Source organism: Phalacrocorax carbo, chromosome 1 (assembly GCF_963921805.1).
Source record: "Phalacrocorax carbo chromosome 1, bPhaCar2.1, whole genome shotgun sequence".
Taxonomy (NCBI): domain Eukaryota; kingdom Metazoa; phylum Chordata; class Aves; order Suliformes; family Phalacrocoracidae; genus Phalacrocorax; species Phalacrocorax carbo.
The window spans coordinates 168,870,617-169,014,795 of record NC_087513.1 but is presented as its reverse complement, the minus strand read 5'-3'; positions in this window follow the sequence as shown (position 1 = coordinate 169,014,795).

Genomic DNA, 144,179 nt, shown 5'->3' with positions numbered 1-144,179 from the left:
AACACAAAAGGCTTTGACTCTGTGTAAGCACTGCTCAGGAGTAACAAAAACATCCCTGTATTTTCAACACTCTTTCAGGCACAAATCCAAAACGTAGCCCCATACTGGCTACTATGAAGAAAATTAAGGGTATCCCAGCCAAAACTAGCACAGATGTTCATTTGCAATGTTTTTCAGGGCTTGCACAGAATAGTTCTTTTAAAAACCAAAGAAGCCCCCCAGAAACTGCATTCTTTTTAACATGGTGAGTATCTTGGTAATTTCATTTCCTGACATTTTTAAAGTTCTTTTCACAATACTTACCTAATGCAAGTAATAAAAAGAACACCTTCTCAAGACAATAGTCACTAATATTAATTATGTATTGTTGAAGGAAACTTTGTTAAATCTGTGTTCGATTTATGGCACATTGGGGTCTCTAAGCTTTAGTGAAACATTTATAATAAATAATAGAAATACATTTCCAAGCTTCATTAATATTTCAGGTGACATTGACCTTGTTAAGGGCATAAGTGGAATGTAAATTTTCCATGAGACCGTGCAAAGTGAATTTAGTTCTGTATAAGCAAGATCTATATACTACTATTTACTACTTTTTGCAGACTACAATAATTGAAATTTTAGTTACTGAAGCCACCTCCCAAATTGCAGAAGTGTCCTCTATAAATATCTTTCACTTTTTTGGCTTTAGTACTGCAGATAGTATTCTCCATATATTTTACAGGCTGTCAGCTCATATTCTTCCATTTTGTCAGAAACTAGATTGTGACACATAGAGATAATATTCCTGGCAAGAATGTTTTTAATTAGGTAGTAGGAGCATGACACAAAATTGTATAGAGTAGTCATAGACAGTATTCAACTTTACATGTGAGAAATACCAGGTCTTTCTGCATAACTGTATACATGTTAATTTAGTTAATGAAACTGAACTAATCTCAGTAATAACATGTAAAATTAAAAGGAAACAAAATAATAAATAAATGAAATAAAACAATGCTTTTGCTCTATGGAATTTTATCTGTTTATCAACTTCCTTAACATGCTTCAGGACTGAAACCATCAGCTGTCCATGAGATAACGTAAGGCTGTGCAACAAGACTAAGACTTTCAGGGGGATCGACAAATAGATCAGAGGTGTTTGTAACATATTTGGAAAAAAAATAAGAACAACACAGAACCTTGATGAGTTTTATCAGACCACCTAGTAGCCCTAATTCAGTCTGTGGATGGCAGGAAGATGACCCCACAGGTGCTATCAGAAGAGGACATCATTGTCATTATCACCCACAGAATTCCACCTGGTGGGGATTTTTCATACTGAATTGGGGCTCCATGCAGGGAGCTGCTACATTCTACATGTGGATAACTCTTTTTTCATTTGAGCTGGCTGGGAGGCTAGGTTTACCATCAACAGGAGTTAAACAAACAAAAATTTGTAGATGTACTATGATTGTGCCAATAAGCTCTGTGAGTAAAGGCAGTAGCACTGGGGCATTCACAGAAAATTTAATGTTACAGTCCACCCTCCCTTCTGGCTGGCAAAGCTTTTGTTGAGCATAAAAGCAGTTCCCTGATACAAGGTCACAGCACTGCAGTCCTGCTCTATTTATTTCTCAGTCACCCTTATGGGAAGTAGAGTGTATACACAGTTTCCTCACTCTTCTTTCTCCTTCCTGAGAAAGAAGCCAGAATAGGTATTTACAGACCTCACTAACTTCCAATAAATAGGAAGGTTCGATAATGACATTTAATAAAGTAAAAGATGATAAATTATTTTTTAAAACTCACTATCTGCCCTAGTAATTGTCTGTTATTCCCATCCTCCACAGCTGCAACAAAAGAAAGCTCAGCTAAGCAGAATTATAAGTGGTCATAATTTAAAGTTCATTCTACAGAATACAGCAAAGGAGGCATTCTGTTTTTTGCTCCTGGTGTGTATAACAGCTCTTCCTTAAGCATAATCTTATTTTTTAAGCTTCCAACTGTTAGAAACATCGCTGCAATTTCCACTGATGTTCCCTTTGAGTAATGTAAGTCAGTAATCTAGCCAACAGAGACAGGCTGATTAGATTTGTTGCACACTGATCAATCAAAACACTGTCCTGATCTCATTGGCCTTCAGACACTGCTTTAGAAAGACCAGCTTTAGGGAAAGTATTTTGCTTTTTCTTTTAAATTTTTTTAAATAATTAAATTCAGCAACTTCAAAAAATGACAAACTATTTGCTTAGCTTTGTTTAATATCACATGAAAATAATGATTAAACATCACACAAGTAATGAGAACCACAAATATAGTCAAATAAAAATAAAACAAGACTTCAATCTAAAAAGAATGATGCCCTTCAAAAGTGAGCTGAATATGAAAAAGAGAGAAAGAAGTTGAGAGGAAGACATGAATATGAGAATAAGCACAAAATAGAAGACAAGTAGAATCATAGCGAGTAAAATCACTATCTGCAGAAAAATTGGCTAATAAAAATACTGTATTATGTAATTTCCTTTTCCTAAACAGTGTTCTCTAAACAGAAACCCTGGTACAAATATCATATAGACACAAAGAATAATGTACCACAATAGATAAATGTCTCTTTATCATAATAAAAAATATTTATTAAAGAACTGGTGAGCTGACAGGCAGGAGAAGAATAACTAGAATATACAGGTACATTTATGGCAAAATGGCAATTAAAGATCCAAATAAAACTTTGGGGCAATATTGCGTTAGCCATTGGGTTCAGAGGGCTAACAATTAATTAAAAAAGAAAAAAAAATAAAAAGGGAACTTTAAAACAAATAAATAAACAGATACCATTCTGGGAGGATGTCCAAGTACAAAGCATGCCAGGTTACACACTGTGAAACCTGTTTTTTTTGAGGCTGCAAGTTTGGTGTAATATAAGCTTGTTGATAATGTGAGAATGTACATGGACATATTTATATTAGTGAGTTAACAGGGCTAGGGCACAAGTTCAAACACCAAATACTACAGTGCATTTACCTAAATCACTTTATTTTTAGCCCAGTCCCTACTACACCTTTGACCCACACCAGTGGCATTCCCCCGGGCAATGCCTGGAAGGTGTTTGGGCTAACGTTGTTTGGGGATCATTCCCCCACAGGCCACATTGCTCTGAGGAAGAGGAAAGCTTGGTTCTATTGACATGTGTGTGCTGCTCTCAGACACAGAGGAGGGACACTGTTCATGCTAGTATTAAAGTAGCTTCTAGACATGTCTTATGGCATAGTGTAATGTTACCTATTGCATTGGATGAGATATTTCATATTCCAGAAACGGTATAGCCTTTTTAAGGTAATGTTATACTAACTATAGGATCAGTTCTCCACAGCTGAACACCACACTAATCATGCCATTACTCTTGTTTTTGTATATGAGCTATCTTGTTCAGAAATAGCATGGGTATCTTTATACAGTATGGCTTGTATTAACATCACTTGTTTTTCTGCAGGTAAAAATTATTGAAAAGCTTATTGAAAAAAAAAACCAACCATTATTCAGAGATACTATTACTGTTGCCAGGGTCCAGACACAAAGCTTCCGTACTGTCATGCCATCGGGCTCCTTAAAGTTCCTAGCCTCTCAAACTTGATAGCAGTTTTCTAGACAATTCCTAATATAAGAGTCAATGGTATGTAACTAAAACACTCTCTGAGGAGCTGAGTGAATTGATACATTTCTATGTCATCTGTTGTTCATCACTGCTGGCTGGCCACAGATTTTAGGTGAAACTGAGTGAAGTTGTGTTAGGTTTAACCAGCATTTGCAACAGGCTATCTTAGAAAGTTAGATGTGCAAGTGGCTCTGCTGTGGAAACCTGGGAAAAATAGTAGAATCCAGTGTTTTCCTTTGCAGTGGAAGGTAAGGCACTGAGTGAGGCAGAATGACACTGTGTACCTTGTGTCAAACAATTGTTCAATCTTCCATGATATCTGGAGTAAAAGGAAATAAAGCAATAGTGAGTTGGAAGAACAGAATGCTAAAGCATTGACCAGAGTTGGAAGTCTTCCGCTCATGTAAGACAAGACAGGAAAGTTTCAGATAAAACTTCAATAGATGCCAGCACACACTAGGTACCAGTAAAAAGAAACAGATTTAATGGATTAACCGTATTTTCAAATACTTGTTTATTTATAAGTACGTTACAAATTTTTAATTAACTCAGAAAGATGGATGTTGTCATCTTAGATCCAGATGTGCAAATTTCTCACCTCTATGGAAATACAATATCAGCCAAAATTGTCAGACAGGACCCAACAAACATTCCCAAGGAATCCAGACATCATTTGTTTCTCATTCTTTTGTTATAAAATGAGATTTGAAAATGCTTTTCAAAACTGGAAGGAATGGTGATTGGAAACAAAGTTTCTAGATTGTTTAATGTGTTGTGTTTGCACGGCAAGGTTTTGGTAGTGGGGGGGATTCAGGGATGACTTCTGTAAGAAAGTGCTAGAGGCTTCCCCCATGTCCAACAGAGCCAATGACTGCCAGCTCCAAGGTGGCCCCACTGCTGGCTAAGGCTGAGCCCATCAGCAATGGTGGTAGCGCCTCTGGGATAATATGTTTAAGAAGGGTGAGGTGGGCAGAACAGTGACGGCAGCAGTCAGAAGAGACAAGTGAGAATATGTGAGAGAAACAGTGATGCAGACACCAAGGACAGTGAAGAAGGAGGGGGAGGAGGTGCTCCAGGCACCAGAGCAGAGATCCCCCCGCAGCCCATGGTGAAGACCATGATGAGGCAGACTGTCCCCTGAAGCCCATGGAGGTTAACGGTGGAGCAGATATCCACCTGCAGCCCATGGAGGGTCCCATGCTGGAGCAGGTGGATATACCTGAAGGAGGCTGTGACCCTTGCGAAGCCCGTGCTGGAGCAGGCTCCTGGCAGGACCTGTGGACCAATGGAGAGAAAAGCCCATGCTGGAGCAGGTTTTTTGGGCAGGGCTTGTGATCTCATGGGGGACTCATGCTGGAGCAGTCTGGTCCTGAAGGACTGCACCCTGTGGAAAGGGCCCATGCTGCAGCAGTTTGTGCAGAATTGTAGCCCGTGGGAAGAACTAATGTTGGAGAATTTTGCAGAGGATGGTCTCTCGTGGGAGGGAGCCCACGCTGGAGCAGGGGAAGAGTGTGAGGAGTCTTCCCCCTGAGGAGGAAGGATGGGCAGAAACGATGTGTGATGAACTGACCACAACCCCCATTCCCCATCCCACTGTGCCACTTGCGGGGAGGAGGTAGAGGACATCAGGAGTATAATTAAGCCTGGGAAGAAGGGAGGGGTGGGGGGGAAGATGTTTTAAGATTTAGCTTTTATTTCTCATTACCCTATTCTGATTTGAGTGGTAATAAATTAAATTAATTTCCCTGAGCAGAGTCTGTTTTGCCCATGACAGTAATTGGTGAGTGATCTGTCCCTGTCCTTGTTTCAACCCACAAGCTTTTCATTATATTTTCTCTCCCCTGCCTAGCTGAGGAGGGGGAGTGATAGAGAGACTTGGTGGGCACCTGGCATCCAGCCAGGGTCAACTCACCACATCTAACAATTAAGTGAAATCAAAGATATGTTTTGTACATATCTGTGAAACAAGCAAACCTTTAAACATTCACAGAATTAAAACTGATGAACCTCAAATGGTAAGGAGGCTGAAACTACTAGCTCTGCTGTTTGGAATGGAATTTCTGTAGCCTGAGATTAAGATTATCAACACAGAATGGGATGGAAATTATGAATTTACCAACCTGCATTACAAATTTAAAGATGAAATCTTATTATTAAAGTCTCCTTAAGAGCACAAAAGTTTGTATTTTTCAATTTATTATCAAAAAGAAGGGCTGAAAGTATTTTTGCAGATCATTATAGAATGTAAAAAGAGATGAGAAAAGACATAAAAGGAAAAACAAGAGAAATGTTAAAAAAAGAACTGGAAACTATACTGGCCTTGAATGAATATGTTGCTTCAGTTTTTCAAATGTGCCACAAAACCAAAATCAAACTAAGTAAAGATGATGTAGAAGAAAGCAAATGAAGCAAACAAGTTTAATCTAGATTATTATTATTTCATTTTAACCTAAAAAGCTCTTGTACAAAACAAACCTTTTGTTTGCAGGGTTATATCTGATCTATAGATATATGGTTATAGCTTTCATTATGGCCAAAATAATTTCAATTATTTGGAGTGAGCTGTGCACTACCACTACTAACCTCCTAACACCATTATCACAACACTCAAGTTTTGGTAAGATATGGCTTACAAAATCATAGAATCATAGGATCATCAAGGTTGGAAAAGACCTCTAGAATCATCAAGCCCAGCCATCCACTCAACACTACCATGCCTCCTAAACCACATCCTGGTGGTTCACATCTACATGTTTTTTGAACACCTCGAGGGATGGTGACTCCACCACCTCTCTGCGCAGCCTGTTCCAATGCCTGACCACTCTTTCAGTGAAGAAAATTTTCCTAATATCCAATCTAAATCTCCCCTGATGCAGCTTGAAGCCATTTCCTCTCATCCTATCGTTAGTAACTTGGGAGAAGAGACCAACCCCCACCTCGCTACAACCTCCTTTCAGGTAGTTGTAGAGAGTCATAAGGTCTCTCCTCAGCCTCCTCTCCTCCAGGCTAAACAACCCCAGTTCCCTCAATCTCTCCTCATAAGACCTGCTCTCCAGACCCTTCAGCAGCTTTGTTGCCCTTCTCTGGGCACGCTCCAGCACCTCAATGTCCTTCTTGTACTGAGGGGCCCAAAACTGCACACAGTATTTCAGGTGTGGCCTCACCAGTGCCAAGTACAGGGGCACGATCACCTCCCTGCTCCTGCTGGCCACACTATTCCTGATACAAGCCAGGATGCTGTTGGCCTTCTTGGCCACCTGAGCACACTGCTGGCTCATGCTCAGCCAGCTGTCAGCAAGCACCCCCAGGTCCTTTTCCTCTGGGCAGCTTTCTAGCCACTCTTCCTCAAGCCTATAATGTTGCATGGGGTTGTTGTGACTGAAGTGTAAGACCCAGGACTTGGCTTTGTTAAACTTCATATATTATCTAGGAAGAAAGATATCCATACATCTTTAGCTCTGTGCGTTTTCAAGGCAACACCAATAAAATATTATCACCTGCTGACCTTTAATTTAGAACAATAATGAAAGAAAAAACATCTCTAATGTCAGATATGACTGTCAGATTTCTTTACATTCATAAAGACTATATAGGCCAAACAAAGATTGAAATTTATATCCTGAAAACAAACTTGAGCTGTGTAGTTGTTAAGTTAAAGTCATTTTACCGCTTACTGAAATCCTGCCTCAGGTGCCCAGGCACCCTGCTGAGCGTGCAGCCAGTGTCTTCTTCCTCTGAATGGAAACCGCAGAAGAGAACCTGCTGAGGAAAACAGTGGGGATTGAGAGTATACTACCATGAGGAGCTGGATGTTATCCTCTATTTGGGATTTGCATTCAGAACCTCTTTTAGATCTCACTGTGTGAACCAGGTCAATTTTTTCTTGTAAGTAAAACGGTTAGTGCACTTTACAAAAGTGATATACTTTAAAAAGAAAAAGGTAGAAAACTCGAAATGTAATGAATGGAAATGATGCACTGGAAACAACTGAAATTTTAATGTCATTAAATGCAACATCAGAAACAAGAAAAAGTGAATTTACTGCTCTCAGATGTGAAGAGGAATCTGATAATAAATACTTGGATAGCATATTCAGGTTACTGTAGAGACGTAATAATTAGCAACTCTGTGTCACATACATTTGAAAGAAGTAAAGCTTCAGGAGCTATGTCTGCTCGGAAACAAAAGAAATAGATGAAAGTGATCAGTTAGAGCACTGTTTGCCTGAATAATGCTTGAATTGATTATAGTCATCTCTGTTCACTGTTGTGGTGTTTTTGAATAAAAATAAAGCTGGCAAGGTAAGACTGTCTTTGCTATTTTTAATAAACCTTCATTCAAGTATTTTTTCATGTCAAAAAATTTGAGATCACAACATTACTATAATAATCTAGGAAAAGCAAAGTTTGTGTGTTTTTGTGGCATATATAAAACTAAATAGTACACTGGACATATAATTCTACCTAAACACATGTTTTTCAATATAATTAGGCACCTAGATTTAGATGGAGGATATAACTCATTTTGCATTTACTTGTAAAATATTTATTATTATATTCTTTTTTTAGTTAAGTTTTTTAAAGATTAACATAACTCACAGAAAACATTAAATTATGAAAAAAGCAGTACAAATGAATAGGTAAGTATAACAATAGGTGGAGTATATCACTTGTGAGCAAATAAAGAATAAAATTCCCCACCAGTGGAAATGATTTCATTTCTGTGCACCTTTGCCAGGTGCAGCTGATGATGTGATCAATAAGATTCAGGCATGCGACTCTTGCCTAAAACTATACTTCATATAAAACAAAGAGTATGGAAATGTAATCCTGACTAATGTGGAATATAGTGAGGAATGCTGCATACATGTAAATATAATTATAAATATATATATTATATTTATATAATTATAAATATAATTCTCTCTCTGAAGTCAAAGAGTACTTCAAGTTGTATCGAGTTGTTCAGATTTTGGTTCACTGGAAGTGAAAGTGCTCTCATGATACATAACACTTGCCGCTGGCTCAGGACAGGAGTGAGATGCTCTTTTTCAGTGTGACACTTCAAAAAGAAAACACATTTTTATGATGCTTGTGATATAAAACTTCTAAATGTTTAGTGTTTCAGTGGGTCATGGAATTATATGGCCCTCAGGTGTCACAAATCTTAAAAAAGTTCCTGTGTTCCACTATTTTAATAGCTAAATAATTCTCAAAGGTCTTTGGGATCTGATACAGGAAATAAAGCAGTGTTTATCTCAAAATTTGTTTTCTCATATGCCTACAGTTATGTGGTAAAACAGACAACAGGTCTGAACTATAATAATTTTATGTAGTCGGACAACTTATGTATGGACACTAGGTCTTTGACAAGATGGTCAGTAGACATTAATTAAGCTATGGCTACATGACATATTTGAGTAGTGCTTGAACAATAAGCTTAGATGTAGGTAACCATTACTGTGTTTAAAGTAGCTGTTAGACCATCTGTGTATCTGGTTTCCTCTTTCAGCTAAGAAGTAATGGATAATGGCCAGTGTGTGATACCTCGTGCATTGTTCTGTCTGGTCTGAATGTCAGACTGCTATATTGGACTGGATGTTTTGATATGACAGCTTGAACCTCCTTTAGTCTGTCTTCTGAAGCCAAACTACAATGTAGTTTGGAAGTGATAGATCTAGAAGACAACAATCAAAGTTTACTGCAGTCAGCCAAGAATCCGGAGAACTAGATTTGTAATCCTTTTTTGTTGTAGAGGAATCAGCCTCTGTTAGCCAACTTCAGTGATTAGGTAATTCTTGAAAAGGGGTTAATAAGAGTCACTTCTTAGGATTTTAAACCCTATAATCCACTTAAATTACTGTTCAGGCTAGAAGAAACTGGTCCTTAAGCTCTATCATCCTTTTGTAAAGAAACTTAATTTTAGGTAGTAACATTTGAAGTACAATATGAAGATCAGTATGATCATGAATAACAGAATCTGGCCCAGAATATACAGATATTCGTCCTTGTGTCCAGAATCCTGTTTACAATTAGATTATCCCAAACTTGCTGTAATGAAAGTTGCTGTATACATATATGCTAATAAATCTTATTTCATAGTTCATGTGTTTTTCTTAAGATTATGTCTAGATATTTTTGGTAAAATTTAAACATTTTAATAGGCTATGATTAAGTCCTCTCCTCTCCCTGTCCATCTTTGTCCCTACATCATAATTACCCCTGAAAAAAATTCCATAACAAACCTGGATTTTAGTGGTTCAAATATTGACCCATGTGGAAATTGCCTAGATCTCCTGTTTGTTCAGCTCTGGAAAGGGATTCTTTTTTTCCTTCAATATTCAAAACAGAGAAAGTACTGCTTATCAATTACTGCCCATTTTGAGGGAACAGAAATCAACATATGTGAAAATAGAGTATTTAACTGGTATTGATCAGTAGTATTACAGTAGAACTGGGAAAACCCACCTTCCCCTGAACAAAAAACCCAACATAACAGAACTATTTCCTTTGACTGTCAGCAGGCATTTAAGCAATTTGAAAAACAACCAGCAATAGTAGGTTCTCTTAGAACTGATGATACCAATGAATGAAATAAATCATCTCAACAGCAATTTGTCAGCAAGTGCTACAAAATTTGACATGAAAATGCCTTTCTTGAAGCCTTTCAGCATAATAAACTTCTTGGGGAATACTCCCAGAGAGGTTCCTACAAGCAAAAAGAAAACTCTGCTCCCAGCAAGTTAGTGTCATTCTAGTACATTTATGAACACTTCAAAAGACCAATCTACAAAATAAGTAAGCACTGGCTTTGAGATGCTCCAGTATATGTTGGAAAGCAAAATGCAGGAGGTAGCAGGGGAATTTATTGACCTTTTGTTTTTTTGTTTTTTAGCTGCTATAAGAGATAAAACAAACTGAATAATCAGAAAAACTCAGCAAGCCTCCTATGTCTGGAGAAACCCAACAAAAATATTCAAACCAATTAAAACATAAAAACTAATTAAAGCGGTTGGACTTGGTTTATGAGTTCAAAATATGTATGAGTGATACCATTTCCTATCACAAGTAGCATAAAGTACATACTCTGTAACATAGATTTGCCATATACATGTAGTACCCAACATGTATCCCCTAGATTTCATCCACATCTTCTTATAATTTGTACAGTCTTGTAGAGGAACACAGGATACAGGATTTGAAGGAAGATCTTGGATCGTGTCGAGACTCTTTCTGTCATGGTGATGTCACATGTTTATTATTTAGTTGTACTGTAAAAATATATCTTTTTGCTTCCACTAATTTTTTAAGGTTGTTCAAGAAATTCAGTTCTGCATCAGTTCTTTATTCTGGGCTAAATTTCATTCATGGTCTATTCATGCTCATTTCCTTCCAAGGCAACACTCTTTTTAAGTTAAAATAGCTCTTATCCCTATAAAATAGTTATGCCTTTTCTCCTCCTTGTCCTCCAGGCAACACATTTAATAAAAACCCATCTTTTCCACCCTGAGATCTCATTCAGTTTAGCTTTATAAAAGACAATAATTTTTATTTTAAAACCTTGCACACTGAGCTGGAATTACCCAGATCACTACTTCTCCCTCCTGTTCTTTGTGTAGAGGAATGATGCCTATTTTGTAATCATTCTGTATTGCCGTGAGTTTGATACTTAATTACCACACCTCAATTCTTAAAATATTCTGAAACAAAGAATATCTAGTGCTTCTGACCAGAAAGTGTTGATGGATAATAAGGCTTTTTAAAATAGTGACGCAGACTGCTGAAGTATAATATGTGAAATAATGACACAGCCTCATCATAGGTGACAGGGCAGTCCATTCTTTAGCTAAAATTGGGCTCATAGTCTCTGCTAACTTAGTTGTAAATCTGTATTTCTGAAAATTATTTGACCCTCTATAGCTGAAACAGAAAAGTTTGAAATCTTTATGAGAACAAGCTCTGTACATGAGTCTGTAGTCAAGTCAACTCTTCAGCTGCATTAAGCAGAAATAGTTGATAGGCTGTTGCAAATCTCCAGAGCAGAAGGAAAAAGCAGATGACTGTCTTTGATATAATCCTAATTTATTTGAAATTACTTTGATGTGAATTCAGTTTCCACACTGGATGGCAAATTTCACATAAGCAGCTAATGTTGAATGTGAACAGCATTCAGTCAGATCTATTAACTGCGTATCCTACAGTGTCTCACAAATATAAGACTTTAATTATTCTCAGACAAATTGCTTAGCTACAGAAAATAATTAATAGTTACAGTGTATTAAACAGGATTTATTATGAAGGAGTGGGTAGTCTACGTTGTGGATAATGGTATCTTTTTCAGGAAAGAGTGTCAATCAATCTCTACTCCTAACATCACATTTTGAGACAGAGTGAGACAGAGTGAAATATGAAGATAACTGTTGCATTAATGGTGGGAGTCTGAGGAGTGGCTAGGGAGATACCCTACCATTGAGCCACGAGGTTCAGACAGGACACCCTGGCTTTCTAAACTCCTTCTCAGAGAGGAGTCTAGGTGCGGCTAAGTCCAGTCTTAGTCTCAGACTTGATCAATGGTTTATTTTCTAAGGGTTGTAGATGTAACCACCCATCAGAGTATTTGTTATTAGTAACAAATTTGGCAGCTGGCCAGGCCAGTCACATTCAATGAGAATGATCATGGCTAGATTAATGTATAGTATGATTTATTAAAGCAACAGATAGAAACATTCTTTGGATTACCGGTGATAAGACTGCTGGTTACAACACACAAAAATACTAGGAAAATTAGTAACACTGCTAGGCTATAAGTGCATTAAGCAAATATGAAATGACTCTAATGCATTGGAGATTTAAAGTGAAGCTATAGAGAGGTTTCTAAGTTTTCCTCGGGAAACACTTAGTATAGCCAAGTGTTCAAACCTTACCCAAAGGCATCCCACTGGGGGGCAAAGAGAGACTCAGCCCATCGACTTGTCCCCAGAGTGGTATGCAATGGTATCTTCCCCAACACCTGTTTTCTCTTAACCGAATTTATACTAATTTTTACCTTTCAGGTGGAGCTTGAGTGACTCTAGTCATACATACCTTAATAAAGTTTTGTGTAAAATTTCCTTGCTTTGCCCAGTGAAGGGTGGTTGCACCTTAGAGGCAAGTAGCTTTTGGGATGGAGGTGTGTTTTAGTATTTCAACGATAAAAAGGACAGCATTTTGTCAAAAGCGTGACTGCCTGTTGGCTCAGGGTAGCATACGTGCAGTGTACCAGCTCCACGGTACCACAAGTTCCCATTTATCACAGAGCCTGGCCATGTGTGCAGTGTACCAGCTCCATGGTCACAAACGCTGTCCACAGTGTCTCCACACCATTCCACCCTCCTGATAAATCCTCTTAGAGTCAGTACACCGAGTTCTCCTGGCATTGCTGACATCTAAGGTTACGAGCCTAGGGAACTTCCACAGAATGGATTTCTCACCTGTCAGCCCCACCCTATCCTGCAAGATTCTTCCATCCTGCACCTTTTCTAAAAACACAAATTTAATTTCTAAGTCACCACCAGCGATTATTCCACAATAACTTGGTTCACAACCACAAAAAAAAATTCTTTATAGCATGAGAAAGTTGCTTTTCCAGGGACTAAAAAAAAAATTGTAAAAAAGGAAAAATATTTAGTGAATATTTAGTGCTGCTCAGTTTCATGTTTCCTGTTAATTTGTCTTACATGCTCATCAGAAAGGTTCAAACTAACATGAAATCCTGATTCATTTGCAGCTCATTTAAGTTTACCTACTCAATTCTGAAGTACTGTATTTTTTCCCAACTTCACTGTAGAGTACACCAATCCACTTCCTCCCAGTAAATTTTGTTATAAACTGAAATAAATTAGAGCCTGTATAAGACAGTACATCATAGAATCATAGGATCGTTAAGGTTGGAAAAGACCTCTAGGATCAAGCCCAGCCATCCACTCAACACTACCATGCCTCCTAAACCACATCCTGGTGGTTCACATCTACATGTTTTTTGAACACCTCGAGGGATGGTGACTCCACCACCTCTCTGCGCAGCCTGTTCCAATGCCTGACCACTCTTTCAGTGAAGAAAATTTTCCTAATATCCAATCTAAATCTCCCCTGATGCAGCTTGAATCCATTTCCTCTCATCCTATCGTTAGTAACTTGGGAGAAGGGACCAACCCCCACCTCACTACAACCTCCTTTCAGGTAGTTGCAGAGAGTGATAAGGTCTCCCCTCAGTCTCCTTTTCTCCACACTAAACAACACCAGTTCCCTCAGCTGCTCCTCAGAAGACTTGTTTTCCAGACCATCCACCATCTTTGCTGCCCTTTTCTGGACACACTCCAGCTACTCCTTTTACTTTTTGTACTGAGGGGCCCAAAACTGAACACAGCACTCGAGGTGCGGCCTCACCAGTGCCAAGTACAGGGGTACGATCACTTCCCTGCTCCTGCTGGCCACACTGTTCCTGATACAAGCCGGGATGCTACTGGCCTTCTTGGCTAGCTGGGCACACTGCTGGCTCATGCTCAGCCAGCTGTCAACAAACACCCCTAGGACCTTTTCTGCCATGGTGGGAGAATAATAATACACTTTGTTTTCTAGGACTGACAAGGCAAGTGATGATTCTATTTTCAGAACAGGCTAATAAACCTAGATGCTAATATAAACAAACAAATAAAAATTTCTATTGTATAGCACTATAATTACTTGGCATTTTAATAATGATTTTGCCTTTATTACTTTATAAAGTACTATGTCCTGCAGTGTCACCCCTGAGTTAAGGGATGTTAAATATACAGCTGTATTAATAAAATAATGCATTTGTACTACTCCTTGCAATTAAAATGCTGCCTCTTAATATCAAGAAAATTATTAAGTTTAAACTTTCAGAAAACACAATATTAAATTTGGTAAATATTGTAGAATCCAATGAAAAAAAAAAAAAGAACAGTTAAACATATTTGGAAAATTAAGTTCTTAAAATCATAATACAATTTTCAGACATTTATATTTCAATGGCTGACACATCTTAAAATACAGAAATCTGAATTAAAGCTTCTCAGGTGCTGAAAAATAAGACCTGATGAGCTAGTTCAGTCTTTTCTAAAGTTGCATATATAAATAATTTTATATTGACAGTTTCTTTTTCTTAACAGCTACTTTCATTAGGTAATTGATTAAAAAATTATATTGTTTTCCTCAGTGACCTCTTTAAATATCTAAACACATAGTGACTTGCTTAATCTGTTTCTTAACATTTCTTATTTGTGATTAAATAGTTTATTAATCTTCACTGCAGCTCCTGTAGAACTCAATGATTGTTTTTAAGTTCTTTGTTTAATATCTTTTTTTTTTTTTTTTAACTAGATATATTAGAATTAATGAACACTTTGTCATGGTTGTTTTTCAAGTTGTAATTTTTTTGGAAAAAGAAAGGAAAGGAAAAAATGGATGTACATGATCAAAAGAACTTGAAAGCTGAATCTTTTCAGCATTTGTAGCTTGATCTTATAAGCTGTACCAGACTTGTCTTTTGCCTTACCCTTGTGAGTAATCTCATTGAACTCCAGGACTTTTCTCATGATAAAGCATTTGCAGAACTGGCCCTGAGATAGTACAGGAAATTAAAGATTCATAGAATTGCTCATAGTGGAAGTTATAATGCACTTTCATCATATCTGTGTGGTAAGTGACTTTGCTGACTATGTTCCTGGCATTGCAGCCTTTACTATGCTTTTTTTCTTTTCTCTGTGTTTGAGATCAGATATCTGATTTTACATGGGACTGAAAATCATTTTCTAACAAATCTGAGGTTAAAAAAGATAATGTCTGACAATAATTTTTACATGCTTTAGGGAACTTATCTTTCCCCATAGACACACAGGAAGAGTTGCTATCTAGACTTCAGTAACTCACAAGTCCAGTATTTGATATGGAGAATTTCTCTGTTTGAGTAGTTATACTGAAGCCTTATATATTTTGTTCTCATTACAAAGGGTAATAGCAATTTGTTGTTGCTCTTGTTGTACAGAAGAAGATCACAAATCTTTTTAACATAACTTCTTCAGTCTCATCAACCAGCATGGGAGCCCTGTTAGTCTTGGAAACCTGACAGCCTTGATGACTATTCCTGCTGCTTGTGTTTTATGATTGGCATGTACTCTCATTTGGCTTCAGTCAAAGAAGATTTGAGTACTGCTTGAACTCTTTTCAAAAATGGTGCTGCATTTTCCAAATGGGTTTAAACTATGTTGCTATGTCATATACCACTAATATTTTACTGACATGTAATTTAACATAAAAGGAAAAATATTTCATTAGCTCCCACTCAGAAACCTTCACTTTGAGTCCCTTAAGCTCCTAGTCTGACAGCAAATAGACTTTTTTAAGGCAGACATTTACAAGGAATAGGTTATCTGTATTAACTGTCAATTATGAAGATGAGATTCTGTTGAGACAATCATGTTTAATTTAGTTCTCTGATTAAATATTGACAAAACTTTTGACATTTAAACATATCTTTAGTGCAGTGAGTTTCTCTGCAGTAGAGTACATTCTAAAAGACCAATGCTTTTTAAAGCAGTGGAAAAGCTTTTGGGTCCAGACTCAAAAAGGGACTCCCCTATTAAAGGATTTGGACATAAAACTGCTATTAGTGTGAAGGAGAAACAAACCCATGTAAGGATAATCTGGGAACAAGATATAGTCAGGTTTACAAAGGCTCTTAACAAGCTTCTCATGTAGAGCTTTTAGGGAAGTTGAGACAGCATAGGATAAAAGGACAAGTACTTCCATGGATAAATAATTAGTTATAAGTCAGGTAACATGACAGCAGTAAATTATTAGTTTTTGGAATGGAGAATGACCCCTGGCAGTATTCTGTGCGGTCTCTGCAATGACTTGTGCTATTTAAGATATTGGCAAGTGATATGGAAAAAGAAATGAAGAGAAAGGTGAGAAATACTGATGATGACACAGGACTATTGAAGATAGCAATGATGACAGCATGCTTTGGGAAGAACTGTGGAGGACATTATAAGACTGAACGACCAGGAAGAAAAATTGCCAAAGAAATTCAGTATAAATAAAAATTAGGTACCTGCTAAAAACAATACCATACCACATATAAACCATAGTCACACGTCAAATGATGGACTCTGACCTGACTGCTGCCACACAGAAGCAGTAAGATGGGATTATGATAGTTTATGAAAATGTCACCTTTTGGTAGCAGTTGAGAAACAACAAAAAATAAATTAAAACCCAAAATACTAAAAAATAGAAAAAAGCCGCAGTAAGCTCCTGACAAATCCATACTTTGCCCACATTACATTCTGTGCTGGCTTGTTTGGTTGGTTTTTGTTTTTGATTTTTGGGGTTTTTTTTGGTGGGGTTGTCCTATCTCAAAATTATTAAATAGTTTCCATACAATGAATGACTGAGCAGGCTGGAAGTCTTCAGTTTGAAAAAGAGATGGCTTAAAATAGCTATTGTAGAGATCTATCAAATTGTGAGTGACATGTACAGAATGCATAGTGATCAACTCTTCACTGTCTGTTCCAAAACCAGAAATAAAGTTCATGAACTTAAATAGAAGGAATAAAATTCAGAATAAACACAAGGATATATTTCTTCACAAACAGCTCAAGGCATGTCTTTTGTGCCATCCAAGTCACACAAGGATATTACTGATGCAAAATTTTGCACAAGTTCAAGAGGGGAAACTATAAAAGTATTTAAAAGAAAAATGAGTTAAAAGTAATTGACTAGACTTCACACATCAGGTTCAGGAAATTCCCAGAACTAAAGACAGCTGAAAAGGCCCAGGAAGTATTCATAAATAATGTGTTTATTTCCTGTTATAGCCAGTTTTAGAGAAAATATCTTGCGCTCAGTTGACCTTTGTTCTGAAGCAATAAAACATTCTTATTTTGCAGATGATGTGAACATTTTAAAACATGGCAACTCTGACTCAAGTGCAACTTAACTTTTGACAAAATTAAATTCTATAAACACCTAAATTTATGTTGCCAGACGTGCCAAGAACTATCTGTATGATGACAGTGATAGAGTTAGGAGATACTTTGCTGAATGGACTGCAAAATTTATTTATCTTCCAGAAAGGACTTGAGGAAATGTTTCTAACAAGGTTTTTTGGCATGAGTATGAGGAAAGTAGAAACTTCAAATTTCTTGTTTAAATTGTTTCCCTCTCGATCAAGAATCAAATGTTTACTGGCTTATGGAGAGAGAAAAAAAATAATTTTCTTTTTTTTTAATTAAGATATTAACTTGTAATAAGAGACAGATTTGAGGGCCCCCCTCAAAAGCATGTAGTGGTGTTTGATATAAAATGCATAAACCAACATCAGATTAAAGACAAGAACACAAAATTTCCATTTTTGGGAGTAGTTCCTTAGGCTTTTGTTCCCTTATGAGAAATCTTGCATTCTTTCCTGTAAAATGGCAGTTTCAAGAAGGCAATAAGAAGTGCTTTCATTCAGTATAGCCAACTGAAAAATAGTTTCTCCTGGGAAATGTCAGAATGCATAAAGGTAGGTATTCCATTTTGTTATTCCTTTAATCTTCATTAGATGCAATGTGAGCAGAAATTAGAGTGAATATTTCCCAGGTTTTTTTTGGTCTTTGTTCTTGTAAGTAGTCCAAAGGGTAAACTATCTTCTGTTTGCTTTGTTTTTTAATGAAGTAGTGCCACTAAAAGCCGGCTAAACACCAAGGGTGAATTTTTGTTTGCCAAGGCACCATAGTTGTAAAATAACTGCAGGATACTTTGAATTGTCTTTCATGGGTGCATTACTAGGTTAAATTAAGTTACCATTTATACTATCTGGAATAGATGGATGGAAAGATTAAATGTGTATTTAACTGAATACTGGCTTTTGTCTGAAGAATATTCCCCACCCCCCAAATGAGAATAGTATATACAATAAAGTAAAAGGAACGTAACTATTGTGCAGGATCCAGGTGTAAATTTATTGACAATTAAATAATTAGTATTTTTAAAATAATTTTTATACCACAGATAATTTCATAGAATCATAAGAGTTTGGTTGGAAAAGGCCTTTAAAGGCCATCTAGTCCAACCCCCACTGCAGTGAGCAGGGACACCCTCAGCTTGATCAGGTTGCTCAGAGCCCTGTCCAGCCTGGTCTTGAATGTTTCTAGGGATGGGGCATCTGGGCACCTCTCTGGGCAACCTGTGCCAGTGCTTCACCACCCTCATTGTAAAAAACTTCCTTACCTCTAGTTTAAATCCACCTTCTTTTAGTTTAAAACCATTACCCCTTGCCCTATCACAACAGGCCCTGATAAAAGTGTGTCCCCATCTTCCTTACAAGCCCCATTTAAGTACTGAAAGGCCACAATAAGGTCTCTCCAGAGCCTTCTCTTCTCCATGCTAAAGACTACTGACAAGCATTATCCCATTTCAACACTTGGAAGCCACAAAAGTATGTTCCCTAATTCAGGTGCTTGTGGTTTCTGATACAGTTCCGGGTGCAAGCTAATCAATGTGCCAAGAACTCCAGTAGAAGCATTACAGCTTGCACTGCCATGCATAGTGATAACAAGCAACCTTAGCCAGAAGTTCCCTTTTAAAGATAACTTCACTATTTAATTGATAGGTTTAGCAACATGGGGCCTGGACATTAGAAATTTCATTATGCACATGAATAAGCATGTATAATACAGGGTTTATGCTTTATTGGAAGAAAAATATGACAGCAGCTGTTTCATTGCTAATAGCAAATCATGATTAAAATGAATAAGCATTGTAACAGAAATAAACAGCAGGGTTTCTCAGTTTTGATGCTTTAAATCCATTGAAACCTTGAGATGGAGTTATGGGCTAGTGAATATTTCCTCATTTTCACATCCATTAATTAAATACATCTATCAGTATTCCATTCATTTCCCTGCTGCTTCAACTGCTTGTCCTGTTACCTGCACCTAGTCTAGGAGAATACCTCTCTGTCACCCTCTCAACTGCTTTCTTTCTTTCTCTTTGTTTTGTTCTGTTCAGTTTTGTGTTCCTATCAAAATATCTCTTCTTTAGCTTTTTCTTCATCATATGTTGGGGGAATATGCTAGTTTTGAATGAAAGCTGAAATGACTTTTAATTAATTTGAAGATGTTCTTCCAACCCTGGAGCTTAACAATATAATTTATGTCATCTGTTGCTTTAACTTCAAGGCTGATGGTACTGGAGAAAAGCACTTGAAACAGAATTTAAAAGTAGGCAAATTTTCTTATGAAATTAAATTCTGTCTATGGATATTATGAAAAACCCAAAACAAAACAAAACAAGCACCATGAAACTAACTGTCCAAATCAGTTAGCCTACATCCCCCCCTCTCCTCCTCCTTTCCCTGAGCTTTTATTGCTGAACATGATTATCATATAGTATGGAATATTCCTTTTGTCAGTTTGGGTCTGCTGTCCCAGGGCTATCCCCTCCCAAACACTTGCCCATCCCCAGCCTATGGGATTTAGAGGGAGGCAGAGGTTTGGAGAGAAAGGCTTGATGTTGTGCAACCACAGCTGAGTAACAGACAAAATACTGGTGTGTTACCAGCTCTGGTTTAACCACAAATACAAAGCACAGCACCATACTAGCTAGTTAACTCGAACCAAACCAGAACCAGTACAATCCATCACAAAGAAATACATATATTTCTGGCAGATACCTGGGAGGGACTCCAACAACTCTCTTTATCATGTAGAACTCCAACTCTTTCCTACAGTCATGAATCATTATTTGTTACTGTTATGTATGATATGGGGTCAAACTCTAGCATTTCAATATTAAAACAATCTAAATTATTCACATATTTGGGCACCAGATCTACCGACCTTCTTAAAGACCTTCCACATCCTGTCATGTGTCAGCATCCATGACAATCTTAGGTTTGGCTTTTTAGAACATTATAGTGAGGTGCTCCAAGAATACTCTGAGTATCCTTTATTTTTTTCCAGGTCATCACAAATTACCAGTGCTGTGTTCAGAGTTGTTACTGTGTTCACTTGTCATTGGACAATACACAGATCTCTGCTTTATTTGTGTTCATCAGCCACCTCTCAAATTGTCAAGTGTCTATTGAAACAGTAAAATATGTAGCCTTTTAAAATATCAAAATTATTTTCTAACAGGGAACCAAACTCAGCCTTAGACCATGGCTATACAAAAATTAATAGATATAAATATCAGCACTTAACTCCCTGCTAGTAAAATCACATTGAGAAATTTTCTAGCAGTTTCCTGTCCCTTCCAAAACCCTTAATCACAGACATGGCTATTTGTAAACTAATTATAGAACCTTCCAATACACCTGAAGCCATTGTTGAGGACATTAAGAGACAGTGCAAGTATCAGTTTCTTTACAATCACGAATGGGGGTTTCCAAGCAATTTCAAATTATTGGCAATGTTCATAGTTTTGTTTTCTCTGTGTATCTACAATTTCCCCTGCAGACAGGGGGTCTGAACTGCAAATGAAAGTCTAAACCAAAAAGGTAAAATCCTCTGTTTTATATTGTAGATACCTATATCTGAGCTAGCTGTCTACACTGCTTTTAAAGCTAGTGAAGAGGAACAGGATTAATGAATCCCAATGTGTCTTAAGCAGACGACATGCAAAACTTTCTAAAAGTGCCCCTTCACCTGCGATGACAGTGAAATAAGGGTAATTAACATAGTTACAGATATTTACATCATTATATTTGCTGCAAGGTGAGAGGAACTATTCCTATGAAGTCTCTTTCATAATTTTAGTGTTATAATACACCACTTTTCATAGCAATACAATGTCAAAACAACTCATAAAAGCATAGGTCTATTTAGAGCCATATTGTGACAGTTTTATTTGCATTAAGTAGCTTTTTATTCTACAGATAGCGTTGTTACTTTTTTTTTTAATTGCAACTACTTCTAGAGAGACATATAGTAATTAGCATAAATAAGGGTTGCAGACACAATTAATATATATAATTTTAAAGGATATTACCTTAATTTAAATATATTTAGTGCTATAAGGTGAAATATCTGTTTCTTTGAACCAAAAAGCATTAACTATTATTTGCATATTGCAAACATACCAAGATGTATTTAGTTCATATATTTGAATACATGGCATGTATCGTTCAAGTACCCAGAGATGTTCACTGGAAACAAATGTTGGTAAAAGTCATTAAAAGCAATTGAGAAATTGAACCATTAAAAAATCCATTAGCTAAATTAGAAATGAAAAGAACATTTCATTCTAAAAATCCAAACAATCTCATATTCTTAGTATTTTAAATTTAAGAAATTTGAAAAGATTGGTTTCATTCAAGAAGAAACACATTAATGAATCAAATAAGACAACTAAATGCTAATACCATATGTCACTATATTATATTGATTTACCTACAGCATTTAATTGAAGCAGCTGTATTAGGTGTTTGGTACCATAACGTAATACTTTACATCCTCTGATCAGCTGAAAATCTAAATTGAACCTATGTTGTGGTGTAACCCCAGCTGACAGCTAAACACCTCACAGCCACTGGCTCACTCCCTGCCGGTGGTTTGGGGGAGAGAATCAGAAGGGTAAAAGTGAGAAAACTCGTGGGCTGAGATAAAGACAGTTTAATAAGTAAAGCAGAAGTTGCTTACACAGGCAAAGCAAAACAAGGAATTCATTCACTACTTCCCATGGGCAGGCAGGTGTTCAGCCATCTCCAGGGAAGCAGGGCTCCATCACGTGTAATGGAGGACATACACCATACCACTGAATGACCCCTTCCCCCTTCTTCCCCCTTCTTCCCCCAGCTTTATATGCTGAGCATGACATCATATGGTGTGCAATATCCCTTTGGTCAGTTGGGGTCAGCTGTCCCAGCTCTGTTCCCTCTCAGCTTCTTGTGCACCCCCAGCCTACTCGCTGGTGGGGTGATGTAAGAAGTAGAAAAGGACTTGACTGTGTAAGCACAGCTTAGCAGTAACTAAAACAACCCTGTGTTATCAACACTGCTTTCAGCACAAATTCAGAACATAACCTCATACTAGCTACTCTGAAGAAAATTAACACTATCCCAGCCAAAACCAGCATAACAATAGAAAAAGCAAAATAAAATATTTATATTTATTACAGCACATGGACAGCTGAAGCAAACTGAAATCTTAGCTTCTCATAAAAAACAGAATGACAGTTACATTTATTGTTTTGACATAGCCCTTTTGTATGGTTTATTATGGTTATTGTAGAAATTTAAGCACTAGGGGATCATACAAATACAGTGACGCAGCTGTAAGACATAAGACATTATGAAATATTGGCTCATTTTTCACTTAGTTGAACATCCCTTAAGCTTTATTTGGAATTTTGTTTGGGTGAGGATGGCGGAAATGAGCCATTTTGGTAGATAGCTGCTGGAAGTTCATCTTTCTATTATGACTGCAAAGGCAGAAGTGATGTGTGAAAAACAGGTATGTCCTTATGTCTCAGGCCTTTAATACTGTATACAGTCTGTGTGCTGGATGTGCACCAGATTTAGGAATTTTAACCCTGGGTAGTCTAAGGTACAACTGCTGGCTGAAGCACTCAAACCAGGTTGAAATGAATTTAGGTGCTTTCAGTGGCAAGGTGGCTGTTAATTTCTAGCTTGTTCCATGGAAGCCCCAATCCACCTTGTTTCAGCCTGTGCTCTGTACTTTGAGGCTATCCTGAGTTCAATTCAAAGGAACAACGGTGCTTTATAGAAAGCAGTTTATTGTCAGTGTTCTCCCTGCAGCTTAAGGAGATTTAAATCCATGATTCACATTTCCCAGGAAGCTGCTTTAACCAATGGACTATCAAAATCTCTAGAATGGTGCCACTAGATCTGTCATTGAACTATCCACAGGTATGAATCCAGGATTTAATGGGACAAAAAAGAGAAATAAGGAAAATGAAAGGTTACTGTGTCGCTCATTTGTTAAGGGCATTCCCTCACAGAGAGGCTCCCTGTCATCTGGTACCTGTATACTGGACTGCTTATGCATCTTGCATTTAAGAATCATTTGATAAAATGCGTTAACGGTACTGGGGACAAAGACAAAAATTAGGTTACCTCTCTTCCACACTATTTTTGAAGGTGTGCGCAAGAATCCAAATTCTAAAGCATCTGGAGGCTTTCTGAGGATATTATTAAACGAAAAACATCACCACCAATTTAATGAATGTCTTGCAAGACCTTATTGACTCTGCTAACATCCTTTACCTTAAAACACCTTGTTTAAAAAATATTGCATGTATGCATAGATATATATTAGCATATATGTGCATACATGTATGCACTCACACCCCTGAAATGTAATTTTAATTTGTAAAGAAGACAGCAAATAAAATCTGTCAAAGTTAAAAACTATTACAGTTCACACACTGTAAAACGCATATAAGTAACAATTCCCAGTGTCTTCAAAGATTTTGTGTTCTGTCAGATATTTTGTCCTCATTCTGTTGTTTATGTGCAACAAAATGTGCAACCAACAAATCATTTTAGCTTCTTTATTTTAACTTACAAAGAACTTAAATAATATGGAAAAGACTATAATGATTTTTCCCTTCAACTTTTGTTTGTAGTATGTTGAAAATGAACGCTATCTTCATTAAAAATTACAAGAAAGTCTGAAGAAACTGAAGAGTCACTGAAATTTTTGCTGCTTTGTGGATATCATCCTATCTTCCACTCAGAACTGTTAAGCTAATTGTTTCTGATAATAGGCTTATTCTTTACCAGGTTTTTATCTTTCAGTGAAATGAGATCTGAAAATGTATGAACATTTAAAAGGAGAGACATTGTTGCTGGAAGCCAAGGAAATTATTTATTTCAAATTCTACACGTACAAGAGAGAAACAATACCATGTTCAGAACCAGTTTGTTTTAGACAGAGACAAGTTATCTGAATTTTAGAGGAATAAAAAGTAAAATATCCATTGAATAAAAAGGAACTATTACATAAAGCCAAGTTTTCCACACCGTGAGAGAAATATGTCATTCCCACTGAATCACACTAGGAAGGAATGGAAAAATCCACATTATCCTCTCCTGACTTCAAAATACAAAGCTCAAAGTTTCACCAAAACATAAGCCTAGTGTTCCTCCAGTTTGCAAGCTGTTCATCTAAATAAGGTAGCAGAAAGAGAGTAAAAACAAATGCTGCTGTCAGGAGGTAAGTTTCAGGTAGTTCATAATAAATAATCTGGATGAAGGAAGTACTGGTGCTTTTATTGCACAGTACATTTTCACAAATACTTACAAAATACCTTGCGTGGTTCTGTATCGAGCAAGCAGAGCACCTTGGTGGGGCACTGCTCTTCCACAAATTGCCACAGGGTCTAACATCACTCCTGAGCCTCACTGCAGCTCTATCAATTGCCTTACAAATTATCTCCTTTTATGAGTTAGTGAGTATTTAGGGTTGTTAGTTTTCCAGTTTTGGGTAGGCGTAATTTTTTGTGTGTTTTCTCAATAAATTACCTCAAACCTATTACTAGTTTTCAGCACTTCAGAATCACAATCTAAAAAAAAAAAACAAAAAAACAACAAAACAAAACAAAACCCCAACCAACAAAAAAAAAAAACCAAAACCAAAACCAACAATCAAACCCAAACCAAATCAACACCAAAACCCCCTCAAGATAGAAGTCAGTAAAAAGAACCCCCCTGGAGCTACATCACATATCCTATACCTTAGGATATATATTTTTTTAAACTTAATTGATTATGCTTTAGCAATCTGAATAGAGGACAATACACTGCTATATTTATTAAATTGTGCCTCCTTCCTCTTTGCTTTACCATGACTTCTGCAGATTGAGCTATGATTTTCTCTTCAGAGATCTTCAGTATAGCATAACAAATATTTTCAGTCCCAAACACAGATTACGTTCCTTTTGTTATCATTCTCAGTTGTAGAAAGGTTTGCTTAACCATGATGTAGTCTAAATTATAACCTCAGTTAGATGAATACAGACACCAATGTCTTTGATTTGCATGGGTAGCTACTTAAGAGCGTGTTAGAAGGAGAATCGCACTGCAGTTGAACTGTATTCTGTTTATTTATTATGCTTTAACATTGGAGAAGTCTCAGAAAGGCAGTAATTTCTGTCCTCATAGCTCCAAGCACCTATTTCAACTAGCATTCAAATCCAGTGTTAAAATAGTACTGACATCAAAAGCCTTTCCTTGACTTTTTCTTTTTTCCAGATTGCAGTACTGTTGTTTCACTGTCTATTGTTCCCCTGTTGTTTTCTATGTATCTTCTGGTATTTTTATCCCTTCTCTTTTTTTCTTACACATATACACTCTGACGAAAGTACTATTTATGTCAGTTCCCACACCTGTGTTATTTATATTCTGGTGCAGTGTCATATGTGCCCTTATTCTGGGGCAATTCATAGCGCTGTATATAATAATTCAAATATATATACTATATATGGATATTTATCTGCTAATATATAATGGCTGTCTTTTCATTATCCAGTTTCATAGAGAAGACCAATGCTGTTTTGCAACAATCTCACAAAAATGATAGTGATTATAATCCAATGCCAATTCAGAAAGATAAATCCAATCAAATGGAGTAGTTTATAAGGTGGTCCAAGAGGACTACCTTCTTAAAACAAAATAATTAAATAATTAATACCACCACTAATAAAGAACAGTATACATGTATGACTGCATATTCGTCATTAACCATTTTATTGTTACTGAATGAGCTGTCAAAGTTGAAGGATTCTCACATTTAATGTAATGACATAATGTGCTGATTAGAAAAATACTTCAATTTACACAAACGTAATTAGATTTTTTTTCCTGTAAATCAGAAGATAAATTTAACTGCAATGAAAATTATTCAGAGGGTTTTCTAAAAAACAAACAAGAAGAGCTTTAGTAAAACATTATTTCATTGTGAAATTCCCCCATCTTCAGCCCCTGAAGTTTGATGATAGACCAGGGTATATTTTTTGCACTGAATTAGGCCCTGTGAATGCAATAAAAATGGGCTTTGACTCTGTCAGAACTATCATGTTTCTAAATCTGTGAAATTGAAGCATTCCATATTCACAGCACAAAGCAATAGACTAGGCAAAATAGGAAGAGTGAGACACTTAGGAAAAGAAAGTCATTTGCATGTAAATCTAAAAATATATTCAGACTATCTGTGCTTCCTCTCATTTAGCTGATTATGTATGGGGAAATACGTGAGTGTTCTTCAGCTGCTAGTCTCAGTAAGTGTTAAGAAGGCAACCATAAGCACTTTTAAAAGAGTCCCCAAGAAATTGTTCTACTTTTTCAACTTCTGAATCAATTAGGTGACTTTATTAAAATCTCTATTAATGAGTCTAAATGTCTTGTACTTCATTCTCAACGAGGGAAATCAGGATGTAATTGGTAACCAAGATTATTTTAGTAATGCTAAGGTGTATTTTTTTTATTCCTTGAGCATTCTCCTGGATTCTGAAGCTAACAGTTATGCATAGATTTATAGTATTTGTGAATATTATGATCTTTAAAAATGTGTGAGGACATAGGTGAGGATACATTTCTGGGGGGTTTTGGTTTTGGTTTTGTTAAGGATGACCATACATTGAATTTTAACAGGAAGCTAAAGCTTTTTCATACAAACCATCCCAAGAGGTGTTCCTGTAGAACAGTCTTGTGGCATTGGCAAGCTGGGATGTTTTCTGCCATGGAAGGTTTTCAATACCTGATTGCACAAAGCCCTGAGCAAGGGTGAGACCTGCCCCTGCTTTGAGCAGGAGATTGGAAAGGATACTTCTGGAGGTCACTTCCAACTTGCCCATGATCCTATAAACTTATGAGAATGATAGCTTATCACTGTTTGTCCCAGATCATACTGTACAATCAAGCTCTAAAATAACGGTTCCATAATTCTGTGATTCACTTTAAACTTAATGTAAGGCTACTCCAGAAGAAACCTCTTTAAGTTAGGCTCTTAATTCCATCAGCACTGATTTAAAGAGAAATAATTAATAAAATTAGCAAGACGTCAAAACTCAAGACTTGATAGTTGAGCAGGTTTGCCACTAGGCTTAAATCACAGGTGTAAAAAGTGTATGGAATTAGTAACTTTTACTTAAAAAAAAATGTTACATCAGATGAATCTTGCATAATTTATCCTTCATACAAATCCAAATGGCAGTTTCTATATTCTGAATATATCTGCACACCTTTAGTTACCATTCTGTTCTTTCTATCTTGTTCTCAAAGACTTATTACCTATTAGTTTATATAAATGAGGGAGATGAAATATAAAGCAATAAGCATTGTCATTGTCAAGCTGGGTGACCATTTCAGTTGCTGCTCTGTATTAGAAGTGATTTACAGGATACTTGTGTGATACTGACCCATTCAAAGTATTAATAGTCTGAGACTGCTTATTGTGTCACTTACTGAGGGAAACTAAGTAGGAAAGTTTCTAGTTTGTGATACTTGAAATAGTTACTGACTTAGTTCTGTTAAGCCTCTTGTACTCCTAGAGAAGCACAGAACGGCAACTTCAGCATTCAGCATTCTGTGGGCAAAACAACTACATTATTTAACTACAGTCATGACTACCCAGAGGTTAATGTGTACATATTTGTATATGTCATGATTTTGAGCTTTACAAATATAATGCAAAGGATATACCTTGAAGTCCTGCTGGAGGCATATATGGCTATTTTTGTTTCTGTGCTTGCTTGTTTGTTTCATCTGTCCCTTTCAGTCTAAAAAGCAAGACGTGACATTTAACAACACCTTAGAAAAGGAGGCAAGAGGTTTTAACTAAAGTAACAGTACACTGTGAATCCTAGACAATTACCATCAGAGACTGAAAAATTCTGATGAAAGACTAGCTGGCAGAAATAAGAAACTGTTGATTTGTGGATGGAAACACTAAGATCTGTGTGTCATGGAGGTTTAAAGCTTTAAGGCTTTCTGAGTTGGCTGTTACCAGGCTGACAACTGTAAATTAAAATGCAAAGAGACACTAGACCATTAAATTGTGAACCAGTGGGCTGTGATTCTGATGGAAAGTAAAGAGGAAGGAAAGGATTGTAAGTGGACATCTGCATGGATTTTAATGACATTTTTACTTTATTTGCATTTCTAGTTATTTGTTTAAAACTGAATTAACCAAGGTAGACAATATTTCTTTTTCATTAGAGTTATATTCTTTACAGACAAGAAATACCAAGGATCTTCCACACTGCTGTATACAATTCATTTTAAAGTTCATAATGTATAATGTATAATGAACATGCATGCATATACATATATTAGGAAACCACTAGATACCACACTACTGCAAAAAGGGCATGGGTAGACAGTATTAATTAATTATTTGATTTACACTCATTGTTTAGATAGCTGTTTTAATAGTTTAGAAGTTACACTTTATTCCACATAATTATTGAAATATGAATGGACAAATCTATTTATTCTTTCATATTTGCATTGGGGAAAGAGAAGATGGAAAATATAGATACAATAGTATCAAACGATGAGACAGCAGTAAGTATAATAAAACTGTAGAATAATCCATAAACTATTTTCATCTCTGCCATTTTAACAAACAACCAATCCAATAATTGACTATTCTATATGTAAGTTCCACAGGCATATAAAAAGTAATGGTTTCAGATTAAAATTATGAGGAAATTATGAAATATAAAATGTAAACCAAAATAACTGTATTTTTAAAATAATTTTTTTTTTTTTGTGCAAATTCCTGATACGCCGTTACAGTACCCTCCTGTTTGGGTATACTAAAATGAGTAGAAATTCATTGATTTTTATTAACTTTAAATCCAGACTTTTTTGATACAAACATTTTAAATACTGTACAGAAAATTACTCATCATGAGTTTCTGATTTAATCATTCATAGCATTTTTTCCTACACACACTTCTGGGAAAAGGAGTTTATGCTGACTGATATAGCAATATTTTGCTTAGAAATATAGCCTTTAGGAACTTGTATCTGTAGGTTTAAAGTGTGAATGAAGTTTTTGTTACAATAAACAAATAATTAATAATATTGATTAATGATTTCTTTGTAAATAACAGTAATTTTCTTCTTTCTCCATGTCCACAAGGAGATCTTGCTATTCTTAGGTGGTCCAGTTATTTGAACTCAATCGACTATTGATTCTTTTTTACTCTATGAATTGACAGAAACATTATCTGTGACTGTTCAGTATCTATACGGAAACTAATGCTCTGTTGGTTAACTTCAAGTGCTCAATTAAGACAAGCATTTTGGTCTACATGCTCAAATTTTACAGGAGAAAAAGTAATACCAGAAGAAGTAGCAGGAAAAAAAAGGGGGCCTCAATAGTTTTGGGGAATGTTAAGACCTTCCTGAGGGACTGTTCTTCACAAAAATTAAACTAATGTAAGATTCATAGGCTGTATGCAAGTTAAATTTAAATAATCTGATCACATTCACAGGGAATAGCTACATACATGATTCTAGCTGTGAGTGGTACAATCACATTTTGGCCTATACCAGTTTCTTCACATCACAAAAATGATCTTCCTTCATTGTTTCTCTGCCATAGTACTAAAGAATGAAAAAGTTTTGGAACATCATTTCCCTTTACATTTGCAGCTTTGACTGAGCAAACCATCTAGGCAGATGTATTCTGCTTGAGGCCATTTGCGTTTAAGGTAGAATGGTATGTAGCTTGCAAGGTGTGTTTAACAAACTGAACAGAGCTCTAAGTGGGCACAATTACTACACTTCATAAAAGATAGCATGAGGAAGACATGATATTACATTTTCTTGTTAGTTGCAGAACTTACCCCAAAAGTGAGAGAAATTGACTTTATTTGCTTTAGGCAACTAAATTAAGAGCTCCCACATATGTTGATCGCCAGCTAATAAATATTTAGATAAGGTTCCTACTTGTTCTGTTCCAGCTGTTAAAGTTAGTCAACAGTCCACAGAACATCCACAGGGGTATAAGAGAAATTTGAAAGTTAATGAATAGTAAAGCAATCTTTCTTGCACTTTGCTTGATACTTTTTCTTTTGCACATTTGGATCACTCTCCTAGGACTTATATTAGATTTCTTTTTGATCAGATAGATTGACAATTTTCTAATTTGTTTGCGAGATATTTTTCCCAATATTGTGCTTGAAGAAACCAGGGAAAATTACAGGTATCTATTTTAAGTGCCCAATCCTTACGCAAACAAGATCTCACCCTGAAGGTTTAGGAAAGTGTATACAGACCTTCATTAACATCTTAGGGAACACAGACAATTTATTCAGAAGGATGGAAAAAGCTAGGTGCCTAAATCAGGCTGACTTGGACTCCATCTACATCAGGCGTTTCTGCATATATGTGTTCACATGTGCCCATATATCTACGTATATATATAAAGGTCATTTTTATAAGTGAGCTGTGTTGATAATGTCTCTGAAATTCTAAATTAGGAACTTTCAAGGTTCTTTTGGTTGTTATGATTAGCTTCCCAGTAGTCACATAACCCTGCTGTCATGGCTGATTTAAAATAATTTGTTTTCAGGAAAGAAAGAGGTTAACACTGAACAAAAATATGCAATAAAAATGGTCCTTTATGCTGAAATTTTTTCTTTCTTATGACTTACACTTCCTCTACTGCCTGCAGTTCTTGAGATATCTATTCCCCTTCATCAGTATCTCTCTCTACTTATTTTGTCTCAGTGATTCTATCTGAGTAGAGGTTTCTAAATGAAAAATATTTGATCATACTGTGGCCTTTTATTGCTGTTTGATTCATGTTAATATTCCAAATACAACAAAATTTTGATATTTTTGTTTGTATTTGTAACTTTCATCATGATACCATTTTATTTTATATTGGGTGTAGATGGCAAGTTTTTGGTAGCAGGGAGCTGCAGGGATGGCCTCTGTGAGTAGAGGCCAGTGGTTGCCACATTCTGGAGACAGCCAGTTCCAGCCAGCTCCACAACAGACAGCCAAGTCCATCAGGCAAGCTGGTGGCACATCTGGGCAAACATATTTAAAAAAGAGTAAAATGCTACACAGGCATTGAGGAGTGAGTTTAAAAGTGACAAAGAGCCATGAGAACACCAAAGTCAGTGAGAAAGGAGGGGTAGGAGGTGCTGCCTCTGGAGAAGAGATTCCCCTGCAGCCTGTGGAGAGAACCACACCAGAACAGATAACCGCATTGCAGCCCACACTATGGATGACCCCACACTGGAGCAAGTGGATATTTCCTGAAGGAACTGTCGTCTGCTGAAAGCCCACAGTGGAGCAGATTTTTCTGACAGGAACTGTAGCCCATGGAGGACCTACTCCGGTCAGGTTTATCCTGAAGGACTGAAGCCCATGGAGAGGACCCACAGTGGAGCTGGGCAAAGGTGTAAGAAGGAAGGAGCAGCAGAAAATAACTGCTATGGACTAGCAACAACCTCGTGCCCCCCATAACCCCTGTCTAGGTAGAAGCATTGGAAATGAAGGATTGAAAGTGAGTTGGGGAAAAAGGGGTCTGTGTGTGTGGGATTGTGTTTTAGTTTTGGTTTTGTTTCCAACCATCCAGACCTATTTTAATTAGCAATAAATTAAATTAATTTTCCCTCTGTTGAGTCTCTTTCACCCATGATAGTAACTGCTAAGTGATGTCCCTCTCTTTATTTTGACCCATGAGTTTTTCAATCTTATTTTCTCTCCCTGTCCTGCTAAGGCCGGGTCTGGCAGCTAGCAAGGGTTAATCCACTGCACATTTAAATCTCTATTCTAATGCAATTATTCATTCTATGCTAGGAATTTGATACTTTAGGTCTGGTTTTATCATACCACTCTTAACACCTTCAAATGAAGGACCCAACTTAGGAGAGACATAGGGATGTTCACATGATCCTTCACATTTTCACCTGAATAACACCTTAGAACAAATTGTTCTCTAAACTGTGGATTTCTTCTGTTAGCAAGACCTCCAGTAATTACTGGCAGGGGATTTTAGTTGCCAAAGTTGAAATATGGGTATGACTATTTTTTAAATTAATGAAAGACATTATACGAATAATTGTTAGGAGCTACTGTTTCTCAATATTAATATAGTCTGTCCTTGCTTAGTTTAGATGATACATGGAGATGATAAACAAAAGGAAAGACATATTTGTTAACTCATCCTTCAAGTTCAAGGAGTAAAAATGAGAGAAACAAAAGCCACAAATGTGATACTTTAACGTTTATATTCTCCTAGAGAATTTTCATTCTCTTAGTACTGTGGTGCCTGAGGTCCCAGTGTACAGACCAGACTTCCTGCCCACCTTTGTGGTGTTCAAAGAGATACACATATGAGAAGAATATTATCTCTTTAAAACATTCACATCTCATCTTGCTCTAGTGGTGAAAATTAGCTTCAAAGAAACAAAAAGGTGAAATTAATAGAAACAGTAAATGACTGAATTCAGAAGTGACCCCATGAGATCATCTAGCCCCAACACTTGCTCAAAGCAGGTTCACATAGAGTAACTTGCTCAGGGCTGTTTTTAATCAAGTTTGGCATGTCTCCAAGGATGGAGTCTCCACAATATCTCTGGGCAACCTATTCCAGTGTTTAAACACACAGAATAAAAAAGGGTTTTATTTTTCTTTTATGTTTTGTTTGAATTTCCTGTATTTATTTAGCAAATTAGTTTGATAAAATGTGCTGATTTGTAGTGTTTTGTGAGCATTCAAGCATTCTGAATAAATGGGTAAATTTCTGCATATGCTTGTAAATGGTACAAATGACCATCAATCCTATAATGTTGCTTATCCATAGTAATATTTGTGATTGTGATGAATCACACCCATTGGAATCTGACAATATCCATCTTGCCATTTGATTCCTAAAAACTGGATCTCCTGTGGAAGTTCTTTGACCTTACTTTGTTTTATGGCAAAACTGGCTTTCAGAAGGATTTGGACTATTTTCTTCCCTTTCTCAAAAACTTCTTCTGCTGTGTTGCCCCATACGATGATCATCAGTGTATTGTAGGTGTTCTGAAGCCTCTCCCTGTTCCAGTACAGTCTGAATCAGTCCATGGCAAATGGTAGGACTGTGTTTTCACCCCTGGGGCAGTTGATTCCAGGTGCACTGGACACCCCTCCATGTGAAAGCAAATTGTGGCCTGCACTCTGCTGCCAGAGGGATTGAGAAGAATGCATTAGCAATATCAATTGTGGCATACCACTTGGCTGCCTTGGACTCCAGTTCGTATTGAAGTTCTAGCATGTCTGGCACAGCAGCACTCAACGGTGGAGTGACTTCATTCAGGCCACGATAGTCTACTGTTAGTCTCCACTCTCCATTAGACTTCCGGACTGGCCATATGGGACTGCTAAAGGGTGAGTGGGTCTTACTGATGACTCCTTGGCTCCTCAGTCAGTGAATGAGCTCATGGATGGGAATCAGGGAGTCTCGGTTGGTGCGATATTGCTGCCGGTGCACTGTTGTGGTGGCGATTGGCACCTGTTGTTCTTTGACCTTCATCAATCCCACAACAGAAGGGTCCTTTGAGAGGCCAGACAAGGTAGGCAGCTGTTTAGTTTCCTCTGTCTCCAAGGCAGCTATACCAAAAGCCCACTTGTACCCTTTTGGGTCCATGAAGTACCCTCTCCTGAGATAGTCTATGCCAAGGATGCATGGAGCCTCTGGGCCAGTCGCAGTGGGGTGCTTCTGCCACTCATTCATGGTTAGACTCACTTCGGCCTCCAATACAGTTAGCTCTTGGTATCTGCCCCTTTGTTTGATATAGTTTGATGGCATTAAGGTGCACTGTGCATCTGTCCACTAAAGCTTTATACTCCTAAAGTCTGATTTGCCAGGCCATCGGATCCACACACTCCAGTAAGCCCAGTTATCCCTTTCCTCCACCTGGCTGGAGGCAGGGCCCCTCTATTCCTGATCCCTTCTTCTTGTGCACCTGGCAGAGCATGGGAGGCTGGAAAAGTCCTTGACTAGCATAAGCGCTACCTAGCAACAACTGAAAAATCAGTGTGCTATCAATATTATTGTCATAGTAAGTCCAGAACACAGCACTATGCCAGCTACAGTGAAGAAAGTTGACTTTATCCAAGCTAAAACCATGATATTGTGTTATAAAACCAGTTGTGATTTATACTCCTCAAAAGAAAGAAAGTAATAGTGGAAATGCCCAAGTGTAGAGTTCATGAACACTTCGACTGAAATCTGTTTGCAATAGCACTCAGAAAATACCTATAAATAACAAATATCACTCAGAAATACAATCTGGATAAGCACTGAAACTCATAAATGACAACATATCTAAAAGAATTGTTTATAAAAAGACTTACTCCTTACAGCTTACTTCTCCTGTGGACATTTGCTGCCCTGAGGAATCACAAATAATTTATTTCATGGTTAAACACACAAAGCCTAAGTAAAAATTCTATACTTGTTGGACAAGCCCCAGCTGACAACCTCAAGTTATCTGTTTATGGCAAGAAAATAAGTATCAAGGGATATGGGAACCTCAGTCACCTTAAAAAGAATTTTGCCTTTTTTCTACTACACAGTTTTTGAAACATGGTTTTGGATATACCTGCAAATACACAGTAAACTTTTTAGTTTGTAAATACACTGCCCCAGATAACATGTGGAGTAGTAGTCTGTAAAACTATTAAAGTTTAATCATTCATTTATGATATCCCAATATGTAGCTATGAAACTCATGATATTGCAAGAATACAAATGATTTGAATACAATGTTTTTGAGAGTTTTTTTAATAGTAATACTTAATTCCAGGGTGGATATGTTAATGTCTCATTGAGGCAGCTCATCAATTTTGACCTGTTAGTATTTATAAATTTTAAGTCACTTGTTCTTTCTAAAATATCAGCTCTGATTCTGTGTATTTCTCTCTTTAACATGCCCTGTCACATCATGTTTAAGAATATCCTTTCTGTGACTCAAATGACAAAACTGATTATCAACTCTGTATTGAAATTATCTGAATTATTTTGTATCATATTGTGACTTTGTCTCAGAAAAGTCTTTCTAAATTAAAAATTTAAACAAGTTTTTGTTTTACTTCTCTAATGACCAATAATTGTGATCTTGACAAACTTGTTTTAAAAAGAAAAATTACAATTTTGAGCATTGATATCTCAAAATATTCTGCTATTCATTTACTAAAAAATATAAGTGAAAATTTATATGTGGTTGGATCTGAAATCACTGACGAAATTTTGAAGAATATTTAGATTTTTATATTAATTATATTAAAGCAGATATAGTTATTTTATTAATAGCATGTCCGTTAAGTAAATGTAACTCCACACCACACACAACTTTACGAACTTTTTTGTTTCTTTAAATAGTGCAAAACAATAGCTACATTTTAGGTTCTGCTTACAAATTCCTTGTGATAACCAGAGCTAGTGAGTTGTGGCAGCTGCAGTATAATAGATGGAAACTAGAGTATGTTTTTCACCCATTTTCCACAGTTCACTTGCATGAGCTGAAATGGTCAAAATAGTCTAGGGCAAGAAATATTAGATGCATTCCTTGTTAGAGGAAGTGTTCATTCTAAACTCAATAATCAGTCATGAAATAGCAAGCTATTTGACTTTCAAGCTGTCATAATTAAGCTTCAGCATTAACCTCCTTAAGCATTAAAATTAGTGTTTAAATATGCATGACTGATGTAGGTTGTATGTATCGGATCCATTACATTTTCAGACTGACAGATCACTTCTAAGTCACTTATCAAGATTATCCTTTTCTGAGGATATTAACAATGTTAAGAATTTAAATAGGAATCTCATATCTACAGTAATGAATGGAGAACAGGTTAGTTCTAGAGAGGGGTATTTGTCTTACAGTTGACCTAGTACTGAATTTACTGAATATTGTAGGTCTTGAAAATGGCCAAATATGTGCTTGACTGCTGGAATAGCATAATGTATACTTCATAGAGTTCTGAACTCTGACATGTTGATTTCTTTGTGTAGATTTCACAAAAGCTTTTTCTGAGAAGAATCAGAAGATGGGTTCATGTATTCTTGACTAAAAGAGAAAAAAAAATGAAACAAAACTCAAAGGCTCATGAACAAAATATTTGAGCTTAATCATACAGGGTTGCCTACATTTTCAATATTGGTAAAGAACTTAGGGAATTCTGTGATGAGTTTACTTTTCATATATGAGATACAGTCTCAATCCATCCTCTGTAATAGATGTAATTTTTAAACCAAAGTTCAGTAGAGTACTTGAAGTATTTGACTACATATTTTAAATGGATTACATCTTGTTCTCAGAGCTCTAGTCAGTTTTCTGCAAGTCTTCAATGACTCATTTTATGAGGCAAATTTATTCTCTACTGATTAGCCTGAGACAAGCAAAAGTAAACTGTGCAAATTGTAACTGAGTGTTTGCAGTATCAGGATCTTCTCCTAAACACAGTTGTGAAGAAATGTACTGGATTTGTCTGGGATAGAATTTTCTTCATAGTAGTTTCTATCGCGGTATGTTTTAGTTTTGTGACCAAAACAGGGTTAATAACACAGGAATGGTTTTTTTTGTTGCTGAGCAGTGCTTACACAGCCTCAGGGCCTTTTCTGCTTCTCACACCACCCCACCAGTGAGTAGGCTGAGGGTGCATAAGAAGTTGGGAGGGGACACAGCAGGGACAGCTGACACCAACTGACCAAAGGGATATTCTATACCGTATGATATTGGGCTCAGCAATAAACACTGGGGAAAGTTTCTGAGGGTGACGTTTGCTTGGGGACCGGCTGGGCATTGGTCAGATGGTGGTGAGCAATTTTTGTGGGGTATTTGCATCATTTGTTGTTCTTGGTTTGGTTTGGATTCAAGAGTGTAGGTATTTTACTCACTAAACTGAATGAGCGAGTGGCTGTGTAGGCTTAGCTGCCTACGAGGGTTAAACCACCACAAGAAAGCATGAATTTTAGTTATGAACAAGGATCAAAATATAAGTGTCATGTTGTCCAGAACTGCCAGGCTGGTGTGTTAGAATGTGTCCAGGAAGGCTTTCTCACACTCATGAGATTCGTCCGTTCCTCAGGACGTATGTATAGTTGCTTCTCCTATGATATTTGCCATATTCAATATTTTAAGCAAGACAATCTTTATATAAACATCCAGATGAAAGCTCAGGAGTCTCTCTACCAGAATTATGTAGACATTTGGGTTGATTTTTTATGCAGCAGTAAATAGTATATTTGAGAGTCTTCTTGTGGCCAGAGGATCATCATGTCTGCTTTCTCCTGTTTTGCGGCATAGGACTGAGACAGAAAAGGTTCATTTTCATTCTGGAATCTGAAACAGTATGCATAAGTTTTAAATACTATTTTCAGGTGGACAAAACATTAATCAGACCACTGAAGACAGTACTATTCAATTGCCTTTTCAGTTTCCAGGAAAGCAGCAATATGGCTTTAAACTGTGGTCTTGTAAAATTCAGGACTTTTGGCTTTTTTTCCACATCGGTAATTATTTGTAACTTTTGTTCTTAATCCAGTCATCTTCAGCTTTAATGAGAATGGTTCATGAATGAACATCTGGTACACAAATCATCAGTATTGCAAGAATTATTTAAATACATTTTTTCAACAAAATCTGGGCATCATCTTCAGACTTTTTGAATGGCTAGGCTTACATTAAGATTCCGCTGAAGACACCTTGTATTGTTTTCCACTGTTTAAACAGCAACTGCCTGAAATTCTCTGAATACTATAATGTGTATTTTTCTGCTGTAAGAAAGCCACTCAGATGAAGTGACACATTTTTTCAAGTCAGTAAAAAATCCTTCTCACATCTCTATGATGTAGAAATATATATATACACACAGACATGCAGTGGTTGGTGTTTATAAAGTAGAGAAGAGCTTACCAGATCTTGATTACCAGCAGCACAATTTAAAGCTATGCCTAGGATTCATAAGACATCATAATTTCATTTTATATTTTATTCATTCTGTGAATGATTCCTGCACAACAACAAGAACTAGGAAATTAATAACAAAAATAAATACGAAATACTGGCATTCACAACACAATTATGCAGAGCAGGCTTTTTTACAAATTATTACCAGCCCAGTCAGCAATCCTTTAGAAACAAACATTTTTCAAAGTATTTACTACATTCAAATTCTCATTCTGGGCAAAAAGGGAATACACTGGCGATGGGAACCCCCCAAAACTTAATGTTAGTTTAGGTAAAATCTTGAGGATCTATGCAAAATACAGCAAAGAGTTATGAGTCCAGTTACAATCATATTAATACTTATGGCCAAACTAATATAGAGAAAACTCTTTAGTAGTACTTCCTTAAAAAGTTACACACAAGAAAACATACTCATACCTACACTTTTCTCTCCTTAGGGCAGTGAGAAAGACAAGTGGCAAACTAAAAATTTCAGGATACAGATTTTTGCTAGTTCAGGGATGTACTAAGCAAGATGTCTTAGGAAAAACTCTACCTTAAAGGGTGAAGGATCCCAGGACACCTAGTCAGTTTTTAAGGACAGATTTCTCAAAGCACCAGAAAAATCCATATTGATTTCCAAGAAAAGGCCAGCTTTGCTGAGTGTGTTTGATGGCTCAGACACAAAAAGGAGGTATACAGGAGGTGGAAATAGAGACAGGAGGGGTACAGGCACATCACCTGTGTCTGCAGACAGATAAGTGGGAAGATCAGAACTTGTCTATAGTTCAGATTGGCTAAGGATGTGAAGGGCAACAAAAGGGAGCTCTACAGGATTATCACCAGCAAAAAAACCCCCAAGCAAAACGTATGCCATTCTTGTATGTTATAAAGGCAATAGAAAAGGATAAGGCACAGAAGGCTTTTTTTTTTTTTTTTTGCCTCAGTCTTTACTGATGTTATTGTCCCTCAGAGGGCCTAAATTAGAAGCAAAGTCTGAGGCCAAAAGGCGCTAGGCACAGAAGAAAAGATTGACTTTGTAGAATAATAGAGTTGTTTGGGTTGGAAGGGACCCTTAAAGTTCATCCAGTCCAACGCCCCCGACATACGCAAGGACATCTTCCATTACATCAGGTTGCTCAGAGCCCTGTCCAACCTGACCTGGAATGTTTCCAGGGATGGGGCATCCACCACTTTTCTGGACAACCTGTTCCAGTGTCTCACCACCCTCAATGTAAAAAATTTCTTCCTTATGCCCAATCTAAATCTACCATCTTTCAGTTTAAAGACATTACCCTATGTCCTATGACTACAGGTGCTGGTAAAAAGTCTCTTTCCATCTTTCTTATTAGTCCCCTTTAAGAGTTGAAAGGCCACAGTAAGGTCTCCCTGGAGCCTTCTCTTCTCCAGGCTGAACAACCCCAATTCTCCAGCCCTCTAATCTTTTTTGTGGCCCTCCTCTGGACCACTCTAACAGGTCCATGTCTTTCTTGTTCTGAGGACCCCAGAAATGGATATAGAACTTCAGGTGGAGTCTCATGAGAGTAGAGAGGGAGAAACACCTCCCTCAACTTGCTGGCCACACTTCTTTTTACATAGCACAGAATAGGACTTTCTGGGCTGTAAATCTGGGCTACAAAATCTGACAGAGCTATAAAATTAGGCCCAGACTGGTTTTCTGGACTGTTCATTGCCAATTCTTATCAAATTTTTTGTCCACTAGTATCCACCAGTCCTTTTCTGCAGGTCTGTTCTCAATCAGTTCATCACCCAGTCTGTACTGATATTGGGGATTGTCCTGACCAAGGTGGCTGATCAACGTGATTAACTTCTATGACTTCTCTGGCTCTGTGGATAAGGGGACACCAATGGATGTAATTTACTTTGATTTTACCAGAGCTTTCTATAATATTTCCAGTAGTATCTTGGTAAATAAATTAGGGAAATATAGACTCTCTGGGTGTACTACACAGTGTATAAATAACTGGCTGGATCAGTTGTCTCAAAAAGTATTGGCCAACAGTAATGCTTCAAAGACTAACTGGTCACCAGTTACACAAAGTATTCCTCAGGGGTCAGTATTGTAGTTTCCCTTAACAAGATCAATGATGAGATGAAAGATAGGGCTAACAAGGTCATCTATGACATGAAACTGGGAGGAACAGATAATATTCTGGATGGTGGGACTTCCATCCAGAGATATTTTGACACACTGAAGGAATGGAAAAATAGGAACTTCATGAATTAAAACAAAGACAAATGAAAAGCCCTGCACATGACAGTTCCACCCCATGCCACAATGGTGCGTGCTGGGGACAAGCTAAGTAGGTATCAGCCTGCTAAGTAGGCATCATCCTGGGGTAGGGGTGAGGGGAGGGAGCCGGTGTACAACAAATTAAGTATGCGCCAGAAGTACTTCATTAAGGCTAATTACACTCGGAGCTGTATTACCAAAACTATAGCCAGCAGATCTAGAGTAGTGATTATCCTACCTCTATTCAGCAGTTATGAAACAGTACCTACATCACTACATCCATTTCAGAGATCCTCAGTACAGGAAAGACAGCGCATATTAGAATGAGCACAGCAGAAGGCCACCAACAGGGTCAGGGCTGGACCAGCTCACAATGTACAAGGAGAGGCTGAGCTGGGTTTGGTCAGCCTATAGAAATGAAGAACAGTGGATCTAATTCTGTTCTCAGCTAGGTATCGGAAGGTTATATAGAAACAGAACCAGATTCCTTTTAGAGGTGCAGATTGATGAGAGACAACAGACACAAGTTATCACACAGGAAATTCTGTTCAGACTTCAGAAGAACCTTCTTCATAATGAAGGTGATTAAGCATTGGAACTGGTTACCCATGCAAGTTCTGAAACTTTCATCTTGAACTATCTAATTCTGAAGTTATCTCTGCTTTGAGTGGGAGAGGTTAGGCCAGATAGATTATTATGACATGTGCTCTGTGTAAGTGAGAATTATACTCATCTACTATGATGCGAAGACAAATTTAGCAGTCTCACCCAATGCCAAAATGAGTTAGTAATTCATTTAAAGATTATAAACCAATAGAAACCTAAAATTTGAAGCATGATGAAATTCATGTCCAGTAATTTCAGTGTTTAACAAAAAATATTTACATCTGAAATTGTGAAAAAATAATGAGTAATAAACACGTAAAGAATGACAAAAAAAATGTGTTAATTACATTTTTCTTAAGTTGTTTTTTTCATACTCAGCTGGGAAAGAAAATGAAAAAAAAAACAAAACCCAAAAATGTTATTTATTCTGTCTTGCTCATAGTTATATCCAAAGTGCTGAAGAACACTTCACAAAAAATGTAATTTTAGTGAAGTATAGAAATGTACCAATTTTTGAGAGCATCCTACTCTATTTAAATAGAAAGTGTAGTTCTCTGTGGTAACGACCCTAGAATCTAAATGTGGCTAATGTCTATTGTGCTCCTGCCTCACTTATTCGCAAAGCTGCAATCTGTAGAAAGAATAAAAGAGATAAACAATATTTCTCCTAGATCCCGGCTAGCTTTTCTGTCTTCAGCCTCATATAAGTATCTCCTATTACTTATAAAGCTTTTGCTCCCCAAATTATTGTTCCATACTTAAATTAGGGACTTTTTTTTTTTATCCATCAACTATTATGTGTGTTACCTCTTTACTCTTCATTTCTGTCATAGACAGATTGACTTGGAGCAACAGAAAGCTTCTATATATATATGAGCATATGCATCTATAATATTTTTCCCTAAATACCCCTACACGGCTAACACACCTATTGCAACATGTTCAGCTATGGTCTGAGGATGTAATGTCTATTTTTCCTAATACAGAGGCCTCTGAGGGTTTTAAGGATATACTTTGGAACTGTATTCAAGATATTTCATGACAATAAATTAACTATGTCTCTAATGAAGGTATACTAACAATCATCCAGAATTCTAAAAGTGTCCAAAATTTCATTCTTCTAAATGGTTGATGTTTTGGGACTGTTATGTTGCTGGGGAAAAAAAAGAAAAAAAAAAAGGAAAAAAGAAAAATAGAAAAGCAAACTTACGCTGAAGCACAACACAGGAAATATGACTTAAAAATAACCAATATTAACAATTATTATAGTTTATAAAAATGTATGGAATTGACACATAAAATTTACATGGGGAGTTGTTAAGCAATGTTAATTCCTGAGATGTTTTCAATTTATATTCTCCTCCTGTAAATCTCCTAAACATAGACTTGCTTGCTCAGTCTTCCACAGTTGGAATCGGTACTAGACGTACAGAGGCTTCATGTCTTCCCAAAGATACCACTTGTGAAACAAAAACATTTGATTAGTATCTTTCAGTAGTTTAGATTTATCACTGCATGCTGCTGTTTGCTTTTGTCTTTGGAATGTTTCTAAAGGTTTTCCTGACAAACCGCAGCAGCAAAGCTGCTTGATGAATTTGTTGTGTCTTGAAGACCTGACACTGTGTCTTTATCTTCACCTTCTGTCTGTTTGCATTTCGTGAAAGAATGGGGTTTGCATTTAACTCTCAACCTTACCTTTTATTGAGACATTGGCATTATTACTGTTCAAGAAAGTAGGGGTATGCGCAATTCAGATAGCTCTGTATTTTCTTTCCCTTCTTAAGACACAAGGTGCTAATAACCTTGTCTTAAGGTTGTGGTACCTTAAGAAGAATCTGTAACCAATCAGTGTTATGGAAATAGAAAATAAAATTTTTTATTTTCAGTTCAACTTATTTTGTCCAACCACAGCTTATAGTAATTTTTTTTACATGTTAAATACCATGATAAAAATATTTATGCCAGGTTAAAACAAATAAACAACCAACCTATTTCTTTTTCATTGATTTTTAAGGCAAAATCATACTGTAATGTGTATATATATTGAGTGGCGTGGTCTTTCTTTCCTCTCTCTGTTTTTTTTTAATTTTTTTTTTTGCATTCTCCCTCCTGTTGCATTAATAGGTGAATAAATTTGGCAGAAAATAAACCCCCTTGGAATCCAGCTGGTCCTCAGATGTCAGAGGGACTTGGGGCAGCTGGGCTTAGATTCTGAGTGTTACCCAATTCAGCACTGTTAGTCCGTGAGGGATTCACTAACAGAGCAATCACTATTAGTCTAGTTGTGCCCAATAACTCATCACAGCCAGATTCACTAAGAGTGCAGTTTACTGAAGCAACAGAAATACAGGTTCTTATCAGAATGCCGGTGATAAATACACTGTCTGCAAAGCATGTGCAAGTGTAAAGTGCTAAAACACAAAATAACAAGCTTGTTCTCTAAATTTCCCAGGGGAATCACTTCATACAAACAAGTGTTCGAATCTTGCCTGGTAGGCCTCCCTATGCAGGAGAAGAGAGGTTCAGACCATCAACTGATCCCAGTAGTCTGTGATGGTACCTTCCCTAACGTCCCTTTCTCTTGGGGTCATTTTATACTATTTTATGTTTAGGTGGAGCTTGAGTGACTCTAGTCATACATACTTTTGATATTGATTGGTGTAGAAATTCCTCGGTTCGATTTAAAGGTATAGACTAAGAGAAATTTACAGCACACACTCAGTGAGGGGTGGTCGTACATTGGAGGTGGGTAACTTTGGGATGGAGGTGTGTGTTTTAATATTATAATGAGTTATAATGAGCAAAGTTCACCTACAGGGTTACTGCGCTGGTCCAGGCATGGTTCCATGGTTCCATCCATCCCCAGATCTGCACTGATTTATGGATGAGTTTGGCCATGAAGCCTTCACTTCACTCCCTCCTCCAGTTATCTCCCTTGGATTAGTACACCGAGCTCCACCAGTGCTCCTAACATCCAAGAGGGCAGGTGGTGTTGCTTAGGGAATGATCACTGAACCAATTTCCAACATGCTAACTGCATTCCATCCTGGGAGTTCACTTTTATGAAATATGGATATAACTTCAGCCTCAGTAATTTCAACCTCAGTAATCTCACCCCCAGTAATCATTCCGCACCTCCTCCATTCCTTCTTTTTTTTTTTTTTTTTTTATATATATAGTTTATTTTCTTCTAGGCATTTGCCTACAATATATGTTCTATAATGAACACTTCCAGTCCTCGTTGAGTTTGCTTCTTCTGGTTCTTCAAGCACACTGGAAAATTTTGATTTGTTAGCAAGCCTACTACAGAGTGTCAGCAAACCTACAGCTGTCTCTTGGTCTTCCTCATCTGACTTCCGCTTGCCAGCAATACTGCTACCAGTTTGTTCCCTGCTGGTTTTCCTGCTGTTTCCAAAGCCTTTTCCCAATTTTTTTAGACTAGAGTCTGTGTTCTCCATCTGATGAAAATGCAATCATTGACACAAAAAGTCAGCATTTGCTATCAGATGTCTATAGAATAAACTGTTTCCAGCTTTAAGGATAAAGCTACACTCTATGGGTTCAGGTCCCTCTGAATGAAAATTGCTAGCAAACACAATTTTTTTTACAAAATGTTGGTCATCTGGCATAGCACACAATTATTCAAATTACTCTGTACTTGGAATCTTTGAGGTATTCACTATCTTACAGAATATTACTTGTTATATGCAAGTTAGAGATTTTTAGGAGGAAAATACACAGGTCTACTTATGAATGTGTTTCACTACAGAAATACTGCTATGTGGTAAATTGCCATGAGAATCCAGAAATTATCAAGACTGCTACCATACCAAATGTTTTACTTAAAACTCAGTTTCAAAAGTCATGAGATCCTATCAAACTCTATAATTAAGAATATATTGCTTCTAATAAAAATATAAGTATGATTCCAATGCACAGTGAAGATTTCCATCAGGGAAGGAGAGTTAAAAGTCTCCCATTCTTGGGTATTTTAGTTTAGTTGCTAAATTTGTGATATTCTTGACTCATGATTTTCATGCTGGAAACTACTGATACAGCAGTAAATAGTAAACTGTTCATTGCATTAAATCACTTTGCACAAGTGGACCTGAATGCTCTTTCATATATAGATACATATACATATATATTAGATATAGATATACATATAGACAATATGGAGAGATTGTTGCAAAGCAAAATGAAAAGTTGTTAATTAAATATTCAGATTTTTAGTATTAGTCCATCACAGGAATGAAGAGAGGCAGTAGTCTGTAACAAGAAAACAGGAGTATCTCCCTTGTATGACCAGCATGGGAATAATAACGTAACCAGATTGTCCAGGATCCTTCTAATAAGCCAGGAAGGCTTTAATCATGGAGGAATTGTGTTGGAGGATAATACTGGCAATTTAAAATGTTGAACAGAAATATCTGAGCTGAGTGGTTCACATAGATAACACTAGTTCTTTACTGTGTTTGCCATAAATTATGTTCCTTTAACCCAAGTAGTTTCATTATACTAACTGTATAATTAAATTACAACATTAGTACGCCAAATTTGCATATTGCAAAGAAAAGTAATGTTGTTTCACTCCTAAATTGTTAAATGGAATGTCAAAATGAATATTTATAAAGTATTATGAACTAGATTTGAAGATGATTTTTAAATGTGCAGCTTGTCTTTACAGTTACGGTATTATTCTTATGTAAATTGGTGTATTGAGCAGCTGGAGAAAAGAAGCTCCCCAGTTTCCTACCAATGTTAGCAAAGACTAATGAAAATAGTGCGGGGGACACAGACACTTGCACTCCCACTGGGCCAATATGAATTCACATATACACATGTACTGATTTTACACAGCAAGGTTTTGGTAGTGGAGGTACTGCCTTCTCTGAGAAGAGACCAGGAACTGCCCCCATATGGGATAGAACAAGTTTCAGGTGGTTTTAGTTTTGCTTCTATTTCTTGCTACCTCACTCATTAATTGGCAATAAGTTAAATCTTTTTTTACCAATCAAGACTGTTTTGCCTGTGATGGTAACTGGTGAATTATCTCTCTGTCCTCATATCAACCCATGAGCTTTTCCTCTTATTTTCTTCCCCTGGCCTGCTGAGGAGGAATGGTGAGAGAGAAGCTTGGTGGAAGCCTGGCAGCCATCCAAGGTTAACCCACCACAAGACACCTGTTCTGTACAGGCTTAGTCACTGTGTTGTTCTGAGGTAGTCCCCCACGTTACAGTCTATGTTCTTGTGAGCAAGTGGTCGTGGTGGAGTATCAGGCTTTTAACAGTATAAGATCTTGGCAAGAAAATAGGCAGTTGTTTAAGGAAGATATTGAATCTTATGATTCATAAGGCATTTCATGATCTTATGTAGAGGGATAATATGTAAAACGATATACTTTGTTCTGGAACATGGATTATCTGCATCTTTTGATGATGTCACAAAATTGGGAAAAGCAGCTAATATATCTGAGGGTTGTGCTGCCATCCAGAGGGACCTCAACAGGCTGGAGATATGGGTTGACAGGAACTTCATGAAGTTCAACAAAGGGAAGTGCAAAGTCCTGCACCTGGAGAGGAACAACACCAGTGTATGCTGGAGACCACTCAGCTGGGAAAAGGTCCTGAAAGTCCCAATTAACACCAAATAGAGCATGAGCCAGCAACGTGTCCTTGTGGCAAAGAGGGTTAATGGTATCCTGGGCTGGATTAGGAGGAGTTTTGCCAGCAGGATGAGGGAGATGACCCTTCCCCTCTATTCAGCACTGGTGAAGCTATATCTAGAGTACTGTGTCCAGGTCTGGGCTCACCAGAACAAGTAAGATTATGGACATACTGGAGAGAGTCCAGAGAAGACCCCCTAAAATGATTAAGGGATTGAAGTGTGTCACAGGTGAGGAACACAGAGCTGGGACTGATCAGCCTGGAAAAGAGGAGGCTGTCATGGTTTTAGCTGGGATAGAGCTAATTTTCTTCACTGCAGCTGGCACAGTGCTGTGCTTTGGACTTAGTAGGAAAATGATAACACACTGATGTTTTAGTTGTCGCTAGGTAGTGTTTATACTAGTCAAGGACTTTTCCAGCTTCCCGTGCTCTGCCGGGTGCACAAGAAGCCGGGAGGGGAGGGGGCACAGCTGAGAGAGTGGATTCAAACTGGCCAAAGGGATATTCCATATCATGTAACGTCATGCCCAGTATGTTACCTGGGAGGAGCTGGCCGGGGGGGAGGCAGCAATCGCGCTCGGGGACGGGCAGCGTCAGTCGGTGGGTGGTGAGCGGCTGTATGGTTTGTGTTTCTGGTTTTTTCCATTTTTCCATTTTCCCCTTTTCCTTTTTATTCTATTATAATTATTGTTGTTATTATTATCATAATCATTATTATTATCATCATTATTTTATTCTAATTATTAAATTGTTCTTATCTCAACCCACAAGTTTTATTTTTTTTTGCTTTTGCTCTTCCGATTCTCTCCCCCATCCCACAGGGGTGGGGGGAGTGAGTGAGTGGCTGCGTGCTGTTTAGGTGCTGGCTGGGGCTGAACCATGACAGAGGCTTAGGGGGAACTCATCAACATGTATAAATATGGGAGAGTGCAAAGAAGAGAGATCCAGGCTCTTTTCAGTAGTGTCCAGTGTCAGGACCAGAGGCAATGGACACAAAAAGCCCATTGTTAATTAGATAAGGTAGTGATGACCTGAGTATAAAACAGCTTTAAATGATATACTGGAAATGGATGAGAAATCTTCAGGTTGTAAAAGGTACATTGGAACAAAATGATGGGATTCAGAAAGAGCACCCATGATCTGTGTAATTGTATAGGGTTCAAACAAGGGAAATAAAGGAATATTATTCAACACTTCTAACACCAGAACAGATAAGGGGAACCCAATGAAGTTTTCAGACACATCAGACTTATAAAATGAACAGAGTAAAAATGGTTTTGCATGCAAAAATTGAACTGTGAAATTTCTTGGCACAACAGTAAACCGATACTTTTAGCTGTAGAGGATAAAGAAAGGATTCAAAGACACACTGTAAGGCGGTAGTTTCATCAGTGGCTATTAAACAAAGAGTTTATCTATATTTGAGTTTTACTTCCATCTGAGGTTCACTTTAGAATGAAGGGAAACTCACAGTTCTTATGATGCATTTTTCCATATTAAAGCAGTGTTGAAGCTTGCAACCCGGATTCCTTTTGTATGAAACTACACCAAAAGGTGCACTCTGTGAGCACATCTAAGATGGTCTAAGGGCTAATACTTGTTCAGTCCACAGGACCAGATTAGACTGAGGCCAGAGAAGTCATTGTCCCTCACCAACCCAGAATATATATGATTTGGCCCTGTGGACTAACAAAATCACTGTCAGATGCTCATTGTGCTATACTAATTTTTAACACAATCACTATGGTCTAGGTATGGATCAGCAAACAAAGTGCTTAATCTATAATTTTTATATATTTTTTCACTCAGGTAACTGCTTGTACAGTAGGCTTTGTACTTACTTGGCAGTGCAGGATTTCAGGATGTTTCAGGGCTTGCCTTGCCCTGAGCTTGTTCTAAGCATGTTTTAGATGTAATATTGTTTCTCTGGTGGTCAAGTGACTATTGCGTGACCATTTGTAGTTTTAGCTCTTTTAACTGTCACAGGCAAAACAGTCTTAACTTTGGGGAATTCTATTTAATTGAATTCATTACCAATTCATACAGACTTTCAATTATTGATTGGGGAATTTTGCTAATAAATAAAGAATTAAACAAACACTTATGCAAACACCTCACCTACCCATTCCTAACTGACTTTTCTCTTGTTTTCACCATGTGTTAAGACAGTCTCTCCCCATTGCCTTGGCAAGGTGACAGGCAGTGCAGAAGGGTGAGGTCAGTGCAAAACACTGCGGCATGTATTTATTCATTTTCCTCTGCTCCAGCATGGGTCACCTGTAGGCTGCAGTCTCTCAGGGACATCCCTGCCCCACAGTGGGTTTCTGTAGTCCCACAGGTGTACCTCCTCTCACATGTTACACCTCTTTCCAAGATTGCCTTTATAGCTATGTCCACAATGACCTATTTCACGTTCTTCACTGCTCCCACAGTTTCTCGTTCCATGTGTCCTCCACATGTCTCCTGCTCATCTGGCTGCCATTTTTCCCTTAAATGTGTCTCAGCCAGGGTGTCAGGTGCAACCCTTCAGTTGTGGCTCACAGTGGGATGCTCATACCAGTTACAGCTGGCTTGGATGGGCTGGAACCCATGCCTTGTCAGTTATGTCCCCTTCAGAGAGCAGGAGCAGACATGGCCTGAGAGAACCCAGCAGTCACTGCTTGACAAACAGTCATCGGTGTCACTGGGTGGTGGGCTGTTGTGGCACTTCCACACCTCAGTTGGAAACCAGGGAACAGGAAAAATACCATAATAAGGAATCATGAAAGTAACACCAGCTGTACCCCGAACTTGAGAAAAAGACCCCCACCAGGCGGGGGGATCGGATGATGAAGAATTTGGAATGCTGGTGATTTATTGGAAAACACCTCCACCATCACCACTTCTGTTTGAAGAAAACTGGTCTAATTGGTCTTAGTCTCCAGAGGAACACTGGAAACAAGCATAACACCAAGCTTCCTAATGGAAGCTGTGTATGACAGTGTTACTAGTATTATAAATGTTTTTTTTCCTGTATTAATTAGATAATGTACTATACATGTTAGTATAATTCAAACTGTAATAGTAATTATATTTTTATCAGACTGTTAAGACATGCTAGAGCAACAATAAATTCTTAGTTCCACATATTAGATGCCCCTTTTGTCCATTACAGGATTTTAACTGTAGCAGAAGTATGTGCCTGATCAAAACTCTGTTGAAATTACTGAAGCTTGTCATCTTGGATGCAGTGGGCATACAAACATGACAATTTTAGCAGAACCAAGTGTGAGAAAAGCTGTATAAGTTTAAAAATTCCTTCAAATCTTTTTAAGGATCAGTGTTTTGAAGGCAACATAATCATTGTACGCTTCAGAAGTAGCGGCATTAGAATAGAAATCATAACAAATATGGTACTTAATATTTCAGTTAAGTAAGGACTCTGCCATATTTATTCATAATTCAGCGTTATGAATGAATCTTCGTACTTCTCAGACTTATTCTAAAAATTCAAAAATAAAGAGGCAGTAGGAATTGCAAAGGATAGCTTGCATTCAGACACAAAAGTTTACAAAAAAAGCATTCCTTTCAAAGAATCAGTTACTGCTTCACAGAATTGTTGTCAGTGTTTACATCTGTAAAACAAAATATTTTGCTGATCTATTATTAAAAAGAAATCAGATTAATTTATAATTTTTCCACACATCTTTCCACTCTTCCCCTCCTCCCTTTCAGTACCTGATAGAAACTTAGTCTTCACTTAAGGTCATCCCCTACCATCTGAGCTAGATGCAGCACCTCACTTTTCACTTATGCACTTTGCTGTTATCAGATGACATCCTAATCAAATTGCAGTGGATTACAGGATTAATAATAATCAACTTTCAAAGTGATATTATTTCACAGTTGTAAAAAGGATTTCAAAAGTCCACTGCAATTTTAACGGTAGTTCAAGGGTTTTTTTTTAAAGATGTTTTAAATCTGTTTTGAAAGTCTGAATCATAAAAGCTGTAATTATTACACTTTCCAAAATCTTTAATTACTATAATAATAGCATGTGGCCCTGGTTTAGAAAAAAATCACCTCAGATTCTTTATTTACTACTTGCTTTTTAAAACAAAATTAAAAATGAATGCCAAAAAGTCTTATATAACTAAAACTAAAAATAAGGAATATATTTTGTGCTTTTTCTAGCTTGCAAGCTTGCATCTAGTATTTAAAATATTTCCTTTCATATTTATTTAAAAATATCTTGCCTTAATATTTTCCCTTACCTGCAATAGGAGGTGTATGTTCATTAGACATGTTTTTTCAGTCTGAACCCATGCCAGGGTTTTCTGATCCATCCATTTTTCTAATAAAATATAAAACTCTACATTTAAATAGTTTTTAAAAAGTGGGTTGAAAATTGGCAAAAGTTAGTAAATTCAAAATTAAGCTTTCAGTGACAACTTTTCTGGTTTTTATTTGCATCTGTTCAATCTTTCCTCAGCAACCCAAGGTAATGTGATTGTAAGCAACAAGAATATAAACAAGGAATGTTTTACACTGTGCCATAGGAAAAAAAAAATTCTCTGAGCTAATTCTAGAAATCTAATGCTAAATCTGCATTTTTTAGACAGATCCAGTCCTGTATTTTAGGATGCTTAACACTGTTTAGTAAAACAAAATGGATAAAAAGACAGCTCGGCTAGGTATGTAATATTTATGGCTTGTTCATACCTTTACAGCAATGCCATGCATCAGTGAATGAGTCTGGCTGGATTCTATTTATTTATTCATTCATTTTTGTGGTCTGTTTGTGTAACTGTAATTTTATTTGGAATGATCGTACAGGAAATAGAAAGGACTAATTAAAATCTCTTCCTAATGTAACCTAGGAGGCTGTTGGCCTTCTTTGTCACAAGGGTGCATTGGTGGCCCACAGTCAACTTGGTGTTCAGCAGGGCCCCCAGATCCTTTCCTACAAAGATCCTTTCCAGCTCATTTACACTCGTTGTGTGCTGGTGCATGGAGTTATTCCTCCCCAGTGAAAGGCCTGTACATTTCCCTTTGTTGAACTTCATGAGATTCCTGTCATCCTGTTTCTCCAGCCTGTTGAGATCCCTTTGAATGGTAACACACTCACCTGGTGCACCAACCGCTAGTCTCGGCTTATACTCTGTTGAATAATTGAGGTCATTAAGATGTTAAGTAGCATTGGCCCCAGTATTGACTCTTGGTATACAACCAGCCCCATTGCCTACAATCTATCTCAATGTCCACTGACCTAGTCCGAAATTCATCAGTTTGTCAGTGAAGATGTTAGTAGGAACAGTATTGGAAGCCTTGCCAAATTCAAGATAAAAAACATCCACTGCTCTCCCTCCATCCACCAAACCAGTCATATCATTGCTGACTACTCCCAATCACCTTCTCTGCCTTCACATGTTTGGAGATAATCAAGAGTGATCTTGCAATGACATCAGCCATTTCCCTCAGCTCTCATGGGTGCATCCTATCAGATTTGACTTGTTTAAATCAAATTTGTATAAACATTCCCTAACATAACTCTCCTCCACCAATGGAAAGCCTCTTCCCTCCAGATTTTCCTACAGGTCTCAGGCGTCTAGCATTCCTGAAGATAACCTTAACTAGTCCAGACTGAAGAAAAGACAACACTGGGTACCTTGGCCTTCTTCATATACCTTGTCACACCAGGTGCTCTGCCTGATTAAGCACTAGATCTGTCTTCCCTTTCTTTCCTTTTGCTACTGAGTTACCTGCAGAATATTATAACTAGAATATTATTATAATGATAATATATTTCTAACATTGTCTAGTTTCATACTGATTTCTATTGTCAAATTTATTTGACCTCCATGTAAAACATCACTGAAAGATAATTTCTGGTGTTTTCTCATGGTTTTCATTTAGTGCAAATGATTTGTGGTCTCTGTACAGGTTAGAAGCAATGAAACTCATTTTACATCCTTGGAACCATCCAATGCCTTTTATCTCCAATGCACTGTCTCAGCAATCCTTGTCAGAAAAGGTATTTAGGATATAGGTTAACATTAGCTACAACAACCTACATTTACCACATGTCCATACCACCATTACTGAGGACACAGGTAGAAACCACAGCAGAATGGATGGCCTGAGTGTTACACATTCAGGTAGGAAAAGAGCATGACTAAGTCTTGCTTTTCCCCAGCAGCCTGGCTGAGGGTGTCATAAGAGATGAAGTCTTTTTTTTTTTTCTCCTTTGCTCCCACAGAGTGAGTGTACCCTGGAAGAAAAAGCAGACTTCAGAGGAAAACAAACTTTAGAGGAATAAAACACATCCTTTCAAATCTTGTTTCAAGTTCCCAGCTGACGTGTTTTCCCTGGGAGTATGTGCAAATGGGAATGTGGGATAAATATCTCCATATATGTATCTTTGTGGCTTCTACTGAAATTTTGTGCCTAACATAATGGTAAAAAAGTAAATCCTAAGTCCTATGATGAACAGCTGTACACCCACTAGGTTGAAAGGTTTTAAAGAAAACTCATTGAATTTCTGCTTTGTCTCTTTTGAAGACTAATTGCATGTTTGTTTTTCCCAGTACTTCTAAAAGAGTGAAGAGAGCTGATAGAACTGTACAGCTTAATATCAGCCAGTGATTTTCATTATGAAAATTCTTATAATAAAAATATTGTTTAGCTTTCACTAAGGGTGAAGGGTCTAAGTAAAACTGTTAGGCAATATTCCTTCAAGAAAACTTAGTCAGCAAATAACTGTCCCAAGGCTTTGTTTTTTGAAATGCGTTTACCAAGCAATATATTGGAGCAATTCTAATCTAATTGAGAATACTTTTTATATTAAAATGGTGTTTTACTAAGGTACTTTTCCTGTCATGTAAATAATTTTCTTTTTGCTCACCTTCAGTAATGGCCCTTCTGGTGGGTTTTGGTGGTTTTTTTTGTTGTTTGTTTTTTTGATGGTTGGTTTTGGTTGGAAACCAAACAGTCAAAAGAAGAAATAAGTTTAATGAATATTCTTTAAAAGCAACTATAATATTTTACAGTCCTGCATGTGTAATTTTTACAAACCTATGAACTTAAAATTAAACAACTGTTTAGTAAGTTTTCTTCACATAGTCTTATTATGTGGTCTATTAAACTATACTCTTCTAAGTTCCTGTCTAGAACATGTGCACTTGCATCCATTATAGTTAATGCCTGAGTACCCTGGAGAATTCAGAAGAAAATATTTTGACAGCTGAAGATGTTTTGGTCCTGATATTCAACACATGTTGCAACAAATGGTTCCTGAACCTTTGGAGCTTATGTCACAAGAATTAAAACCCAATGGAAACATACTTAGAGGCCTTACTAAAATCTTAAGGGAACTAGTAATTATATTATAATTACATACTGTAATTGTGCCAACTGAAGAATAAGCAGACAAAGAAATGGTAGGCAAAGAAATTAAAGGGAGTCGGGAACTACCTAGAATATTTTTAGTATTTAATTTGTGAGGAGGATATGTGTGAGAAAATTCATAATTTTTTCATTTGGAGTATTAATTGTTGGTAACATGATTTATATACATATATTGTATATAGGTTTATAATACTAAAAGTACTTTGGCATATTTTATATTAAATCGTATTCTAAAAGTTTGGTGGTTTTATTGCTATGGCATCATACTTCAAATTTAATAACCCTCTACTGCAGTTTTCAGTTCTTGGTCATAGGAGATTTGGGGTTTTTTTTTGTTTGTTTGTTTGTTTTTTGTTCAGAACAGTGAGAATGCAGACAATAACAATGTATCTTTGTAATGCATATAACAAACACACAAAAAATCCTTTTCCATATTTATTTTATATATATAGCTAAAATTTAATAGTTGTGAGATACTAGGTAAAATGAATTAAACATGGAGTCTTACTAAATAATTCCATTTTGCTTCTAGTTTTGCTTCAGAAAGGAAAGTTTGTTTTGAATCAATTTAGTAAAACATTTTCCATCACACAGAATTCCAAAGACAAACATTTATAGAACCTTAAGAAGTTGAAAGCTATTACAGGGATTTTTGTTGTTTCATTTCCTTTCTTCTTGCTTCATGCAGCTTCCATAAAAAAGACTATATACTGTACAAGTAACTTCAGATAAATAAATTTGCAGTGCTATCCAAGACTGAATTCAATTCTGAGTTAAACCATGCCTGCCAATTATTTCCAGCTATTTGATAGACCAGTTCTATTCAATTTAAATTCCATTCTAAACAAAATTTTTTATGCAAAGATACAGTCAGAAAATGTAACTTTGTAAGATACAGAAACAATAAACAGTTTTATTTTCTTTACTGTTCTTTTTGTGGAAGAAGAGAGAAACAGCAGGAATCTGCAAAAACAGTATATTATAGCGCTAGCACTGTAGAGCTTTTAAAGCTGTTGTCAATCTCATGTCAATGTTATTTTATAGGCAGGATATATGACTAGGTTGGGAGTCAACAAAATCTCTCAAGTTTATGTTTTTAAAAAATAAACAAACCTGTCAGCTTTAAAAATATATTTTAAAATGAATACTTAAATTTCTTAGCTAAAGATATAATTTCAATTTATCAACTCAATATAGAGTGATATTAATTCTTAAACCTATATCTTGTACACTAGCTAGGCAGAAATTTCTAGTTTAGTTTCTATTGAGGGTAATATAGCGTAGAGGGTAAGGAAACTATATACTTCCAAAATATGAAAAAAATACATATGCTTTATTGAGTTGGGATATTTCTAGTAAAGGAGAAAGGTCATAGATAAATGTTCTTTACCATTAGCTCATTTCCCTTCTTCACGTATTCATAATTTAACACACTTCTACAAGGGATTCCACAGACTACTGTATCTTCAGCATATCTGATTACTTTCCTCAAGTGAGGCATAAAATTCGATTTTTAACCATAACCTTCACTGAAGAAAAAAAATATTAATGGTATTGCTGTCACTATCATTGCATAATCATTTTGCATTTATTTTAATATCTGCTAATAGAATAATTAGGTGGTATTGAAATCAATATATCTATTATTTGACCTCTAACTCTATGATGGACTGGGATTTTTTAACAGGAAGATAATCACAGAATACATTTAGATGTATATCAATAATATTTAGATTTTATACTGACTTAGAAATTTCTACTTATCTATACTAATATCTAATACGCATCTTTGAGCATGGATGTATGAACACAGAGACTAATCATGTAATTTTTTATTATTTTATTTGCTAGTGGAGTAATTAACCTTGGAAAAAAAATGTTCCCATTGGGTTGCAATCCTTGCGAATTCTAATGAGATGAAGAATAAGCTCTGTTTTTATTATCCTAATGTCCAGTACAGTTGTTTTGACAGATACTTACCTCATGTTTTATGAAGCAATTTCATGCACACATTGTTTAAGGTAACATTGGCTCTTGAAGATAAGCACAAGGAAGGAAACAAATTTTTTGAGCACATTGTTTAGGAGAAAGTTGTCATCTGTTGCCTGTACTATGTTTAAGTACTCATTTTCTTGGGAAGTCAGTCCATCTCTTTTTGCGAACAATTACTTCAAGTTAAAAAAAAAAGCAGAAGGAATAGTATATATGTACTTAAAAGCAAGACTGAAACTCCTCAGGTACACATTTTACTAATTTGAAATGCTTATTCTGTCAAAAATAATTGCACAGAATTTCAAGGCCAAGCTTTAATTTTCAGCACATCTGAATTCCTTGCTAAGGTCTTTTCTCCAGTGCACTGACTACACAACAAAAGAAGAGAACAGTTTAGAGCAGAACACTGTTATTCATAAAACAAAATCACTTTTCCCTGTATAGTTCTTAAAATTGATTTCATAGTGTACCTATTGCATATAAACAGCTTGTTTAGTGGGCTTACTGGTGAAGAATTTTTCACTGTTTGGTTGTCATGTTAACCAAAGTAATGCTTTTACAAGCTGCAAAGCTCAACTTTTTAGAGGCTTTGCTTGCAAGGAAAAGTCTGTGATATTTTTTCTTCTATATTGAACACTTATTTATGCTTTACAGGGTTAGTTTTACTTTTTATTAAGTAATTGGACCAAATCTCACATTTTCTGTATCCACTGTCAAAACTGTCTTTTACTTTTGCTGAGATGAATATATCACAGTTAGAATCATTAAGTTTGGGTAAATTGTAATTACAATGATTTTCAGTGTCAGAACTGCCTAATATAGGGAAGAGTAGATACTTTCTTGATTTCTTTTCCCCCATTAATCAGGATCATTACAATTACATAAATTTTCTGAAAAGTTAACATATATCAAAGATTGCATAAGTTTCTATAGCAGATATAACATTTTTAAGCTGAAGAATTTCTATAGTGTTTAACATAATGAAGTAAAATCATTATCTCTTCAGCCAGATGACAGCTTGCTTTGCAAATAATGCTGATTAAAGACGTAAAAAGCAAATCTGCATCAGCTGATACACTTTTCATATTTTAAATCAAGTTAGTTACAGGGAAAGAAAAGCTGGACCTAGGGCAGAGAATTTAACTCAGAGATACTAGATTCTAAGCATATATTGCTTATATGTTCAAATAGCATAAAAATGCAAAATTAAGGCTCATACAGATGGGAAAAATCATTCAACCACATTGAATTTTAATATAACAGAAACCTTGAGAATAAGAGTTTTATATGAAACATTTAAGGCTCAATTTTTCTCCTTACACATCTCATTTGCAAATAATTTAAACACTGAAGAGTCCTGATTTTCTCAGGATTATAGGTCTTCCCTTTTTATTCCCTGTCATACTAAACAACTATTCTTCAAAATGCCCCTTCTGCATGTGCGAAGTTACACATATCAATTCACTATTTCTGGTTTTGTTTGTTTGTTTTTAAACAAAAATGGACCTTATATAATTTCCCAATTTGGTTGTTTGATAAATTAACTGTTTTTTTATTATACTTTTCTCAGGAAATGCATATTCAACTTTGGACTGCAAAGCTACAGGCCCCCCTCCCAGAACACTGAACCTACACGTAGAGCAGGACCCTTCTTGCTAGTGCCAGAAGTCACAAGTTTCCAGCCTTCACCACCACGAGTCTTGATCTCCCAGCCAGATAAACACAATACAGTTGAGAGATTCAAGACTTTTGTAAGCGTCAAGATCTCAGGGAAGGCCCATACATGATTTCTGGCATGCAGTCTACTGAATTCCTCCAGCAGCAGCTTCCCTTGACAAAACAAGTGTTCTACCAATGACCATCTGCAGGTAAGAACTCCATGTCTGTACCTTCAGCAAAAAGACCCCATGTCCACCCTGCAGTCCCAGACTTGGAGAGCTGTATTTTTCCTCAGTTTTTCAGTTTGAGTTGAGGTCTCTCATATACAAGTGGTAGCTGTTGAAGCTGACATTGAGATCTGTGTCATGCGGTATATCACCACTATTCCTGCGTACATTTCCTGTTTAACTGCTGCACAAACTACATCATCAGCTGTGTTGTGTCCTAGATTGGCACTAATACAGGCCTCTCCCTAGTACCTGCTGAAATGATTCTTGTTCTTCCCTAATCAGGAGTCAGCTGGAATATAAGCTCAAAGTATCCGGTGATCAAGAACAGCTGATACAGTCTGTTAGAAACTGCTAAGACTTGTTAGTAGTCAGAGTTTTCTACAACTATGTTTTTAGGGTAGTAAACATCCTGAAACTCCTTGGAGAGATCCCAGATTGGACATAGATGATTCTGTGGGTCTAGATGAGATAACAACCAAGAATGCTAAAGCTGCTGGCTAATGTTGTTATTATGATATGTTCACCTTTGAAACATCATGGTGTTTCAGGCAAGTTTCCTAGCAAAAGAAAAATGTTATACACAACTTCTAGAAGGGTAAGAAGGATCTGCCTGGCGCTGCTGTGAGGGGTTTGGCTTGTACGACAATGGGGTGTTCTTCAATGACTACAACATGTTAGATAGATAGGGATGGAATCCACCTATCTAGAAGGGGTAAGGGAATCTTCAGCAGTAGGCTGGCAAACTTGGTGAGGTGCTCTTTAAACTGAAGGATTTGGTGGGTGGGATCCATTATGGAAATGCTCATACCAGCACATCCAACAGGGGAGTAAGGGCATCCAGTGTGGTGACAAATGTTCCTTAGCCATCTCCCAAGACGTGAAACAGAAGAGTAATTACCTCAAGCGTATGTATACAAATGCACGCAGCCTAGGAAGCAAACAGGAGGAACTGGAGCTCCGTGCCCACTCAGAAGGGTACGACATCATAGGAGTAACTGAAACATAGTGGGACAACTCAAATGACTGGGGGATCACAATGGACAGTTACAGGCTCTTTCATAAAGACAGGCAGGGTAGAAAAGGTGGATGAGGCTCACTCTACATTAAGGAAAACCTTGAATGTATCAAAGTCAACTACGGTGATTAACACTGCTCTATGGAATGTCTCTGGGTTAAAGTCAGAGGGGTCATCTCCAAGCAAGACCTCACAGTGGGCATCTGCTACCGACCTTCTAACTATGATGACAATGCTGATGAAGCGATACTTGGGGCACTAAAGCAAGCTTCTGGCCAACAGAACCTGGTCTTTAAGGGTGACTTCAACTACCCAGACATCTGCTGGAAGAACAATACGGCAGCTCACATGTCATCCACTAAGTTCCTGTAATGCGTAGAGGATTGTTTCCTCACACAAATGTTAGATGTGACAACAAGGAATGAGGCATTGCTGGACTTGCTATTCACAAACCAAGAAAACCTGCTTTGCAATATCTCTTGCAATATCACTTGGCTGCAGTGACCACAATATTGTGGAGTTCAGGATCCTGCAGAGGATGCTGAAGGTCAGTACTAAGACAAGGGAGAGCAAACTTCAGCTCGCTCAGAGCTCACTTGGAAGGGATTCCATGGGATGCTTCCATGGAAGACAAATGAGCTAGCTGAGTACTGGGAGTTTTTCAAGAACTCTCTTTTGGAAACACAAAAACAGTTTATACCCTACAAAGGAAAGGGAAGTAAGTGGAGCAAGAGGTCCCCTTGGCTCAACCATGAACTCCTGGGTCTACCCAAATCCAAAAGAGAAGCACACAAGAGATGGAGAGGTGGAGGATTATCTGTTGAGAGCTACAAGGGCATTGCCAGAGTGTGCAGAGATACCGTTCAAAAAGCAAAACCCCAGGCTGAATTGAAACTTGCTGTAGATGTCAAAAATAACAAGAAAGGTTTCCTCAGGTATGTCAACCACAAGCAGAAAAAGAAGGAAAAATATAGGCCCAGTGTTAAGCAGAAAAGGAGAGTCGGTCACCAACAATGTTGAAAAGGCAGAGGTCCTCAACACTTTCTTCACCTCAGTCTTTACCAACACTGTAGGGTCCCAGGCTTTGGGATAAAAATTCCCAGTTGATCCACATATAGACCCACCATCAGTGAAGGAAGAGTTAGTATATGAATTATTACAGGAGCTTGACCCCTACAAACCGATGGGCCCTGACACCATCCAGCCAGAGAACTGGCTGATGTCATTGTAAGGCCACTCTCCATGATCTTTGAGAAGTCGTGAAGAATGGAGGGTGTTCCAGAGGACTGGAGGAAGGCAAATGTTACCCCTATCTACAAGAAGGTTTCAAGGGAGGATTCGGTAATTATAGGCCCATCAGCCTTACTACAATCCCTGGGAAAGTTAGGGAATGAATCCTCCTGGGGGCCATCACAAGTCAAATGAAGCATGTGATAGGGAAAAGCCAACATGGCTTCACTAAGGGCAGATCGTGCTTGACAAACCTGGTGACCTTCTATGACAAAGTGACTTGCCTGTTTGACATGGGGCAGGCGGTGGACATTGTCTACCTGGAATCTCCAAGGCTTTTGATACGGTTCCCCACGGCCTCCTCCTGGAGAAATTGATGTGTTATGGCCTAGACAAGTGGTGTGTGCAGTGGGTGGGGAACTGGCTGACAGGCCGCACCCAAAGTGTGGTGGTAAATAGCTTCTTTTCCAAGTGGCAACTTATCACAAGTGGGGTCCCCCAGGGATTGATATTGGGCCCAATGTTATTCAACATCTTCGTAAGTGATCTGGATAACAGGATCAAGTGTAGCCTGATGAAGTTTGCAGATGACACCAAGTTGAGTGGGGAAGTAGACACTCCAGAAGGGAGAGCTGCTCTGCAGGAGGATCTGGATAGGCTGGAGGAGTGGGCCAGCAAGAAGCTTATGAAGATCAACAAGGACAAGTCTAAGATCATGCACCTGGGAGAACATAATCCAGGAGTGCAGCACAGACTGGGATCCACCTGGCTGGAGAGCAGCTCTGTGGAAAGGGATCTGGGGGTCCTGGTGGGCAGGAAGCTCAACATGAGCGAACAGTGTGCTGCTGCAGCCAAGAAGACCAACAGGGTGCTGCATTGCATCAAAAAGGGCATCACCAGCAGAGATAAAGAAGTCATTATCCTACCCTACTTAGAATTTGTCAGGCCACACCTGGAGTGCTGTGTTCAGTTCTGGTCCCTGCTATACAAAAAGGATGTGGATAGGCTGGAAGGGGTCCAGAGAAGGGCCACCGAGATGATCAGAGGACTGGGAAGCCTGCCATACGAGGATAGGCTGGGAGAACTGGGATTGTTCAGCCTTGAAAAAGGAGGCTCAGAGGGGATCTCACCACTGTGTACCAGTACTTAAGGGGTAGCTACAAAGAAGATGGAGACTCCCTTTTTACAAGGAGTCCCATGGAGAGGACAAGGGGAATGGACACAAATTGCTCTTGGGGAGATTCTGATTGGACATGAGAGGAAAATTTTTCACACTGAGGACAGTCACCCATTGGAATAATCTCCCCAGGGAAGTGGTTGACTCGGCCACATTGGATACTTTTAAGATTTGGCTGGACAGGGTGCTGGGCCACCTTGTGTAGACTGTGCTCTTCCTAGAAAGGTTGGACTAGATGATCCCTGAGGTCCCTTCCAACCTGGGATTCTGTGATTCTGTGATCTGGGGAATTACAGGTTGGTGGCTAGCCATGACTCAGTCTCTGGGAAGCTGATAGAGCATGGAAGCCATTTCAGAGCATATGAGGGGCATGATGATGATTGGGAACAGTCAGTATAGATTCAGCAAGGACCAATTGTGTCTAACATAATTACCTTATGTGATGAAATGACTGGCTTTAGTAGTAGCAGAATAAGTCCATAGGAGCAGATACCTTTTACCTTAAATTTAGGAAGGTTTTTGTCAGAGTCTCCCATATCACTGTAGACTATTTCAAAAGAAATTATCTGCATAGGTGAACATAAGTTATATAAAAAATAGCTCACAACCAGGCTCAGAATCTTGTAATGAACACTAAAATGTTTAGTTGGCAAAAAAGGCAATAAATTGTCAGAAGGGTATATACCTGAACAGCTGGTGACCATCTGCCTGCTAAAGCAGGAATGAAGCTATATAGTAGTTGGAGAATACATTCTTCTTACCAGCATTCTTGTGAGATTAACCTGCCTCATTTAGTAAGTACATGCAGTGGTCAGTTCATCATCATTAACTTAGCAAGAGGTGGAAAAGATATGTCCTGTATAATATCTAACTGTATTTGTGCAACAATGCAGACTTTCTCCTTTTGCCTCATTCCCTGGGGAGTAAATGTTTCTCAGTCATGCCTCAACTCAGCTCTAGAGAGTCATATAAAGGAGAGGGGTGGGGTGGGGAGTGTTTCTTGGGTTTTTTGTTTGTTTTGGGTTTTTGATGCTTGCTTGCAGAGTCCTGGAAGTTCTGCAAAGGGGCATTTGATTTATATTCCTTTAATTCATTGAAACTGAAAAAAAAAGTAATCAGTTCTCAAAATATTATTTCAAGCAGATAATTTCAATGGCACAGAAGGAAAGGTGGTGCCTGTAGGCCTTAGAGGTGATACTGGTCGCCTTGAAAAATGTCTGTGATTACTTTTAATGCAGTCCATTTTGGGGAAAAGAAATTGAGCAATTACAGATAAGTGTTACCTACAGTATAGTCCTTTTGGCACAAATCATAGGACAAAAAAAGGAAAAAGCAAAGTACAAGCAAGAATAGTAGAAGCCTTTGGTTCCTTGTCAGGCTTTAAAATAGATGTCTTATCTACTTAACTAACAAAAGAGATTCAACCCACAAAGCTTCTTTGCCTTCAGAAATTCGGCAACTTTAAATGTTATAAGTAATGCCTTAGTTAGAACACTTGTTACATTTGCTATCTGTAGAAAATACTAGACGATCCTGGAAATTACAATAGGTTATCATAGTAATAGTAATCTATATCCTCAATAGATATCATAACATTCTAAGACTACCATTACATTATACTTGTAAATACAATCTGGTTTTGTGAATGAAAAAAATAAGAAAACGTATTTCATGTACTTTTAATATGCCTTTTTGACTCTATGAGGAAATTGATATTATTTGTGGAGTGATATATACCTTTCTTTTTAAAAGCAGTCAGGTAATATGCAAATACTTAACCTTCCCTTTAACAGCTTTCCCCCCTTCCCCATGCTGTCTAATCTACCCTGCATTTCATTTCATTTTCTATTATTTCCCAAATGAACTGACCTTATCCCTTATCTTTAACTTTCATTTTCACTATTTGTCTTATGAACCAAAGAATTTTGCCGTTCATCATGGTATATTGTAAGTCAACAGATTTAAAGAAAAATCTGCTGTCTTATTTTTTTGTTTAAAAAATCCCCAAACAATCAAGCAAACAAAAAACCTAACCATTGTCTCAGCTTGGGGCACCTAATTTGAAATTTATTAAAAATCAGTTAATGTACACTCTGTATATTTCCTTTCTAAGAATCAAACTTTTTGAGAAAAAAAAATCTTAATATCTAAACATTGTGAAATGGAAAATTTGTAGAAAACAATTAGTTGCAACCCAAAGGCTGGTGGGTGTGTGTTTGGTGTTGATTCACCCCTACCACCATTTTATCTAGCAGAAGAACAAAAAGTGCTTAGGTGTTCGGCACATCAGCAATGTTATATTTAGCAAGATGTTTAACTAATGACTCCTAGCACTTTTTTGTCAGTCTTTTAGGAACATATATTTGGGTTTTTTTCCCTCTTAATAGTTTGCGTCACTAGCATTATGGACAACATAATATTTTTGAGGTACTAATTGAAGATACATATGGTGTCTCCAGACAGTTTCTGTAGGTGCTCTTCCTGGGAGAAGATCTACATATTAGCTCTTTCAAAAGGACACTGCAGTAGCAAATGACAGATCTATATAATATCGCACTTTTTCCACTTGATATAAGATGTTAATAAATGTCCATATATTTACCAAGCTACCATCTCAAAATCAAATTACAGAGACCATAGATGTTTTCTTGCTATAGGTAATTAGATCACCCTGATTCAAAATATCAAAAAGTTGTATCTATAATGTACCTGAGGTTATGTCACTATGACTCATTCCCTATTAGTGTGGCATTTTTAGAAGTAGAGTACTTAAATGAAGCTGGCTCCTAGGCACTAATTATTATGATCTTTATTATTATTAATTTTAGCCTTGTATGAGTCTGAAAACTAGGTAGTACCTTCAAGGTCTGATTCAGTACTGAAGTTACTGCAGATGATACGACACTGAAAGAGTACAAGAGTTTGTGTATTTTCACAAACTCCTATAGATATGGTACTTTTATTACTCTTTAAAATTATGTGAAGTAGACAAGAATACAGCTTGCTTTCATTCCATAAGTTCTTACATCATACAGACTAAGCATTCTTATATGCAAGGACAGGATTTCTGCCAGGTTATGAAAATCCCAGATGAAAAATCTTTAATTAACAGGGGGTTTGGTAGGTCAATGTAAAATCTATATAAAATTGCTTGAACTACTCAAAGAGGAATTTAATATTACTTCTGAATACTTGCAACAATCTGAACCTATATTTAATAATAGATTAATCTGAGGATTTTTTCTGGCAAAGTTAACTTTCATGTATGCTCTTCAAAAGCAGTATTGTATCTGGAATCACTAGATACAAAGCTGGAAATTTTATTTAACATTCTATGCACTGTTAAAGAAAAATACCCTTATGGCCTTTAGTCGTATATTACTTATATAAATGCTTTAGAACGTTTACTGATATTTCAGAGACTAAAGTATACATTTTCCCAGTGTTATACTCAATACCATACTACTATTAAGCCCAATATATTTTTTTCAAAGATGTAGATACTGAAATATTGAACAATATGATGAAATGTTTTTATGATTACTTGCTGTCCCTAACAAAGTTTTGGCTGAGAGGTGTAAAAGTAGTATTAGATTGAGAGTTGTTAAATCCAAAAAGCCCTCTATTTTGTTGAATTAATGTAGAGAACAAATAATGATTCCAGTAATTACACATTGCAATGGGTTGCTTAAAACTTTGTTAAATCTTTATAACCTCTAGTTTACACACTAAAATATGGACACTTAAACGTAGGTGCCTTAATCTGGAGTGAAAATTCATCCCTCGTATTCCCATCTTTGTAGATCTTCACTTTTGAAGGCTCTTAAGCAGGTCAGTCTATACACATTTCAAAGAAATATATATTAATTGCATCATTTCAACATAAACAAGGGTACCTTTGAATTGGAAAATAAAACATATCTAACAGTATTAATTTTGCCTTGTATTTAATAATTTTAAAAATCAAAATACAAAAAATAGGAAATAATTAGGAAATAGTCCAGTCATGATGACTCATTAGGTACTATAAAGAGAAAAGTTATGCGCTGATACATAATGACATGAAATACACAAATCAAAGCATGTATATAAACAATCTTAACAATGAAAATCTGTCATTTTAAAGAGCATTCCAATATTTTCCTGAAGCCAAGTGTATATTTGCAATAATGAGAATGTTTCTCTAAAATGACAATATTTTTCACTCAAAGTGTAATTCTGTAACTGTAGTTCCATAATTATATAATAATGTAATAACTGTAATCCTTAGCATTTCATTTTTTTTTTCTTCTCCATTTGATTAAAGTTTTTTTTTAGCTGAAATTCAAAGAAAGTGACATTTTTTTCTGGATTGCTGATGTACTTTTAATCCAGCTGAGTTTTTAGCAGCATATACGCTTGCCAAGTTAAATGGTCACCATTTAGGTGGAATTTTTATTACTTGGGTGCACAAAACTGTAACAAATCAAATAAGAACAATAGAAAACTCATCCTTTGGCTTTTTTTTCTTCCAATTGCATATTTTGCTTATATGGTTTTGTTTGCTTGTTTATTGATCTATTTGGCTGTGTTTACCAATGACAAAGGGTGACTAACTGTGCTTAAAACACAACAGGTGGCTGGGCCATGATCAGCTGCATTTAAGAATTTCAATTTGGCCCTGAGATGAATTTCTGTAAGACAACCAGAACTCACAGTAGACTGTCTATCTAATCATAAAATCATAGAATCATTAAGGTTGGAAAAGACCTCTAGGATCACCAAGTCCAACCATCAACCCAACACTACCATGTCTCCTAAACCATGCCCTGAAGTGCCACATCTACATGTCTTTTAAATACCTCCAGGGATGGTGACTTCATATAATTTTGGTTTTGCTTTCCAGGAACAAATAAGAATTATTGCCAAGCTGGTGAGGAAAGTTTAGTCTAACACATACCTGTCAGGAGCTCCATTTTGCATCCCTGATGTATTTGGTGTTCTGTTTACAGAGTTCATGGGCTGCTCTTCATTCTGACGACACTTATCTATTCTTGAACGGGTTATGCACAGAGGGGCAAAGGGCAAATCAGTCTACTTACTGTCTCAGAATTAAGGGGATTTGGCCTGAAAGAAGCAACATATATCTGGATTTATGGTGTGTGGAGGTTTTGTCATCTCAACTTTAATCAAGCAAAGAGATGCGTAATACCCACTTTCATGATCTTATGTGACCTCTCCATTGGTTTAAGCCCAGTGGTCACTGGATTTATTCACTGACCTCCTCCATTGTTCATACTGTGATGAATACTCACGGATGTGGTGACTTCATCTGAATGGCTGGAGTGGCGGTAGTTGTTCATGTTTATAGTATTACTTTGCTACTGGTACTTTGCTTTTATTTTTCAATTCATTTTGAGACATATGCTCAATTCTCACATCAACTACTATTATTTAAACAAAGGTGCAACACACTATAGCTTCCGAATACATTGTGTATACTCAGCAGCCTCCAAGTCACCTAAAAATCCTGATTAGCATCTGCTTAGTTAAAGGTGCACACATATTTCTGAGCCATTGTGTACTTACAGTGTAATATTCCTTTTTATAATAATATTAATTTAAATAATAATAATTTTAATTTATTAATTGCAACTACAATTACAATTGCAACTACAGTGCAACTACACTGACAGCTAGGTAGTTTATTTAAGTATTACATCAGCTTTAATATGTTCTTTCTTGGTAAATTTGTAAAATTTTGATGTACTAAGATCCTAGAAGATCATTCTAGAAATTAGTCTGCTGATGTTTATGAGCTCTGATTCTTAGTTTCTAGGGTTCTTGCAATTTCCTGTGTTAGTTCACCTTCCTCTTTTGGCTTTGTAATCTTATTCAGCGTATAATAGAATAGTTTTTCTCTCTGCCAGCAGCAACCAATTTGAGCTACTTCTACTGTTACTGATATTTATTCACTGAGCCAAGTAAGTCCACTAGTAAAAGTAAACTTTACAGATGAAGGGGATATTTTGCATACCTGAAATATGTGCATCAAAATAAAATTTTCCAGGGATTTTTTAAATGCATACATATGTTTTAATTTCTATAGATGGATAGATGAGTAGATACATACAGTTCCTTTCGAGTAAGCATTTTTACTGTGACAAAGTTGTGCATATCCCGTTGGGATGGAAATATATATAGTCCTCTGAAAAAGTGTCTTGCTGACACAGTTCTTTGATTTCTAATTCACAAAACTCAATTACTGATTTTATTTATTTCTGTCTTCAGACAAGGAGGCACAAAAATGTCGTCTCAATGTCTGGCTGGGGTACTTTCTGATTAATATCTTTTTCATCAATTTGTCCAAATTAACCTGACTTTCAGAAAGGCATCAGAAAAACATGAGAAAAAAAATTTCTATAGTGATCTTATCAATCAATAGGCAAATTTCGACAGAGAGGCAGGAATGGTTCAGTATGGGTTGATCTAACAGAAATATATTAATTTCTAAAGGTCACCAAAGCTGTTAAAAATAATGAGGATTTTGTGTGACCTATGAGTCATCCTGCTGAAGAAAATAATATATATTTCCAAATTAGTGCTAATCATATGTTTTGTATTTTTTAGGAAGTCTTCCTATAAATACATTGAGCATTTCTGAGAACTTTATACATTGATATTAGGGACAAGTGTCACAAGAAAGGATTAAAGTTTAAAAAAATAAAGCAAAGGTAACTTAGAAATATAGGAAAAGATAAATTATATTTGTATATATGATATAAATACTGTGTAAGAATTATAAAATATCAAATCTATGTGTTATTCTTCTAATAGGCAATGTTAGTCATAACATTTTTTCTCTTATACAGAGAAGTTTTAATCAGGTAGATATCATGACTAAAGAATGTAGAAGTTTAAACTATAATATTTCCAATTAGTGTAAATATTCATTAAACATCCATTTATGGGAAGAAGAACTCATAAATTCTAAAGGCTATAAATGTATAAGGTTATAGGTTATGAAGGTGGAATTGTGTATGTGAGATGTCTGTCTTAAATCTGTGAGTCTTGAAATATGTATATATCTCCTTCTCTTTGCCTGTGTAAGCAGGTCTACTGAGTTCAGTGATGTTACATATGCATAAATCCATTTTACTTAATATCTGTGAACAAATTTGCTGATTACTGGTACATTCCTCAGAGGTTTCTTTTTTTTTTTTTAATACTTAGAGTATAAAGGAGAATACTTACTTTAAATAGCAAAAAATACTTTCTTGTAAATGCCGAAAAATCCTAAAAAATTTTATTAATAATATTTGCCTCACATAAAGTCATTCTTAAATTAAATATAAATTTGTGAAACAAGAAGTATTTTACTTTAAAACTACAGAGTTTTTATTGTAGGAAACGGCTTCTCTGTCTGAATACAAATAATATTCTTTTGATTTCAAATTTCCCTGGATGCACTCAATTATAAATTTTATAAAAAATAATCTATGGAAGTAGTCTACCTGCATTCTACTAGGTTTATGTAAATTTTATAAAAATAGAAATTAATTGTATTGTTTACTGATTTGTTGTTATAGTACTTCATTTGTGGCTTGGAAAGGGATCAGTGTAATCTTGTAAAATTAGTAGAGTCATATGCAGTGAAATGTGCGCATGTATGTATCGTATGTATCTAGATAGAGCTACATACATCAGGAATTGCAGCGTGTTATAACTGTGTGTTCAGAATACTCACCAGTCAGTCCAGTTTTAATTTTCAGAGCAAAACTTCAAGTAACTCTGCCACAATATCACTACTTAACACTGCTACAGGCAGAACTTTTACATCTTTAACACTCATGTACTACACTAGCTGCGAGCATACAACACCTTGTTTCTGATATAATACAGGTAACACTAATGGCTTTTGCCATTGGCAGTTCTTAGTTGCCAAGAGAGGTGGTCAGGATTGAGATGTCTTCCATGACAGAAGTCAACACTAAACATGCAACTCAAATCACAGATTACAAAAATTTAAAGGTATTTCCATTACAATCTCCACCCCGGTCCCTTTGGACCAGATCATCGGTTTTAACATTGCAATGATCTCCTCCGCAGTCTCTCCAGGGGTACACCTGCTGTGGCACAGACTTTTCCACATCCACAATTGCTTTGACATTCACCTGTTCAAGTGTGGTCTTCTCCATGGGCCACAATTCCTTCAAAGATATACCTGCTCCATCACAGCCTTACCCACAGCCACAGTCCCTTCAGAAGTGAACCTGCTTCAACATGGCCTTGCCCATGGATGCAGTCCCTCCAGAAGTAAGCCTGCTCTGTTGTGAGCTTAGCCATAGCCACACACTGTGTGGTGCTCCAGCATGACCCCATGCATAGCCACTGATAATTTGAGGTGTACCTCCTCCAGCATGGACTTATCTTTGGGCCACAGTCCTTTCAGAAGTATACCTGCTGTGGCACAGACATAACCATGGCCACAGGCGCTTCATGATATACCTGCTTTGGTATGGGCTTATCCACGGCCACAGACATTTTGGTGTGTCCTACTCCCATGTGGCTCCATCCACAGTTCACAGTCCCTTTGACCTCAGTTCACACTGTCCAGTACAGCAGCGCAGAAACAGCAGCGGGGCCCTGGCCATCTGCCAGCCCAGGTGCATGGCCATTGCTGTTATCAGAATGTTCCCAGGCACAGCAGAGTAAGATGTTCAACAGTACAGCGAGCAGCAAAAGCAAAAAACAGCCATTAATGAGCACTAGACTCCAATATACAGTGAGGAAAGTAAGTCCCATGACAAGCACAGAAGCCTGCTAATTAATAGCTAAACAGGTATAACAGCTATAGATTTTATCTAGCACATTCCAATCAAACCTGTCATAATCTTGAATCTTTCAGAACCCACATTGAGCACCAAAAAGGATTGTTGTCGCTTAATGCAGCAGGCAGCTAAGCACCACTCAGTCACTTGCTTACTCCCTTCCAGTGGGATGGGGGAAAGAACTGGAAGAAAGGTAAAACTCATAGGTTGAGATAATGACAGTTCAACAGGTAAAGCAAAAGCTGTGCACACAAAGAAAGCAAAACAAGGAATTCATTTATTACTTCCCATCCACAGGCAGATGTTTAACCATCTCCAGGAAAGCAGGGCTCCATGATATGTAACAGTTACTTGGGAAGACAAATGCCATAACTCTGGAGACGCACTGTTCCTTCTTCTTCCCCCAGCTTTATATGCTGAGCACGACATCATATGGTATAGAATATCCCTTTAATCACTTGGGATACTTGGGATACTTTGTCACAGTTGTCCCATCTGTGCCCCCTCCCAACTTCTTGTACACCCCCAGCCTACTCACTGGTGGAGTGTTGTGAGAGGCAGAAAAGGCCTTGACTCTGTGCAAGCACTGCTCAGCAGTAACTTTTCTTGGGGGAAAGGGAATATGCTGTTGGAAAATTATTGTGGGTTTTGTTTTTATTTTTGTTTTTGTTTTATAGTGACATTATAGGCCAAATACCTAATGACAAGGAAATGTACTTCTGTAATTCTTGAGAAAAAGATAAAGAGTGTGAGATCCTTTCTGGGAACATTTAGGAGTTCAGTAACTGGTAATATGCACATGTCTACATATGAATTATTGAAATTAGAAGTTACTGACACCAGAGTGCAGCTTTTCTTTAAAGGCTTATTGAAGACATAAATACAGAACCAATTTTTCGTCTTCAGATATGGAAGAATAAAGAAATCAAATTACAGCACAGATGAGTCAGTATCATGAATAATTTTCCAATGTTGTAAAATGCAGTTTGATTCAAATGGTTTCAGTATGGTGCAGAAATAATTTGACATAATTATGCTGCACTAAATCAAAATTAATTTTATAAAATTTAGAAGCAGAATCTCTGAATCCCTTAAGACCCTTCTGGACAAAAAAAAAAAGAAGTACAAAAGTATCTTCAGGGTGTATTAAAGATGCAGCTGAGCATAAATTGTGACAGAAAAGAGTCTACAGGTGCCACTGTAAAGAGTTCCACGGTCACTCATTCTGGTTTTTTTCTGATCACACAAGGAGAAATCAAAAGCAAAGCTCATGTTTTACAGTAATGTCTACTAATAAAGTAACCATTTGGAGGCAGAAACAAGAAACTCAAGTTCCTTAATTTGCATATCACTTGCCTTAGTTTTTGCCTGTCCCAAGAAATGAAGACCAGAAAGATATCTATATGGCATTCCTTATTTGTTAATCAAGTATTTGTAATTTTTTTACATACACATACATATTTTGTTCATAATACATATGTATTATGCTCAGACATTTTGTTTCAGATTCATCCTATGTAAATAACTTTGGACCCATAACTAAAGATCAGTGTGTGATTACACTGTCCATTTCTCTCACTGCCTATTTTATTTGAGATACCTGATTATGTTCATTGTGCAAATGCCAGTTAGCTGCTCTTTGGAAATTTGCCAGCTGGCTCCTGTCACTGAGAACTGGGGACATATCTGGAAAGGTTATTTGTTTCAGTGTCAATTTTAGTGTTTAAATGCACTGGAACAACTTTTACTCTCATTAGCTAGGATATATCCCAAAATTATCCCACTAGACCTCAAAACACCATGTTCTATTCCCTTCTTGTAGAGACTGACAGTATTGTTACTAAAAAACCTACTTGGTAGTCTGCAATATTGTCCTCACATTATTTCAGACACTTTTTACATAAAGTAAAAATAATAATAACAAGGACTGTTGGTTAATTGGTTGGATGGTCAAATCCAGAGGGTACTGGTCAATGGCTTGATGTCCAGATGGAGACCAGTGATAAGTGGTGTCCCTCAAGGGTCTTTACTGGGACCAGTACTGTTTAATACCTTCATCAATGACATAGACAGTGGGATCGAGTGCACCCTCAGCAAGTTTGCAGATGACATCAAGCTAGGTGGTGCAGTTAACATACCTGAGGGACAGGATGTCATCCAAATGACCTGGACAAGATGGAGAGGTGGGCTTGTGAGAACCTCATGAGGTTCAACAAGGCCAAGTGCAAGGTCCTGCACCTGAGTCAGGGCAACATCAGTCCCCAACATCAGTGCAGAACAGGGGATAAATGCATTAATAGCAACCCTGCAGAGAAGGACTTGGGGTATTGCTAGATGAAAATTAAATATGAGCTGGCAACATGCACTTGCAGCCCAGAAGGCCAACTGTATTCTAGGCTGCATCAAAAGCAGTGTTGCCAGCAGATCGAGGGAGGTGATTCTGCCCCTCTACTCTGCTCTGGTGAGACCCTACCTGGAGTGCTATATCCAGCTCTGGAGCCCTCAACAAAGGGACATGGAACCTTTGAAGCGGGTCCAGAGGAGGACCACAAAAATGATCCGAGGGCTGGAGCACCCCTCACATTAGGACAGGCTAAGACAGTCGGTGTTGTTCAGCCTGGAGAAGAGAAAGCTGTGGCAAGATCTTATTGTGGCCTTTCAGTACTTGAAGGGCGACTATAGGAAAGATAGGGGCAATCTCTTTTGGCAAGGCCTTTTGTGACAGTGGAAGGGCTAATGGTTTAACCTAAAGGAGGGTAGATTTAGACTGGATATAAGGAAAAAATATTTTACAGTGAGGGTGGTGGAACACTGGCACAGGTTGCCCAGAGAGGTGGTAGATGCCCCATCCCTGGAAACATTCCAGATCATGTTGGACGGGGCTCTGAGCAACCTGATGTAGTTGAAGATATCCCTGCTCACTGCAGGGGGTTTGGACTAGATGACCTCTAAAGGTCCCTTCCAATCCAAACCATTCTATGATTAGATGACTCTGTATCATTACACTTAAATAATATTTGAACTAAGTAGTATGTAACGTAGGTGTATCAAGCACTCACCAAGTTATTTAGTCCAACTAGAAAAGACACAGAATCATGGAATCATAGAATCATGAAGTCTTTTAGGTTGGAAAAGACCTTTATGATCATCGAGGCCAACCATTAACCTAGTGCTTGCAAGTTCACCAATAAACCATGTCCCTAAACACCACATCTACACATCTTTTAAATACTTCCAGGGATGCTGGATCCATCACTTCCCTGGGCAGCCTGTTCCAGTGCTTGACAACCATTTTGGTGAAGAAATTTTTCCTAATACCCAATCTAAACCTCCCCTGGCACAACTGGAGGCATTATCTCTCATTCTATCACTTGCTACTTGGGAAAAGATGCTGACACCCACCTCACTACAACCTCCTTTCAGGTAGTTGTAAAGAGTGATAAGGTCTCTCCTCAGCCTCCTGTCCTCCAGGCTAAACAACCCCAGTTACCTCATCTGCTCCTCATAAGACTTGCTCTCTAGACTCTTCACCAGCTTTGTTGCTCTTCTTTGGACAACATGTCTAGCAACTCAATGTCCTTCATGTATTGAGGGGCCCAAAACTGAACACGGTATTTGAGGCTTTGTCTCAACAGTGCCAAGTACAGAGGGACAATCACTTCCCTACTCCTGCTGGCCACACTATTTCTGACACATGCCAGGGTTTTACCTGGGCACACTGCTGGCTCATGTTCAGCCGGCTGTCAACAAACACCCCCAGGTCCTTCTCCACCAGGCAGTTTTCAGCCACTCTTCCCCAAGCCTTAGCATTGCATGGGGTTGTTGTGACCGAAGTGCAGGACCTGACACTTAGCCTTGATGAACCTCATACAATTGACCTTGGTCCATTGATCCAGCCTGTCCAGATCCCTCTGCAAAACCTTCCTACCCTCAAGCAGATCAACATTCCCACCCAACTTGGTGCAAACATACTGAGGGTACACTCAGTACTCTCATCCATGTCATTGATAAAGATACTAAACAAGGCTGTCCCCAGCACTGAGCCCTGGGGAACACCACTTGTGACCGACTGCCAACTGCATTTAACTCCATTCATGACAGCTCTTTGGGCCTGGATATCCAGCCACTTCTTAACCTAGCAAAGTGTACGCCCATCCAAGATATGAGCAGCCAGTTTCTCTAGGAAAATGCTGGGGGAAATAGTGTCAAAGGCTTTACTAAAGTCTAGATAGATAACATCCACAACCTTTCCCTCATCCACTAGGCAGGTCACCTGGTCATAGAAGGAGATCAGGTTAGTCAAGCAGGACCTGCCTTTCATAAACCCATGCTGACTGAGTCTGATCATCTTGTCCTGTACCTGCTGTATAATGGAGCAGGGATGAATGTCATGGATTCCTGACAGATGTTCTGCGGAAGAACTTTATTGTCAGCTTTTCACTGCTTATATATCTTTTCGATACATTCCTCAGGCGATCACGCGCACAAACAATTTCTGTTATTTGTCAGCTAGCTCTAAGCATCTGACTTATGCTGCATTCTAATAGGCTGTTCTATTTACGCTACCTCATTTGGTTTTGCTTACTTAAATCCTTCTTGGAATCCCCATGCTCCTGTCTCTGTTTTTTACTGCCGCCTTGCTTCAGTTCAAGGACGTGTCAAACAGTGCTAAATTACTTGCAAATTCATCCCCCACATGATGGCACTCAAGATGATATGCTCCATAACCCTCACTGGCATCGAGGTCAGACTGACAAGCCTGTAGTTCCTCAGATACTCCTTCCAGCTCTTCTTATAGATGGGTGTCACATTTGCTAACCTCCAATAAACTGGGACCTCCCCAGTTAGCCAGGACTGCTGATAAAAGATTGAAAGTGGCTTGGTGAGCACTTCTGCCAGCTCCCTCATCACTCAGAAATAAAACAAAGCCTATGAAATCATGGGGCACAGTATGGATAAAAGGGATTACCCCCTATCATGTACAAGTAAAAATCTGATAAAGTTTAGTATCTCTAGGAAAGCCTCGTAAGGTTATGGTTAGATGATCTGTATTTCAATCAACATTCCATAAAATTTTTCCAAGGTTAATACTCCAGCAGACATGCAGCTCAATATTTCACATCATTAATACCAGATACTGGGAATCCTATTCTGCTTAAATGATGAGCAAACACATAAGTACTGTCACTGTGAGAGTGAGATGTGGAAATTAGATATCTGACACACACCTCTTCTGTCAATAAGATCATGCTCAGATTTTCTTGAGAAGTACACAATTTACAGTCTCATCTCTTCTTTCTTTACAAGGAATTCCTGGGACCAGGTCCTCTGAGCCTTAACAGAACTATTTCAAGAGCTATTTTTGACATCCTGGGATATTCCTGAATCTGGAGAATTCCCACCTTTCTGCCCTTGTTATATTGGAGGGCAACCCACCCTCCCCCACTTCCTTTAGATCTCTACTGTTTTCTCTCTTATCAGTTTCAGTAGGCAACTGCACTGACCTTCTCTACACCCAACTTTTCACCTCCCCACAAACAGCTTTAGCCCTGGAAAAAGCATTATTAACTGGACATAGTAATTGCAGCTCTTGTGCTAAATAAAAGAGAGACCAAGACCAATGCCTGTGTCCAAGATGAAGTAGAGCAGGCTGGCTCATAATCACAGTATTTACAGCTCTCCCCTTCTATAGTAAATTTGTCCTAGAGAGAGATATTTGGAGCGGTACAGAACAGAGGCGGTGAGCGAGCTAACAGCATAGGGCTCCAGTGCTTGAATTGGCTCTTCGCTCTCTTTTATTGATGTACTTAGCACCAGGGCTGCTCTGCAACAGGACACAGGCACTGCTTATATCACCACTCCTACTGATCTGGGGAAGGTCTGCAGCACACTCCACATCCATTACTGTCTTCAGAGCACTCAGCTATTACTTCAGATAGCCCTCTCAAAGAATAGATGTGACTAAAGAGCAATTTATCATATCCTGTGTAAAATATCTTAAATCAAATGAATCTGTAAGGGTGTGTAGAAGGAGAGTGTTTGCTCCTCTAAGGGTACCTGGTCAAAGGAGCCATAAACCAGAACATAAAGAGACAGACCTGACCAAGAAATGATAAGGAAGGTCACAATAAGAACAAACCTGGTCAGCTGCATCAAAATTATATGTGGTTTATTTTTTCAGTTGGGAGGATAAGGAAAGGGAGGGAGAAACTAGATGGTCATAAAACCTGTCCAATTAACATTACTAAAGACAGTAACTAGAAACAGACCAGGTCAGTCACACTAGTTGATGGACTATAAAGAAACTGCAGGCAAAACAGGACTTTGTAACTGACAAGGATGCAAACCCTGATGGTCTAGGATATTGGAAGGGGTTGGTGGGAGTGTGCTGACGGATGAGGCAGTGTGCTGGGGAAGGGAGAGCAGGGAGGAATAAAGGAGGAACAGACAGAAAAGGGTATAAAACTGGGCTAATGGTATGTTAATCAGAGCTGGTCAGTGTGCTTCTCTGGCTGAACTCTGCACCTGATCACCACAGTCTGCCCTACCTTCTCATATGTTCTTACCAAATCTTTTCTTAACTCTGTATCACCTCACTCTCTATCCTGTGTGTGAGTGCTGCAGGGACCCAGTGACAGCTACTGGGGGGACTGATGTGAGGGGACCAGGTGCCAGCTCCTGGAGTCAGACTGGGGGTGTGGGTGCCCCAGGCCTGTGGTGCCAGCTATAGGAGCCAGTGGGGTCTAAGTATCAGCTACTGGAGCCAGTGGAGTCCTTGGATGTCAGCCACTGGGACAAGAACAGTGGTGCATTCCCAAATTCACTGGAGGAAATGGGGTGAGTGAGGCTAATGAGAGGGTAGCAACAGTGGCTGGAGTGGGAGTGCAGGTCACAAGCCCATGTGCCTGGTGCCAGCTGATGGGGGCAAGTGTCTGTGTCTCCCCAAACCAGATGTGCATGGGATGTGTGTATTCACTGGCAAACTCCAAGGTGACCAGCCAGCAAGTAGGGCGCCTGGGTTTGGGAAGGGGTATCAGGTGGGCAGAGGATCTGTGCTGGTATCTGGGGGGGACCTGGGAGTGTGGGGTGCCTGTGTGATGAGTACGTGAGTCCTGCATGTTTGCAGTGAGCACCCAGCTGGACCAGCCGGTAAGTCAGGGACCTGTGGGGCAGGCAGGAGTGGCCCAGTATCGGTCTGTTTCTCAGGGTTATTTTGTATCTGCCAGGTGACAGAAGAAATAGGTAGAGATATCTGGTAAGACTATGAGGTATAATAAAACCACACATTAAAGCCAGAGTTATCCTCAGCACACACTTCAGTTGGCATTTACTTGAATCTTCTTCTAATGTATGTAAGCACTGTCTCTCATCTGCCTAGAAAAAGATGCTGCCACCTATTATGATTTTGTTTGTCTATGGCTATAAATATAAACCTGTTTTTTTTCTTTTTCCTTGAAGCCTTATGGGAAAGACAATTTTTAAAGGCAGCAAGATGGATTAGACACACTTATTGAGAAGGTAGGCACATCCAATACTATCTAGGGGGATTTAGAAGCAAAGGGCAAATTGGGGAGAAATAGTGAAGTAATTTCTGGGTCCAGGGAATGTCAGTAAACCTAAAATGGAATTGGAGACTACTAGCATGCTCACAGTGCAGGTTCTGTGGTAGTCTGCATCATTCACTTAGATGATATAATTGAAGATTGCTTAATGTTTGTTATTCCCCAAATGTTTTTTTTCAGCACTATAAGAATGCAGATCTACAGATTCAGCCTTAAACTTTTATGTACATGGTGAAGTTACTGGTTTGTCAACACCTTGTCTCTGTAAATCTATGTTTTAACCCAGAACAGTATTGATTAGATTTATAACACTTAAGGGCCTGACTGTATGTTGGAAGAAGACAATAACCTAGACATGGGTTGACTACATAACTGAAGACTACGTATGATGATATCTATAACATCCATGTTCCAGGGTTGTTCTGTCCCAAAAGAGGTCGTCTTCTCAGGATTTAAAGTCATCTGCTTTAAAATACAAGGTAACCTTTTGCAGGCTATTCAGTCAAAGAAATCTGAAAACTTACAGCATATTCTTCAATATGACAGTGTTTTGTATTTCTGATTCCCCTCTCCCCCTCTGCATTTTCTAACCCTCTCTGCTCCCTGGCTTAGGACTTCCATTATCTGTGCTTAGACTCCTGCTGTCCAATGCATTTATCTACTTCCAGTATTTTCCCTGAAGTGCCCATTAAGCCAATGCATGTCAACTGTTTAAACAGCTACTGTAATCTAAAATGATTCTGAAGGGAAAATGAAACAAAACTAAGCATACCATATGGATGAGATTTATATAATCAAATACAAATATAGCTGTTTACATGGAAATGCATAAATTTGGGGTGGCCCAGGCTCCCTTCAGCGATTCATCTCATGTCTATCCACATCTCAGATGAACCATGTCCTAAAAGAACCTATGCAAACAGTTGAGATCTGAAGTGTATAAGAAAAAAAATAGATAAGCAGGATGAAATAAAAGTTGTTTTGATTGAACATTAACATTAATTCTTCATGAGGTTAGTGGTCCCTTCATCAGAATCAAATTAATGGAGAAGTGTAGTTAGACTTGTGTACAGCATCTGACTTTCTCCCAGATAAGTGAAAGCCAACATGAAAGAGGTGCCATATTCAGTTTCTGTTTGTACAGTTGAAAGATTGCTGAAAACCTGTTCATCCACTGCAGTAGCTATAGTGTAAGTTGTGTATTTTAAAAGTCACAGAAGCGACTGAAATTAATATCTAGCTGAGTACAGTGTTTCTTTACTTAGTATGGTGGATGTTTACTTTATATTTTATTTAATGCCAGGATTAGAATATTGTCTAATAAAAAACCCTAAGCCATAAAGCCTAAGCCATCTTTTCCTTATTCATAGTTTCTTTTCTGTGTTATCCAAAAGGAAACTGAACAAACATCTTCCTCAGCAAGAAAGTTAGCTTCTTTAGTCATCAAATTACCTGCTGTCTCTAGGTTTTCTTTTGTATATTTATATAGGAGATAGCTATTAAAAATTAGCTATTAAATATTCCTGCCACTGTCAGGTAAAAATAAGGATAGGGATGGGATAGGATTAGGATTAGGATAAAGATATGCCTACCAGCTTCTAAGGAATTCTGTCCATTGTCCTTGATTAAAGGATGCCAACGGCCTTTGTTCTAGATGACCCTTGTTTAGGGAGAGTCAAAGACTCTTTTAGCCCATGCTAGAAAAAGGCCTACATAAGAGGCAACCCTCCCCTCCCCTTTGTCACCTCTGAGGTTGGTGGTTTGTGTAGCAGGATGTGAAGGAAGGGTTAATAAACTTTTTCTATCCAGCATACTTGTCCTTAACTGTAGTAGTTCATCTGCTAAAGGGCAGAGTTCCCAGGTGCTGCTGGAGTAACTGTCCCTTTGTGATTGGACTCTTGGACCTGAATGGAGCTTTAGAAGGATGCAGCTCTGCAAATCTCAGGCTGAGGCTGGGGCAGATCCTGCAAAAGGTGTGTGTGATTCTTAAGGAGCTGTGCTGCCAAGCAAAAGAACTCCTGGAAGAAGTCAGCAGACTGCAGCATCAGAGACTGTCCAGATCTCTTCTGAGAGCTTCAAGAGCCAAAACCTCCAACTGTAGTGGAGGGTTAGGAAAAGCCTATGCTAATGAACTCTGAGAGTTGAAACTCCCATCATGATGAAGCTGGTGACTTCTCATACCAGAAGGAAGGCTCCTACCCCTTGCAGTTGCAGAATAACTTCACTGCCCTCATAACTGATGAGAAACTGTGAATGCTGTCAAATGGAGTGTTTCTGGTGACTGTGCCTGAGCCACCTGGACCAGTAGAAAGAAGCAGTGATGGTGGTAGGAGACTCCCTGCTGTGTGGAACTGAGCCCCGCATCTGTCAACCTGTCTTTTCACCTAGAGATTTTTAGTGCTTGCCAGGGGCTTGGATTTGAAATATCACAGAGAAGGTATTAAGACTTATCCAGCCCTCCTAACTGTTACTCCCTGCTATTCTTCCATTTGGACACCAGTGATACTGCTGGGGTGATCTGGGAAGTATCAAGTGTGACTACCTGGCTCTGGGGTTCTCATGAAGGACTTGAACTACTCTTCTTTCTGCTAGAAGGACAGCACAGCAGGGCAGAAGCAATCAAGTTAATTTCTGTAGGGCATTGACAACAACTTTCTCTGGCTCCTTGTTCTCCCGTGTCAAGAAGATGCTCTGCTAGACCTCATACTGAAGGATAAGGAAGAACTGCTCACTGATGTGAAAGTAAGGGGCAGCATTGGCTACAGTTACCATGATACTGTGAATCCCAAGTGGATGGAGCAGGGCAAAAAATGGGATCACAGCCATGGCTTTCAGGAGAGCAGATTTCAACCTCTTCAGAGATCTACTTGGAAGGATCCCATGGGTTATGATCCTGGAGAGAAGAAAGGTCCAGGTTAGCTGGCTGATATTTAAGGATAACCTTTTCCAAGCTCAAGGAGGGTCTATACAGACAAGTAGGAAATCAAGCAAATGTGGCAGGAGGTCTGCATGGATAAGCAAGGAGCTCCTGAGAGAACTCAGACATAAAAAGAAGAAATGTAGAAGAAGTGGAAGTAGGAGCAGGTGACCCAGGAGGAATATAGAGTAGTTGTCTGATCATGCAAATATGAGGTTAGGAAAGACAAGGTTGACCTGGAGTTGAATCTGGCAAGGGATGTGAGGGGTAACAAGAATGGATTATTCAAGTATATAAACAGAAAAAGGAAGACTAGGGAAAATGTGGGTCTGCTGCTGAATGGGTCAGGGGACCTGGTGACAAATTACACAGAGAAGGCTGAGGTACTTAATGGTTTCTTTGCCTCAGTCTTTACTGTTAAGGTGGGCCTTCATAATGCCCCTGAGACCAGAGGGTAAGTCTGGAGACTAGGTTGAAGAACCTAGTCTGGACATACATAAATCCATGGGGCCCGGTGGGGTACACCCATGAGTACTAAGGGAACTGGCTGATGTCACTGTGAGGCCACTTTTGATTATCTTTCAAAGATCATGGCGACTGGGAGAGGTTTCAGAAGACTGGAATAGAGAAAGTGTCATTCTTATCTTCATGAAGGGGATCTGGGGAACTGCAGGCTGGTCAGTTGCACTTCAGACCCTGGGAAGGAACAAATAATTCTGGAAACCATTTTCAACTATCTGCAGGACAGGAAGGGGGTAAGGAGTAGTTAGCATGGATTTACAAAAGGAATATCATGCTTAACCAACCTGATAGCCTTCTATAAAGAGGTAACTTTGGTGGATGAGGAGAGAGTAATAGGTGATGTTTACCCTGACTTTAGTAAAGCCTTTGACACTGTCTTCCATAAGATCCTATTTGGAAGCTGACAAAGTATGGGTTATATAAATGGACAGTGAGGTAGATTAAAAATTGGCTTAAGCTGGGCTCAGGGAGTTGCAAACAGTGGCACAAAGTGTTTGGAGACAAGTCGCTAGTCTTGTATCTCAGGGGTCACTGTTGGGACCCATATTGTTTAACATCATCCTTAATGACCTGAACAATGGGGCAGAGTGCACTGTCAGTGAGTTTGCATATGGTACAATACCAGGAAGCGTTGCTGATATACTGTGTAACTGTACTGCCAAACAAAGGCAGGAGGAATAGACTGAGAGAAATCTCATTACTTTTAACAATGGGAAATTCTAACTACTGCATCTGAGGAAAAATAATCCCAGGCACTTGTTCCAGGAGCTGACTGGCTGGAAAACCACTGCAGAGAAGAGCATGAGGATCCTGGTAGACAGGCTGACCATGAGCCAGTGATGTGCCCCTCATGTCAAAGAAAGCCAACAGTCTCCTGGGTTGTGTTAGGAAGAATGTTTCCATCAGGTTGAAGGAGGTGATCCTTCATTTACATGACATTGGCAAGGCTGCATCTGGAGTGCTGTGTTTACTTCTTCTGCGTTCCCCAGTACAACAGGCAGCTTAGCAGAATGAGTCTAGCAAAGGGCTGTGAAGGTGATGAAGGGACTGGAGCATCCTTCACTTGAGGAAAGGCTGAGCGAGCTGGGACTGTCCAGCCTGGACAAGAGAAGGCTGGGGGAGGGGAGGGAATTTTGGCAATATTTATGACAAAATGGGGGATAATAAAGATGAGAGAGCAAGATTCTTCTCAGTACTGCCCGTTGGCAGGATAAGAGGCAATGGGTACAAATTAAAGAATGTGAGATTCCATCTGATTTAAAGAAAACTCTTTTACAATGAGGGTGGTCATAAGACGAAAAGGCTGCCCAGATGTTGTGGAATATCCATGTGGGGAGACAGTCAAAACCTTTCTGGATACTGTCCTGTGTAACCTGTTGTAACTGACCCTGCTTTAACAGATAGGTTGGACTGTATGATCTTCATAGGTCCCTTACAACCTCAAATTTTGTGATTCTGTGAAATAGCACTTTAATTTTTGTCAAAACTTATTTCAAAGGAGATGTTGTTTCCTAGGTTTCACTGGCAGATTATATTAATTACAAATTGGCTCATGGGAACATATTTCTGGAATTAGAATTATACTTGTTCTAAAATGATCTATTGGCACTAACAATCTGAAGTGACTAGAGTGTAGGGACTGTTAATTTAAAAATGTATTACATATGGATAAAGATAATGAGAAGTAAAGAAAATCCATAGTTAGTTTGAAGTATTTGGGTTTTTTTAGTAATGTAGTTGTAATTTCAGGTTTCTGATCTCAGGTCTAGAAATTACATAATATCTTAAGGTCTGTTTTAGTGAGAACTGATGCTGAATGCTTCACAGGAAATAACATCTTGATCTCTCAGCTGTGTACATATATTTTAATTACATTTTAAATGTCAGATCTTTAGATTCTGAAGAATTGGCTGGTGACAACTTTGAGTTCCTAATCATTAGCTGAGAAACCTTTCAATCTTCTGATCCTCGGAAAATGTAATTGCATTGCAGCTGCAGATCTGTCTACATCTTGTATAGTTTCTTCAAATGTACCTTAAAATGTAATTTTATTCTGTAAAGGGGCTATAGAAGGAAGTTGTTCTCTTTCCAGAGCAATCTCATAGAAATAGATGATGTTCTTCCATCCCTTCTGTCTCCCTCACTTCTCCTTCCCAGCATGACCGTATCAGTATTTTTTTAACTTCAGCCTGTAAAGCCTTGATATTAATGGAGGAAAAACAAATTAAAAAACCTCCTTACCCCTCAAAGAATCTCACAGGTTTTGGAAACAGGAAATGGACAGAAGGAAGAGGAAAGGATGACAAAATTTAACAAGCTTAGACAGCTGCATCTGAACCTCGACTGATCCCAAAGACTTGAACCTCTATATAATTACTCATTTACCTCTTGGCTCAGTTATATAAAGAAATGTGTGCCTGAATGCAGTTAGACATGAATAAAGAGTGCACAGCTGAATTAACTGAAGCAAAAATAGTAGAAATATATAGAATTTCATGCTTGTCTTTGTACATAGAACTTTGTTTTCCAAGATACCTGTAAGGGTTTTTTTGGTGTTTATTTTTTTTTTTTTAACAACATAATGCAAAGTAAAACATAGTTCAACTGTATAAACTTTGGAGAAGCATCTTGGAAGTAATGAAAAGGACATTTTTTTTTTGGTGATGTTACAACATTTTCAAATTAATCGCCATTCAGTGTTGAGGAAAATACATTTGTTAGAGTCAATATATAAGCTTCCCTTCCTTTTTATTACACATTCAAAACTGATTTTAATGTTTTTTCTGCTAGGAAATACAGTTTAAAGGTTTTCAATCTAATACAGCTTAAAGCTTCTATTTTAACATACTGAAATCCTGTTTAGAAGATGAAAAATGCAAGAATTCTTTCTTCTGCTGTGTCACTATGATAAGGCAATGGCTTGCTGTAACTTGCAGACATAAGCATCACCCTACCCCATTAAAGGTATCCTCTTAAACCTCCTCCATTGTGAGTTTTCTATCACAGAAGTCAGTGAGAAAACTGGAGAAAGGAATAGAAATATGCAAAGGATGTTAATAGCAATTGTATACCTCTGGGTATTCTTTATGTTAATGGAACTAGAAACTCAACTACCTAGCAAAGCATTAACTATGGCAAGCTTAGATGATGAAAAAGCAGTTGGCGCAAGTTATTAAAAAGGCCAGTATAATATAAACTTATTTCCAGTTTCCAATGGATGTTAATATAATTTGTTTAATAGATGATGGTTCCTGAAAATGCATGCATATAATGCACACACAAACACAGACACTAGGGGAACATATCAGGCTTGCCTGTGAGAAGCTGTGGGATGACAGTATGAGTCCTCAACCTGTTGCCCAGAGGTGTGCTGGGGGCAGTGCAGCACAGTCGAAGTCTTGCAGAGATGAGCTGAGGGCTCCTGAGGTAGTAGGAGCCAACAAAGAAACTCCCATGAAATGCATCAAGGGGTGCTCCAATAAGAAAAAAAAAGCAGCACAGAGAGCTGTAGGCAATCCAGGACATTCCTAGAATGCGTTGAGGGTAACTTCTTGAGCCAGGTAATAGACAGCCCTACCCAAGGGGATGCAATACTAGACCTGTTGGTCACCAATGCAAGTGAGGTCATCGGTGACGTTAAGACTGGAGGCAGCCTGTACTGCAGTGATCACGCATTGGTGGAGTTTATACTCCTGAGGGATATGGGAAAAGCTAGGAGTATAGTCAAGACTCTAAATTTCAGGAAAGAGGACTTTCAGCTCTTCAAGGAGTTAGTCAGCAGGACCCCCTGGGAAGCAGTCCTCAGGGACAAGGGAACAGAAGAGAGATGGCAGATCTTTAAGGACGTGTTCCATACAGTGCAAGAGCTCTCAGTTCCCAGGTGTAAGGAATCAGGCAAGGAAGGGAAGAGACCAGCATGGCTGAGTTGAGACATGCTGGTCAAACTAAAGAGCAAGAGGGAACTGCACAGGCAGTGGAAGCAGGGACAGGTATCCTGGGAAGAGTATAGGCATGTTGTGTAGGGATTGGGTCAGAAGGGCCAAGGCACAGCTGGAGCTGAATTTGGCAAGGGATACAAAGAATAACAAGAAAGGCTTCTACAGGTACATCAACCAGAAAAGGAAAGTTAAAGAAAGCCTACCCCACCCTGAGGAACATGAATGATAACCTAGTATCAAGAGATGAAAAGGCTGAGGTACTCAACTACATTTTTGCCTCAGTCTTCACTGGTAACATCTCTCCTCACCCCTCCTCAGTCAATAGACCACAGGATGGAGACCAGGGGGATAAAGCCCCTCCCACTGTAAGGGAAGATCGAGTTCGTGATCATCTAAGGAACCTGGACATACACAATTCTATGGGACCTACTGAGATGCATACCAAGAGTCCTGAGGGAATTGGCTGATGTAGTCGCCAAGCCACTCTCCATCATATTTGAATAGTCACAGCAGTCAGGTGAAGTCCCTGGGGACTGGAAGAAGGGAAATATTGCACCCATCCTTAAAAAGGATAGAAAGGAGGAGTCGGGAAACTACCGTCCTGTCAGCCTCACCTCTGTGCCAGGGAAGATCATGGAAGCTATGCTAAGTCGCATAGAGGGCAGGGACGTGATTCAAGGCAGCCAGCATGGTTTCACCAAAGGCAAGTCCTGCCTGACCAACCTAATGGCCTTCTGTGATGGAGTGACTACATCAGTGGACAAGGGAAGAGCTATGGATGTCATCTATCTGGACTTCTGTAAGGCATCTGACAAGGACCCCCACAGTATCCTTCTCTCTAAACTGTAGAGATTTGATGGATGGACTGTTTGGTGGATGAGGAGTTGGCTGGATGGTCAAGTCCAGGTAGTAGTGGTCAACAGCTCGATGTCCAGATGGAGACTGAGGATGATTGGTTGTCCCTCAGAGGTCTGTACTGGGACTGGTACTATTTAAGATTTTCCTCAGTGGCATGGACAGCAGGATCAAGTGCACCCTCAGCAACTTTGCAGATGACACCAAGCTGAGTGGTGCATTTGACACACCAAAAGGATGGGATGTCATCCAAAAGACCTGGACAAGATGGAGAGGTGGGCTTGTGAGAACCTCATGAGGTTCAACAAGGCCAAGTGCAAGGTCCTGCACCTGAGTCGGGGCAGTTCCCAATATCTGCAGAACGGGGGATAAATGCATTAATAGCAACCCTGCAGAGAAGGACTTGGGGGTACTGGTGAAGGAAAAGCTGGACTTGAGCTGATAATGTGCACTTGCATTCCAGAAGGCCAACCGTATTCTAGGCTGCATCAAAAGCAGCGTGGCCAGCAGATCGAGGGAGGTGATTCTGCCCCTCTACTCTGCTCTGGTGAGACCCTACCTGGAGTGCTATATCCAGCTCTGGAGCCCTCAACACAGGAAGGACATGGACCTGTTGGAGTGAGTCCAGAGGAGGGCCACAAAAATGATCCAAGGGCTGGAGCACCCCTCACATTAGGACAGGCTAAGACAGTCGGTGTTGTTCAGCCTGGAGAAGAGAAAGCTGTGGCAAGATCTTATTGTGGCCTTTCAGTACTTGAAGGGCGACTATAGGAAAGATAGGGGCAATCTCTTTTGGCAAGGCCTGTTGTGACAGTGGAAGGGCTAATGGTTTAACCTAAAGGAGGGTAGATTTAGACTGGATATAAGGAAAAAATATTTTACAGTGAGGGTGGTGGAACACTGGCACAGGTTGCCCAGAGAGGTGGTAGATGCCCCATCCCTGGAAACATTCCAGATCATGTTGGACGGGGCTCTGAGCAACCTGATGTAGTTGAAGATATTCCTGCTCACTGCAGGGGGTTTGGACTAGATGACCTCTAAAGGTCCCTTCCAATCCAACACATTCTATGATTCTATGATTCTATGATTTCTTTCGGGTCCTGTTTAACATCTTTATGAATGACTTGGAGGAGATGATATAGTTTATTCTCATCAAGTTCTCAGATGACACCAAACTTCTAGGGGGTCAAGTTGACATGCTGGAAGGCAGTGATACCATTCAGAGGTAGTCTGACTGTCTGGAGAAGTGTACCAGCAGCAGTGTCATGAAATGCAGTAGGAAGAAATGCAGAAACCATTTAGTAACAGACACCTTTTCCCCCAGCCCTGGCAATGACATAGTCTAGTATAGGGCAGAACCACCAGGATGGCAGGGCTGGAGCTCTTCACAGGTCTGTAAAGAGGCTGGGGGTCATGAGCCTTGTTCAGGCTGGAGAAGAGTTGGCTTGTGGGAGGATCTAACAGCATCTCTGGGGTGCTTATCTCTGGGGTGGTTAACAAGGAGATGGGGCTAGTGTGTGCCTAGCAGGAGAATGTGACATTAGGTATAAACTGAAGGAATCACAGAATCACACGATGATATGGGTTGGAAGGGACCTCTGGAGATCATCTTGTCCATCACCCCTGTTTGAGCAAGTACACCTTAAGCAGAGTGCACTGGAATGCATCCAGGTAGGTTTTGAATGTTTCCAGTGAAGGAGACTCCACAGCCTCTCTGGGCAACCTGTTCCAGTGGTCTGGCACCCTCAGAGTAGAGAAGCTTTTTCTCATGTTTAGAAGGTGGAAGAGAGGTTCAGGTTGTCCATATAAATTGCTTGTCTCTATTGCTGGAATTTTTGACCTGACTGGACAAAGCTCTGCACAACCTGTGACACCTTCTGAGGTCCTTTTTGGTCTTAATTATTCCATGAATATCAATTTCTGCATCAGTAAACACCACAGTAAAACCTACAAGAGTAAAATCTTACTTAAAGGAACTTGAGTATTTTTTTTAATATACCTACCTTTTATGACGTAGCCATTCTTGGTGAGATTCAATTGCACTGTTCTTTAGGGTGTCAAATGGACCTCTGCTTGAGTGACACTGAGGAATCCTGTCTCTCCTCCAGAAAGAGACCCACAAGGTCCCATCGCACAACTGTGAACCCCTACAGGAATCTCCAATACCCAAGTGTGCCTAAAATGGAACATAGACAAATGAATTTTAAATGTAGATATCCATGTCTGATATGACAACTTTAGATTCTCTATTTAGTTGAAAGAAATTGTCAGCTCCAGACAGCAATATATCATAGATGTCCACCTGAAGGAAAGATGAAGAAGCATGGCTTTTTCATTTAAAAAAATTGTGCTGAAAGTACCAATTTATCTCCATTTAATATAAGGAGAATAATATCATATTCAGGCATCTACTTTTTACAAAATCTCATTCTATTTCCTCCTGGTGAAGTCTCTGGGCACTGATGGATTGTTGTAACATTCCCTCTTTCTTTCTTAGGAAAAGTGGAGGCTCAAAATTAGGACACAGGGAAATATTGAAGTGAGGATCATAACACCAGGTTGTACATATTAGAAAGTGTATGTATAACCATTTTAACTATTATTATTACAATATATTTTTGGTAATGTTTTATTTTCCCCTGTAAGATTTAGATTTAGATTGACAATAATTCTTTGGTTAGACTGTGTAGATTTATATTCCACTAACAATAAATTCTTAGTTTTGCATAGAATGTATATTTTGTTGTTTGTTATAAGGTTTTGAGTGAATGAAGAAATACCTGTCTGTTGCACTCCATCTTAAGGTTAGTCTAGATGATCCCTGAGGTCCCTTCCAACCTGTGATTCTGTGATTCTGTGATCTGTTTGTACTACTACTGTGTAGTAGAAATAGAAATTTCTGAACTGGAAAAAATAGTGGAAAAGGGTAATTCCAATGCATTTATAGTTGGAAACAAGGAGGAATAAAGTTTATCAAGTTAAACATAGGCACAAATAAAGTATCATGATACACATGTTTTTCAGAAAAAGATTAAAAGAGTTTCAGTATACTTGCGTGGGTCAAAAGAGTAAGAGTGCAAGTTTTAAATGAAGCTTTTTTATCTGGGGACTGTACCATTTAAGATTTTATGCAGGTGAGTAAGCCCTCATCTAAGCTTGTTCTGTCAAAGCAGATTACATTTAAAATGAATAATGAAAATAATTCACCATTGTGGGTACAAGAATAACTGTATTTTTAATTTGTTTTATACCCTGAAGACCAGATCTTTCTGTAGATTCATTGAAACAAGTTGGTATTTTTACCACACGAGGCCAAATATCACAGATCCATTGCCATTCACCTATACAGACTTAATGATTTTATCTTTCTAAATTGCTGTCATGTTTCCTGTAAAGGGGTCATTTTTTCTCATACTGGCTCAAAATGAATATAATTACGGTCATTTTTTCTCAAGTTGTGTAAATTGACATCTTTGCATTTTTGTTTCCAATTTTTTTTCTTTAAAAGAATCAAAAGCTTTCTATTTTCTCTCATGTGCCATGCTTAGAAATTTTGAATAGAAAAGGGATGCAAAGGAGAAACTAAAGGGGGACAAAGGGTTTTTTTCACACTTTTGAATACTAAAGTAAGTGTTCTAAGTAAAGGCTTTATTTTGCCTTCAATATCTGCAGCTGTAAGACTATACAGTTTGACATTACCCTTAAAACATAAATTAGGTAATTTCATATTAAAACTCTTATTATTCCTAAAGGCTGCATAGCACTGTTAAAGAATACTCTTAAAAAAACCTAAACCCTGTTACAGAAAAGAGATATTTGGTATGCTGTCGAATTTCTAAAAGGAAAGATTATATAACTGAAATTCTGACCCGATTAAAGTCAATGGGAGATTTATCATTAATTTGACTAGAGGAGGATTTAGCTTCAGGTATTCAAAACAATGCTAGACATAAAGGGCAGAGGGAAAATGATATGTAGCTTTAAAGTAGACAGTGAATTTATATTCCTTTGGTGATTCTTGCCACGAATTTTCATGCTGTCTCACTTCTCCGTGTTTAGACATAGATGTTCTTCAACATATACAACTTAAAGTGTTAAAGGATTAGGAGAAAAGTGAGGGTTCAGAGTTTCTCCGACAATCACAAGTGATGTACGAAAAAGTATAAAACAATACTCTCAGGCTTTTTAGATTAAGTGATTTTACACATTTGTTACCTCTCAGCCTACCTCAGCCTCTCCACTGGTCCCTTAGCATCTCCCTTTATAAGTTATCAACATTTACCTTTTACAGCTTAGAGTCAAAAAAGGAAGACTCTTCTCCTTACTCTTCCTATCAAATGGTTAAAATGGTTTATTTGCTTCATATTTCACAATCTCACTAATCTTGTGAGGTTCAAGCAGAGCTTTTTTTCTCTTCAGAGATGGAATTGGACAAAATTCACATTCTAAAACTGAACTAGTTCTAAAATTTTTTTTTTAATTAAAAATTGAAAGTACAAGATGAATCCAAATAGTTACAGCTCTCTTGGGGGACCTAAGTTTGAAGATTTCACAAAAATTAATTTAAAGGAAACTACTTTAACATAAGCCATAGCGAAAAAAACCAAAAACAAAATCAACAGCCCCTCAAAAAAACCCAACACCCTCACACACAGCTAACACTTATAATGAAATAGAACTCTCATCACTGTCTTGCATGCAACTCAGTATCCCATAGTCTACTAAACCAGTCTAAAAATATTTTAAGATGTTTGTATTGGGGGAAAAAATAGAATAGAAAACTCATTCTTTAAGTGAGGGTGCAGGAATAATATGGAAGAGTAAACTGAGTGCCTGACTGCCCCAAAGCACAGGGGTTCCTGAGGAGCAGAAGGGAAATCTAAGGTCCTGGAAATCAAAGAATCATTTAGTGTAGTCAGGGTACAAGCATTGAACGAAGCATTGTTCTCCTTATGTATTTCATGGACAACAGAAAAAATTTCCAAAGAATTTCCAGAGTCTTAAGTGTCTACTGATTAGCCTTGTACCCAGCCCCAAAGCATGACTTCTCTTACCTATATTTGGGAATGCCTTACGTCAAACTGAGAAGGAGACTTGCTGGATACAATATATTTTAGTCTAAAATAGATATTTAAACTGGATATGTTAAATCTCACTATATCAGGTTTTTTTTTCTTCACTAAATAATGGGAAAGCCTGTAAGTGGATATATTAACTTTGGGAATCACTGAAAAATTAATCTCACCTGATTTAAACGTTTTCAAAAATTATGTCTGTATTTAAACACCCTGGGTTTTCTATACAGATAGTAGAGAGAAGCAGGCACCTTTTTTTGACTAAACAGAGTGATATTCTTTTTAAATATCAACTTTAGGATGATGTGACTCATGTTCTTGGAATACTTGTTTGTTGTTTGTGCTCCCTCTCCCCCCTCCCCCCACCAAGTATAAAACAACTCAAAAACTTCAAGTTTCCTAATATCCGGTCTAAACGTCCCCTGATGTAGCTTGAAGCTGTTTCCTCTCGTTCTATCTCTACTGACCTGGGAGAAGACACCAACCCCCACCTCACTACAACCTCCTTTCAGGTAGTTGTAGAGAGCGATAAGGTCTCCCCTCAGCCTCCTCTTTTCCAGGCTAAACAACCCCAGTCACCTCATCTGCTTCTCATAAGACTTGCTCTCCAGACCCTTCAGCAGCTTTGTTGCCCTTCTTTGGACACATAACAGAAATTCAATGTCCATGTTGTACTGAGGGACCCAAAACTGAACACGGTATTCAAGGTGTGGCCTCACCAGTGTCGCGTACAGAGGCGCAATCACTTCCCTGCTCCTGCTGGCCACGCTATTCCTGATACAAGCCAGGATGCTCTTGGCCTTCTTGGCCACCTGGGCACACTGCTGGCTCATGTTCAGCTATCTATCAACCAACACCCCCGGGTCCTTCTCTGTCTGGAAGCATTCCAGCCGCTCTTCCTCAAGCCTGTAGCGTTGCATGAGGTTGTTGTGACCCAAGTGCAGGACCCAGAACTTGGCCTTGTTGAAGCTTATACAATTGGCCTTGGCCCATCAAGCCATCCTGTCCAGGTCCCTCTGCAGATCCTTCCTACGCCTCCAGTAGATCAACACTCCCACCCAACTTGGTGTCATCTGCAAACTTACTGAGGGTGCCCTTGATCCCCTCATCCAGATCACTGATAAAGATATTAAACAAGCCTGGCCCCAACACTGAGCCCTGGGGAACACTACCTGTGACAAGCCACTAACTGGATTTGGCTCCGTTCACCACAACTTTCTGGGCTCAGACAGACAGACAATTTTTTACCCAGCAAGGAGTACACCCATACAAGCCATGAACTGCTAGCTTCTCTAGGAGGATGCTGTGGGAGACAGTATCAAAGGCTTTACTAAAGTCCAGGTAGACAACATCCACAGCCTTTCCCTCATCCACTAGGTGGGCCATCCTGTCACAGAAGGAGATCAGGTTGGTCAGGCAGGACCTGCCTTTCATGAAGCCATGCTGGCTGCGCCTGATCCCCTGGTTGTCCTGCACATGACTGGTGAGCTCTCTCAGGATGAAATGCTCCATAACCTTCCTGGTATCGAGGTGAGGCGAGGCTGACACGCCTGTATTCCCTGAATCCTCCTTCCAACGTAAATGGAACTAGAAATACATGTGGGGACAACTAAATAAAAAATGGAGAAAATGTTGCTTTAAGATTAAGATACATAAACATTACATGTCAGCGCTAGACACAGCTCTCATGATGACTAGTAAAGCTTCATTCTTGTAGCCTACACACAGGTTTCTAGTGCCATTTAAGATGTCTGTGGAATCCCCTACTGTTGCATGCACAACAGTTTTGATGAGGCCAAAGGCAGCACAGGAACTTGGAGCCTTGTGTATAATGTTTTCTTTCTGTCACACCTCCATGCTTCTTACTTGTTTTCCTCCACTGTTCCTGGTTTCTTACTAGTTTTAATCCTGTTTGATCTGCTCAAAAGCTTGGTGCTGCTCCTTTTCCCACTTAAAATTACTGTTTTTCTGAGTCACCCAATATAAGGGTTTAATCAATTTACTGTAACCAGGAATGTGCATAAGCCAAAAATCCAGTGGAGCTCAAGAAGGCCATGTTTCCTCTTAATGGTGCTGGGAGTCCATGGCACTTAGCCAAACATTTTGTTCAGCCAGCATGTCTCTATTCATCTTGCCATTTCATGTCTAAAAACTGTATTTTTATGTGTGCCTTTTCACTGCAAGCACTTAATGGCAAATCTGGTATTAGGAAAGGTATTTATACCACCTGCCCTTTTCTTAAACATTCCTCCGAAGTTGCTTCTCCAGTCAATGCACCATCAATGTTTTGGAAAATTATCTTTAGACCTGTTGCTTTAAAGTTTGGTGGATGATGCCATGGCAGACGGTAGGGCTGTGCTCCATCATGGGGTATCTTGTTCCATGTGTATTGCACACCATTTCCTGTGAAGGTAAATTGGTGTATAGCTTTTTCAGCCAGAAGGGTTGAAAAGAATCATTTGCAACATCACCTGTAGCATATCAAGTATATTCTCCGGCTTCTAGTTCATACGAGAGCTGCAAAATATCTGTAACTGTATGACATCATTCAAAGCTTGAAAGTCTATTTTAATCCACTGATCTCCAGCAAGCTTCCTTTCAGTCAAACAAAACTGTTGTACAGTGAATAATTTTTTCAGATCACTTCTCATTTCTCCAGAAAATCAATTAATCTTTGGATTTCATCATTGACCCCTTGGTCAGTTTGATATTGTTCTCAGCAAACTACTTGGGTTGCCAAGGGAATGCCAGATATATCTGCAAGGTATATTTGAGCACATGCCACAATGTTGGAGTCAGTAGAGTCCTGGGGAACGCTCTAGACCCCTCCTGAGTTTTCACCTGCTCAAACCACACTACCCATTCCAAAGATCTGAAATGTTCCTGCCGTATCCATCACTCTACAATGATCAAAAAAGCCAATGCCAAGGATGGCAGATGCAAGAGGACCAGTACAAAAGGTAGAAGTTCCAACCTCATCTATTCAAACTGGGGTTCCCTTCCACTAGAACTAGGCATGTCTCTCTCCTCCAGTTACTCCAAGAAGAGTAATTCAAAGGTACTACTTCAGGATTTCTGCTTGACAGGGTCCATGTGGTGCACCAAGAACCATTACCTTCTAGGACATGATGTTGTTGCTGTTGTGACAAAGAGCTGCCTGGCCACCTTACCAAGATAGTCCAATAAATTTGGTTACCCTCATCCGCTGCCATGACAGCATTGTCTTCTCTCCCCTCCCCCACTTCCCGCCATGTCGTCACTTTCAATCAGCTGTCAGAACAGTGGTCCACACACTGAAGCATGGGAAGGCTATGGTTTAACTGAGCACTGACGACTTCCCTATGCTTGCGGTTCCTTAGCTCTCAGTTCTAGAGCTCTGATGTGCCTTCCATTCCACCTGTTCTAAACTTACCTTTTTCTTTTAAGAACATCTGTAAGTCTCAGTGTGTAGGATGAGGCATGCAGAATTCCCATTCCTTCCTGACAATTTTCCTAAGGCTGACCATACTACTGGATTCCTGGTATTATACTTGGCCATACCGCTAATCTTATACCGTTCTTCAGGCATGCATTTTGTACCAGAGGTGCTGGTTCGTTATGATCCCGGTAAGAAAGGCACACAGACTAAAATAGCGCTTAAAATGTCATTTACTAGAGCTAACACTATAAGGAGAGAGGGAGTAGTATGATTAATACTATTTCTTTTCAAATGCTGGGAATCCTAATTCATGCAGCACCAAATGGACCTCCAATAAGCATGCAGCATGCCATGAAGATCTCATCCCTAGGAAGGTTATCCTATTTTGTTCCTCTGAGCTCTGACAGGATTTTCTTACAAGAAAAGCAATTCTATTCACCATTTTTACTGTCAATGCCTAAATAGCATGAAATTGACATATTTGATGATAGCCTGAAAGTTACTTTAATGAAAGATGCTGTAGTAGGGATAATCTATTTTCTAGTGCCCTGCTGCTTTTTTTTACAATCTATCTTTTAAAACCTTGATTATGTATTAAACATATGTATATTTATTGAGCACCTACTGAATGCATCTATTCTTAAATGCTTCTCTAGTTTTCCTAAAGTTTTGCTCTTGATTCTGTTCTACCTTAATACTGTGATCATGTTTCTATCTCTTGAGATAAATGAGATCAAATGAGGTAGGGGTAGGAAATTCTTCCTTGGGAACATTATAGCTGAAAATTTGTGTTATGCCTCAATTCAGATATACTATTCATTAGCTAATTCTTCCAAGAGAAATCTGAATTTAGATACCTTAGCTGTTTCAGAAGGTAACAAAGAAGCAAATATTTCCTGAGACATCACTGAAGTAGTACTTAAGAGGTGTAATTGTTTAAAGTGAAAAGATGCACAGTAGTTTAATTTAAATTAAGCAGTAAAAATATTGTACTATTTTTTAGTTGTTATTATTTATATTAGCCTACATACTGACATTCAAACTTTTATTTGAAAGTGAATTTCATACTGTAGTATATTTGATCATTGGAAACCCTATAAGCTTTAGGACTGTGAAAGTTAATGGATTTGCAATGATAATGTGTAAAGTAACAAGATGCCCCTAATGCAGAATCAAAGAAGGCAATATAATAACTTGGGAGGAAAATTTCACTTGAAAAGTCAGGAGGTGATGTCAACTAGCAGAGATTTATTAGCACTTTAAGAGTCTATGACCCAAGGAACTTAAAGGAGGAGGCACATAGATTTTATGAGTTTATTTGAGGACATATCCCTAATTAAGAACCATAAAAAATATGCTGTAGAAACTCAATTGTTCTGTAGCGATCAGCTCTTCTAACATTAAATGACACTCCAAAAACTTAATGGTTTTCCATTAGTTGAAATAATGCTGTTAAACGGCTTAATGGCTAAAGCAGAATGCTGTAAATTAGGTAATCTATGTCCTCATTGTTTTTCTGGCACTTGCTTTGGTGAGGTTGAAAAGTCAACATGTCCCTTCTACTCCTCTATTTTCCAAAACTGTAAATCAAATATTATATCAGTTTCTAGGCTCACTGTGTTATTGACCTTCTCTAACTCTATGAGCATGATATCACTCAGTCCTCTCTCACATGTGTCTTAGAGTAAAAATCCCATTCTCTTAGCTGTCAGTTCCTTGATTTTAACTGAGATAGCCCTGGGTTATTTGGGTTGCCTAGATCTGGTTCTGGTAATATCATACAATAAAAGAACTTCCATGTAAAGCAATAAATGTCACTTTCAAAATCTCTAAAAGTAATTGATGACTGAGGACCATTTCTAGTTGTCTGACAGACTATGATACATGTACATTCTAGTATACTGTCTCCTCTCCTAAACTCTTTTTCACTGTTTCTTTAGTTTACATAAAATATTTCTCAGGCTCACAGAAATGTGTCTTGACTTTGCTATTCTGTGATTTTTTTAAAAATTGTTATTAGGAAATTCATATTTATATTACCATGGAAATGTAACACACTCAGCAAGACTACCTTTTTTTAAAAAAAAAAATAATTCCAGGGATTCTGCTTTATGTTATAGTAGTCCAAAAGATTATCACATCATGAACTGCACACAAAAGCTCATTCTTCATGGGGTTTCAACCTAGTATTTTTTATTATATCGTTGTGGTGACAGTCAGTTAATAGAATGCTGAAAAAGCACTGGAAACATGAGTTACTAACTGGCTTAGTACCACTTTGTCGGACAAGCTGCTCAATTATTCTGTAGACATAATATTGCATATTCCATATATGTTTGTATAATACTTACAGTAGGAATGTCAGGTTTGATGAGCTTGTGTGTTAATACTAGCAGTGATGATAAACTGGCTGTTAGTGGCTTTTGAAGTGTACCCTGCTTAAAAGAAATGAGGTATACTACTTACTCTGTGATGAGTCTGACTGGGATGGAGTTAATTTTCTTCACAGCAGCATGGATTTATGACTAAAACGATATTCACAACACACCAGTGTTTTGGCTATTACTGAACAGTGGTTGCACAGGATCAAGACTCTCTGTTTTGCTCACTCTGGTCCCACTCCACCCCCTTAGCTATTAGCTGAGAATAGACAAGAAGCTGGGAATGGACTCAGCTGGAACAGCTGACCGGAATTGGCTAAAGGGTTATTGCATAATATATGATGTCATGCTCAGCAATAAAAGCTCAAGAAAAGGAGGAGGAATGGTGAAATTTGTGATTATGATGTTTGTCTTCCTAAGTAACCTTTACTCATATTTTCCTGGAAGTGGCTGGACATCTGTGTGCTGATGGGAAGTAGTGAATGAATACCTTATTTTGCTTTCCTTGCATGCAGAGCTTTTTTTCACACCTATTAAACATCTCAGTCCATGACACTTTTAGCCTTCCTTCTAGTTTCTCCATGTCCCATGGGAAAGGGGAGTGAGTGAGCAGCTGTGTTGGTGCTTGACTGTTGGTCAGGGTCAACCTACTACATATTCATAAATTTGAGTTTATTTTACTGTTTAATGCAAAGATAATTTATATCATTTTTGATATAAAAGTGAGAGACTTATCAGAACATGTAAAATTAAGAGGAACATAATTTATCAGATCAAAGAGTTTTGAGAAGAATTTTAAATCAATATCAAAGAATTATTTTATAAAAAAAAATTAAACTTGATATTGGACCTGACCAACTGTATCCAACAAATCAGAAATCAGTCATATTTTGCTTGCTAGAATATTTACTACTATATTTACTACTATTATTATTACTAGAATAAATACAGTCCAGGTCAAGTTGAGCTCTATTTTAAATATTTATATACACTTACGAAGAATATGATTAAATGCCTTTGACTTTTTGGAAGGCTTCATAAATTACTACACTCAGTTAAAAAAAAAACTGATATAGAAAATTAAAATGTAAATATTAAAAATGTTCAAACGATCAAGCTATCTCCAGCTAAAAGTACATGTCTATATTGAAAAAAACCAAAAAGTTTTCTGGGGAGACAGCTTCCTGAAGATAACAGTTCCTAGCATGCATGACTGACTAAGAATTTTCAATTTCTTAAATTCAAATAGCTTGTAAAGGTTGTAATATGATAGGTTGCCAAATTTGTAGTCTGGCATCTCGGATGAGATGTTGTAGTAAACAGAGCCCTCAGTTTATTTCCACTCCTGAAGCCAAATTTCATTTACCTGTGCTTATAATTTTTGGTTCATTTGAATGTAAACTCTGGAAGATAGGCAACTCTTCCACACCTCCTTATTTTAATTTTCACCTCTTTCAAAGTCCACTTCAAGCAGACACTCTATTAATGTTTTGCTGTAGTGCAGGTAATCTGCTGCTTATCAAAAAGATAACATACTTCTCCAGTTAACAGATAACTTTTGTACAGAACTTTGTGTCATACTGTACTTTATTGCAATATATCTTTGTAATAGTATTTTTTTAAGTGATTGTATTAAATAAATTAAGCTTTTCAGGTGCATTGTCAAAAGTACAAGAACACATCAAACAGCATTAATCTAGATCTGGCTTTCTGAGGCTCCTGTCAGACTTATTAAAAAAGGTGGCTCTGGTGGTATCAAACACTGTTGTGGTTTAACCCCAGCCAGTAACTAAGCCCCACACAGCCACTTGTTCACTCTCTCCACAGTGGGATAGGGGAGAGAATCAGAAGGGTAAAAGTGAGAAAACTTGTGGGCTGAGATAAACCAATTTAATAAGTAAAGCAAAAGCTGTGCATGAAAGCAAAGCCAAACAAGGAAGTCATTCACTCCTTCCCATGGCCAGGCAAGTGTTCATCCATCTCCAGGAAAGCAGGGCTCCATCACGCATAATGGGTACTTGGGAAGACAAACGCCATTGCTCCGTATGTCCCCCAATCCTTCTTCTTTCCCCAGCTTTATATACTGAGCATGACATCATATGGTATGGAATATCCCTTTGGTCAGTTGGGGTCAGCTGTCCCAGCTGTGTCGCTTCCCAGCTTGTGCACCCCCAGCCTACTTGCTGGTGGGGTGGTGTGAGAAGCAGAAAAGGCCTTGACACTGAGTAATCGCTGCTCAGCAATAACCAAAACATCCCTGTATTATCAACAGTAGTTTCAGCACAAATCCAAAACATAGCCCATGCTAGCTGCTGTGAAGAAAATTAACTCTATCCTGGCTGAAACCAGCACAGACACTTGAAGTAATGGAAGCTGTGTATCTGCATCTTTAGATTCTCAAAGTGGGGGTAAAAGTGCATCATATGGTTTGAATAGAGAATAAGTAGACCTTATGAACAGCAAGTTTCCTCCCATACCTTCAGAAATAGTGGAAGGAAAATGTGCTAGAACATCTCAGTTGTATTCTCTACTTTGATTTCCAAGTCAAGGCTTTTACATTTATCTGTATTTCAGGAGATGGTCTCTGTCTCTCTTTTTATACTGCTTTTAAAAAAAACTTGCCAAGCAAAAAAGACCATCTACTTCCACATCTCATAAGAAATTTCATTACCAGCTCTCTAGTGCTTTATTTTACAAACATAAGGATTGAACAAAATATGAAACACCTTCCAAAAACGTCTAAAGATTCAATCCCTTCGAAGACCTGATTGGTGTCAGTATTAGGACTCTGGCTTTGTTTTTCTGGTCTTAGACCTTTATAGTGAACACCTGATCACTAGTTAGATGCTCTAAAAGAACCCCCAAAAATTACATGGTCTGGAAGAAGTAGAAGATGATGAAAAATTGGCAAGTTCTTAAGATAGTCATAATAATTTTTTTAATAATATTTTTAAGTTTCTTGCATATTTCTGGCAGCATGGTAATAGCTGAAATAATTTTCAGGAAGATATTATTTATTGTTGAGTTCTATCACAAGAAAATAGAAAGATAAAAGTGCTATGTTCAATTGTACTTGAAATATATTTATGTTGAGCAAGACAAGTGGAAATAACTAATAAGTACAAGACCATCACAAATGGAAATCTTTATATCAGTTGAGCTTAGTTACATTCCAGAAGATATTTTGGTCCCAAAATGTCAGTACATTTGTCACAAATTAAAGCAATATTGTAAATCTGGTAGGATTGAATAGGGGCTTTTCTGGAATTATAAAACTAAGAACATTACTGTTAACAAGATTCTTTTGTTGGTTTTATGCTATGTATATGGTTGCAATGAAGCAAAGAAAGTAATAGTTTTCTAGCAGTTTTAAAGTCTCAAATGTTTGGCAAAAGACTAACTGTGTTAAGAGCTTGTAAAAGTATACTGTATAATCCAAGTCTCTGCAATATATTTTTTTCAAATTATGACAAACCTATCATAGCCAAAAATTTCCATGTTCATTCACTTCTATCAGGACACAGCAAATAGAAAGAACTGTAAGCAATGTCTTTGTGACTATTTTTTTCTTTTACTTTTCATTCAGTCTTCAAGTCAGATCTTATTTTGTTAATGACTTTTCTTCAGATTCCCTTGCTATATACCACAGTGTTTTGAACACTTCTAAAGACTTAAACGTGTCTCATTTCTGTGCCTTTTTAATCATATCTGAAGTCTTTATGCCTAAATTATTTTAGGCAGACATTGAGATTTACCTACTGAAAGTTCTTAATCCTCAAGCATCCCTATGTATCCTATCACCATGCAGGTCTTGTTTAGTACAGAAACTGGCCATGAGGTCCTTCCAGAGATATCCTGATACCATCCACTTGCTGTGGAATCCTAAACAACTGGGTTATGCTGTCTTTCCCAGAGTCTGCCTTTCTATTTTTTAAATGAAAAGATCACCTCCCATCTGAACACTGTATATAGTGCTTGTTTTCTTTGCTTTCAGGAGGCTAATTAGTGACCAGCATAACCCATCCATGCTGACCACTCATTTGAAAGCTGAATTCTAGCTTCTAAAATTACAGGGTATTGCTAGGATTTTAAAGTTACTGAAAATCATGAAGTAAACCTTCCCTTCAGCAGCCAGTTACTTACAAGAGAGTAGACTTATTTGGTCATTGCCAATACACACATGCAAGGAGAAAGAGGATTAAAAAGTGTGGGGGAGAGAGAGAAGGATGAAATATCGTATAGGTATTTTACACTCTAGAGTCACAGTAAAAATATCTATTCCTTGTTAAATTTATTCTATCATCCTGTCTCAGGATAATATTAGAGAAACTCAGAAAATTTGAAACGCCACTGAGGTAGAATTATTCAGGGGCTTCTTAGAATATGAAGGACTTTCAAAGTGAATACGATTTGAATCTAAACATTCCTAGTTATAAATTTCTCAGTTTTACAACCCATCACACATTTTCTCAATTTTGCCACGATGATGGGTGTGGTGGGTTGACCTTGCCTGGATGCCAGGTGCCTACCAAACCTCTCTATCACTCCCGCTCCTCAACTGGACATGAGAGACAAAACACAACAAAAGTATTGTACATCGAGATAAGAACAGGGAGATCACTCACTAAGTACTGTCATGGGCAAAACAGACTCAACTTGGGGAAATTAATTTTTTAACAATCAAAAGTCAGAGTAGGATAATAAGAAATAAACCCAAATCTCAGACACCTTTCCCCCACCCTTTCCTTCCAGGCTCAACTTCACTCCTGAATTCTCTACCTCCTACCCTCCGAGCGGCAGAGGGGGATGGGGAATGAGGGCTGCAGTCAGTTCATCACACATTGTTTCTGCTGCTTCTTCCTCCTCACTATCTTCCCCTGCTCTAGCATGGTGAAGATACTCCCTCCCATGTGAGACGGTCCTCGATGAACTTCTCCAACACGGGTCCCACCTATGAGCTGCAGTTCTTCACAAACTGCTCCAGCGTGTGTCTCCAGTGGGGTCACAAGTCCTGCCAGCAAACCTGCTCCAGCATGGGATTCCCATGGGTTCACAGCCCCCTTTAGGTGCATCCACCTGCTGTGGCATGGGGTCCTCCATGGGCTGCATGGGGACAACCTGCTTCACCATGGTCTTCACCACGGGCTGCAGGGGAATCTCGGCTCTGGTGCCTGGAGCACCTCCTCCCCTCTATCTTCACCGACCTTGGTGTCTGCAGAGTTTTTTCTCACATTTTCTCACTCCTCTCTCCCAGCTGCTGTTTTGAAGCAGGCTTCTTTCCCCTTCTTATGTATGTTATCACAGAGGCACTACCACCTTCACTGATTGGCTGAGCTTTGACCAGTGATGAGTCTGACTTGGAGCTGGATGCATCTGCCTCTGTCAGACAAGCGGGAAGCTTCTGACATCTTCTCACAGAAGTCACCCCCGTAGCCCCCTTGCTGTGAAAACTTTGCCATGTAAACTCAATACAATGGGAAAATAGCAATTTAAAGCCTTTCTAGGGAGGAAAAGAACACTAATTCTTATTGTAAAGGCACCAAACACTTCATTTTTTGTTATACCCATCACTAAACTGAAGGTAATTAAATTAGAATTAGAATAATGTACCATATCAAAGTAGATAGTCCCTACTGTCTAAACACCAGTTCAGGATTTATGAAAACTTGCACATGCTTCAATATACCATTTTAGGGAGTGTGTAGAAACCAGTTACATAATTTTCCTCAGCTTTTGTGATATAGAGTATGTGTTGAATTGTGTAGAAGAGGGGAGGATGTAAACTGTATCCCAAGAATATCTTTTATGGTTCTGTTATGCTATTTATCTTTTTTCTTAATTGAATTTTCAGGAATGCATTGCTGAATATACTCACTATCAAGATAATACAGATGATAGAGAGGGTAATTTTTCACCTATAGATTTTCAGATATGTAAACATGAATAACTCTATTCTAAAGAATTGTTGCTACCTGTGTGAATTTGTATCATCTTATTTTTATTGCTTTAATGAAAGATTATAAGCATTAATAATATTTGAAAAAACATTTTGAAATTATCAAAAAGTCTTTAAAGATAATGTTTTAAAGTAGTTATTCTTACTTCAATAATTACAACAGATTTACAGTATTCTTTAAGTTCTTATTTGTGAAACGATTTTCTTTTTAAGATGGGGTTCTATGAGATGTAGTTTCTATTAACAATTCCTATATGAAACATGGAAATTATATCATTGTCTTTTCCTGGTGGCCAGGATTTTTATACACTACTGTTTACATTTGTGTCTTTCAGGAGCTATTGTTGGGTTTTTTTTCCTTTTTAACTCTCTATAGGTTTTCTGAACATCTGTTTAAAGATGTTTTGTTACCATTTTTATAAGCTTTATTTAAGTTTCATTGTTCGATACTGTTTTCTGCTGTGTTTACCAGGTATACTTATTGCCTCCTGCTGCTTCAATTCAGTCTTCCAAATTCATTTTGAACCTCCTGTTGTGTTTAAATTCCCTGGATCTATTCTTTATACTGGATTCACTGGCTGGTTGCATTCATGAATATATAGGTATCACATGAATCACTATCTCACAGAGCGGCTTAGTTGCTGATCTGACATCTATCTTCAGTGCATCTGTTAGATACAGTTGTTTACTATTTAGTCTATAGACTTCTTCAAATCTGACTTGAACATATTGTTTCCTCATAGTGATAACTGTGGTTCCTGCTGTGAGTTGTTCTCAAGCACCTGCTTTTTCTGTTTGCTTTTTGTGAAAATCTTGTATTTGTGGCCTCCCTCTCCTGTTATCCATTTCTGTCTTGATGTTACAGTAATGCTTGCATACAACTATCCAGCTTTTTTTTACCTGGATGAAAGAAGTCTGATTTTCACAGGTTTTTGTACAATGTTTTTCAGAGTCCGACTAAAGTATATGAGAAATTTGACAGCGTATGAATATGGTTATACATATTCATCTATGGCTGTGTCTAGCTAGCACACATTTCTTTTGTTACTGGACATAGGCTATTTACAGTAGTGTGGACTTAGTATTTACTAACCCATGAGCTGATCCGTTACCCGTAGGCAAAACTGAGCGGTGACTAATATCCACACTGCTAAGTATGCGTCTCTTTTAGCAGACTGGCCACATCCACCCTCCATAACACTTGATTCTGGTTCTTCTCTAGAGTACATGTGGTGCTTCTTTGGCCTTCAGACATTTTTGTGTGCGTTTCTTTTATTTCAAAGTTATGAAATAATACAATAATTGTGCTGCACCCCATCATCATGTTGTTTTCATGGAAAACATTTTACTGCTTGTGTAGGGAAAATATAATATGCACGGAATGTATTGGGGCATATGATGATGGTATCTGGAAGTACTTGAGGAGCACCTGAGTGGAGCAAAATTCGCTGGGACAATTCTGAAGGTCTGCAATGGAGCCAAACAGTACAGTCATGGTACAGTCATTCATACTGCCTGTTGGTAGAGGTCTTTCAAGTGAATGATCTGGAAGGTTTTTTGCAGAAAGCTATTTGGGGTGCTAACTTAGTTTCTTTACAAAACAGTACCCTATGAAATGAAGACACAGTTTCTGAAGGTTGAGATTTATGTTTATAAGCTGAATTTCAGTGCATTGACAGGTAAGTTTGCTTTGAGAGACTTTAGATGAAAAAGACCCCAATTAAGATAGTTTCCGTTCTGCTAGATAGTGTACAAACAAAAAATAGTCAATTGCCCACACACTTAAAGATTTTATCTAAATAATTTCATCAGAAAGAGCAAAAGCTGAGAGTATAAATTCTGTTTCACAGACAAACATGTGAATCACTGCAAGATAATCCTGATCCCTAATCAGCATGTAGTTTAATATACTATAAAGGAAATCGGACCTTGTTTTATAAAAATTGAATCAACCAGGGGAGATAGGAAAATGACAGCATTATGTCAGCTGACAAAAACAGAACACAGGTTTGCAATAACTTTTTTTAAAAAACAGACTCAAATCACAGACTGCAGGATACTGTCCTGGTTTCAGCTGGGATAGAGTTAAATTTCTTCGTAGTAGCTAGTATGGGGCTGTGTTTTGGATTTGTGCTGGAAACAGTGGTGATAATGTGGAGCTGACCCAAACTGACCAATGAGATATTCCATACCATATGACATCATGCTCAGTATATAAATCTGGGGAAAGAAGAAGGAAGGGGGGGACGTTTGGAGTGATGGTGTTTGTCTTCCCAAGTAACCAATACATGTGATGGAGCCCTGCTTCCCTGGAGGTGGCTAAACACCTGCCTGCCCATGGGAAGGAGTGAATGAATTCCTTGTTTTGCTTTGCTTCTGTGCACAGCTTTTGCTTTACTTATTAAACTGTTTTTATCTCAGCCCATGAGCTGTCTCATTTTTAGCCTTCCGATTCTCTTCTCCGTCCCACCAGAGGGGAGTGAGTGAGCGGCTGTGTGGTGTTTAGTTGCTGACAGGGGCTAAACCATGACAGATGCCCATTCCGTCTATATGATTTACTCCTATGAAGCATAACAGGGAAAACCAGCTATTCACTTCTTTAATAGTCCTTTATTTGTAAATATACACTAGAACTCTATAGAGACAACAACTCTATGATGGAGAAGTTATTCAGGAGCTACTAATTGGAGAACAAAACCATGAAATGAAAATGAAACTATTATGTGATATACATAAAGATTATTTAGCCTGAAAAACTTTTTCACTACAGGATTGCTGTGGTTTAGCCGGCAACTCAGCCCCACACAGCTTCTCACTCGCTCCCCCACTGGTGGGATGGGGGAGAGAATCAGAAGGGTAAAGCTCATGGGTTTAAGAACAGTTTAATAATTAAAATAAAATTATAACAACAACAACAGCAGCAACAATAATGCAATGGAAAGGGAAACAATGAGAGAGGTGAAACCCGAGGGAAGGGGGAATGAAAAACCAAAACAAACCACACATGACACAACTGCTCACTGCGTGCCAACCCAACACCACCAGTCCCAGAACCACAACCACCCCCCTGCGCACCCACTGCCCCGGTTAATGCACTGGCCGTGGCGTCACATGGTACGGAACGAGCACCCCATTGGCCAGTCGGGGTCAGCTGCCCTGGCTGTGGCCCCGCCCCTCCCGGCCTCCTGCCCACGCGGCAGAGCACGGGGAGCTGGAAAGGGCCTTCACTGCTACAGGCGCTACAGTGAAGAGAATTAACACTTTCTCAGCCAAAACCAGCAGAAGTACATTTACTTTTGGAACATATTGTTACAATTTATAAAAGCTGGTTTCTCAGCGAAATTAACCAGGAAATCATAAATAGCATGATCTAGAGTTACATGGGAATAATATATAGTCTTATGTGGCAATTATTATTTGTATTTAAGGATATGCTGAAATATTCAAAGAGGTTACTTGGTACCTGTAAACTATTGTATTTCTTGAACTTTTTTCTGAATCATCTGTCACCTTCTCAATTGTCTATTGGACAATATATAACAGCAATTTTATGGCCATGAAATAAATTTAAGGACTGGCTAGTGTCTGCAAGGAAATTGTCTTAGTGCATTTTCCATGGCATGGGAAATGCACATAAAACAGATGGAAAATATTGTTGGTAATCTTTGCATAAAATAGTGTCATCCACATACACAAAAAAAATATAAAAAGGAGCTGTTAAATTTAGTATTTAAATTTCAGATAAAAATATCAGCAATATGAGTTTCTCTGAAGACTGTGGATAGGGATTTTGTTGTTTCTATAGGAATAAGGAAAGAAGAAAAACACTGTCTAAAATAATATTGTAATAAATAAAATCAGACTTTCTTTCTGGAACAAAAAGATAACTCCACATGTGGTACTCAATCATTGTCTTTACTTTAAGGTTGTTTCAGATACACAGAAGATGTCAATGTTTATTCAAAGTCTTCAGTCAGTGCTGTTGGATTCTCAAATTTTCTGAAGAATGAGTCCATAAAAAGGACTGATATTTCACTTTTGAAAATGTGGCAATTATTTCCCTCCAGAGGTCAAAAACAACTATATCCTAAGATTTCTCAAATACTCTTCTCTGTTAAGTCATTAAAAGCACTAAATATGGGATAAATAGTTGTTTTGTTTGTAACAACCAATAGTTGTTACCTCAGTAGTGCTTACTGTTGGGCATGAGGATAGTTACACTGAACCTTTACTGACCATGTGTTTAAATACATTTAAGAATTTTTCATAATTTTCTATGACTAAGAAATTTATATAACTGGAAAATTACAATTAGTATAGATGTTTATATGAAAAAATATGTAAATATGGTTTATCTGAAGAAATGAATTTTCACCTAGGCAGAAGTATACGCTAAGAAAAAGAACTACATTTTTCAGTCTCAAAGATGTATTTGCTTCTTTGTTTTCTTAATAATGTTTTACATTTCTGACATGACAGACGTTCCCATCAGAATATCTGTTTGGATTTATTCATGGAAGAAAAAAAATTCCCCTAGAACATCCATTTTCCTCTAATTTAGGGAATCAATGTGAAAACTCTTTCACGCACAGATATTTTGAAAGAAAATTACACTTCATGCTGGAAAAATACTGCTGTGACTGAAAATATTTTTTAATGTATATTACAAACTCTCAAATAGTTTATAAAAGAAATACCTTTAAACTGTTGTAACTCAGGATTTGAGTTGCATGTTATAGGAATTACTGCAGCAGGAACCACCCAAACCAATGGAGGACAAGCCTTACAAGAAGTGCAAGTGCAAGTGCAAGTGCAAGTGCAGCAGTGACCTGACCTGAGCTGGCTTTGGTGCCCAGTAACTCCACGCAACAAAACACCTCTTTTGCCCTGAATGACCACCATAACAGATGAAGCCCAGTCGTGGACTGAATTAACTCAGTGAACCTTTTGTGGACATCTGTAGACATTTTGTGGACATTTTACAGGGGTGGTCCATATACTAAGGGAATGATATCTGTATATTGTATGAATGGATGAGAAAGGGTGTGGGGTGGGTAATATTGGATAGTGTGGTATTGGATAGTGTGGGACCTGAACATGACGTAAATGATATGGAATGGTATGGTGAAGAATGTGCTGGTTTTGGATGGGATAGTGTTCATTTTCTTCACTGGAGCTGGCATAGTGCTGCATTTTGGATCTAGTATGAGAATAATGTTGATAACACACTTATGTTTTAGTTGTTGCTAAGCAGTGCTTACACTAGTCAAGGACTTTTTCAGCTTCCCATGTTCTGCTGGGTGCACAAAAAGTTGGGAGGGGACACAGCTGGGACAGCAGACCCCAACTGACCAAAGGGATTTTCCACAACATATGAGGTCATGCTCAGTACATAAAGCTGGGGGAAGAAGGAGGAAGGGGAAGACGTTGGGAATGATGGTGTTTGTCTTTCATTATGTGTGATAGAGCCCTGCTTTCCTGGAGATGGCTGAACACCTGCTTGTCCATGGGAATCACAGAATCACAGGTTGGAAGGGACTTCAGGGATCATCTAATCCAACCTTTCTAGGAAGAACACAGTCTAGACAAGATGGCCCAGTAGTGAATTAAATCATTAGACTGGATATAAGGAATAAGTTTTTTACAATGCGGGTGGCGAAGCACTGGAACAGGTTGCCCAGAGAGGTGGTAGATGCCCCATCCCTAGAAACATTCAAGGTCAGGCTGGACAGGGCTCTGAGCAACCTGATGTAGTTGAAGATGTCCCTGCTCACTGCAGAGGGGTTGGACTAGATGACCTCTAAAGGTCGCTTCCAACCCAACCCATTCTATGGTTCTATGATTCTAATTCTTTGTTTTGCTTTGCTTGTGTGAGCGGCCTTTCCTTACTAAAATGTCTTTATCTCAGCCCACAAGTTTTCTCATGTTTATCCTTCTGATTCTCTCCCCCTTCCCACTGTGGGGCAGTGAGTTAGTGGCTGTGTGTTGTGGTTCATTCGCAGTCAGCAACTAAACAACACGTAGCCACTTACTCACTCTCCCGATCCCTGTGGGATGGGGGAGAGAATCGGAAGAATAAAAGAAAAAGAAAAGAGAAAACTTGTGGGTTGAGACAAGAACATTTTAATAAGTAGAATAATTAGAAGACAGTCCTTCATTAACTTCTCCAACATGGGTCCTACCCATGGGCTGCACTTCTCCAAGAACTGTTTGAGAATGGGTCCTTTCCATGGGGTGCAGACCTTCAGGAAGAGACTGCTCAAGCATGGGTCCCCCACTGAGTCAGAGGTCCTGTCAGAAAACCTGCTGCAGCATGAGATCCTCTCCCCAAGCCACAGTTCCTGCCAGGAGCCTGTTCCAGTGTGGGCTTTCCATGGGCTACAGCTTCCTTTAGGGTATATCCACATGTTCTAGCATGGGGTACTCCACGGGCTGCAGTGTGGTTATCTGCTCCACTGTGGTCATCCATGGGTTTCAGACGAATGTCTCCTCCAGTGCCTGGAGCACCTCCTCCCCCTCTTTCTTCATGGACTTTTGTGTCTGCAGGACTGTTTCTCTCACTTTTTGTCTTTCCTCTCTCAGCTGCTGTGCAGTGTTTTTTACCCTTTCTTAAACATGTTATCACAGAAGCCATACCAATGTCACTGATTGGCTCAGCTTTGGCCAGTGGCAGGTCCACCTTGGAGCCAGCTGAACCCAGCTCTGTCTGCCATGGGGGCAGCTTCTTACAGAAGCCACCCTGCAGCCCCTGCTACCAAAACCTTGCCATGTAAACCCAATACATCCTGTCACTGGATACCGCTGAGAAGAGTCTGTGTCCATCTTCTCTATTCCCGCCATTAGGTATTTATACACATTGATAAGATGCCTCTCTGAGCCTTTTCTCCTGGCTGAACAGTCCCAGCTCTCTCAACTGCTCATCATATGTCAGATGTTCCAGAAGCTTAATCATTTTCGTGGTCTTTCTTTGGACTTGCTCTGGTATGTCCATATCTCTCTTTTACTGCAAGTCTATAACTGGACCCAGAACTCCAGGTGTGTCTCACCAGTGCTGAAAATAGAGGAAGGTTTACCTCCCTCAAACTTGACCTGTTGGTGATGCTTTGCCTTATGCAGACTAGAAGGCTGTTGGTCTTTTTTGCTGCAAGTGTGCATTGGTGGTCTGTTTTCAACTTGTGGTCTACCAGGACCTCTACAATCTTTTCTGTCAACCTGCTTTCCAGCTGGTGAGCTCTCAGCCTGTACTGGTAAAGAAGTTTTCCTCCTCAGCTGGAGGACTTTGCATCTCCCTTTTTTAAACTTCATGAAGTTCCCGTTTTCATGGCGTTGAAGGTGTAAGTAGGACTCCATGTCCCTTACCAATCTCATCTGGACTCTCCACCTCCACCTTCTGCCCATAGACCCAGAAGTTCCATTTAAGCTGAGCCCTGGGCACCAAATTCATGATATGTTTTAAAAGTGCTCCTCTCCAGCAAACCATGGCTTTGCCTGATTATGGACCTTGTTGGTTCAGATCCTGACCTGTGGACTGAATTCCCAGCTAAACCTCAAACCTGTGTCATCATTATGGTTCTCTCTGGTGATCTCTTGACTGTGTCTGACCCAGGTTACCCACACCAGATCAGATTCTTACCTCTGGATTGACTTTCTGACTTGATATCATGTTTACCTCCTTACTATAAACTTGCCTGATGATCTAGACTCTTGGCTGAACCTGGCTACCATATCTGTGTCTGCCCTGCTCTTCTCACAAGGCACAGTGGAACAGAGCCTGGTCTGGTGAGGCTTCTGCCTTTCCAGTCATGTTATTGCTCTGGGCTACCATTTCCCTGTCTTGTAGGGATCTGCCAGCCCTTGCTGCTTCCTGACACCTGTTGACCCATTTTCTCAGCCTGTCCAGCTCCACTGAATGGTACTACAACTACCTGATCTGTCATCCACCCCTCCTCCCAACCACTCTGCCTGTACTACATGCAGATTTCCTGAGGATGCACACTCTGTCCCATCACTCACTTCAGTAATGACAGTGATAAATAGTACTGGCCTGTGACAACCCCTGAAGTACATAAATTGTGACTGGTCTTGAACTGGACTTTGTGCCACCTGACCAAAAATCCCTGAACTCAGCAGTTTAGCCAGTTTTCAGTCACCTTCACTGTCAAATTATCTGGTCCATACCTCATCAGTTTGTCTATGAGGATGTTATGGGACAATTAAAAATAAAGAAAATCCACTGGTGTCTTACCCACTGAGCTAGTCATCTCATTGTAAAGAGCTATCAGGCTGACCAGGTATGTTTTCCCCTTTGAAAGTCCATGCTGACTACTGACCACCCTCTTGTCCTTTATGTATTTCGAAATTGTTTCCAGGATGTTTTGCTCCATCACCTTCCTAGGAATCAAGGTGAAGCTAAATAGCTTGTAGATCCCTGGATCCTTCTTTTTGCCTCTCTGGAACACAGGAGTGACTTTTGCTTTCTTCCAGGGCCCAAAACCCACTTCCAATCACCATGATCTATTAAAGATAATAAAGGGTGGCCTTGCAATGACATCAGCCAGCTCCCTCACAGCTGTTACCTGTCAGGGCCCATAGACTTGTGTATGCCAGATTTGTTTATATGCTCTCTAACCTCATCCTCCTTCACTAAGAGTAAGACTTCTCTTTTGTAAACTTTCCCACAGGACACAGAGGCCTGGGATGTGTGAAGGCAATTCAGGTAAGTAAAGACCAGGGTAAAGAAGTTATAGAGTATCTCAGCTTTTTGCATGTCCTTTGACACCAGGATCCTTGCCACATTCAGGAGCAGGCCCACATTTATCCTTGCTTTCTTTTTGCTGCTTATGTACCTGTAGAAACTCTTCCTGTTGCTCTTCATATGTCTTGCCAGATTCAACTCCAGGTGAGCTTCAGCTTTCCTAAACTGACCCTGCATGCTCAAACAGTGTCTCTATGTTCCTCGTGGGTCACCTGACTCTGATTTCACCTCCTCTATGCTTCTTTTTTCCATTTTAATTGAGTTAGCTCTCTGTATACCTGTGCAGACCTCTGACCACATTTGTTTGAGTTCCTGCATGTGGAACTGTACTGCTCTGTAGATTGGAGGAGGTGACCCCTGAAAATCAATCAGGTCTCCTGCACTCCTCTTCACTAAAGAACCATCTTCCAGGTCCTTTTTAGCAGGTCCTTGCAAAGGCCAAAATCTTCTCTCTTGAAGTCCAGGATTGGGGTGCTGATTTTGCCCTGTTTCCTCCTCTTAGGATCCTGAATTCTGTCATCTCATGGTTATAAGAGCCAAAGCTGCCCCTGACCTTCACTTTCCCAACAAATCCTTCCTTCTTCATAAGAATAAGGTGCAATAGAGCACCTGCCCTTGTTGGCTCCTTGTAAGGGACTAGAAACTTGTCTCAACATTGTCGGCAGAATGGCTTGACTACCAAAGCTTCACCACGATGGCAACTGAGGAAGTTCCACCCAATAGGAGCATATATATATCTATATCTTGTTGCCTCAGAGCACATAGGCCAGGTCCTCTGCACATGCGCCTGGCCCCAGGGTCATCTTACAACATATGGGAGGAGGGCTTGGACCCCCTGGAACCCTCTGAAACCGTCAAGCACCCTCTGATGACGATACTGCGCATAAGCCCCACTGCCGAGTGGGAGGTGTGGCCATGCAAATCAGCTCATTGACTATGCAACAGGACAATGTTATAAAAGGCGGAACCAGCGGAGACCAGTGGGAACGTTCCCCCACCGGACTGAAGATACATTGGACTGATGGGACGCCACAGATCCGTGGTTCCGTGGTGGTAGCTATTGCAACTCTCTCTCTCTCTTTTTCCTTTTTTTTCCTCTTTCTCTCCTTTTCTCTTGCATACTTGTTGGCGGCCAAATAAAGTGACTTGGCACTTGACTCCATTTTGAGTCTTAATTCTGCTCCCGAGAATACAACAAACCTGGTCACGATAACACATCCAACTGAACATCACTCCGAAGTTAAGCCCAGCCGCCCCCAGCCACCCAGAATTATCTGAGGTTGGTTAGAAAGCAAGGGGGCTCAACTTCTGCCAAATTGTGCAACCCAACGGTGGATTGTGACACTCCTCAATCATCTGTGGTAGGAGATTTTAATCAATAAAATTTCTTTGCCTGAGAGATGTACTTTCTGTTGTGATTTTGAAGGCAGACATATTCTGCTGTTAGAATACTCTAACAACAGAACATATGAACAGTAGAAATCAGTTACTTAAAAATATCCAGATCATTTGGGAATATAACTTCCTAGAAGCAGAAGGTGTGGTTTTATGACATATGATGTGATCTAAATTGGAAATACCATAATCTGCACCTTAAGACAATTGTTCCTGACACTCTGAACTACTTGTGCTAAAATAAGTACATGTGCATCCATTGATAATGCAGTTTAAGGGCCAGAACTAAGAGAACAAAACTTCACAGAAGACAGAAAAATTCCCCAAGACCTGGACAAAATATATATATATTTCTTTTTCATACTTACTTTGGTTTAGCATTAGCTCTCTAAACTGGCTTAGTGTAAGACAGCATGAAAGCCAGTTACTACTCATGGCACACATGACTGAGGATGGAGAGACAGGCAGAAAACAGAATCTCAAATTAGACTGGTTTAAGCTGGCGTGGCACTGAACCCTAAGGAAGTATGTGAGGTCTTTGGCTTAGCTAAATGGAAGTTAATAGCAGATATGATTATTCCCTGTAAATACAAGGACAAAATATTAAGATAAAAGCAATAATTTAAAAAACTAATAGACATAAATGGGTATAAACTGGTCATGCGTAAATTTAGGTTTGACCTTAAATGGGGATTTTATGGTGTAGTTGCTCACAATAGAAAAGGATTAAACTCAGCTTATTGAAAATGTTACTTTAAGGCCTATGTTCCCTGAAAAATAGAAATGGAACAAAGAAAGCCACAGGGAAGTGAGATTAGGAGAGGCACTGGGTGAAAGTGGAGAGTGTATCTGTGTATCATAAAACATAATGTATACATATACTATAGATCTGCAATAGGGAGTTAATTTACCTAAAGACATCTAGGAAGATTTGAAGCTAATAATAATACAGTTATGAAAGAAAACTAAAGTAGGTCGTTACTGTAAAGTACCAACATTGTTTTCTGTTTCCTGAGATATCTCTGTTACTCAACTGTGTTATGCATGACACATTGATAAAGCTTGGGACACAAAATGCCACTGTTTGTGATGGCTAGAATACTTAAAATCATAGAATTATAGAACAGTTTGGGTTGGAAGTGACCTTTAGAGGTCATCTATTCCAATCCAACCATCCTGCAATGAACAGGGACATCTTCAACTAGATTGCATAGAGTCCCATCCAACCTGACCTTGAATGTTTCTAGGGATGGGGCCTCCACAACCTCTCTGGGCAATTTGTTCCACTGTTTCACCACCCTCATAGTAAAAAATTTCTTCCTTACATCCAGTCTAAACTTACCCTTTTTTACTTTAGAACCATTACCCCTTGTCCTACCACTACAGGCCCTGTTAAAAAGCCTGTCCCCATCATTCTTAAAAGCCCACTTTAAGTATTTAAGGGTCACAAAAATTACTCCCTGGAGCCTTCCTATCTCCAGGCTGAACTCTCTCAGCCTTTCTTCATGTGAGAGGTGCTCCAGCCCTTGGATCATTTTTGTGGCCCTCCTCTCTCTGGACCTGCTCCAACAGGTCCATGTCTCTCCTGTGCTAAGAACTCTAGAGCTGGATGCAGCACTGCAGGTGCGGTCTCACCAGTGCGGAGTAGAGGGGCAGAATCACCTCCCTCAACCTGCTGGCCATACTTCTTTTGATGCAGCCTAGAACACGGTTGGCCTTCTGGGCTGCAAGAGCACATTGTTGACTCATGTTCAATTTTTGCCCACCAGTACACCCAAGTACTTCTCTGCAGGGCTGCTTTCAATACATTTATCCCCTGTTCTGCACAGATATTGGGGATTGCCATGACCCAGGTGCAAGACCTTGCACTTGGCCTTGTTGAACCTCATGAGGTTCACCACTCAGATTGGTGTTGTCTGCAAAGTTCCTGAGGGTGCACTTAATCACACTATGTCACTGATGAAAATAATAAAGAGTACTTCTCCCACTGTGGACCCCTGTGGGATACGACTCATCACTGATCTCCACGTGGACATTGAGCTGTTGACCACTATCCACTAAATGTGACTATCCAACCAACTCCTCATCCACCAAACAGTCCATCCATGAAATTCTTGTCCCTCCAGTTTAGAGAGAAGGATGCTGTGGGGGTCCTTGTCAGAGGCCTTACAGAAGTCCAGATAGATGACATCCATTGCTCTTCCCTTGTCCACTGATGTAGTCACTCTATCACAGAAGGCCACTAGGTTGGTCAGGCAGGACTTGCCTTTGGTGAAGCCATGCTGGATGCCTCAAATCACCTCCCTGTCCTCCATATGTCTTACCATAGCTTCTAGGAGGATCTGTTCCATGATCTTCCCTGGCACAGAGGTGAGGCTGACAGGACGGTAGTTTCCTGACTCCTCCTTTTCACCCTTTTTAAGGATGGGCACAATGTTTCCCTTCTTCCAGTCCCCAGGGACTTCACCTGACTGCCATGGCTTTTCAAATATGATGGAGAGTGGCTTGGCAACTACATCAGCCAATTCCCTCAGGACTCTTGGTATGCATCTCAGTAGGTCCCATAGAATTGTGTATATCCAGGTTCCTTAGATGATCACGAACTCGATCTTCCCTTACAGTGGGAGGGGCTTTTCTCCCCCAGTCCCCATCTCATGGTCCATCCACTCAATAGGTGTGGGAAGAGACATTGCCAGTGATGACTGAAACAAAGAATTGGTTGAGTACCTCAGCCTTCTCCTCATCCATTCCTACCAGTTTACCAGTCTTGCTCATCAGGAGGGGTATGCTTTCTTTGACCTTCCTTTTCTGGCTGACATACTGTCACAGAGGTACAATAAACAAATGGCAAGCTCAGACAACTTTATTTCACAAAACAGCCAAAACTACAACATAAACCAATTTCCAGTTTAGTTCAGGGGTAAACTGAATTCAACCAATCCTCCAATAAGATTTAACATGTAACAGGTTCGAGTTGTCTGTCAGGATATTATTACTGCACATTGAAACACAAGAATGATGGTCCAAAATGTGTACACACACTTACTCACAAAAGGAGCTCTCTCCCTTTCCTGGGTACCCAGAAGGGGTAATGGTGTAATCACTTGCCTGGGGATGGGAGGGAGGGGGAGTAGGGAGGAGACAAGGGCTCACTCAAGGATATATCCAAAAGAAATCATTCACCCAAAAAAAGGTGAGGTCACTCAATCCGGGAAGTTTGCTTCGGTGGTGTCATAGTCTAAGGGGAAAGGCTTCAAACACAGGCCCACTGCTCCAAGGAGAAAGGTCAAAGGGGGTCTTCAGTGGCACCCCAGTTATACCTTGGGTTGGATCTGAGCTGTGGTCATAACTGGTCATGATCTAGAAGCTTCTCTGAACCAAGGCACCTCATTGAAGGTAAAGCATGAAGGTGCAAAAAGGCAGTGATCATGATGTCAAAATGCCTGATCTCTGGGAGCAGTGGGGGAAAGTGTATCTGCCACACATACCTATAGAAAGCCTTCTTATTATTCTTTGCATCCCTTGCCAAGTTCTGCTCCAGCTGCGCTTTGACCCTCCAGACCCAATCCCTACACAGCCGGACAGTGTCTCTGTAGTCTTCCCAGGATACCTGTCCCTGCTTTCACTGCTTGTGCAGTTCCTTCTTTCCCTTTAGTTTGACCAGCAGATGTCAACTCATCCATGCTGTTCTCTTGCCGTCCTTTCCTGATTTCCTACACCTGGGAATTGAGAGCTCTTGCGCTCTATGGAAAGTGTCCTTAAAGATCTGATCCCTTGTTGCTGAGGGCAGTTTCCCAGGGTGTCCTATTGACTAACATGACCACTGGAAATCACAACCAAATCTAGGAAACCTATTCTCAACATGTCTCATCGCTTCTTGGACTTTGTTTCTCTGCTTTTTTTTCTTATTCTATTAGCAGAGTCAGTTACAGTGATTGGAAAGGATCATAATCTGTACATGAATCATTTGGATATCAGCATGAGCCTACATGAGGAATTATGCGTACTTTGCATACTTTTTCCTTAAGTATAAAATCACTCCCAAGAACAAATAATTTAAAAACATTATCAAGGCTGCAACCTCAAATGCTCAGAAGTAGGAACACTACAGTGAATACTGCCTGTGAATATTTAATTTGATCCCCCTGCGTGTAAAGGTGGTGAAGTGTAAAGTGAAGATTGCAGAAACAGTTTAGCTGTGCAATAAATTGGTAGGCGCCTACATTAAGTCAGAGCTCAGACAGATGGATGCTATTAAAGACTGGCCTGCTCCCAAGTTGAGAAAGCAGGCACAGTCCTTTACAGGAATGATTTCTCTTTTGGTTTAACTCCATGTGTCCACCCATGACCGAACCAGGTAGGAATGGAAGGCTAGAAAACCAATTTGCACTAAGCATTTAAAGATCATTAGTAGACTGAAGAAAATTTGGATCAGATGAAGATTTTGACAACATTCTTGAGTTTTCCAGGCATGCTGTTGTACTGTAGAGGGGGAATAAGTCTCACACACTCTTACTTACTATGGATAAAGAGTATTTTGAATTTGTATTGATACTAAAGAAAAAATAAGAGTATGTAAATGAAAAGACTGTATCACAATCCTCAGGGACAAAGAAACTAAGCAGAAGTTATTCAGATAACTGTGTTTCTAACATTCATCGGTGTGAGAAATTCAGTTTATGGATAAATACTCAAATATATATGGGAAAGATGATTTATGTGGAGATTTATATGTACATGTCCCGGTAAATTTGATGTATATTTCATAAATATATATCTGGTTGTATTTACATTGCTGAATTATTGGATAATTTAGGTTGAAAGGGGCCTCCCCAGATCATCTAGTTCAAAACCCTGCTCAGCGCAGGCATAGTTAGGTCAGGTTGCTCAAAGTGACATCCAGTCTAGTCTTGAACACCTCCAGAGATGGAGACTCCACAACTTCACAGAGCAGCAGAGTATTTGACCTCCCTCATGGTAGACAGATACTTATATTTAATCAGAACTTCCCAAGTTCCAACTTGTGTCTATTGCCTCTTGTCCTGTCACTGTGCACCTCCAAGAACAATTCAGCACTGTCTTCTCTATGTTCTCTGATCAGGCAGTTGCAGACAGCTATAAAGTCTTCCAAAGCCTTTTTCTCTCCTAGCTTACCAGACCCAGGTCCTTTAGGCTTTCCTGTGCTTCAGCTCCCTGATCATCTTGGTGGTACTTTGCTGTACTCCCTGCAGTGCATCGAAATCCTCATTGTACTGGAAAGCTCAAAACTGGCCTCAGTACTCCATGTTGTCTCATAAGTGCTGAATGGAGAAGAATCAGCTAAACCTGTTTGATGTATTGAAATATAATACTTCATTGCAATTAATGTGACTAGTGAACAGTTAGTAGGACCATGACTGAAATCTGCTAGGACATATTTCCTAAGTCTCTAATTCAATGAAGTTCTTTTTCTCATCTTTTTTACCAGTGATTTAGAACAACCTACTGTTCTCTGTGTAGCAATTAGTATGAGTTTGGCCTAGTTAGCATAAGTGTTAGCAAACTCCTGTGAACTTTAAACCAATTTTTTGTTCTAGTAGTAGTAGGCAAAGTATAACCCCCCTGCCTTGAACAAAACAAGAGAATGAACTTTAAATATTTGTTATTTGCTCAAGCAAATGGAACGCAAAACTATGCAAACTGCTTACAGGTTGTCAAGGATTGTAAAAGCATCCATAACTGTCCTGAACAAGCAGATTGTGAGTGCCAGCAACATTGACAGCAAATCAGAAAGCAGCATTGCTATTTAAACAGATCTCTCACCAAGGAAATATTCTTACTCAACCCAATCCTAGGGTTGAGAAAAGTAAATAATTTTGGGGGAAACCCAGGGAACTGGAAAGACCCTGGTGGACCGAGGACCCTCCACCAGAATGTGAGACCATTTCTGCAACACACAGCAAACCTGAGGGAACCAGAGAGAAGCCCAAGAATCCACCCCTGGATCTGCCATGCTAGCACCCTGTCTCTCCTCCTGGACTACCTTCTCTCTCCCATAACACCGGAGATTAATGTTGGGAACATTACTACGCTGACCCACCCAACTTTTCTCCTGAATTGTTCCATCTCTCCCATTGAATAGCAAAGTAATGGAATTTGTAAAATTGCATATATCTGTGATTAAAGTGTTTTAGTGTCCAAATCCATTTAATTTCCATGTGTTCATTTGATCTTAAACTGTGACACTGTTGACATAAGAAAATCTGTAAGTTAATTCTTCAAGGGAAAATTGAGGTTTTATGGTAATTTTTCTGAGAACCCTTCTGTGAGTAGAACTAATTGGAGAGAATGAGAAATTGTTAACTTGGGGGTTTGTTATTACATTCTGAACATAAATCCAAAGCAGGCTGAAGACTACCTGTTGTATAACAGAGAAGGTCCTACTCCAGAAGGGTGTTTTACTTCATTCTGAAGGACTATTACTAGGAACTAATTAATATGATCCCCTGAACCTGCATTCTATATAGGGTTTTAAGGGGTGGACTTGAAACAATCCTTTTTTTTTTTTTTTTAAATAGCCTTAGAAGCAAAGTAATAGCAGAGGGCTAGTGTTCCAGTGAGGAGCAAGGGCTGTTATGAACTGGCAGAATCAAATGGCTGAGGTTGGAAGACACCTCTGAACATCATCATACAATGCCCCTGCTTGAGCAGGGCCACCTACAGCCAGTTGCCCAGGACCATGTCTAGATGGTTTTTGAATATCTCTAAGGATGGAGACTCAGCGGCCTCCCCGGGAAACCTGTGCCATTGCTCAGTCACCCTCACAATAAAAATATGTTTCCTGATGTTCAGAGGAAACCTCCTGTGTTCAGTTTGTGACCATTGCCTCTGGTCCTGCCACTGGGCACCACCAAAAAAAAGCCTGGCTCCATCCTCTTTGCACCCTCCCTTCAGGTACTTATATACATTAATAAGATCACCCATGAGCCTTCTCTTCTCTAGGATAAACAGTCCGTGCTCTCTCAGCCTTTCCTTACACTCCCGTTCTTCAATCCCTTAATCATCCTTGTGGCTCTTTGTTGAACTCTTTCCAGTATGTCCACATCTCTCTTGCAATGAGGAGCCCAGAACTGGACACAGCACTCCAGGTGTGGCCTCACCATCACCGAATAAAGGGGAAGCATCACTTCCCTCAACCTGCTGGCAACACTTTGTCTAATGCAGATGAGGATACCACTTGCCTTCTTTGCAGCAGGTTGATCAAGTGCCAGATGCTGGCTCATGTTCAACCTGGTGTCCACCAAGACCGCTAATGCCTTTTATGCCAAGCTGCTTTCCAGATTGTAGGCCTCCCAGCATATGTTGGTGCATGGCATTGCTCCTCCCCAGGTGCAGGACTTTGCATTTCCCTTTCCTGAATTTCATGAGCTTCCTCTTAGCCCATTTCTCCAGCCTGTTGAGATTCCTCTGGATGGCTGCATGACCCTCTTACATATAAGCCACTCCTCCTGGTTTGGTGCTATCTGCAAATTTGCTGAGGGAACACTCTACTCAATCATCCAGATCATTAACAAAGATGTTAAACAGGACTGGGCCCAATGTTGATCCCTGGACTATGCTGCTAGTTACTGCCCTCCAACTAGACTTTGTGCCACTGACCACCACCCTCTCGGCCCAGCCATTCAGCCGGTTTTCGATCCACCTCACCATCTGCTAATCCATCTTGTGCATCAACAGTTCCTCTGTGAGGATCTCCTGAGAGGCGATGTCAAAGACCTTACTGAAGTCTAGGTAGACTATATCCACTGCTTTCCCCTCATCTACCAGGCAGATTGGACAGATACCACTGCAGAACACAAGCTGGCTCTCACTTTTCTATTTTAAACACAGGCAAATGTTGGAATTGCAGAAGAGACAATATCAGATCAAAGGAAAGAATAGGTTAAACTTCCTTTCAAGTTCAAATTTTCTAATTATTTAAAAGCTAATGAATCTGTGATCAAATTACATGATTAGGTCACTTTTTAATTTCCTCTGCTTGGTTTTTTATATCAGAAACTTAGGTTGGAAATCCTGAGGTACTTTAAGCCTCAGTATAACTCTGTGGTATATTGCACATGTATCTTACAGCCTTACAAATATAGCTGGTGCCATCGACCTGAAGTAAACCTCTTTGTCCACAATGCCCAAGTAAAGCAAGTTAATATTGAAAAAAAAAAAAATATTTAATGAAATATTACCCCAGAACATACCTTAAATCCAGTAAGATAAAACACTGTTGTGAACTCCATCCAATGCCAATTTACTAAGAAGTGTGAGTGACTCAGTGATGAGTATAGTTTCTCTTTTATTTTTCTTTCTTAATATATGGTTATTAGTTAAAAAAAAACAAAACACTTTGGAAATTTTTGGTTTATAAACTTTCAGAAAACTGGGTCTGAATCAGTCAACCAATAACTAAATAAAACTCAGGATAAAACTTCAATATTTTTATTTTCCTTTTTGTTTAATATTGCGATAAATTCCCATTTTTTGATTACTTTTTATTCAATTACATGTTTAGATTTTGATAATTAAATTTTCAGGTTAAGTAGTGATGTGTCATACACAATTCTAATGAAAGATCTTTTAAAGATACCTGATTTTTTTTGTTGTTTTCAAATTCAGTGTTACTACTACCCTTCTTGACACAAACTTATTTTTTAAAAAATGTTATATAAGGACTGACTTAATGATTCTGAAATTATATTCACTTAAGAGAGTTACTGAGGCAAATTAGATGGGATTTAGCCAACACATCTTATACTAAATAACTGCAAAGAGCATATGATGTGTAAATAACAGGTTGAATTAGTAGTTAAGACTGTAACCAATATTAAAAGTGCTAGTGTTCTCTCCGTTTATACCAATTTTTAATCTTTATGCTATTTTGTATGTTCCTTCTTTACTAAAAAACATCATTTGCACCCCTCCTCCTATTGAGTCTTGTCCACAGGACATTTTACCTTTCAAACACTATTTTCTATGAGATACATCAGTTAAAAGTAAGATAGAACAGAATAGAATAGAATAGAATAGAATAGAATAGAATAGAATAGAATAGAATAGAATAGAATAGAATAGAATAGAATAGAATAGAATAGAATAAAGTTTTAGAACCGTAGCATCATAGAATCATAGAATTATAGAATGGTTTGGGTTGGAAGGGACATATGAGGTCATCTAGTCCGACCCCCCTGCAGTGAGCAGGGACATCTTCAACTACATCAGGTTGCTCAGACCCCATCCAACCTGACCTTGAATGTTTCCAGGGATGGGGCATCTACCACCTCTCTGGGCAACCTGGTACAGTGTTCCACCACCCTCACTGTAAAATATTTTTTCCTTATATCCAGTCTAAATCTACCCTCCTTTAGGTTAAACCATTAGCCCTTCCACTGTCACAACAGGCCTTGCCAAAAGAGATTGCCCCCATCTTTCCTATAGCCCCCCTTTAAGTACTGGACGGCCACAATAAGGTGTCCCCACAGCCTTCTCTTCCCCAGGCTGAACACCACCAACTCTCTCAGCCTGTCCTCATAGGAGAGGTGCTCCAGGTCTCAGATCGTTTTGTGGCCCTCCACAAGCTGGACGCAGCACTGCAGGTGGGGTCTCACTGGAGCAGAGTAGAGGGACAGAATCACCTCCCTCGACCTGCTGGCCACGCTGCTTTTGATGCAGCCCAGGATACGGTTGGCCTTCTGGAATGCAAGTGCACATTATCAGCTCAAGTCCAGCTTTTCCTTCACTACCCCCCAAGTCCTTCTCTGCAGGGCTGCTATTAATGCATTTATCCCCTGTTCTGCACTGATACTGGGGATTGCCCCGACCCAGGTACAGGACCTTGCACTTGGCCTTGTTGAACCTCATGAGGTTCTCACAAGCCCACCTCCCCATCTTGTCCAGGTATTTCTGGATGACATCCCATCCCTCAGGTATGTTAACTGCACCACTCAGCTTGTTGTCATCTGCAAAGTTGCTGAGGGTGCACTTGATCCTGCTGTCCATGCCACTGAGGAAAATCTTAAACAGCACTTCTCCCATAAGGGATAGTACCAGTCCCAGTACAGACCTCTAAGGGACACCAGTCATCATCAGTCCCCATCTGGACATTGAGCTGTTGACCACTACCCTCTGGATTTGAGCATCCAACCAACTCCTCATCCACCAAACAGTCCATCCATGAAATTCTTGTCCCTCCAGTTTAGAGAGAAAGATATTTGTGGGACTGAGTCAAAGGCCTTACAGAAGTCCAGATAGATGACATCCATTGCTCTTCCCTTGTCCACTGATGTAGTCACTCTATCACAGAAGGCCACTAGGTTGGTCAGGCAGGACTTGCCTTTGGTGAAGCCATGCTGGATGCCTCAAATCACCTCCCTATTCTCCATGCATCTTAGCATAGCTTCTAGGAGGATCTGTTCCATGATCTTCCCTGGCACAGAGGTGAGGCTGACAGGACGGTAGTTTCCTGACTCCTCCTTTTCACCCTTTTTAAGGATGGGCACAATGTTTCCCTTCTTCCAGTCCCCAGGGACTTCACCTGACTGCCATGGCTTTTCAAATATGATGGAGAGTGGCTTGGCAACTACATCAGCCAATTCCTTCAGGACTCTTGGTATGCATCTCAGTAGGTCCCATAGAATTGTGTATATCCAGGTTCCTTAGATGATCACGAACTCGATCTTCCCTTACAGTGGGAGGGGCTTTATCCCCCTGGTCTCCATCCTGTGGTCCATTGACTGAGGAGGGGTGAGGAGAGATGTTACCAGTGAAGACTGAGGCAAAATCTGTTGAGTACCTTAGCCTCCTCTCTTCTGTTGATACTAGGTCACCATTCTTGTTCCTCAGCAGGGTACACTTTCTTTCACCTTCCTTTTCTGGTTGACGTACCCGTAGAATAGAATAGAATAGAATAGAATAGAATAGAATAGAATAGAATAGAATAGAATAGAATAGAATAGAATAGAATAGAATAGAATAGAATAGAATAGGAGTATTTCATTTAGCAAGGACCTACAAAGATCATCTAGTTGAACTGCCTGACCAATTCAAGGCTGACCAAATGTTAAAGCATGTTATTAAGGGACTTTTCCAAATGTCTCTTCAACACTGACAGGCTTGGAGCATCAACCACCTCTCTAGCAAGCCTGTTCCAGTGTTTGACCACCCTCTGGACTTCTTAAAGTCCAGTCTTAACCTCCCCTAGTGCAGCTTTGAACCATTCCCATGTGTCCTATCATGGGATACCAGGGAGAAGAGATCACCACTGCCCTTTCCTCTTCCCTCCTGAGGAAGCTGCAGAGAGCAGTGAGGTCACCCCTCAGCCTCCTTTCCTCCAAACTAGACAAGTTGAAAGTCCTTAGCCATTCCTCACAGGACATTCCTTCCAGCCCTTTCACCAGCTTTGCTGCTCATATACCTCCATCACACACTCAAGGCATGTAAAAATTTTAAAGCCCTTAACTCAGGAGTTGATTGCAGAGGGAACTATAATCTACAGAGAGATAACTATGATGAGGTTGATCTTTGTTCAAATTTTAAATGAAACATAAATATCTTTTTAGAAAAGTATGTCTCATGTTCATATGGGTTGGTCATTTGTCACTTGGTCACTTTGGTCATTTCCTTCTCTACATCTGACTAGCAAGCTTGAGAAAACCCCAAATAACTAATAGTACAGTATTTGTAAAAAAGGCATTGGTGACAAAACTAACTGCAGGATTTGGGGGTGGTTTTTTTTTATAGTTGCAAAGCAGAAATATGATGCCTTTTATAACAATCTATGTTTCCTACCTTTCCAGAGTTGTTTCATCATCTGACTTTCATCAGCAAGGTGTTGCAAGGCATAGGTTCTCTTCAGTGAAGGACTTAAAGAGGCTGTAGAGTCATGAAGGCAATTTGGGCAATGAAAAAAAAAAAAGATAAAGAAAAAAGAACAGAAGAAGAAAAAAGTCATCTAGAGGCAATAAAAACAAAAGGATAAATAAGATTTTTAAGGCAGGATTTCTAAGTTTTCTAGTAAAAGTTGGCCAATATCTGGTATGGTGCATTTAGTAGGCCTCAATTATTTCTCACTAACAATGATATACTTTCAGTGTCTGCATTCACTATACGTATTCCAAAATGGACAAGTCACTCAAATTAATGTATACACTTCCTTATAAGTGAATGAAAATTTAAAGATTTCTCTGAATATGGATCAATAACAGTCTTTCTAATTGGAATAAGTGGAGGAAAAAGGAAGAAAGAATAAGACAGAATAAGACAGAAGAAGAAAGAACCAAGAAAGAAGAAGAAAGAAGTAAGAAAAATTCTCAAGCTGCCATGCTCAGAAATAAAACCTATAGTACACATCATAGGACTAAAATAGACTTTGTGAAAATATAAAGCATCCAGCAAACATAATCTATAGCATTTTAATTGAAATGCAATAATTCTTTATTTCTGATGGAAAAAATATCCAGCAAGAAAGTGGGATAGAAATGTAACCCATGTTTACACATTTTTATGGCAGCAGCCTGTTCCAATGCCTGACCACTCTTTCAGTAGAGAAATTTTTCCTAATAGCTAATCTAAACCTCCCCTGATGCAGCTTCAAGCTGTTTCCTCTCGTTCTATCTCTATTGACCTGGGAGAAGAGACCGACCCCCAACTTCACTACAACCTCCTTTCAGGTAGTTGTAGAGAGTGATAAGGTCTCCCCTCAGCCTCCTCTTTTCCAGTCTAAACAACCCCAGTCACCTCATCTGCTTCTCATAAGACTTGCTCTCCAGACCCTTCAGCAGCTTTGTTGCCCTTCTTTGGACACATAACAGAAATTCAATGTCCATGTTGTACTGAGGGGCACAAAACTGAACACGGTATTCAAGGTGTGGCCTCACCAGTGTCGAGTACAGAGGCGCAATCACTTCCCTACTCCTGCTGGCCACGCTATTCCTGATACAAGCCAGGATGCTCTTGGCCTTCTTGGCCACCTGGGCACACTGCTGGCTCATGTTCAGCTATCTATCAACCAACACCCCCGGGTCCTTCTCTGTCTGGAAGCATTCCAGCCGCTCTTCCCCAAGCCTGTAGCGTTGCATGAGGTTGTTGTGACCCAAGTGCAGGACCTGGCACTTGGCCTTGTTGAAGCTCATACAATTAGCCTCAGCCCATTGATCCAGCCTGTCCAGGTCCCTCTGCAGAGCCCTCCTACGCCTCCAGTAGATCAACACTCCCACCCAATTTGGTGTCATCTGCAAACTTACTGAAGGTGCCCTTGATCCCCTCATCCAGATCATTGATAAAGACAGTAAACAAGCCTGGCCCCAACACTGAGCCCTGGGGAACACTACCTGTGACAAGCCACTAACTGGATTTGGCTCCGTTCACCACAACTTTCTGGGCTCAGACAGACAGACAGTTTTTTACCCAGCAAGGAGTACACCCATACAAGCCATGAACTGCTAGCTTCTCTAGGAGGATGCTGTGGGAGACAGTATCAAAGGCTTTACTAAAGTCCAGGTAGACAACATCCACAGCCTTTCCCTCATCCACTAGGTGGGCCATCCTGTCACAGAAGGAGATCAGGTTGGTCAGGCAGGACCTGCCTTTCATGAAGCCATGCTGGCTGCGCCTGATCCCCTGGTTGTCCTGCACATGACTGGTGAGCTCTCTCAGGATGAAATGCTCCATAACCTTCCTGGTATCGAGGTGAGGCTGACAGGCCTGTAGTTCCCCAGATCCTCCTTCCAGGCCTTCTTGTAGATGGATGTCACATTGACAAGTCTCCTGTCATCTGGGACCTCCCCTGTTAACCAGGACTGCTGGTAAATGATGGTGAGTGGCTTGGCAAGATCCTCCACCAGCTCCCTCAGTACTCTTGGGTGGATCCCATCTGGCCCCATAGACCTGTCAGTGTCCAGGTGGAGCAGCACATCATAAACTGTTACCTCCTGGATTATGGGGGGTTTGTCTTGGCAAATAATCTCATATTGGGTTGGCTATTCTCAAATAATTATTTAAAAATTAAAACTATTAATGGTAGTGTTTGTTGCAGACAAATGCATGTATTTTTGCAGAGCAATTGAAAATTTATAGAATAAATTCAAAATGGCTGTAAAAGAAAGCATTACAGACACATACACATGCACATGAATTAGTTTGTGGACTTACTGAAGGAAAGTTTGCATTTAGGTATAGTAGTTTACACACTTATATCACTATTAATATCATTGCCAGAGGCACATTTGCATGTCTGCAATGAAGCCTGTATTTTACACATTATTTTGTTTAACCATTGCTGTGGTTTAACCTTGGTAGGTAGCTCAGCCCCACATGGCTGCTTTCTTGCTTCCCCTCAGTGGGATGGGGGAGAGAATAAGAGGGTAAAAGTGCGAGAACTTGGCCATTGAGATAAAGACAGTTTAATAGGCAAAGCAAAAGCTGCACAAGCAAACAAAGCAAAAGAAGAAGTTCATTCACTACTTCCCATGGGCAGGCAGGTGTTCAGCCATCTCCAGGAAAGCAGGGCTCCATCACACATAATGGAGATCAAACACTTTACTTCTAAATGCCGCCCACCCCCCACCCACACCCCTTCCTCCTTCTTCCTTCAGCTTTTATTGCTGAGCATGGCATCATATGTATGGGATATTCCATTGGCCAGCTGGAGTCGATTGTCCCAGCTATGTCCCCTCCCAGATTCTTGTGCACCCCAGCCTACTTGCTGGTGGGGTGGTATGAGAAGCAGATGCTTTGTAAGCATGGCTCTGCAACAATGAACACATCCCTGTGTTATCAACACTGTTTTGATCACAAATCCAAAACACAGCACCATTCATCAGCTAATGTGAAGAAAATTAACTCTATTCTAGCCCAAACCAGTAAAACATACAATTTAATAGTGATCAGTGTTCACTGGTAGATTGCTAAGTTTGCAGTTGTATTAGTACATTTGTGAGAAAAAGAACACGAGTAGTTCTAAGTCACCCCACTCTCCAAATCGTCTTTGTTCTCTCATAACAAGTCGAAGCTCATGCCCACCAGCAAGTACTGACTCTTACTTGTACAGTGTGGGGGCAAATAGCCCTAATTTTACCATTTTTGCTGGATTTTAGAAGTGGAAGAGTCTTTTCTGGTTATAATGTGGAGTTTTTGTCTTTGTTGTCAGAATAGTTTTAAGTTCATTCCACATAGTAAGTGTGTTAAAAAAGAAGAAACCTGTAAAATCTTTGTCTGCTATTTATAAACATGAAGACCTTAAGCTTAAAGATAATACAAAGAGAGAAAAAATGTGGGGAAACAAAAGAAGAAAAGAAAAAAGTATTATCTCCTGGCCTTAAGTAATTTACTGTAAAATTAATAGAGGATATAGTGCTATCTGTGCTCTTCTTTAAATCTTCTGGAAACAATGTGATTTGATGTATTATGATAATTTTGTTATGGACATTCTAAAATCAGCCTGTTGCAGCACCTTGCTGCAACATACAATTACCCAGGATGAAGTTCTGGATCTGTATAGATCAAAACTTCTTGCTTCTTGGGATGGTTTTTATAGTAAACTGAGCTTTTTTAATACACTGATATCAGAATATCTTTAAGAGTGTAAGTTAAAGTATTTTAACTTTGTAAGATCTGTCCAGCTAAAATCCAAAACAAAAATAAAAGTACTACTTCCACCTAGTGAATAAAAGGTCTTTATTTTTTCCTAACTGGAGAACTTGGGCCAGATCTAGAAAAACTCTTTCAGCAGCTAAAACTGAAATTGGGTAGTTTTGAGCTATATAATTGAAATATGACTATCCAAACATTACACCCCAGTAGCTGCCTAGACATACTTCATTTCATCTGAAAGCCCTCTGAATATTTCCAAGAGCTTAAACTGTTCTCAAAACACTACAGCTTCACAAAAGAGAATTGCAGTTGTTCTCTTTTTTAAAAATAATAAAAAAGTACTACTGTTTATACAGTGCTACCAGTAAAACCACTTACCTCAAGAAACAAGAATTCTGTTTCATAAACTCCCCCAGGCTTACGCAATGAAAAACCATGTTTTCCCTGCAGAATGTGCAACCAGTCAGCTAGAGTTTGGTCTACATGATGGACAGAGGTAGTGTCCTAGTTTCAGATGGGATAGAGTTAATTTTCTTTCTCGTAGCTGGTATAGTGCTGTGTTTTGTATTTAGTATGAGAATAATGTTGAAAACACACTGATGGTTTAGTTGTTGCTGGGTAGCGCTGACAATAGTCAAGGACTTTTCAGCTTCCCATGCTCTGCTGGGTGCACAAGAAGCTGGGAGGGGACACAGCCGGGACAGCTGACCCCAGCTGACGAAAGGGATATTCCACAAACTATGACGTCATGCTCAGTATATAAACTGTGGGGAGTTGGCCGGGTAGGGGCAGCAATCGCAGCTCGGGGACTGGTGGGGCGTTATTTGGCAGGAGGTGAGTGCATCACTTTTTTTTCCCCTGGGTTTTGCTTCTCTCTCTTTCTCTTTCTCATTGTTTTCCTTTTCATTACATTATAATTATTATTATTACAATATTTTAATTGTTAAACTGTTCTTATCTCAACCCATGAGTTTTTTTTGCTTTTGCTCTTTTGATTCTCTCCACCGTCCCACTGGGGTGGGAGGAGTGAGTGAGTGGCTGCGTGGTGCTCACTTGCTGTCTATGGTTAAACCACAACAGGTAGTGACAAAAGCAAGGGAATTATTTAATGGGATTTCTGATCAAGCCAAACCACTCCCAAGTTGGGTTTTTAAGGGACCAGTTTAAGTGCTTAGATTTAGATGTCTACTTCTGTCTGAACCATCAAGTATCTGAGATAGCTCCACTGTCCTGGCAGACTGGACATAAGACCTTAAGGAGACCCACATCATTCTCATGCAGCAGCTGGTGTCCAGGCAGGATATGACTGTGTCTAAAATGGCACTAGACACATGTTTAAGCATTCAGATCATGACTTCAAAAGGACAGAGCATTTGGGAAAGACTTATCCTATTATTTCAGATGTTTTTTGGCCAGAATTCAGTCACCTATGTAGAAAAGATGCTTGATCTTTTTAGACAGTAACATTTTCAGCCTTTGAGGGCTCTCTAAGTCTTTCATGAACTCGAAGAAGCATTTTCCAAAAGCATATGTTTCAGTTTCATATATTTTATAGCATGTTATAAAGTGTGCACTATTAATATATTATTAATGTTTATTACGCATAAATAATAAATACCACATTATTTAAAAGCTAAATCAGCATTGTTGCATTATTAAAAATGCATCAAAAAAGGCATATTATGAAAGACATTTTAAAAACTGATCAGCATTTAACATGACGCTTTTAGATGTGCTTTTAGGTGTGCAATGTATTTGTTCATGAAGCCTCTTATACAAAGGCTTACGGCCAAATGGAGTTGTAAAACACAAGAAAGCAGGTGAAAAATAGTGTCAAACATATCTCAGCAAGGTCTGTGGCTCAATTTTATATGAACAGGTTATCAAATCTGGATTTGCTATATTTACAGATAAATAAAATGTGAGTTGAAAATATGTCACTTTAATGCCATTTTTAAACTCTGACAATTTTAAATCAAAATTTAACAGCACATGACTATAGATACTGTTAAAAACCCAGTGTTTCTGTATTGCTTAGGTTTTTGTATATCCTCTCTGACAGCACAGGTTAATAAATGTTGATTATAGAGAGTTGATTCATTTCATATACAAGCTACTTATGACGATGAAGATCTCTTCTACTTTTTTCTCTTTCCCTGATGAAGTAAACAACTGTGCCACTGTCTTCACTAATATAGTGCATCAAGAGGTTTCAGTTTCTTTCTGTCAACAAAAAATAATTTTCTGTGAACAATGCCCATAAGTTTCAGTTAAAAATAAACTTTTTATCATAGTAACCTTTATATCTAAATAATAATTCAGAATTTTATTCAGCACTGCAGTAATTAGTATTAGTCTTTTTTTACTTTTTACAGAGCTGTCTCTTTAGTTGAATTCATAGAATCCCAAATACTGAATTGGAAAACTATCTCTACACATTAATTGCAAGATTTGTTTGTATCCCTAACACTTTTGTTAATCAGGTACATATACATATATTTTGTTTTCAGTATACAAGTCTGTATTCTTCACTTTTTCTTCATATAACATTTATATTGCTTCAATGGTCAGAAAAAATGATATCATGTTTGTTGTTCTGGCACAATCTAAAATATATCTTCCAGCTGTTTTGTTTTGTCAAGTTCTTCCATGCTTTGTTGCAGAATAAAACCTGAACACATTTTGAAACCTCTCTGTGTGTATATGTATATATATATACACAGATATATATACAGGAACAAGATGTACTCTGGTCTCTCATATTTTTAAATCTAATACAAAGTATTGTCACCTACTACTGTATCACATCACAAGCTATTGATGGTAATGGGTTTACAGTGCATGACTATATACCAATAGTATCTAAAAATGGTCATGATGAACACCATTTGTTGTGTCAGATTTAGATTAGAAGGGGGCAGATGAATATTTTCTACCTCATAAGTATTGATTGGTCAGTCTGAAATTGTTCCAGGATGATTACTTCAGCAGCAAGTGAGGTATGGGTTAATATTTCTTCATTACTAAATCAAAATGCCTTTCTTATGAAGGCACTGAAGACCTGCTGTGGAGCTTTCTGTTTTTAAGTTTTAATTTTGTATTATAAACTAACACATAGATGTTATTATCTCTTTGACTTGCAAACTAATGCTGTTTGCTGTATACTTATAGAGTTACTTTTGTTCTCTGTCATGCATCTATGTGGCCTGCATATGTCTGTCAAGAATGTAAATGCAGATGCTGATGAGATGCTGGAAATCATCTCATCTATCCGTAGCTGTCTGCTGCCTACATAACTACAGGTGATTCAGTCGTCTAGACGCTACAAAATCAGTGGAGAGAATCAAATACTTTTATGGCACAATTCATCTGACTTATTTCATATGTTTAGCATGAAATGAGATGAATGTCTTCCTAGAAGTGATTATTCCTCTCCCCTGATTACTGAGAGAGTTGAGATGACTGTCTCAGTAACTCTCTGCAGTAGTTAGTTATCTTGCACAGTGTCATGTGAATTTTACTTGCTGTACAGAATGTCAAATGTGGATCATTCATTTCTGTCTTACTGTGAGGGCTCCTGCCAGGGCCCTGCAAGCACCAATAGGGCTTAAGTGCCCTGATCAGCCTCCTGTGGAGCCACCTGTCAGGAGCAGCACTTGAGCTCTAGCAGTCGCTCTGGCAAGAGCTATGAGGCAAAGGTTGTGAGTTGTAAGTGTGAGTATGAAAAGAAAAGTATTCATTCTTTCTAACTGTGGTATAGCTGGATATCATGGCTCTGCTTGTGCGCACGCCCACCGATCCTTCTGAGGGGGATCCAGGAACTACCTGGCTAGTCCTCTTCATACATAAGGTAAAGGACTGGTATGAGACAATGGATGGACTTGAATATAGGTGCTTGCCTGAACTCCTAGAAAGGTTCACAAATAAGTAATTGACTGTTACAAGAGCTCTCCAGGTAGGAATTGTAGACTGTCCTGAAGACTTCCTTCAGGCAACTCTTGCTATACAAGGACATATTGGATACTTAAAATAGATAACTAACTTCCTGGAGGGAGGATCTGGCCCTTTCAGAGACTAACCTTGGCTGTTTCTGCTGCAGAACTGATTAAATTGTTACATAAATAAGATGTTTGTAAATAATCAACAAAAACTGCTCCTGTGGATGCAGAAAAGGTTATGTAGAAATTAATTTCTTATGCAGTTAAGATATTTAAAAGATGCTTTTTATGTTGTTAAGGTAATCTATACGGATGGATACTACATATGTTGCAGAGGTCACCTAGGACCATGGACTGGCTGGATTATAAGAACTGAGCAGAATAGGAGCTTAGAGACTCACCTGATACAACTGAAGACACCACTAGACAGGGACTGACTGCCTGATCAAGAGATGTGATTCTCTGCATGAACACTGTCCTATGCCAAAATCACAATGGTTTAGTTTTTTGGTGGATTTTATTTTATTTTATTTTATTTTATTTTATTTTATTTTATTTTATTTTATTTTATTTTATTTTATTTTATTTTATTTTATTTTATTTTATTTTATTTTATTATTTTATTTTATTTTATTTTATTATTTTATTTTATTTTATTTTATTTTATTTTATTTTATTTTATTTTATTTTATTTTATTTTATTTTATTTTTTTATTTTATTTTTAGTAAACCATCCATCAGTTTCTGCACAATATTTCTGCTTAGTCCAGCCCTTTGCTGATCCTAACTGACTGGCTGTGCTTCTTAGACTGACATCAGACATGCCATGTCAATTCACTTTTGTCTGGCAATCCCTGGCCTGTTTTCCAAACATGGTTACCATCACACGGCCTGCTCTGTTCTTCTTGTTCAGATTTTGAGGTACTGCGTGTTTCTGGGTGAAGACACTGCCTATTCCTGTTCTGCTTTCACCCTTGGCTCCTGGTTCAATTTCCTTTGCAAAGCAGCTCTACTCTTGTTGCCTCCCTGGCAGCTGTAACGGTAAACAGCATAGAAAGTAATCTACTGTATTCTTCCTATTCTATAAATTCATGACTAAATTCTTTTGCTGGTGGACAGCATTTCCTTTATCAAGGGTTGGCAAACCTCTAAAAGTTAATTTTTCAAGAACTGCTGGCAGTTATTGATGTCTGTCAACCTATGAAAATATCACTCATCACCTAATGCTAGGCAGTCATTGTAGTAATATGTCAAGAGCCATTACTGGATATCCATGAACATTTCCATGCAACGTCGTCTGACTGTAGATCTGACTGCAGAGAAGATAGCTTAAAACTTGCAAAGCAAGCTGATTCAAGTACTTTTAACCTTGCAGTGAACAAGAATTTATCTAGACATTAGACAGTAGAAAAAGCATGGTAGAAAGCACAAAAAAGTAAAAGTAATATGGATGACTATCATACCCAGAACTTCCAATAACTGAAAGATATGTAGACTTTTGGAAACACTAGGGAAACTTGCCTATTTGCAAGCTTAATCTGCTGTTCAAATAAGTGAAAAATCTTCTAGCAATAAGCTGTTTTCTAGCTCTTTCTGGTATTCTCCTTGAATCATAAAATCATAGAATCATTCAGGTTGGAAAAGACCCTTAAGATCATCAAGTGCAACTGTTGGCATAAGATTACCAAGTCCAAGGCACAAGAATGGTTACACATATGTGGTGGGTTGACTTTGGCCAGCAGCCAAACACACACACACCCACTTGCTCACTGCCTCCTCACCTCAATGGGACAAGGGGAGAGAGTTGGAAGAGGAAAAGTAAGAAAACTTGTGGGTTGAGACAGAGACAGTGTAACAGGTGAAGGAAATGCAAACCAAACCAAGCCTAAACAAACCCCCAAGAGCCCCACCAAAAAGAAAAACCACCACTGAAGCAAAGGAAATCACTCCATCTCCCAGACTTATGCCTAGCCACTCTTGTGCTGGTTTTGGCTGAGAAGGGGTTAATTCTCCTCACTGTGCGGGTTGGGTGCCTTTCCAGCTTCCTGCGCTCTGCCGCGTGGGGGGGGGTGGGGGGGGCTGGGAGGGGCGGGGCCATGGCGGGGGCGGCTGACCCCGACTGGCCAATGGCAGGTTCATTCCATACCACGTGACACTGTGACCAGTACATGAAGGGGGGGCAGGTTGGAGCTCGGGGGCGGCGCGGCGTCGGGTCGGCGGGCGGCGAGCGGCTGCGGCGCATGCGGTTTGTTTTGGCAGTTCGTTCTCCCTCCCTTCCCCCCTCCCCCGGGGCTTTGTGCCTCTCGTTGTTCTCCTTTACATTGCATTTCTGTTGTTGTTTCTTTTAACTTTAATTATTAAACTGTTCTTATCCCAACCCACGAGCGTTGCCCTTCTGATTCCCTCCCCCATCTACCGGTGGGGGTGAGCGACTGTGTGGGGCTGAGCTGCTGGCTAAACCATGACAACTCTTTAAACATTGGCCACCTTGGAAGCCAAACCCCCCCTCGTTTTCTGCCTCTACCCCAGCTTTTATTACTGAGCATGATGTTATATGGTAAATACCCCTTTGTCCAGTTTGGGTCAGATGTCCTGGCTATGAGTCCTCCCAACTTTTTGCCCACCCCCAGCCTACTTGTAGAGGGGGAAAAGCAGGAAAAAGAATATCTTGATGCTGTGCAAACACAGTTCAGCAACTGTCAAAACACTGCAGTGTTATCAACATTGCTTTAGCCACAAATCCAAAACATAGCACTGTACAGATTTCTCTTAAGAAAATTAGTTTCATTCAAATCAGACCCACCCAGTGCAATGTGGAATGATGCTTAAAAAATGAGAAACACAGCAACTGCTTCTTATTTCCATTCTACATCTGAAAATTTATAGAAACTATTTATAAAATTATTTATTGTTATTCTTTCTTATTAGGTGTCAAAATACAAGGTATTTTTCACCAAGTTTACTTTATTATTGAAAGAATTTACTTCAAAAAAATGTTGTAAACTCTTGAATACAGAACTAAAAATTATAAAAGTCACTTAAATTGCTTAGGAGTGAGATGCTAGGAACTATTGACCTTCACTTGTAAACTAGTAGAAGTTGAAGTTGTTCAAAAATATCACAAGAATAGAAGAAATCATGGGTTTGTGTTTTAATACACTGCTCATAGTTGTAAAATTTGATACACTTGGGTTCTGACTGAGCAGAAAGCAGCTGTAGAGGAAAGAACCTGTGCTCTTATTCAAGAAAAGTTTGATGATGAATTAATAGTATGTCCTTACTATAAAGAAGCTTAACAGCACAAAGTGCTCTATCAGCAAAAGTGTAACCAGAAGCTTGAAGGCTGGCATTTGGGAGACCACATCACAGAATCACAGAATGGCAGGGGTTGGAAGGGGCCTTTGGCCTCTGGCCTCTTGTCCAACTCCCCTGCTTGAGCAGGCACACCTAGAGCAGTGGGCACAGGAATGTGTCCAGGCAGGTTTGGATGTCTCCAGGGAAGGGGACTCCACAACCCACCTGGGCAGCCTGTGCCACTGCTCTGACACCCTCACAAGGAAGAATTTCTTTCTCAAGTTTAGGTGGAACTTCCTGTGTTCCAACTTGTGCCCATTGCCCTTTGTCCTGTCCTTGGGCACCACTGAAAAGAATCTGGACCCATCCTTCTACACCCACCCTTTAGATATTTATAGGTATTGATGAAATCCCCCCTCAGTCTTGTCTTCTCCAGGCTGAACAAACCCAAGTCTCTCAGCCTTTCCTCATAAGGGAGATGCTCCAGCCCCCTGATCATCTTTGTAGCTCTCCGCTGGACTTGCTAGAGCAGTTCCCTGTCTTTCTTGAACTGGGGGCAATCAAAACTGGACACAGTACTCAAGATGTGGTCGCAGTAGGGCAGAGTAGAGGCAGGAAGATAACCTCCCTTGACCACACTCCTTTTAATGCACCCCAGGATACCACTGGCCTTCTTGGCCACAAGGACACATTGTTGGCTCATGGTCAGCTTGTTGTCCACCAGCACTCCCAGGTCCTTCTCAGTGGAACTGCTTTCCAGCAGGTCAAACCCCAATCTGTACCCAGGTGAGGAACAACATCAGGAGAACAGTGTCTCATTTTGGGTCCTATAGTACAAGAAAACACATGTTCTGGAGCAAGTTCAGTGGAGGCCACCTAGATGGTTGGAGATAGGAGCCTTTGAAGTATGACAAGAGGCAGGGAGAGCTAGGCTTGTCAGAAGAGATTACTGTGGGGGAGATGGCTATGGCAGAAGAGGGAAGGATTTTTGCTGTTTTCAACTACCTAATGTGATTTTGTAGAGAGAATGGACCTGAACTCGTCTTGGAGGAGCACTTTGGCAAGGACAAGCTGGAATGGATGCAAGCTGCAGCAAGGGAAATTACAGTTAGTTACTAGGAGAAAAATTAAAAATCAACATGACAGTGGTCAAAATACCCTGGTAGGCTAGGTACCCTCAAACACTGGTATCATGTAATATTCCATCTGCAAAAGTACGCCATAGACTAAAGTCATCATATTAAATTATAATTATGGCTTAGAATCACAAGACTTCAGAGCAGAGTCACAAGCTTCAGTGTTTCAGAGGTGAGGTAGTCCTAAACTGTATGGATATGAACCAATTCATAACACCTGGATATATGTTTGCAGCATTCTTCTTCCATTCTATAACATGACCATAACTGTTTTGTGATTCACTGACATTTTGTATCCACTTTTTGCAGTAATGAATGCAAGAGGAAAACTGTGCCTACACAGACTTTGAAGATGACAGCGTTGGCTCTATCTGCAATCCAAATTAACCAAGTGTGATGTAGAGCACAAGGTGGTAAGCTTTACTATTTGGCACCTGGTATGAGGGCACACTCAAATTCTGTGGCTGAAGGACACTGTGGATAAGTTTGTACTGATAAACAGGAGGCAGACTGGGATTTGGAGAGAAGATTTGTGGGTCTGTTTTAGACAGAGCTAATTGGAGAAGCCTAAACCAGAGACAGACCTAAGAATTGAGAAGCATGCACAATAAGGAATCCTGGGCTCATGTCCCACTTAAGCTGTTTTCAGTCTTACAGACAAATTGTGTGATGCCTGACTGACTTAAACGCTTAATAGTAGTAGAGTTTATTAACAGATTTTATGATGCAGTAAATTATGCTAATATGCTCTGCTCTGAGCTATAACATGGTCAGTTTTTTTCCTGAGGTCGTATCACACAAAAATGGGGTTATGAGATTTTTTTTAAGAATCTCTAGCCAGTTTTATTCCAATTAGTTCTCTTTTTCTGTGGACATACATATTTGTTCCTATGTAAATGGCTGAATATATGTTGTCTAAACATAAATAACCTACCTTCCTATATAGAACTTGTGTATCTTCTTCTGAATCTTAGTTTGACTCTTTGTTAGAGTGCCAGTTTTATTTAAGGGGTAGAGTGTCTGTGTCCATGAGACTCTGAATATTTCAAGTGGTACTAGGAAACACCACAAATGAGCAAATGCTTGTGACTAGACTTTTGGTCTTTAAATCTTAGGGACATTTTTTATTATCTTGAAACTACCTTTTTTAGATTACAGAGAAACAAGGCTAATATCATGCATCTGAAAAAAAAATAAAAATCTTATTTGATTCAGAAGTCAATCCTGAAGAACCAGACTTAATCCTTAGGACAGTCTGACTATTCTGCTGAATATTTGCCATGCATTTTAAACATCTTCACATTTACATTTTTAAAAGGCTCTACTGTCAAGCCATGTCAATCTACCCACACAAACAACGATCAATATTGTATTAATTGGAGGGACTTTTTGATCCCAGAAGCTTAATTAATTTAACTTTGTATGAACATCCTGTCTACCTGTAGAACGTAGCAAATCAATTTATATTTAATTTGAAATGTAATGTCCTGAGAACAGATTCCTTATAAAGTTTTATACGCATTTATGCTGTAAACCAACAACTTAATAACAATGTAAATGAGAACTCAATCCTGTGAAATCACAAACAGCTGTTAAGGGATGGTCTATACTTTCTCAATAATTTGTCTCTGGGCAAATTGTTAGTTTCAGGTTAGATTTTTTCATCAAGCAGAGTTACAAGAGCATGCATCTTGCTTTCTAGGAGAATCTGGTGAGCAGCTTCATGATTCACAGACATCAGTTGCTAAACATAAAAGATGCTTCTGGGCACCAACTATTTTCTACCTTTCAGCAAAAGTACATACTATTGTACTTCTTGTACATATACAAAAGTGCATATTATTGGGAGAATTGTTGTGTCAAAAAACACAGGAACGGAAGTTCCATCACTCTTTAGTTTCACAGTATAATTTATATCTAGGTTACTAAATTAGTCACCTAATTTAGGTGTTCCTGTGCCTACAAAATACGTGCGTTGTTTGCATAGGCAGTGGAAAGTGCTAGGGACTTCTGATGGCTTCCTGAGGACAACTTAGAATGCCCTTGTGAGGATTTTTCCATTCATTGTATCAGAAAAATAGACATTTCTGTGGAAAGTTGAAGTGCTTGTGCATTTAGTAAGAAACCAAATAGAAATGGCCCATGATAATATCTCACTGAGCATAAGATTCTAGGAGTCACATCTGATTATACAGTCAGCTAGGGATTTAGAATTCAGAACATTTACAAATAAGGTCTAATAAACTTTTTTTATTTTTTTCTAGTACAGCCTGCTGGTCAAAACACTTACCAGTTGTAGGAAATTTGGATTAAATGGTCATCTTTTCCAGAAGAGGTGTGAATCCATTCCTCTCTATTTTGAAACAGTTCTTCAGGCATTATATTTTGTGATACTTTAGGGCTTGACGGTCTTAATCTTTAAAATTAAGCTAGGCTGCAAAGGAAAGAGTGCAATTCCAAAGTGTTAGAAGTCAAGCCAGCAGGGCAGAAGGCCAGCTTGGCTGAGCTGGGATCTTCTGCTAGATCTTAGGTGGAAAAGGAAAATGTATCAACATTGGAAGAAAGGACAGATGACACAGGAGGACCACAGGGATGCCATTTGCGACTGTAGGGAGAAAACTTGTGCAGACCAACCCCTATTACAGTTCAAGCTGGCCAGCATTGTGAAGGACAGCAAAAAGGGCTTTTTTAAATATTTTAACAACACAAAGAGGACCAGACGTTACATTAGTCAGTTACTTGATGAGGTCAGTCACCTCACAAACAGGAGTTGACCGAAGTCAAGTTATGCAAAATGAGTCTGGATATTCTTCTCTAGTGCAGTGTAGAATAGAGCTAATCAGCATCACTTTGCTAGGCTAACACAGAGCACTTCCTGAAAAAGAAGTCTTAACCACTGTTCTGTTTTTTCTAAAATATTTGTGATATTTTGATACAAAGTGTTGTAAAAAAAAATTGGTATAGCTTTTATCTTACTTTTTGTAACCAAAAAAAAAAAAAAAAGCAAAAGAAACCCAAACAAAAAATCCCAATCTGAACTCCCAACAAATTATAGAGGAGGTTTTTGTTTGTTTGTTTTTGGAGATATATGAGTGTGTGCATATACAATGAAGTTAGTGGTGCATAGAAATGAATGAACACACTCAAGACTCTGAAGATGGAAGATTTTATTCCTGAGTCTGCAGTTGTAATTTCACAAATATTTGAAGGAAACATTTTAAACCAAGGAAAGTTAATAATACTTAACTTTGGATTAATTTTTCAGCAGCAGTTTTTAGATTATGTTATTATGGATTACAATTACAATTACAGTTCCTCTGTTTCTCTCTGTTAGCTTCCTGTTGCAGAACATATTCTAGATTTTTATTCCAAATCTCCTTAAGCAATTCCTATTCAGAATTTGTATTTATATTTCTAAACTTCTGGTGGTTGTGCCACAAGATAACTTATTCAATGCAATCAGTTTTGTTGTTGATACCAAAATAAAAGTACTGTCTTCTGACAAAGAAAAAGTAGTTCTGCCACACTGGGGAGGATGGATGGAGTCTGAGATTATAAATAGTAAAGGAGCAAAGGTCCGAATTATCTCTGAATAACAGGGTGTTGAGATGTACTGAACTAATCTCAGGGTTAATGCGAAGCGTGATCTTTTGTGCTTTGTTGGGTTGAAGTTAGAGTTTAAGATCCCTCATCTCAGTAGTCAAATAGACATTTTGCAAGACTCTCACTGAAGAGATTTAAAGAGCAAAGAAAATGTGCCCAAATAATAATACAGACTATGCAATATGCACAAGAGATGCAGCAAATTAAAATAATATTTTTATTTTATTGTCTTCCATTGCCAGATTTAAAAAAACTCTGTATAATCATAAACGTGTCATAGACATAGACATACATGTGATAGTACATTTCAGGGTTTTTTTTAATAGTCTTTGGAAACATGAAAGTCTTGAGCAAGATGTACTCTTTTCAGGATCTAGGAAAGGGTTGCTCCCTATTGTAGAAACACAGAAAATTTCTACTTCCGCCGTGAGAGGTAGACAGCTTCATTTTAACAGCAGTCAACCGGTTTCAGAAAGCTGACCAGAGGGAAGAAGGTGGTTGATAACTTGAAATTAGATCTATTATTCAGGGCTGTCATTTGACTCCAAACAGTCGAGAGTAGCAAATTTTTAAATCAATATGTTATCAGAACAACAGCCAGCAATATTCACCTGAGACTGTGAAAAAACAATCAGTTTTTTTATGAGCTACAGCACCAGATGAAGGAGGAGGTGCATTAAAATTGGAGAAGACTGTAGCAGACTACAGGAAATTGAACTGGATCACAAACATCACAAACAAACTAATAGCTCAGTAGTAAAAACCTCATTGGATTTTTATTTTTTCTCCTTATTGATTTTAAATAATTTGAAAAAGTTTTATCATTGACAAGTCAAAGTACAATCTAATGATGTCTATTACAAAAGGTTTCTATTCAAGATGTTTTACTGCTAAAGCAAATACATGATTAATGTAAAAATGTTAAACCATGACTATTCTAAAGCTTATATAAAATTTCCTTTATTAGCTACTTGCCATGGTTAAAAAGATGTTAATATGTCACTGTTGTTACTCTTCAAAGTGTATCTTCTTTGTACGGTCTGAATTTCAGTAAAATTAGAAGGGCTACACCGGTTTGTTTGGTTTGGTTTGGTTTGATGGGAAAGTGAAAATGATTCCTTTTTTTTGGTTGTGTTATTTATGTTGCTGATCCAGTGTTTAACTATTCATTTTATCACACCAAGATATCTGTGGGAACTTGTTTTACATCATAAACTTTTAGTTTGATGACAGTTACACCAGTAGATTTCTCTAGTTTACATTTGGCTTTAAAAATAATTCAGGATATTATCTTTTAATCTTATATGTATGTTCTGCTCTGTAATGCTCACTCTGTTGAGATATTCACTCCTACTTCAGTAACTTATTATGAAATTGTATAGTTCGTAAAATGCCAAAATATTGAGATAATACGTTATGCTTGTCAAAGCTTTGAAGCTTTTAAAAAAAATGCATACGGGCAATATTATGCGAGTACAATGAAGCTCAGGCAGGTACAGGTAATTTTGCATGCATAATCTGACAGAAAATTGACTGATGCACTACGCACCAGTTCCTAATGAAAAGATGAATCCCATCCCAAGTTATTCATAACATATAATTTTAAGTATCTTTTATAGATAATTTAGATAGGAGACATAAATTATTTGTATAACCAATTAAAAGTTTACTTCAGAGAACAATTTTGAAATGACAGATATATAATTTAGCTGCTGGTGGAATTTAACTTTTGGGGGAATTTGTTTTTTGCCACCGATTATATAGGAAACAAAATGAAAAGAGCCTTATAATATAGGCCTCTATGTAAAGTTCCTAAAATTAAAAATTTGAAACTGTTCTTGGAGCATGTTTAATAAAACAAGTTATTTAAAGATAAGCGTGTGAAAGTAAAACAAGAGAATTATAATTTTCTGGAAAATTAATTTTCAATTAAATTAACTTTTCAATATGATGTGGATTTTTTTTCCCATTTGTAACTTTATGATTCTGTTTGGATGAAATATCACTGACTACTTCTTGGCTCTGGACTTCAAAAATACTTAATTAGCAGGTCAAGAAAACTATATTAGATTAGAAGGTTGACACATTTTGATAATAACAGAAAAGAATATACATTGTTAATATTCTAGTCACATTGTAATAAGATATGATTTACAATATTTGTAATAGTTTGCATATCTTATTTTAAATGGATGCTTTTGTAATCACTGGTGTATTTCAATCAATCTGTATTTTATAATTTTTTAATACATATTTTAATTACTAAACCAGCAATATTTTTCTATTGGTTTTTAACACAGTAAATTAAAAAGGTATTTTGTCATGTTATAATTTTATTTGAGACCTAGAAAAGTGAGTCAGAAGAAACAAGTCAACGCTTTCTGAATCACTACTTGTACTTTGTTGTCCTTGTTTTAAAGGAGAGTTTAAAGTATTTCCAAGTCTTACGGTATCAGGTATAAGATAGCTATTTAACATTTTTGTAATCTTCATGAAATACACATTAAAATGACCTCAATTTCTGTTTTGTTATACTTGTAACTGAAGTGTTCTAGTTCTTCAGCCCAGTCCTAGTGTTATGCAGATGTCTTTCCTTTAGGAGCAAGTCTAAATTGAATTAAGGACTGAAACGGTAGAATTTTTGATACGTAAATATTAAAGAAAAAAATTGCACTCCATTTATTAATCTTTTATTTTTTCCTAGCATATTAAGAGGAAAAATGAGCAGGTTGCCCTCAAAAGTTTTAGCCAAGTTTAGGTTTCAAATGGACATGATCTTGAAAATATGTTCCTTATCTGACAGGAGAGAGAGATTCCATCTTATATCAGCCAAGCATTTTAGTACTATACTTTATGGCTATAACTATATAAATAAAATATGCCAGAGTATATTTACTGTCCTTAAGGTGAATTGGCATAGTTAAACTTGCAATCTAGATTAGATATGCTAGACAGCTAACCTATTTTTGTGCCCAAAACATGCTACCCAAGAACTGTTTAAAGAATATTGGTTCACACAGGACACAATAATTCCTGAAATTTTGTTAGTAGTTAGCATAGATGACCTTGTATCAGTGGTTGTATGAGGCTGTAACCTTGTTAAATTTACTAGAATGTATTGTTCTATGTAGTCTTTGTCATCTTACTATGACAATCCCTAAATAAAGGATTTTTCTTTCATATAAAGCAT